We start from the raw sequence: 132,512 nt of genomic DNA, 5'->3' as shown, positions 1-132,512 counted from the left end.
TGTAGGCAAAGCCCCAAGCTAGCTCTGAGAGGCTGAATTCCATAATTGAAATTGAGCCTTATCTAAGCCTCATGATTTCTGAGCCCAGAGCTCTAATGGTCCTGGTCTAACATTCTCTGTCTCACACCCCTGAGGTTGAGAACTGGAGATTTCAACACTGACCTAGCCATTTGCATGCCTTGGGAGTCCAGATGCCAAGATTCTAAGAATTTGTTATTTCAACGTTTTAGTGTATCATCCCTACATTCTAAGATCATGTCCCTACCTGGGCTTACAAAGGAAGGCCCTTCGTCTTCTCCCCACCCCACCCCCACCTTACCTCTCTGCTCTCATCTCCAATCATCTTCCCTTCAGTCACCCTGTTCCAGTCATATCTGCACACTTCTCTGTTCCTCAAATAGGCAAAGCTTAGTGCTTGCCTCAGGGCCTTTGCACTGGCTTTTCCCTCTGCATAGAAGACTCTTCCCTAGATATTCTCATGGCTTCATCACATCATTCAGATTTCTGCTGAGATGTCATCCAAGGAGTCTTCCTCACCAACCTGTCTGAAATAGCATCCCCTTATTTTCTCTTCCTTTACTTTGATTTTTCTCCATATACTTAGCACCCAACACCATAAATTTAATAGTTTGTGTCTATCTCCCCTATAGAATGTAAGCTCTATAAGACTAGGGGTTTTGTTTACAATTGTATCTTCAGGATCTAAAATAGTGACTGGAGTTTATTAAGCACTCAAATAATGGTTGTTGAAAGAATTAATGATTGAAACCTAAAAGTCTGCTAAAATCCCTAAGGGCTTCCCAGGTGGCGCTGTTGGTAAAGGACCCGCTTGCCAATGCAGGAAACGTAAGAGACGCGGGTTTGATTCCTGGGTTGGGAAGATCCGCTGGAGGAGGGCACAGAAACCCACTTCAGTATTCTTGTCTGGAGAATCCCATGGACAAAAGAGCCTGGCGGGCTACAGTCCATGGGGTCGCAGAGTCAGACACGCGGGAAGCAATGTTTAAAGACTCTAAGATCAAGATTCCTGGATTTGAACTTCCAAGACCGAGCTTCAGATAGCAGGGATAGGAAGGTTTTACAGTCTGTATGCAGAATGTTCTAAAGGTCCTGTGATGAAAATTCTAAGATTTCTTAATTCAGACACGTTTCCAGGACTGGCTCACTAATCAGGCAGTCTAAACTTCTACGAGTCCTCGATATTTTTCTCTTGCAGAAGAAGCTCCGTCTACAGCTTCATCTACCCCTGACTCCACAGAAGGTAAACAAAGAGGGAGGATGTGAGAGTGGAACTTGAAGGGGGCCCACAGCTGGGCCAAGGGATTAAGGGGAGTGGGTTAGGGTCTTCGGCAGAGGCGCTCATGCCCTCCTTTGCTTGTGGCAGGAGGGAACGACGATTCGGATTTTCGGGAGCTGCATACAGCCCGGGAATTCTCGGAGGACGACGAGGAGGAGACCACGTCGCAGGACTGGGGCACTCCCCGGGAGCTGACCTTCTCCTACATCGCCTTCGACGGTGTGGTGGGCTCTGGGGCTCGCAGAGATTCAGCCCCTCGCCGCCCAAGGCCCCAGGGCCGCTCAGTCTCGGAGCCGCGAGACCTGCCCCCTCAGCCCGGCCTGGGCGACAGCTTGGAAAGCATCCCCAGCCTGAGCCAATCCCCAGAGCCCGGGCGTCGAGGTGACCCCAGTTCTGCCCCTCCAGCTGAGCGCCCCCCGGAGGACCTGGGGCTCCAGCTGGATCAGCTGGGCTGGGCGACCCGGGGAGCAGTGACTGGGGAGGACTCTGCCACCAGTAGCTCCACTCCGCTGGAAGACGAGGAGCCCGAAGGATCAGTGGCTGGAGAGGCTGGGAAAGGTGAGATGTCTGAGGTGCTGAGACTGAAGCCACAAGGGTGGGTGGTTTCTTTCCTGAGGGCACCTCCAAAGCGAAAGCTCAGAGCCTTCTCTCTCTAACGCACCAGAATTGGACCTACCACTCGGATTTGTGCAGTCCTCGCCGCTGGAAGTCTTTACTCCACAGCCCAGCCCTGTCTCTGGGATCCCCCAGACCCCCACCCAATCCCCGCCTCGATCCCAATCCCGGGATTCGAACTCTTCGCCGGATGAGCCCTTGCTGGACGAGAAGGAGGAAGAGCCCTGGGGGCAACTGGAGCGGGAGCCAATCACGGGGCAGTGCCTCGATAGCACGGACCAATCAGAATTCACGTTGGAATCACACGTTCTAGGTAAACTCCGCGAGGGAACGGGCTACTTTGGACCACTGGGAGGGTGGAGGATTGATATTTAAAGGCACCAAACTCCCGAAGGAACGGAGGAGAGTGGAGAAACGGAGGAGGTATTGCTATTGGCAGGACATTATAAACTCTACCCTTAAAAAAAGTCCCGTTACCTAAGATTGCCATTGGCTCTTTTTATATAGCTGCCCCTCCCACTCGAGAAATTAGCCCGCCCATTGAGGGTTTAGGATTGGGATTGGCTAATTGCTTAAAAAAAAAAAAATCCCTCTTTTGTAGTGCTCCCCCTAGAGGCTGATTTTGGACAGGCCAAATCCCTGAAAAAATAAGGCGCTCTTTTGAATGTGGCCACCCGGCTCGTAAAAGTAAACTCGGAGCCTTTTAAAACCTTTCCTCTTCCCTGACCACTAGCATTGGCAAACAGTAAATATACCCGCCTTGCTTTAAAGTATGCTCGGTCTTCATGAACGGTTCCTATAGGTTGGTTGTAGACATCCCTGCTTTCGGCTGTTTACAAAGAGAGCCATACCGTTTTGGAATTGTTCCCACCTCTATGGAGAGCCATTGGCTGGGTACAAAGGGGGCCCCGCCCCCTATTCCCTCCCTCCGGGTTCCACTGAAGTGGGCAAAATCCCTGAGAAGCAGCGGTGTCTGTAGCCTCTCACTCGGAGGAGCCGAGATGGGGAGTAAAGGTGGGCTTTCGGGGCGGGCTGGGACGCGAGGGCTGGGGGACCGTGGAAAGGGCCCCAGATTCGCTTTTGTCGCCCTCAGCTCTGGGGGATGTTTCCTCTTGGTCCCAGACTCCCCAGAAATGCAGACTGGGGCTGAGGGGCTGCGGGGGTACCTAGGCAGGGCGTGGTGGGAGTGTGGGGTCCCCTCTCTCTCCAGCCGGAGCTTTGGGGCCCGAGAGCAGCGAGGCCCCCTCCCCCAGCCTCTGGTCCAGGCGGCGCTGTCACTCAGTAGCCAGACGGGCCAGCACAGCTGCGGGAGAGGCTCCCTCCCCCGCAGCGCGCCTAAACTTAGCCCCCGCCTCAGACGACCCGGCCCCTCCCCCACCCAATGGCGCAGGCCTCGGGGAGCCTGCAGGGGAGGGGTTGAGGGGATACCTACCCTAGTTACAGCAGATGGGAGGATGTGTATAGGGAGGATGCAGAAGTGAGGAGAGTCAGACTCTGAGGGGGACTGGTTGGGATGGGTCAGTTTGATTGCAGGAAGGGTGGTAGGATGGAAACTGTCCAGAAATAGAAGGCAGGGTACCAGGCTTTCAGTTCAGTGCTCAAAGGGGAGCCGATTATAGGGAAAGCTGTTAAAAGTTAAGATGAGTGAGATGAGGGTTGGGGTCCAAAGGCCACTGATCAAAGCTTAGGCTGGGCTTGGGAGGTGAGTTAGAAATTTGAGTTAGAGCCTAGGAAGGAGAATGATGTCATTAATATTAGGACGTAGATATATGTGTTGGTAGGGATATCAGGGAGATGTTACTTTATACCCCTAAGGGTGCATAAAAGAAAAAGAACAATAACACCCATTGTTGGGCAGGATGCTGGGAAGGATGGTTAGACTCTTGTTTGCAAGCAATTCAATAAAATTTATGATACTTGAAAATACAAAATTAGTCCACCCTGCGATTTGACCCCTGGGATTGTATCTCAGAAACAGAACCCGGTTCTGTTGTTTCCAGTACTGTCTAGGAAGGGGATGGAGGGAGGAAACAAAATAAATGGCCCAGCAATAGATACGTGGTTGAATAAAATGAATAATGGTGTAGCTACACCATGGAATATTGTGTAGCCCTTAAAAAGAATGAATTAAAGGCTGTTCTGGTTGACCAGAAGGGAATTCTAGGAGAAAAAGTAGAGTGAGATATGCATGATGCAGAAGAATGATTTTTTTCACCCAAACTTCTGTTCACACATACGCTATGGGCAGGAGTAAGCTTATGGGGACTCGCTAGACAGTTAACTTGGGTTTTCCAGGAGGCATGCATGGAATGAAAGTGTTAGTCGCTTAGTCATGTCTGACTCTTTGTGACCCCATGGACTGTAGCCCGCCAGGTTCCTCTGTCCATGGGATTCTTCAGGCAAGAATACTGGAGTGGGTAGCCTTTCCCTTCTCTAAGGGATCTTCCTTACCCAGGATCGAATCTGGGTCTTCCGCCTGGCAGGCAGATTCTTCACTGTCTGAGTCACCCCAAGCGTGGAATAAAAGAAGACAAATAAAAATTTGGGAATTGGGCTAAGGCTCCCACAGGTGTGTCAAGAGGTCATGGTTCAGCCCCGAGACAGGAAATACGAGGTCAAGAGGTCAGCCAGGGCAGCTCCACAGCCCAGCCTGATTGACGCCCCCTCCCTCCACAGTGGTGGACCTGCTGCACTGGAAGGACGTGAAGACGTCAGGAGTGGTCTTCACAGGCCTCATGGTCTCCCTGCTAAGCCTCCTGCACTTTAGCATCGTGTCCGTGGCCGCCCACGTGGCCCTGTTGCTGCTCTGCGGCACCATCTCTCTCAGGGTTTACCGAAAAGTGCTGCAGGCCGTGCACCGGGGGGACGGCGCCAACCCCTTCCAGTGAGAAGCCCCAGCCCGGCCCCCCACCCCTGATCTCTGTCCAGACCCCAGCGCTGACCCATGACCTCAGATCAGGCACTGACTTCTCACTCTGGCCCCGACCCATCCTCTTCCTGTTCCTAACTCCAACCTGATACGCTGACATTAAACTGAACTCTTGACCCTTGGCTTCCAGGGTCAAGACCCTAACCTCTGATCCTCTGACCTCTGACCCTAACCTCTCCTTGATCCCATCTCCTGACCCTGACCTCCACCCTACCCCTCTACACCTGGTCTCCTTCCCAACTCTCATTTCTTGTCCTTGTCTTGGGCATCCCCCTCAGCCTGGGCCCCCTCCACCTGCCGAGTTGCCTCACACACCTCTGTTCTCTCAGGGCCTACCTGGATGTGGACCTGACCCTGACTCAGGAGCAGACTGAACGTTTGTCCCAGCAGATTGCCTCCCGTGTGGTTTCTGCGGCCATACAGCTGCGGCATTTCTTTCTGGTAGAAGACCTCGTGGACTCCCTCAAGGTGCCCTGAAGCCCCCCACCTCCCTCCTGAGTCCCCAGCATTCCCCTGACTGCCCCTGGTGGGGTGGAGGGGGAGGAGGGCCATTGCTGTGTGAGTTCCCAGCCTGGGGTGCACCCTGTAGGCTCTGCTCACCCTCGCCCTCACCCTCAGCTGGCCCTTCTCTTCTACATCTTGACCTTCGTGGGTGCCGTCTTCAACGGTTTGACTCTTCTCATTCTGGGTGAGCTGGGAAGGCTGTGGAGGGCAGGGTGGGGAGGTAGGGCGCTGGGGCTTGGCGGGGGACAGGGTTATGAATGGAACTGTTAATCTCCGGGGAGGACCCTGACCCCCCATCTCTGTGCCCGCAGGAGTGATCGGTGTATTCACAGTCCCTCTGCTATATCGACAGCACCAGGTGAGTGTGACAGGCTTTCAGTCGGGAGTACCCCAACCAAACACAACTGGTCTGATCGCCCCCTGCCCCCCAACAGCCAGGGTCGATGACAAATGTTCCAGCCAGAGAAGAGAGGACCAGCTGGTGTTCCTACCCCAACAGAGTCAGGATCTGACTGACACATGCTAGGCACAGGTGGTCTGCCTGCTGCCCTTCCTCCATGCAGCTAGAGTCTACCTAATACATTTCAATAGTCAGCGACAGGCATTTTGATTGGTGTCCCATGACAGAGCCAGTGGCAGAGCCAGGATCTAGCTGATGTATCCCAACCCAAGGCAAGTGGACTCACCGATGCTCCTCCCCAACAATGATGCAAGGCCTGCCTTGACATGTCCTAGCTTCAGAGAAAGCCCGACTGGTGTCTTCTCTCCCTGACACAGCAGGAGGTCAAACAACACTCATCCTAGCTAGAAACAGGCAGACAGATGAATGCCTCCTCCTGACAGCCTGATACCCTCTGTCCCTGTGATACCACCAGGGACTGACAAACACATATTCCATTTGCAGACAGATAGACAGACTGATGCTGTCTATCTCTACACATAGCCTGGGTCTGACTGGCACCCATCTCAGCCAATCAGGTGGACTGACTGATGCCCTCACTCCCTGAAACTGCGAGGGACTGACATTTCAGTTAAATCAGGTGGGATGTCTGTTACCCAGAACACTTGACAGAACCGGGCCAACTGACATACATCCTATCCAGAGACAGACAGATGGACCGCATTCCATTTTGACATTCTCCAGCACAGCTGAGAGCCCAGTGATGCCCATCCCTGCCAGGGATATAGTCCTAACTAACTCCCTCACGTGCTGGAATCACCAAGACTCACAAAGTCAGCTAATGTGAATTTAAATCAATCCACTCAGGGACTTGACAAGCAACACTAATGCCCTCTGCTCTTATGCTGTCCCTAAACACACATACATACACACATCTCAAAGATTAACAATAGTGCCCAGGACACAAACTCACTGGCAAATTCTTGTATCTACCCATCATCCCTTCCTACACAGAGTATGGTCCGATCAGTTTGACACTTCAACTTGGACTTCTGACTTCCAAGGGTATTTTATTAGGTTTAGAGTTGAAGGTGGCATGGTAGGCGGCTCCCCCAAACTCCTGATTTGAGTCGGGGCAGGGGAGGGGGAAGGAAGCAGCCTCCTTAATGAATTAGGGAGAAGAGCCCCCTCCAATCTCTCCTTTCACCCTTTTTCTTCATCCCCCCAGGCCCAGATTGATCAGTATGTGGGATTGGTGACCAATCAGTTGAGCCACATCAAAACTAAGTAAGTGCATGTGGTGGAGATGGATGGGATGGGGAATGGGGAAACCTGGGGACCGTTCCCCTTGCCCCCTTTGTGCCCCCACGTCCCCGTATTCCTTATCTCTAAACCTCCTGGGGTTGAATGCTGCTGCTGCTGCTAAGTTGCTTCAGTCCTGTCCGACTCTGCGATCCCATAGACGGCAGCTCATCAGGCTCCCCCGTCCCTGGGGGCAGAATACTTGCCCTCCAGGCAAGAATACTGGAGTGGGTTGCCATTTCCTTCTCCAATGCATGAAAGTGAAAAGTGAAAGTGAAGTCGCTCAGTCGTGTCCGACTCCTAGCGACCCCATGGACTGCAGCCTACCAGGCTCCTCCATCCATGGGATTTTCCAGGCAAGAGTACTGGAGTGGGTTGCCATTGCCTTCTCCATATCTCCTTCCTAAAAGGTAAGAGACAATTCCATCGCAGGCCAGTAGGTGGAGGGCTGGGGCTGGTTTGGGCCCTGAGTTTCTCCTTCCAGTTTTCCCTTTAGTTCTCAGAATTATCCTCTCTTGCCCCACCCCTTGACTCCACCTGTTTTTCCTTCAGGATCCGAGCTAAAATCCCAGGGACCGGAGCCCTTGCCTCGGTAGCAGCTGCAGTCTCTGGACCCAAAGCCAAAGCCGAATGAAAGAGGTGTCTCTGCCTGCGGGACGCCTGACCCCACCCCGTGTAGCCCTCTGCCCTCTTCCATCTCCTTTCCATCCCTGCCCTCTCCCAGCCTCACCCCGAGCCATTTCCCAGTGGGTGTCAGGATCACTCACACCAGGGAGTTTGCGCAAATTGCCTGAGCGGCCAGGACTACATTTCCCAAGAGGCTCTGTGTAGGAGTTCAAGGAAAGCGAGGCACCTTGGCCGCGGGGCCTGCTGGGACTTGTAGTTGCCTAGATAGGGCCCACGCCCTGCACTTCCGTGACCCCACCGCTGGAGGCACCGTGAGGGCTTGGTGTCTCTTTTGACGCCACTAGCCCCAATGCTGGGGCTTTGCATGGGGCCCAGGGGAGGCCTGAGCTTGGATTTACACTGTAATAAAGACTTCTGTGGAAAACCCAGGGCCTCCTGTGCTTCCAGCCCCCTCCAGCTTTCATATTCTTGCCCTGAAAAGCGCGTAAGTGATTCTCAAGAAGGAACCTTCCCCATCTCTGCAGAAGAAGAACCGAGAGGCGGCAGATCCCAGGGCTAGTCAGGCCTTGACAGTCGCTTTCCACGCCTGTACTCCTCGCGGACATCACTAGGCGATTCCCACACTCTGCCTGCTGTGCCCCCGGTCTCACCTGAGTCCCAGACCCGTGTATCCAGCTGCCTTCTGGAGGACTCCCCCTCAAATCTATCCAAACCTCTTCCTGGTCCTACCTGATTTCCAAGTCCGGGAGCCCCCTCCTGTCCACGTTGTCGCCCAGCCAGAGACCCAGGTTTGGCCCTGGGCTCCTACTCCCTCACATCTATTCAGTCGTGAAGCCACGCCTATTTCACTCTCACAAACGTCTCTCATCCACCCACTTCTCTCTATTCCAAATGCCTTGGGAATAAACACAGGGCCTCGTGGCCTCTGGGCCTCGGTTTCCAAAACTAAACCGGGGCAAGAGAAGACAGGAAGCTCGACTAAAGACTCAGGGACCTTGGGACTTCCTTGGCGGTCCAGTGGTGGAGACGCTGCGCTTCCCCAGCGGGGGCCGTGGGTTCGATCCCTCCTAGGGGAAGTAAGATCCCGCAGGCTGTGCAGAAGAGCCAAAAAATAGGGGAACAACAAAAAAACCGACAACAACAACCTCTCTACTTTTCGACTACGTGACCTTGAGTAGGAAGCCTCCCTTTCCTCAAATGAAAAGTTGTCACCCTAAGCTACCTACATCCCACTCAGTTCCTCGGACTTTCAATGATCTATATACCACCTGTTCTGCTAGTTAACTATTTTGTTTTGTTTTGCCATATCACATTGCTTGTAGAATTTAACCCCCCAACTAAGGATCAAACAAGGGCCCTTGGCAGTGACAGCACGGAGTCCTAATCACTGGACCACCAGGGAATTCCTTAAATTGGTTTATTAAAAAATAAAGCAAATGTCTTTTAAAATGAAATGTTATTCCACCACTAAGGAAGTCAGTATCCCTTGCCAGCAATAGAAGATAACAGTTAAACACAAAACTATTACCATGTAAAATGTTTACTTGTGCATCACTTAAAATCTTGCCTGTAGTGAGGCATGTCACATTTTACAAGATACAGTACCAGATTTTATATACAGGGGTTGCCTAGCAGCAGCTTGCTACTTAGGAGTACTTGAGGGGCTTCTCCTGAATCTAGATTTGGCAAGCAGGGGCAGTGTTTTGTTTTTGTTTTTTAGGGGCAATGTTTTAAACTTCCAAATAAAATAGCAACATTTCCTAAAGATATTTTTATTGATACTTTCCATAAGACGAAGTGTCCATTTGTCTTTATCAAAAACTGGAGGAAGAGGGACTGGTTGAGATTATGGACCCAAGAATGTCTAAAGCCCCCAAGCCCATCCTTGGCACCCCCACTGGAGGCAGGAAATAGGTTGGTGATGGGAAGTCTTAATTGAGTCACTCACAGTGCCACGTCTGGCTTTTATATCTGCTTGTTATGATTCCCCCTAGTTGCACTAGTCTTGTTTTTCAGATGGGGAAACTGAGGCTCAGAAAAGGACAGTGATTTTTTTTTTTTTGTCCCACCACATGCAGATCTTATTTCCCCGCCTAGGGATGGAACCTGTGCCTCCTTGTAGTGGGAGCACAGAGCCTTAACCCCTGGACCACCAAGGAAGTCCCCATATTCTTGCATTGATTGTACAAACGTTTAGTGAGCATCTGGCAAGTGCTCAAGCACTCTTTAGTTATCAGGGACACAGAAATGAACCAAAACAAAGTCCATGGTTTCATGGAGTTGTTATTTTAGCGGGAGCAACCAGACAATAAGCAAATGGACATAGACAAGGGTAGGTGGTGATCAGGGTGATGGAGAGAAGTCCAGCAGAAGAAGGGGACAGAGTGACAAGGCTTGCTATTTTAAACTGAGTGGTCAGGGAAGCCCTCATTAAGTGGTGATATTTAAACAGAGGCCAGAGTGAAGGGAGGCAGTGAGTCATGGAAACATATGGAGGAAAGGAGATTCAGACAAGGGGGTCAACAGATGCAATGGCCCTGGGAAGTGAGCATGCCTGGTGTCTGCAGCAAGCGATCTGTGTGCCAGAAACCAAGTATATGAGGAGAGAGGAGTAGGAGGATATGGGGTCAGAGAAGTGGAAAGGGCTAATCGTCAGGATCCTAAAGCTGTGGTAAGAGATTTGATGTTTCTGCTAAGGCAGACACGGGAAGATTCATGTCGGGGAATGACATTGTTGTCACAGGATCACCGACTTGGATTATAAAAGGATCACTTTTTTTTTGCTTAAATAATAATTACAATGGCACAGTTTCTGTTTTCCCACGTGGATGGGCTGTGTGGATAGGGTAGGGTACTATCCGTTTCTATGGCTCACTTTCCTCGGCCATAAAATGCAAATGAAAAAACTGATGGTCTCTAGTGTTTAAGCTCAATGGGGACAGAAATTCTGTCATCACGAGTACCTAGGATTGTGTCTGGGACTCTGTAGGCGCTCATTGGAAAAGACCCTGATGCTGGGAAATATTGAAAGCGGGAGGAGAAGGGGGCGACAGAGAATGAGATGGTTGGATGGCATCACCGACTCGATGCACATGAGTTTGAGCAAGCTCCAGAATTGGTGATGGACGGGGAAGCCTGCCGTGCTGCAGTCCATGGGGTCGCAAAGAGTCGGAGAGGACTGAGCGACTGAACTTTTGAAAGGTTTAGATCGCTGAAGTTCCACAAAACAACAGCAGGTGTCGCACCAGCCCTACAGCCGCCAGCGCTGAGTCTCCGCGGCTGGGCTAAATCAAACTCTTAACGGGAACGGACACACTCGAATTCAGATTTTTCAGGAAAGAAACTTCTGAATCCCGAATTATGAATCTTTTTTGTTTAAAAAAAATAAACGGACTTCTCTCTTGGATAAAAGGGGCTTCAGTCTCTTTAACAGCTAGACACGATGGGGCCACGTCCAGTACCACTGTTTCCCAGAATGCGCGGCGCTATGCAAATGAGACAGTTTCCAAAGAGACGTGATTCAATCCATAGGAGACAAGTGCAGCATTTTCGGAGGATGTCTGTTGTAATAAACTTGGGAGAATTTATAGATGTTGAAATCAACAGTTTCACACTCCAACAAACTACATCACCATAAGTGTAAAAGATTAGAAATTTCTGAGTTTTATATAGCTGTGTGGGGGAGCTTTCATCCTGCCCGGATGATCCTCAGTGGTCTGGGGTGCAGGCTTCAAACCTGTAGCTGTCTAGCGACAGAGTGGTTCAATTCCACCTTTCGGGCGAAGCGGTCTCTCTTTTTCTTCTTCCAAACTGGACGTTAGAATTCGAGTTGGCCCAGAGGACCTTGGACCAGCGTCTGGAGATGTCGCTGCAGTCTTTATTTTTGCAGCTCAAGTGTTTCCCTGTGAATACATTCACACACCCCACCCCTGCCCGCCCCGGGGAAAACCGAAGAACTCCAAAAGATGAAGAAAAACTCGTGTATACTCTCAGTTCTATGAAATTTACAGTTAGAAAGTGATCCTAGATTCCTCCCCTTCACTTGCTTACTCACTTATTCAGTCATTTACCCACTCATGTATTTAATCACGTTATAAAATAGTCGAATATTTATTCCTTTGATCATTTATTCATTCACATATTCAACAAGTATCTGCTGGGTGACTGCTCCACGCCCAGCCCTGCACTGAGCGGTCTTGGGGACACACTGATGACTACAAAACCCTGACCCTGACCTCCTGGCCAGTGGAGGAGACAAACTTTAAACATTAATTAACTCCCCATTGAATTAACAACTATCACTACTGGGAAGGCAGGTACAGAACCTATGAGGACGTCTTATAAGGAGACCTGAGTTCAGGTAGGGTGTCAGGGTAACGTTTGAACATATACCTGAAGGATGGGAGTGAATTAGTCAGCAGAAGGGGAGAGTATTCCAGAGAGGGAAACAGGATAGCTGTAATAACAGGGATGAGGATGGTAATAATTGCGTGTTTACTCTGTGCTCAGCGCTGGCATGTATAAGCTCACTGATACCCTTCAGCCCATTCTGCAGCTGAGAAAACTGAGGTTCAGAAAGATGAAGCCTTTTAACCAGGATCACCTTTGGGAGGCCTCCAACCCCAGGGCTCTCCCACCCCTGGACCATACTATTTACCACTGCCCGCTGCTGTCTTTTTCCTAAGCCAACTACTCACCAAACCCTGCCTGTTTTACCTCCTTGAAGTCTTGAATCCTTCTCCTCCTCTCCAGCCCACAGCCCTGGTGCTGCTCCAGGCACCGCCCCACACACACCTCAGTATTCTCATCCTAGCCTCCTCCCTGGTCCTCTGCCTCATCCCCGCCTCTTTCCCAATTACCCTCAGCCTGGCAGCTAGAGGAGTCTCCCTAAAGCACAAAACTGTCCTTGAATTTCTTATGGCCAAAACCTGCCAGAGCTCCCCAATACTCTCAAGAGAAGATCTAAACTTAGTCTGGAATTTTAGCTTGCAGAATCTGGTCCCTGTTCAACCTCTCTCTTCACACCTTTTGTTTTAGCCCCCGGGAACCTCTAGTTTCCTCAATGTACCAAGCCCTCCCCCGTCAACTCTTTGCACTTGACTCAGGTTCATTTGACTCAGTTTTTTCTATTTCCTTCTATCCCCTCTGTTTATCCTCTAAGATTCAGTTTAGGGATCCTCTCTTCCCAGAAGTCTTTCCTGACTCCCAGACCAGGTTAGGTGCCCCCACGGGGCCCCCCAAGTCCCATGGACTCCCCCAACTCTGCCCAATTTACATCATCCCTGATTGGGAACAGGTCTGTGTCCCCCCACTTGACTGTGAACCCTGGGAGGGGGAGCTTGACTGTCTCGGTCTCTGCAGTGTCCCCAGCCCTGGACACATAATATTGTGTGCGTCTGCTCAGTCACGTCAGACTTTGTTTGAACTAATAGTTTGAAATTAATAAGTTAGCACATTTTTGAGCTAATTAATAAATTAAGGGATCCCATGATGACAAATCCCCCTGCTTAGTCATTTACTAAGACACCTAACCTCTGGACCAGTACTTCAGTTCTCAAAGTGCTTGCTGCTATGCGAATGAGAGTGGGCTTGGATCTTGCAATGGGGATGGCTCAGTGTATCTGTGGACAAAGTGGCAATATCTTTGGTTTAGTCAGTCTTGGGTTGTCCCCAATATGTTCCTCACTCAGAAGATGTGATCATGTGAAAAAGCAAAAGGAAACTCATCTTCACTGTAAAGTGATCCAAGCTTTATGATTCACATAACTCTGAGGACTCCCAATGTACCTGAGTGGTCTTCAACAGTTCAAGTTTTTTCCTACCTCTCACTTTTGCTCAGGCCAACCCCAGAGCATTACATGGTCAAGTATAAATTCTTCCCTCACTTGGAAACCTCCCTGAGCCTTTAGTATTTTGGTGTCAGACACCTCATGGCTAATATTCTGCCTCATTACTTCTTCAAGGAAGAGGTACAGCCTGTCTGTGTGGGAAGTCCTCCTGACTGTCTAGCCTCCCTCCATCCTGCTGTTGACTGATTCACTAGTAAGAGTTCCAGCATATGTGTGTGTGTGTGGTTCTGTAGCAATCTAACCTCACTCCCTCATGCTGAAAGGAAGGCAGATGATGGGTGTCAGGAGCAAAGAGACCCTGAAGCTTGGTGGATACATTTTTAAGAGCTTTTTATTGGCGACAGTGCAGAACCACGAGGAGGAGGGTAGCGGCCCAGTGCCAGCCAGCCCCAGCCCCCGGGGGATCAGGTGCAAAATACAAAAAGAATCACAAATACAGCATGGGGGGGAGGGGGTTGGGGATTCAATACATTGTGGTCTGCAGGGGCAGGCCCTGCTCACAGCATCACACTCGCACCCAGAATTCTCAAAGATACAGATTGCAAAAATCTATAATCCCTCAGGCTTACTCACAAAAATAAAATATCAGGTCCCCAACAAACCCAGAGTCAGAAGACGGCTGGAGAACCAGGGACAGTCACATGGAAAGAGTCAGGTAAAAACTAGCAGAGAACAGACAGAGGTGGGAGAGACTCAGGAAGGAGATAGCCAGAGACGGCCAGAAAACAACCAGAGACAGCCAGAAAAGAGACAGCTAGAGACAGAGGCAGCCGGAGACAGGCAGCCTGGAAGTTTCCAGAAGCAGTGTTTCCAATTCAACGGCATGGCTTTGAGGGCCAACGTGACCTAGGCCAAGGATGCAGAAGCGCTCACACACTCACACGCGCGCACACACACTCATATATAATATATTTATTTATACATAATAGATATAAGTGTCTTTCGCAAATCAAGAAAGGGATAAATAGCCACGGAAGTGGGTTGGGGGCGTCTGGGTTCAGGGCGGGAGCCGCAGGACGGGGCAGTGGAATGTTTTCCATGCAGCACAGAGGGCGGCGTGACCCACCCCATATTAAAAAATATCAATTGGCCTCATGATACAATCCTCATGAGGGGAAACACAGGGAAAGGCAGGGTTAGGGAACCTAAACCGAAAATTGGGGCTGGGGCTGGGCGAGGGGAAGCTGGGATCTCAGGGAACCCAGCCCCTTGGAGTTTGCCAGTCCAAAAGTATTAGGGGGTGGTGGGGGTCAAAGCCTCAGCCTTTAAATCTTCTCCGGGAAAATGTCGGGGACCCCTGGCGATCTCCCCCTGCTCTCTTTCTAGAAAGGTTGTCGGAGGCCAAGGCAAGGGAGAAGTTGGCGTCCTAGGCTGGGATAGGGTGACAGGCCTTAAAGAAAAAGGCCAGGGCTTGGTCTGGGGCGCGGAGGGGGGGGGGTCCTGAGGAGAGAGGCCACGTGGATGGATAACTGTCATCCCCTCTGGATTCTGTCACCCCCTCGAGTCTAACTCATTTCGAGGGGAGAAAGGAGGCAGATGGGGGGAGGGGAGACCACGGAAAAGCTTTGGGGAGTTGGGGGCACAATCCCTCCGGAGGGGTTCTGTCCCACCCGGCTCTCCCCACAATCCGGCCAACTCGTTTCACAGTATAAAACACTCCAGCAGGACAGGCATCACAGCGCCCCCTGCTGCCTGAATCAGAGAGGCCCAACAAGGAAGGCCAGGAGGGGAGGCTGTGGGAGGTGGGTGGCGGGCAGGGGGAGAATAATACTGTAATCTGGAAGGAGGGCTGGGGGCTGAATGTTGGGGGAGGCTTAGGAGGTGGGAAATTCAAAATCGGAGCCAGTTTTGCCGGGATGGAGCAGCTGGACGGTCAGGGAGGGAGGTTCACATTTCAGACTAGGTCTGGGTGGAAGGAAGATTATCAAAGGGGGGGGGGGCATCAACTTCCCTTTAAAGGGGGGCTCAATTCGGAGGAGGATCAAAGCACATGGAAATGTTGGATAAATAAGCTGAGGTCGTGGGGGGCGGCAGGGAGAACCAGCCTAGTCACCCCTGGAAGGGTGGGCGTAGGAGAAACACTTTGGGGGTTCGGTGGCATTTCCTTGTTGGGCCTCTCTGGAGATAACTCCAACCCACCCACAGCCCACTGCCAACACCCCGCTCCCTCCAGCCCAAAGGTGGGCATCGCCCCCGCCCCCACCCCCCATCCCCAGAGGTTGGGTCCAAATGAAACGGCCCACAGGCAGCAGTGGGCAGCCTGGGGGGTGTCCATCCCCTCCCCACCCCGTGCCCCCAAAGTCACCAGCTCTCTGGCCTCGCCGGGCCGGCAGAAACAAGAGGCAGCACAAAACACAAGGAAGTCCTCCTGTCCGATGGCAGCGGCAGCAGAGGGTCAAGCAGGAGAGGCAGGGAAACCACACGCCCGCTTTGTCTCTTCCCCTCTCCTCCAGTTCCTCCGCGTCCAAATCTCTCTCCCTTGTGTGTGTGTTTGTTTTGTCTAAAGTTCACAGAGCAAGAAGGGAGGGCGAGTTCAGGGGGTCGGAAGGCTGGTCACTGCCGCTGGTGCGTTGGGCGCCGGCGAACGTGGAGACCTCCGGGCAGGTGAGGACAAACGAGGAAGTGTACGAAGGGTTAACAACGGGGAAAGGGTCGCCGAGGACTTGAACTTCACTGTGTGTAAAGAGAGAAGCTGTCAGGTTGGGGGGTGCGTCTTGGCTGGTCTGGAAGGGCAGGGGCGGTGGTGGCGGGGGCGGCAGCAGCCAGCTGAAACCATCTTCCTTAGTGGATGCTGACCCCGGCAAATCTCTCACCTCCGCCAGCGGGCCCGGCCCGGGCCCCCCGGGCCCCTCTTCGTAGGGGATCTTGCAGCCCGGTTTGTGGGCCACCAGCACAAACTCCAGACGTTCCTTCTCCTTTTGGAGCTCGGCGATCTCCGACTCCAGCTCCGCCTTTTCTTCCTCTAGCTGATCTGTCTCCTGAGGTCCCCGATGGCCACGGCGGAGCACGGAGGAGAGCAAGGAAGGAGGAAAAGGCCGTGAGCGACTGGAGAAGGTGGGTCATGGCTGAAACCAGCTCTCCTACTCTGATGGCTAAGGCCGATGGCTGGAAGGCGGCTCCCGATTGAAAGACTCCCTGAGGTAGAGGCCTGGTGTGCTAGGGGACTTGGGGGAGGGGTCTTGCCTTCTAGGACCCTCAGTCTCCCCATCTGTCCAGTGGTTGTTTGGCAAAGGGCCAGGTACACAGGGGAAGTCTCTGGTTGCAAGAGGCACTTGGAGGGTTGTTGAATGAACCAACCATCCTCACGTGGTTTTCATGCCCCCTATTCACCTCATTACCCTTTCCCCTCTGCCTCCCAGGGTAGAGACCAGGTAGCTTAGGGAAGTAGACAATTCCCCTGGTTTCCTCCAAGGTGAGCAGGTCACCCTACAAGCGTAACGTAGAAAACTCTCAGACTGAGGTAGGGCATGAAAATTGAGGGGCACCTTGGCACAGGCCACCAGCCCAAGATAGAACTTCAGGTGGCGGGGGCAGATGGTGGGGGAATTGACATAGGATTAAAGGATTTTGTTCCTCAGACTCTCCAGAATGTTAAAGCTAGGAGATTCAACGAGGAGTTGAAGAGATGGAAAACTGAGGCAAAAAGGGTTATCACTTGCCCAAGACCAAAAAAGGGACATGACTGAAACATCCCTCTATTAAAGGTCACTCGTAGGTCCCCCTCAGGATAAAGTGAAGGCCAGGCAAGTGGTCAGGGGCGTGAGGGGGTCATCAACCAGGACAGGGACTGGCCAGGAGTATGTGAGGGTCAGTGTGTGTGAGCTGGCTGACCCCATCTGTACCCAGTTCCACATGTGGAACCTCTTGCTCTCAGTTCAGGACAGAGGCACAGGTGGTGGTGGGCAGCAGAAGATAGGGAGAGAGAGCCCCCCTTCAGCCTTCCCTCAGCCCACCCCACCCCAGGGACCACCCTCACCGCCTGGAGTCGGTCAGTCAGCTCCCTTCGCCGATTCCTACACTTTGCTGCTGCCAGTTTGTTTCGTTCTCGGCGAACCCTTCTCTTCTCCTCCTCCTCTGGGGTGAGCTGAGTAGGAGAAATAGAGATGGTGAGATCTGGGGACACGGTGTACCCCCCCCTCCATGCTGAACCTCCTCTTCGTCAAGAACCCCCAGGAGTCAGAAACGGACCAAGTCCTCACTGTGGGGAGGAGGACAGGGTTTCTGCAGCATTGAGGCTGCAGGTGGTCCTTCATCCAAAGAGTGGGAAAGTTCCTGCCTCTCTCGCTTCCTCCCTGCCAGCCCCCAGAGCAAGCTCTGATGCCCCTTACTCACCGTCTCCTCTCGGGGTCTCCTAGGCCGGGCTCGAGCTGGGCGGGAAGGCCCAGGTCCACTGGTGGTTCCACTGGTGGAAGGCCCACCACTGCCACTCGCTCCGCCACTGCTGTAGCCACTCAGGCCCGGGGTGGAGTAACTGGTTCCTGGCATGTCGTAGGGGTCAACGGCCGGGGGCTGGGAGGCCAGTGGCTGCCCCTGGGACTGGGCCATGGAAGAGATGAGGGTGGGTTGCACAAGCCACTGGAGGTCCTGGCTGGTTGTGATCGCGGTGACCGTGGGCACGAAGGAACCGGGCATTTCCCCAAGACCGGCGCACTCCTACGGGGTGACACATACACACACAGGCGTAGACACACAAACAGAGACACCGACACACACACACCCAACACACATACACACACCGACCCGGTGAGTGAGCACAGGGCCAGCGGGTGTGGATGTGTGTGTCACAGGCAAAAAGCCACAACACCCACCCTTCCACTACACCGTGACGCAGTGGTTAATGAGGATTTCTGTGCAACTGGCTTCTACCTCCTCCTTCTTCCTCGGGGAAAGGTTGCACGGTTCCAGCGGGTGGTGAATCACACCCCGGGTTGGTGACTCTTAGGTGTGGGGGGTGGGGAGGAGGCTGGACACAGCCGGGTGACAGAACCCCCGGGATGGAGTCACAGCCACACACACAGCCACAACACCCCACCCCCACCCCAGAGGCAAGGGGAGGGAGAGGGAGAGGCCTTAGGCTAAGCCTTCCTCTACACTCACACACATATACACACCCCTTTGAGCGCAGGGACAAGGGACTAGAGGGTCCATGAGACCCCCGTGCAGGGGCGGGGGTCCCAGTTAAAAGAGTGTTGGGGGACGGGTCTAGGAGTTTAGAACAACGTTTCAAGTAATTGTCTCTCCCCAGAGTGAGACTGACGAGCGACAGGTTACGGTGGGCAGACAAGGACAGCAAGTGAGCAGCCAGGCTCCCACAGACTGTCGCGGAGGCGGGGTGGGGTAGGTCCTGAGACCCCAAGCCCTAGCAGCGCTCATGTCCTCCCCCCACCCCCAAAATGTAATCCTAGAACTGCTCGGAAGGCTCAACTACTCTCGCGGGGGGCGTGGTGAGGGATGGGCTGGCTCACTGGCCAATCAGCGCCCCGGAAACTCAGAGGGGGCGGGGCTCCTGGAGACCACCTGGCTGGATCCCCCCGGGCTAGCGGCTTTAGTCCTATTTTCTGACACACCGGAGGCACCCGGCGTCCGGAGCAGAGGGAGTGAGAATGTGTCTGTGTGTGCCTGGAGAGGTGGGTGACGGTCACTACGTCTTCCAAAGGAACCCTGGCACACAGACACGCTCTGACCCTGAGAGCGGAGGGACAGGATCCCTGCCAGGTCCTTGCGGACTCATTGGGTGGCAGAAGATCGCTACTGTGGCGACAGGAATCCCCTCGCTCTGCCTCTAGAGGCCCATGAAAGAGACCCTAGCGCCGGAGAACCACAGGTTCCGGGGACGAACTGTGGGAAGGAAACTGCGCCCTACAAATAGGAAGCGAAAGTTGATTGGCCACAGCTCGTGCCGCGGCGGCCAATCGGGACGCCGAGCTGCCCCCTCCCTTAGCAACGTGGCCCGGCGTTCCAAAATAGAACGCTCCCGGGACGTCAGGGGCGGGGCGGACGAAGGGGGCGCCACGCGCCGTGCGTGCCCCGCGTCAGACGGAGGATTCCAGCGCGTCAGCCGTTACGCACGGGTCCCCCGTTACGTCTCCGCGCAGGAGGCGGAGGCAGCTCCACCGAGGGTTCGAGGCCCGCCTTCCCGCTGGATCGAGGGTGACCCGGCGCCGGAGTAGGCGCTCGGATGGAGGAGGAAAAAGACAGGAGGCTACTGGAAGCTTCTCCGGGATTTCCCCCACCTGCCTAACCGCTCTAGCTTCAGGTTGGTGACCTGAGTTGGGGGCAGTCCCCGAACCGGCTAAAAGTTCTCAGCCCTGCTACCTCACACACGTTGCACTGAACGGCGCGCTCTCCCCACCCCCAAAGCTCACCCCTCTGTATTCCCTCCCTGCGCTCCACGCACACAACCAATTGCAAGCACGTCCGGACTCTGCAGTTTGCAAAGTGCGCCGTGAGCCTACTCCCTGTCTGATCCTAGATTTGGACGCGTTTTATTTGGGGTGAGGGGATTGCTCGCGCCACCCTTGAATTTAAAAAATTTATAAACCACAAAGCAGTAACCCAGCCCTCTAGAACTTACCTGGGAGGCGGCGGCGGTGGGTGGACTGCCGAAGGAGTCCACCGAGGACAGATACTGAGACTCGGCGGAGGGTGAGGAGCTGCACCGGGAGCCGGAGTCGTAGTCTCCGGGGAAAGCTTGAAACATTTCCCTGGGCACAGGGGGGCCCCTGTGACCACGCTGAGGTCGCCGGGAAGCCAAGGCTATGGCCGGGTGGGGGAAGAAAGGTGCGAGTCCGGGGTGAGCCGAGCGCGTCCCCAAAGTGCGCTGTCCGGGGAAACTCAGGGTGGGGGCAGCGTCCCGCTCCAACAATGGCAAAGTTTCCGTGTAATTCCTTTGCGGTGCCCAGGCCCCCACAAGATGCCGCTGTGCCTCCTGGTAGTCTACGTTCCGTAGGACCCGGGGGCGAGGGGGGATCGCTCCCCCAGAGGCGGAAAGCGCTGTCCTGCTGTACAGAATCTGCTTCGGGTGCGATCCCCTCCACGCGTCCGGCGGGTCCCACGGGGGAGGAGGGAGTAGTAAAGACGAAAAAAAAAGTAAGTCGATCCTCCGAAATAAAATGTAGAATTATCTAGAAGAATCCTTCCAAAAACTTTCCGGAAGAAAATAAACCTAATTTCACAGCCCCCAAGAAGAAGAACCACAACAATCAAGTTCCAGCTCCGCGTGTCCCAGTCTTGACCGTAGATCTCAGGCTTATGAATGAAGCTCGGAGCCGCCAGCCTGTATTTATATGCCCAGGGCCCGGCCCCCTTGTTGACGTCACCCGTCCCTCACTCGGCAAACTTCTCGATATCTCCGGCCCTTGTGAACCCAGCCCCGCACCGTCCGGCAAGAGGTCTGTCTTAGCCTCGATCTGATCATCTGCATCACCCTCGTGGCCTTGGGGGTCTTGGGGGCTGCATTCTGGACCACTCGGCGGGAGGGGATCCCGGCCGGTCTCCCCGGAGTTCCTGTGACGCAATTAGCCATATAAGGAGCTCGGCCGGCGCGGCTGAGTGTTTGTTTGGTATCCTAGCAATTACGTCAGAGGGAATCCCTCGCTCGCTCTCGCGCTCACCCGGCGCGCCTGCGGAACCCGCCCGCGCCTGCGCAGTCCAGTGCCGCCCGGGGGACGGGGGAGGGCTGGTATTAATAGGTTATTAGACTGACCCGGCAAAGGATCCCGGCTGGGGAGACCCCAACTTGGGGGGCCATATCCCTCTGGCCGCCCCTCCCATTTCCCCTGATGGTGCAGCGCCCTCTCTCGAGAGGAAGGTCAATCTTCAAAAGGAGACTCTGGGTCTGTGGTTGTAGTCACATAGGCGAGGAAACTGAGTCCCGAGACAGGAGAAAGTGGAGGTGCGGGTGGAGTCCCTAGGCTCGTACGAGCTTCTGCCCTGACTAGTTGTGCAACCTTGAAAAAAAATTTTTTTTTCTTCTCTCTGAACTTCAGCTTCACTTTTCCCGGATGGACAAAGAGTGTGTATCTTGGACCCTACTGCCCCCAGAGATGCGGCGTTTGGGAGGTACGCGGGTTTGGGGGGGAGGGGAATGAAACTTGAGGTGAAGTGTCCCTGCTGCTGCTGGTGCTCCCCTTTCTGCTTTATAATCCTATTCGTAGTCAGAAATATGTGTGACGGCGGTGAGGGGGTGGGGTGGGAAATAAATGATAGTAATAATAATGATATAATAATAATAATAGATGCCACGTATTTAGCATTTACCAAATACCGGCCCTTGTACTAAGCCTTTCAATACAAGGTTTTCAATCCTTGTACAGCTTCAGAAGTTTAAGGGAGGAAAATCTTCATTTTATAAAAGAGGAAAAGGATAAATCGCGGCTTGCCCAAGATCTCAAGAAATTCAAACCCAGAATTCTCGTTCTGTTCCTTCGAGAGCTGCCGGCTTCAGTGACACTCCCTGAAAAACCTGGGTGTTGGGATTATTGAAATAACAGCTTCCAGTGGTGGGGAGTGATACACCTTGCAAACCTCTTCCTGTCTGCTCACAGCATACACTATTATAACCCAGGTTTCGGGTCGGGCTTGGGGGGCGATGGCGGGGGCAGGGGGTGGGGGTGGGTGGGAGCAAGCTGCTTACTTGGCTATCCAGTTAGGAAATGTGGTTCAAGAGTCTAATTAAGATATTTCAGACCCTGCTAGGAAATGTGGTTCAAGAGTCTAATTAGGGTATTTCAGACCCGGAAGCCTCCAACTCTTTGGCACATAGTGGTAAGGATCTCACCAGCTGCTTCATAAACCTGAGTTCCTGGCATTTCTCTCCCAGGTTGGAGCCTGGCTCAGCCAGGGCACGGAGGAAGAAGCACCTTAAAACTGTTGAATCCCATAGGCCCAGAGAGGGGGAGGGCTGGCTCCTGGTCACACATTAGGTATGAAGCCAAGTTGGAGGGGTTAGGTCTTCCTCATTCCCAGGAGACTTGATTCCCTGTCCCCAAAGTGGGGAGGAGGGAGGGAGATGGGGAATGCCGAAGGGCCATGGGCTCAATACAGGGAGGTTGAGAAAAAAGCCCAGCCTCAAACACCTCGTTAAAGTGGGGAGGAGGGAGGGAGATGGGGAAGGCTGAAGGGACAGGGGCTCAATACTGGGAGGTTGAGAAAAAAGCCCAGCCTCAAACACCTCGTTCCCCCACGCCCCCTCTGTCTGCCACCAGTCTGGGAGTAGGGAGGGGACTAGGAGATGACACAGCAACCACCAGCAGGCAGTGACTCGGCTCCAGCATCAGACAGGGAGTGACCCCTCATTCCTGTTCTGTCCAAGCCCCTCATCTCTCCCACGGAATAAAGGAGACACATAAATGCCTACCTTCGCTGCTCAGAGACCTTCATACCCCAACCGAGGTGGCCCCTATGACCACACAACTGCTGGCATGTCCTCAAAGGGGCATACTTGGCATTCAGGTTTCACACGTACACACACACCCCGCACATAGAAACACACCTTCACATGGTTACCAACACATGTGACAGGTACATCCTCACTATAGATACTTGTGGTTGCTCTTTACACACAATGACAATTGTGTGTTAATTCTTTTGAGCACTTGTATTAATTTATTTAATTCTCACAACACTCCTAGGAAGTAGGAACTATCATTTTGCAGGCAAGGAAATAGAGGCCCAGAGAGGTGAAGTCACTTGCCTCGAGTCACACAGCAAAGTAGTGGCAGAGCTAGGATAAGAGTGTAGCCCCTGCTTTTAATTATTATTAAATGAGTTACATGTGTCGATATATTGACAGGCAGATGGTGACACTCATGCAGGCACTGGACATTTACTGCCCTCCTCCCCCCGCCCCCCGCCCATAGGCAGACCCAGAAACTAGGTGCCTTGAGCTTACATTCTGACCCCACCACTTAGTAGTTGGATAAACTTGAGCTGGTGAAGTCTGGAGCCTGTTTTCTGTCCTTGGAGAAGAGGAGAAATAGTGCCCAGCTTATGACGCTGGTGGGAGGATCATGTGAAGTGAATATCTTGGAACATGCCTGGCACAATGGAGGGGCTTGTTTTGTTTTTAAAACAAAGCCACCCTAGGACTTGCCTGGTGGTCCAGTGGTTAAGACCCTGCACTTTGAAGGCAAGGTATGTGGGTTCAGTCCCTGGTCAGTGAACTAAGATCTCACATGCTGTGCTACCAAAAAAAAAAAAATTAATTCATTTAAAAAATAAGTAATGATAAAAAATAAAACAAAGCCACCAGACACACCAGATCACATTGCTGTTTTCTTGAGTCCTGAGTACTTTTGCCTTTGTGGGCCTCCTTCTCCATAAAGACATTTTTAAAAGTATTTCTTCATGACTGCATTGGTATAAAGACAAATACTGAATATTAAAACATTTCACTTGACCTAGAAGTTCAGTTCTTCTTGGGTTTTCTTGGGTTGGCCAAAAAGTTTGGGTTTTTCCAGACGATATTAGGGAAAACCCCAAATGAACTTTTTGGCCAACCAAAGAAAAGAAATTAAACAGTTATATGGGCCCCTAAAGTTATCATAGGTCCTAGTACCATGCTCTCTGCACCTAAGGGAAAAATTGGCCCTGAAGACACACCACACACACACACACACACACACACACACACACACACACACACCCTCACATTCACGCAGTCTCACTTGAGCATATTCGCAGACATGCCCTCGCAGCATGGCGGGGGCAAGGCATGTCTTCCTCCTTGAGGCTCAATACCAGGGAACTTCCAGGAGGAAGAGGAGGACTTGAGTGTAGGGGAGAGGGCGGGACCCCTGCCCTGACTCCCAAGGGCTTGGGCTCTGCAGGTGATGGGGAGCAGGGAGAGCCCTGAGCCTCCTGTTCCTGTTGGGGGTGGGGAAGCAGCGACAGCTGCGGTTGCTCAGAGCATCCTGTAAACAGCCCGGGAGACCCAATTCTGCCAAAGGGAGCCCTCATTCTTTAATTCTTCCTTTGGCAAAACCCTTGCTACTGTGTTCCTCAATATCCCCACCCATAGGGCAAGAAGGTTAGATGGCCATGGGCTCTGAAAGTCCTTTCCGGCTCTGAAATTTAACAATAAAATGACAAGGAGAGGCTTCCTGGTGGCTCCGTGGTGAAGCATCTGCCTGACAATGCAGGAGACATGGGTTTGATCTCTGGTCTGGGAAGATCCCACTTGCTGTGGAGCAGCTAAGGCCCTGGGCCACAACTATTGAGCCTGTGCTCTAGAGCCGGGGACCACACCTGTTGAGCCCACGCGCCTAGAGCCTGTGCTCTGCAACAAGAGAACCCACTGCAAATAAGGCCAAGCACTGCAACAAAGAATAGCCCCCACTCCCACAGCTGGAGAAAGCCTGCACAGAAGATCCAGCACAGCCCAAAATAAATAAATGAAATTATGAAAAAAAAAACAAAAGAGGAAGAACATACGGGAAGTAAACAGTTAGCTCTGCTCACATGAATTATCTCAGTTAATCCTCACACTACATCAGCCCCATAAGTAGGTTCTGATATTATCCCCATTGTACAGAGAAGGAAACCGAGGCACAGGGAGGTTAAACCTGAGAACAGGGTTTTTCAGCTGTTTCTGTGAAATCAAGCCAGCTGGGGAATCTGGTTACAACGCATGTCTGGTGTCGTCTTGTGTGTTTCCAGGCAGCCCCTGTGTGATTCCAAGGCTCTGGCTCCAGAAGACGGGCCTGTGAGAGTTTCTGAGGCGTGAGGGGGAGGGTGCACATGGGTGGGTGTAGGTCCTACTGCAGCGCCTGTGACCTCCAAGAGGGTACAGCCGAGCTGGTTAGTAACTGCTGGCTCCTCTGGGCCCAGGGTTAAGTAGTGAGTGTCACTGGCTGGCTGGGCCCACTCTCCATTGAGCTATCCTGGAGGCCTCCTGGAGGCGGTGTCTGTGGAGTTTCAGGGAAGCAGAGCATCCAAACTTGGGACTCAGCTTGCCCTTAGTACCCCTGCGTCCTGCATCCAAACTCCTCACTCACCACAGCCCACAAGGTCAGGCATGACCTGGCTGGGGCCAACCACTCCAGTCTCGCCTCCCCCTCCTCCTCTTCGTGTGGTCTGTCTCCCTGGTCTTCAGATCTTTGCATGTACTCTTCCCTCTGCCTGGAGCATGCCCCCTTTTCCTCCCTCTAGCTCATACTCTCTTCCTCCAGGTCTCAGCTCCTCTATTCCCTCCTCCAGGAAGCCCTCCCTGGATTAGCACCCTTCCCTTGGAGAGCCCCCCTCCCCTCTACGCCTGTCTGGGTTCATCACTCTCTGGGGACAATCTGCTCTTCTTCATTGGGGTGTCTTATTCAGACCTGAGTCGAGGTTGTCCAAGTCACAGCCACATCCCCAGCACAGTGCCAGGTACTCAGCAGGTGCTCAGTAAATATTTGTTGATTAAATGATTCTTCATCATCCACTCACTCACTCAGTTATCAACTCTGACAGACTGCCTTGGACAGAAACATATCTGTTCCTTTGCCATTTCATGGATTGAAGGGGGAAGATGCTATAGACTAATTGACAGGCGGGGCGGCTGTACACGGGTGTTGGGACCTGGCTCTCAGTGTTGGTAAACAGTCGCCTGTCTGTCCTCCCTGTCTTTTCCCAGCTGAGCTGGTGACCCTGGGTCCTCCCAGGGTCGAGGTGGACAGATCGTCAGGGGTGGGAAGGAGGAGGCTTGGTTTACAGAATCCAAACCGTGGAGACAAAAAGACAGACACACAGGCAGACACAGATGTGCATGCACATCTCTCACCTTTGTCTGCACAGACACACAAAGAACTAAGTGAACACACAGTCACACACACAGCTTAAGACACGCTCTCGTGCACACACATTGCAGAAATGCACAGACACCAGACAACAGATACTGACAGGCACGCAGCTCTACACACACAAACTGGCAGAGCTAGGCACCCCACTGCCACAGAGAGGCCCCCAGGGCTGTGGACTGGCAGAATTTCTTAGCTCCCCACATTTGTGTGGAGGTTCCTGCCTCCAAGTCACTCGGACACAGGGAAGCTTCACATTCTTGCTCAGAGTTGCATATGAACCTGCAGAACAAGGCACACAGAGACACAGCATCACATACTCAGACCCCATTACTGTGTACCCTCTTTCCCATGCATGCTCACAGCTACACACGCGCAGTTTCACGTGTGAGGGCATGCAGGCACTGCTGAGCAGAGGCTACTCTCAGATGCTGACTTGTCTCAGGCCCTGGTCCAGAGGCCCTGTGAACCCCCTCACTGTGGGAGCCAACCTCTCACCCATCCTCAGACCCACACAATGTGATGGTGTAGCACTGGCTATAACCACTCCAGGCATGGGGGTGGGGAGGTGGGAGTGCTTAGGGAGGCCTGAGCAAGTCAGGACTTGCTGGGGGAGGTGGGTCTGGGCAACTGCTGTCAGATCCTGAAAAGATTTAGATAAGGAGGGAGTCCGTGAAAACACTCTCTCCCTACTATAGACATCCAAGACCAAAGAACAGGAAGCAGGAGAGCCTGCAGGAAGCTAAAAGGAAGGACTGGACCAAGGTGGATAACAGTTTTGGAGACCTTTCCAGCTGCACTTTGAATGAAAATAATAGTAGTAATAATATAGCTGGCAGTCACTTGAGAAAACTAACCATGTGCCTGTTGCTCCTTACAGATCCGCTGTATTTTCTTGTTTAAGTCTTCTGATACACTATAAGGAGGGCACTAGCAGTGTGACTCTGGGCAGGCAACTTCTCTGATCTCAGTTACCTCATCTGTAAAGTGGAGATAATAACAGCACCTCCCTCCTAGCGTTTTGAGGAATAAATGAGTTTGTATGTAAAAATGCCTAGAACAGTGCCTGGCAGAAAATAAGTTCCCTTTAAGTGTAAGCTGCAATGGCAATAATTATTATTATCCCCTTTCAACGGATCAGGAAACTGAGGCCAGGAGCCCTTAGGGAACTTGCCCAACCTGCAGGTTTGTGTGAAGTGAAGACTGGTTCTGACAGTGGTAGTGAGGCTCTGGGGTAGTGGGTGGGGGAGGCAGGGCCTCCCCACTTTGGGGTGTGTGTGCTTGCGTGCATGTGTGCGTGAGCACACGTAGGGTGATTCCATTGTTCTCTGCGCAAACACCCAGACCCCATCCCACCCCCAGCAGGTCATCTAACTGCTAACCACAACCCACAGCCTCACAGTCATACCCAGTGCGGGTTTCCTCTTTATGGCCCAGGGGCCTCCCCACCGGCTGACCCCCCCCCTCCCCTGCCTCCCCTTCCTGCACCTTGAGGATGCCTGTGGCTGGACAGGGTGGTCTCGGGCTGGAGCTGCCCCGTCCCTGACTCAGGCCTGTGCCCCCTCACTGACCCGAATGCGGCCTGCCTGGCCCCCACAGCCAGACAGCCACGCGGGGGTGTCGGGGGAGGGGTGTCACAGTGGGCCACGTGCCCGCACCCGGGGTGGCTGAATTCCGCCTGTGATTCAGTCGGCTTGTCTGGGTCGCCGGGGGTGCCCTGGTCTGTGATGTCAGCGGCCAGGTATGCGTCCGGGGTTTCTCTGAGTGTGACTCAGGCCCAGAGCTACCCTCTCCCTCCTGCAGACACTCCGGGCAGCTTTCCAGGGCTGGCGGCCGGCAGGCAGCCTGACACTCCCTTCCCGGCCCCCTCCACGCCCTCCACACCCCTGAGCTGTGGGAACAGCGGACTAGGGGACCGGCAGGAGGCAGATTCCAGAGGCTCAGACCCCAGGCCAGCCCCAGCAGCCCACCGGAACCTCCCCACCTCCCCTGGAGACCAGGACTCACAGATTGTTATGGGATGGGATTCATTCATTAACTTATTCATTCAACTAGCCATTCAAACACATGTTCTCAGCGCCTCTCCTGTGTCAGGCTCTCCAGACACTGGGGACAGAGCTGAGAATAAGACAGGAATTCCTCACAGTGCCCCATCAGAGCCTGAAAGTTTTATAATATTATTATTGCTATTGTTATCCCCCCTCCCCAGATCCCACCAGGCTGCAAGACTCAGGCTAGTTTCTGTTCCTCCAGGCAGCTGTCCAAACAGCTCCAGTTACTTTTAATCCTTGGCTCCCAAACAGCCCCTGGGAGGAAGTCCTTTCAGGACTCTGACCTTCAGCCAGCCTGCCGCAGCAGGTGCCTCTCCTTCCCTCTTGGACTTTCCTCATTCCCCATTCCAATGAATGATTTAAGCCTCTGTTCTCCCTACCCCCAAACTTTTACCCTCCACTGCCTTTCCCAGAACCTGAGCTTCATCCATGATCGGCCTAGCAGACACCGAGGGCTCCCTAGGTCCTTATACCAGGGTCAAGACTTAGAGACACATCTTCATCTGGTCACAGCCACCCGTGGAGGAAGCCTGTTGTCACGCTCATTTTATAGGAAGGGAACTGACACTAAACCACACAGCTAATGCCTGAGCCTGTAACTCATATTCTGGACACATGCTTACAGGGCACACACAGAGAGGAAGTAACAACTTGCTGACAGTCAAGTGTGGTATTTCGTAAGTTTATTCTGTGCTGAGCACTTTCTAAACGTTCTCTGTAGGAACTCATTTACTCCCCACAACAGTCCCATGAGTGTGGGCAATTATTATTCCCATTTTACAGATGAGAAAACTGAGGTCCATAGAGGTCTTAATGCTAATACGGTTCAAGTCCACAAATACTGACTGAAATCCAGCTATGTTTCCCAGTGTGGTGGTGCTGAAAAATCAGAGCTATACAACTTGACACGGCTTACCAAGAGCTGCAAAGCTGGAAGGCACACATAGGAGACACAGAACCATTCACACAGTTACACAGATGTGCACTCAACGTGGACACATGAGTCACAGATTCATTTACTCAACAGCAATTACTGAGTACCTACTGTGTGCAGAGAAGTGCTGGGAATCCAGCGGTGACCACGACAGCCCTAGGCCCTGTCCTCATGGAGCACACAGCCCCATAGGGGAGACAGTAAACAAAGAAATATATAACTAAAGACTGATAACTGACTGACAAACGCAGCCACCTGCACAGTCACACAAGATGACCATACACAGAGATCCAGAACTGTACACATACACACACAGAGACAGGCAAGCTGAAAGCAAAACTGTACACACCCAAATGTGTGTATCTGTAGTGCTGTGTACATGCCGCTGCTGCTGCTAAGTCGCTTCAGTCGTGTCCAATGCTGTGCGACCCCATAGACTGCAGCCCACCGGGCTCCGTCATCCCTGGGATTCTCCAGGCAAGAACACTGGAGTGGGTTGCCATTTCCTTCTCCAATATACATATATAGGTACTTACATAGTCATATTTCACATACGATTACACAAAAAGACGCAAGTACACACACCCAAACACATAGTCAGCAGGGTTCAGATACCCATACATCCAGTTGTTGGTGGTGGTGTAGTCGCTAAGTCAAGTCCAACTCTTGAAACACCATGAACTGTATAGCCCACGAAGCTCCTCTGTCTATGGGATTTCCCAGGCAAGAATACTGAAGTGGATTGCCATTTCCTTCTCCAATACATCCAGTTACACAAGTGCAAACTGAGGAAACCACTCCCTGAGTCCGTCAGTTGCTCTCACACACATGAAGGGAGCCCTCATAAGCATGTTCTCGCACAGGAAACCCCAGATAGACACTGTCACAGACAGAATCACTCACCTACAGCCACAACCATTCACAGTCAAACACCCATTTTTTTCTCTCTGCTTGGAGATTTGCCCCAGCCCTGGTCACATGAAGCTACTGGTTCGGGGGTGTCGGGTGTGTGTGTTGGGGATGAGTTATTAAAACCTCCCAGCTGTGGACAGCTTCCCGGACACAGGATGGAAGGATTTTGGGCTGCCTGTCTGATGAAAGAGCTTCGAGGAAGACAGGCAAGAAACCCAGAGGGGAGCAGGGAAAGGAGCGGGAGGGAGCTCTCGCGCTGTGGCTCCGGGGTGTGTGTGTGCCCTGACTGTCTCCACTGGTTGGGACCCCAAACTCAACAGCGCACCGGGGAACCTGGGAGTCTGAGGCAAAAGCAGAAGGCCAGAGAAGTGTACTTGGATCTATTTTAGTTATTATTTGGGGGAATGTGAGACAGCCACCGCTCGGGAGATGCTGGACAGACAGACATGCCGGGGAGGAGGGGGCGCAGACGGACAGATACCCAGCGGAGGCGGTCCTAGGTCAGACAGGAGGAGCGGGTGACAAGCAGACGGCGGCTGTCTAAAGGGAAACCGGCAATTTGGGGGCCTGGTTCTCCCCCGCTCCATCACCACAGCTCCCCCCCCACACCGGGCTCCCTGACGGCTCGTCTGTCCGCCCGGGCCGGTCCTGGTTGCACCCTGTGCGGCCGCGCGGCCAGGCCCGGGACAAACAGCCTTCACGTTGCTAAGCGACGGCGTTCCACAGCCCGTCGCGTCACCGCGTCTGCGCGGGCGGGGGGGCGGAGAGCGCGGAGAAGGCGGCTGAGTCGTTTGTTGACGTTGCCTGGCGACCGCCGAGGCGCTGCCAGGCAACGCCGGCCGACTGTTCATTCTCTTAAAGAGGCAGGAACATTTTACTGGATCCGGCTGGACCGCGCGGCGTGACTGAGGCTCTGCAGGCAGAAGGGAGGGTCGCTGCCCAGGCGTTGGAAAGATTTAGGGAATCGGAGGCTGGCTTACACCCTCCTAGAGTAGAGAAAAGGGTATAAGCTGGGGACTGTTGATATTTGAACTAAAGTTTTTAAGATGTTAGTGCAAGTTGTTAGATCGATTGCACACGTGCATAGGCGCACTTGTAGGCACGCACTTCCACGGGAGAGTGGGTGGCAAAGATAAACCGATAGAGAGACCTGGGTTCAAATACCCTTTCTGTGACCTTGACCTGTAACTTCTTTTTTCTGAGCATCTTTGCTTCCTGAAATGGGAGTGATAGCATCATCCGCCTCCAGAACTCTGACTGTATGAAATCCTGTTAAGTACTTAGTACATAGTAAGTGCTCTGTACATAACAGGTGAAATTATATTCTTTAATAACTGAATTCTTTCCCTACCTCACTGGGATTTGGAATGAGATGGTATTTGTAAAGTACTTACTGCAGCACAGAGTGCTAAATACACAGGGGCTGTCATATTATTGCTGATGTTATAACTATCATCTCCTCTACTCTGTGAAATAACACATCGCAGGGCATTGTCAGTCATCGCCTTTCTTCGTGTCTTGGGGTGCAAAGGCAAGGAAATCAGGCAGATGTGATTGGAATTTTTGTTCTACTGGCTCCTGGCTGTGTGACCTCAGACAAATGCCTTGCCTTCTCTGACCCTCTGCTTTCTCCTCAGTGAAACCTGTGATCTCTCACTTCTCACATAGTCACTTCCAGGTAACGGTCCTGGGTGAGGGGTCCACTTTCACTGGGTGTGTCAGGTCACTGCCCCATGTCTGCAGCATGACTCATGAGGCTACATTATGTAAAGCTCTTAGATTCTGCACAGAGGGCAGGTTATATAAACGTGTTTAATGTGCATCCTACATGTCAAGCCTAGGGAGGGGACCTGGCTTGCTAAGCCTGCAATTGCCAAACTGTGGCACTGGCTGCTTCTAGGAAGTCAAGCCTATCATGTATATTGCCTCATGCAAAATATGCCTCTATTGGGGTCTCTCTAGCCCCCTAAATGCTGTGTCTCAGTCTCTGTCTCTTAATATGTCTTCAGTTTCCCTCTTCATCTTTCTGCTGTCTCTCTGTCTCTGTTATGCCATCTCTGTGCTTTTCTGTCACTCTCTATCTCTGTTCCCCTGCGTCCCTTTCTGGGTTTCTGCCTCCCTCCCACTCCCCTTTCTCTGGGTTTTTATCCATTTCTGGGTCTCCCTCTGTGTCTCTGTGATTCTGTTTAATTCATTTAACTCCCAAATTTGTTCTCAGAGTCCACTGATTCTGAACAGCACCAATCCCCTCACAACTGAGTGCTGTGGGTGTCAGGATGGTTCCTCTGCTCCTTGGGCCTCTGCTCTTTCCTTTGTGCATAATCAGATGGAGTACCAAGTGGCACTAAAGGTAAAGAACCTGCCTGCCAGTGCAGGAGATATAAACGATGTGGTTCAATCACTGGGTCGGGAAGATCCCCTGGAGGAGCGCATTGGCAACCCACTCCAGTATTCTTGCCTGGAGAAGCCCATGGACAGAGGAGCCTGGCGGGCTACAGTCTGTGGGGTTGCAAGGAGTCAGACACGACTGAAGCGACTTAGTGTGCACACATGGCAGTGCAGATTGACAGGGAGCCCCATCTCGGCAACTTGATAAAGGTGGATTGCCTCAGTCCCACACCCAAAAGCTGTGGGTCAGAATCTGAGAGAAGGAGGTGGCAGAGATTATAACATGGGAGAGTCTGCCTGAGAGATTCTGAACAACTGATCTGAGGCCTCCACACGTGTCCTGATGCCATTTTTTTAATGGTTTTTTAAATTGAAGTATAGTTAATTTACAATGTTGTGTTAGTTTCAGGTGAACAGTAAACTGATTCAATTATATGTGTGTGTGTGTATATATATATATACATATTTATATACTCTTTTCCACATTCTTTTCCCTTGTAGATTATTACAAAATATTGGGTATAGTTCTCAGTGCTGTACATAGGTCCCTGTTGGCTGATGCTAAGTTCTGATGCCACATAATAGGTGAGGTTCCGTGGAGACATGGCCAGGGACAAGAGTGATCTCCCCTGCAGGTAGAGGGTCCTGAGTGTGGACAGAGCAGGGGGTCAGGGTACGGAGAGAGACAGATAGCAAGACTCAGACAGACAGAGACAAAAAGATAGAGGCAGAGAGATATGGAAACAGAGAGATAAAGCCAGAAATTGCATTTTCTGCACACTGCCTGAAAATGCACCTTCATGGTGGAGGGCCACGTACCTACCTGCGTGCGTGTGTGTGACTGTATTCAACAGGTCGCTGCAGGCAGCACTGGGGTGTGCCGGGTCCAGTGCTGGGACTGAGTGTGGGAAGCGGATGCTGGGCTGGGAGGTTCTGGGTGGACCCTCTCTACATGTACCTGCCTGCCTTTAAGCCAGTGTCCCGGGCCAGCATGGGTGACTAGCTGACAAATGGAACACCAGTCAGGCAGCTTCTTCTGTCAGGCCACCACTTTCTACGCCCACTGGGTGCGGCTAATGAGGATATAGCTCCAGGGGTCCTGGGGCCCATGTGGATAAGTTTGGGTATAGCTCCAGACTCCGAGGGTGTTGTGGACTTGGGAAGAACCAACCTGATAGAGGGGCACCATCTTTGGAGCCAGACTGAGCTGACTCCTTAGGCAAGCTGAATGACCTCTGGGAGCCTTGATTTCTGCATCTGTAAAATGGGGAGGATAAGGACTTGTGTGAGGATTTTGTGAGCTCTCTTTCACAAAATGGTAACTGCTGCCATCTATTGAGGGCTTGCCATGAATGTGCCTGTCAGCAAATTCTGCAGCTCTGCCTTCAAACATCTCCAGAATATGATTCCTGTTGCCCCTTGTCCAAGCTGCCGTCACCTCTTGCCTGGACTATTGCCTGGGTGGCCTTGCTGGTCTGCCTGCCTCCACTCTGGCCTCCCGAAGCCCATCCCCATATACAGCTGGAGGGATGCTGTTTAAATCAAAGTCAGTTCATGTCCTTCTTTTGCTCAAAACCCTCCCCTGGCGTCTAACTCACCCAGAGTAAAAGTCAAGGTCCTCACCATGGCCCATAGGCTCCTTGTCTCTGCCACTTTCCCTCCCCTCCCTTTCTCTGCTCCAGCCACACCAGCCTCCTCCTGTTCCTCCAACACACCAGGCATGTTCCCCCCTTAAGGCCTTTGCATCTGCTGCTCTCTCTGACCCGGATGCTCTTGACCCAGATATCTCCACCGGCTCCTTTCTCACCAACTTTCAGTCTTTGCTCAAAGAATCACCATCTCATGTCGGCCTTCTCTGACCACCCTATTTGAACTGGCAACTTCAACCCTCCCTTCCTCTCTATCTCCCCAGCACTGCTACTTTCCAATGTGCTATGTAAGGTCCATCATCTCCTTCCCCACTCCCAAGTGAGAGCTTCTGGGAGGAAAGGGACCTTCGTCTTGTTCACTGTTGAACTGCCAGCGCTTACCACAGTACCTGACACATAATGTGTGCTTGAGAAATAGGCTGGACGAATGAATGACGTGCCGGGAGTGTGCCACAAGTTCAAGGTCGGTGAATTCACTGAATCCTCATGTTGAATCCCTATTGTCACAACAGCCCTCTATGCGAAGCGCTACTCATTTCACAAATACGGAAACTAAGAGTCAGAGGGGGAAGTCCCTAAGACAGAAGCTCAAAGGCCCGGACGATCCTTCAGGGGCGTCCCTGCTGACCGGTGTGTTGTCTGTGTTTATCCTCATCATCCCCATGTTTATTTCAGGGCCCATTCCTTCTTTCCTTGGCTGCGCGGCCTCTATTACTGAGTCCCAGACAGCTCCCTTCAGACTCTACGAATTTCTCGGGGTTTCTGACTCCGCAGCCCAGAATCTCTACTTCCGCGTTGCCGTCTCCTCGGGTCCCTGCGCCCGGCGGACCTCCGGAGGCGAAGGCCCCAGCCTGGTGCGCCCACCCCGCCTCCGCGCCCAGTCTCGGCCCCGGCGCAGCCGGACTCGCAGCGGGCAGCCCTGGGGCGGGCGGGGCCTGTTGCCCGGAGACCAATGTTTTGCCGCGGCAAACTGGGTCTCTGGGCCACCGCGGGGGGGCAGCCTGGGAACCCGAGCCGGGCGTGGGAGCTGGCTGGGGAGGGGCGCCGGTGGCCGGGGGTCTGGGGCCGAGAGAGCCCGGCGGATGTCTGGAGTCGGGAGGGAATCGGAGACCCGATTTGAGGGGAATGAAGTAGGAATATTAGGGCAGTTTCGGGAGACAAGGGGGCTGGATTAGGCACGAGAAAGAGTATTAGGGATCAGTTTGAGGGAGGTGGGGCGGGATTTGGGGAAGACAGGTGATGGAGGAAGCTTGGAGAAGCCACGGGAGGAGTTTGGGAGGGCGGGGGGGGCGGGTAGGAAGTTGGGGATAGTTTGAGGGACCCGGGACAGGCTCCCCCGACCCCCAACCTCGACATGGATGAGTGAAGGAGGGCGTGGGAAACTGGACGTTTAGGGTATTCAGAAATGACAGAGGACTGGTATGATGGCAGGGAGTTTGGGTAGAGAGCTGATATTTGCAGGCCGAGACAAATTTGCAGGCCGGGACAGAGCTGAAATTTAGCGGGGACCAAGAAGTGAGGGTAGAGAGCTTGGGGGAGATACGGATCCCTGAGGAGAAGGAGGAGGCTTAAACGGGACGGAAACAAGGGTGAATCAGAGAAGAGGGTGCCCTTGCCACTTCCAGGTTCCTGGCGGGAGGGCCTCTCCCCGCCCATTGTCCCCGGCCTGGCCAGGACGTCCGGAGACATCCCTGGGGACGCGACGTCGGGGTTATGTAATACCGCCAGGCCCCGGGGAGGGGCGGAAGTTAGGACTCCCGGGTTCCTTTCCACGCCCCATCCCAAGGGAGGGACAGGGATCGGGATCCCCAAGCGGCTTGTGACATCACATGTGGGCGGAGTCCATCAGAGGCAAGAACTCGTTTTCTTGCTCACCCCCCTCACCCACCCCTCACCCTCATTCGGGAAGCGGGGACTGAGATGAGACCCTGGGTGGGGAAGGGTATTCCTAGCAATGCCTCTGGCTGAGGCAGCCTGATGGCCCCGGCTGTGAGGCAAGAGATCCAAGGAGTGGTGATCCCTTTCATTCGATTCATTCAACAAACATGAGCCCCTACTGTTGTGCCAGTCACGTCCTGGGTGAAGGGGAACAAGCCACAAACAAAACAGAAGTCCCTGATCCCAGCGGCCCCTGATTCTGTGCCCAGACCTACTCCATCCCAGTCAAAGGTGGCAGAAACTAGACCTTCTTCATTAAACAGAGCCCCAAACCACGGATCCTCCCACCCAGCCTTCCCTGGTGTAGGGGGCAGGACACGCTGGCTCAGGTCCTGAGTCCCCTGGTCTCTGAATGACTGCATCTCTGTTGCCCCCACCCCCGTGGCCTGTCACTTCCTCCCATCCTCATGCCCCCCACAGGGCATGACTAGAGATGCTGGTCGTTGGCGAATCACTCCGACGTCATTACAGCCGGCTGTGCTATCACCGTGTCCCTGAGTTGTCATCCAGAAGCCTCAGTCTGTCCCTATCATCACCTCTGGGGCATGAGGAGGGGGCACTGCCCTGCAGCCAGGGATGCCTCAGCCCCCCAAAGGCAGTGACTTGCTTCCATCCAAATCCCTCATAAGAAGGTTCTGGAAGGCACCTTCCTAGCTTTCCTCACTCCTCCTCCAGGCAGCCTCCTTGAACTCCCAGTCACTCCCCTCCAGGTCCTTGGGCTCTGGACCCTGGCCCTTTGGACTTGTTCCTCTGATTGCATCTGCTCCCATACCTTCAAGTCTGAAGAGCCTTCACAGCCAGGCCCTTGAAAGGACACATTCCCACATCTCTCCAAAGCCTCAATTTTCACTTCTCTTAAATGGGTATAGCAGTGGTGCCTGGCTTACACACTGGGTGATGAGTGATTTGGACAAGGTCACTTCTATGATGGGCTTAGCACAGGCCAAGGCACAGGGGATGTAGGTAATAGTGAGAAGTGGAGATCAGAGGGAGGAGGGAAATTTACTTTTTCAAAGTATACTCTTTTGTATTTGCCAATGTGCTTCTGTGCCAAGTCGCTTCACTTCAGTTGTGTCTGACTCTTTGTGACCCAGTGGACTGTGGCCCACCAAGCTCCTCGCGCCCATGGGATTCTCCAGGCAAGAATACTGGGGTGGGTTGCCATTCCCTCCTCTGGCGGATCTTCCCAAACCAGGGATGGAACCCACCTCGCTTATGTCTCCTGCATTGGCAGGTGGGTTCTTTACCACTAGCGCCACCTGGGAAGCCCATTTGCCAGTATGCTGCCGCTGCTAAGTCGCTTCAGTCGTGTCCGACTCTGTGCGACCCCAGAGACAGCAGCCCAGCAGGCTCTCCCATCCCTGGGATTCCCCAGGCAAGAACACTGGAGTGGGTTGCCATTTCCTTCTCCAATGCATGAAAGTGAAAAGTGAAAGTGAAGTCGTTCAGTTGTGTCTGACTCTTAGCGACCCCATGGATTGCAGCCTACCAGGCTCCTCCATCCATGGGATTTTCCAGGCAAGAGTACTGGAGTGGGGTGCCATTTGCCAGTAAATGTTCCCTCAACTTTTTAAAACACCTTTTTAAAAAAAAGTTTAAAAATGACCCTCTTTGGACTAACTCTGAAACTTACCGGGGCCTTCTCTACCCACACCTGCCCTTCCTCCTCTTGGGCCTCATGTCAAGGATGACCCCACCATCCCAGTCTCACCTGAGCAGAGACTCGGGCGCCTCTTTGCCATCACAGTCTCTCAGCCACCAAGTCTGGCCCTTCTTGCCGTCTCACTGTCTTTCAAATCTGCTCTTTCCTCTCCTCTCACTCCTCCCTAGGTCCAGGCCCCTCCTCTCCCCCTCCTTTCCTCAGTCTACCTCCAGGAAGCAGTCAGAAAGGTCTTCAAACCTGCCTGGGTCCTTCCCCTCCTCAGAACCTGCCGCGGCTTTCCCAGTGGCCCTGGGGGAAAATAGTCCAGGCTCCTCACCTGGCCCGTGGGGCCCAGGGTTGTCTAGCCCTTGCTCACTTTTCTAGCCTAATTCTTCCATCCAGCTGCACGATTCTTCTTGCCTTAAAGGATCCTCCAGCCCAGTCGTTTGCCTGCTGGTTGACGTCCCATCCAGACAACATAACCATCAAGGCACCTGCCTAGAGCTCAGTGTCTACTACGGACAGGCACAGCACTTGAGGGTACCTTCCATCCGCAGCCGGAGGGTTCTGCTTGAATTTACATTGAGACATCATTCTACAGGACAGTTTCTGTTCTGTGGTATTTCAAAGACTAGAAAGATGCAGGCACTGAACCTCAGGTGAGCGTGGTATAAAATCTTTGAGGCTGATTCTGAGGGTAGGCACTGAAAGAGTCACAGGATATCAGAATAGGAAGGTGCCCCTCAAGGATCCAAGTGCAAAGGGGAGGCCCAGGCCCAGCGGGAGCAGGGTTCTCGGCTCTTCCCACTGCATGGGGCTATCCTGTCCCACACTTGCAAGGAAGGGAAGAATCATAGTTGAATTGGGTTTGATGAGCCAAACAGTGGGGCGCTGGGCAGAGCCCTGACTTGGTGACACAGAGACCCCAACTGTGGTGACAGCAGACCTGCCTCTGTCCCCAGTCTGAGCCCCAAACCTGGCCCAGGCTTGAATCCCTGACCCTTGGCATAGTATGAGCCCTGAACCTGGCTAAGACCCAGAACTAAGCCTATCGGATCCACTACAGAAACTAGCCAAGAAGTCAGAGCCTCACTCCAGCCCTCTGCCTGGCTGGTCCAGCGTGAATTCCTGTGACCTCTGCATCATACCCCCATAGAAGCGGAACTGAGGGCTGGGGGTCGGGGGAGACGAGGCGCGAGGTGGCTTCAGAAAGGCGAGAGAATAGGGACAGGGCTTCTTCGGGAAGGGTGGGCTGAGGGATGGAGACGAATGTCAGCGGGGGACTTGGGGAAGGGCGGCAGGGTTAAGAATAAGGCTAGGATACGGAGGGGGAAGCTGGATAACGGTCGGGGTGAAGAACAGAGGGGAAACTGAGGGGTGGGGGACCGGGAGACAGGGAACTGCGGGAAATGGAGGGGCTAGGGGCACTGATTCGAGGCTGGTGACAGTTCGGGAGATGCGGGTTGGGGTCGCAGTTGGGGGCAGCGCGGGGACGGCGGGGGCCGGTCGTCCGGCCACAGCTACGCGGAGAGGCCCAGCTGCGCCCGGCCCCACTCCCCTCGCCCCCCCCGCTGCCTCCCCCTTCCGCTCCCCGGAAGCGCTGAGTCGTCCTGCCTTATCTGGGGGCCGCTATTTCGGGCTCCGCTCGGAGCGCGGGGACTATTTTTAGCGGCGCTCGGGTAAAAATGGACGCCGCGCCGCGCGAGTTCCCGAGGCCGCGCACGCTCCCTCGCGAGAACTGGGGGCCGCGCGCCTGAGTCACCGCCCGCCCCCCTGCGAGGAGCGCGGACACCCGCCCATCCGCACAAACTCTTGGATTCCTGAGCGCTTGGAAGCCAGCGCGGCTCAGAATATTCCAGGACCGTCGGGAAGCATCCATCCGGGCTCGAGCGGTTGAGGGCCGCGCCCCCTGGTGGCCCGTGCGGGGATCGCAGGCAGGGGCCGGGCCGGGAGTTCACACACCCCCAGAAACCACCCACGGCCGGCCACACACCGATTTTATAAATGAGGAAACTTGAGGCCGGGACAGGAACTGGGTTAGGGGCCTCGCATCATGAATTGCAAGGTATTGCTCGTTCAGTTTCACCTCCAGCACTTCCCTTCATGAAGAACTCACTACCTATCAGAAAACTAGGCACCCTATGTTTTTATAAACAGCATTTAGCTAGTCACTGGACAAGTACTTATCAAGGGCTTAATGTGTACCAGGGAACGTGCTAGCTGATGAGGACACAGCAGTGAACAAGACAGACCTCAAATATCCTTGGTGTTGTGGGGCTGACATTCTAATGGGGGAGACTGAAAATAAAAGATGATTTGGGACATCCATGGTGGTCCAGTGGTTAAGACTGTCCTTCCACTTCAGACGCATGGGTTCGATTGCTGGTTGGGGAACTTAAGATTTTACAGGACATATGGTATGCCCCTCCCCCCCCAAAAAAACCATAAGATGACTTCAGATTGTGGTAAGCACTGTTAAGAAAATAAAATGGGAGGATCTATTATAATTAGAGGAATGCTTTGGTTAAAGTGGGCTTCCCAGATGGCTCAGAGATAAAAGAATCCTCCTGCTGATGCAAGAGGAGCAGGAGACTTGGGTTCCATCCTTGATTCACCTGGAGTAGGCAATGGCAACCCGCTTTCAGCGTTCTTGCCTGGAAAATTCCATGGACAGAGGAGTCTGGCTGGCTACAGTCCGTGGGGTTCTCAGAGTGGGACGGGACCGAGCACCCACACACTGAGAGTAATCCAGGGGAAGCCTTTTTCTAAGGAGGTGACACTCTAAAATGATCTGGTTTCATTCAGTCCCCTTACCCCATTTCATAGACTTGGAAACAGAAACCCCGAGAAGAATCACTTGGGGACTGAGCTTGTACAGTGTAGATTGCATGAGTTTTCACTCCATGATTGCTCAGCTTCAGTTTGGTTTCCTCCCGAGCCTGGGTGCTCATTACCTCCCAGCACATAGATGCCATTCATTATCAATAATAGTAATACTGATTACTGGTTTTTAAATAATAGCTACCTCTTATCCAGCACCTACTTTTTACTGAGCAGTCTACTAAATGTCTCACCTGTATTAATTCATATAATCCTCACCCTAACCTTCAGAGGTGAGGTCATAATCCCACACCCCATTAACAGAAGAGAAAATCTGTTTTCCCATCTCCCTTTGCTTCCAGCCACATGAGTATCTCTGGTTTTGCCAAATTTCTACTTGGTTTTTGGGAAACCACCCCTTTTTCAAGTTCAGTTCACCTGATTGTCTTGGGTCTCACCCCATCTCGGTTCCAGAGGATACCTGACCTAGGTCCAGCCAATCAAAGTATTCCAATTGGGCTGGACTTTGAGGACAGTGATTGGGTCAGAGGTGAGCATGTGGCCCATTTAAGACAATGAATGATGAACCCTTGAGCAGGAGCCCTTTCTTCCCTCTGGGGTGGCTAAGAGGATGAGATATGAGCTTCAAGCTGTTAGGGCTGTCTTTGCTACTTCAAGGAATGTCTTCCTAAGGAGAAAATCAGAGAAATAAAAAACCCAGATATGGGACAGTGACTTCATATCATCGTTTAAGCTCCTGGATCAAGCTGTGACTGAAGCTGGTTTTACCCCCTGACCTTTTGAAAGTGTGACCAATGCTTCCCTGAACCAGTCTGCATTTGAAACTGAGAGACTCCCAGTTAATTCACTGTCACTTTCTAACCACCCCCATAACCAGGAACTTTCTACCACCTCTATAACTGTACCTCCTGAAGTACCCATTCATTACACACACATGCACACACACACCCATGGAGGCATGGACTGCTTGCATACACCTGAGCCCATACACCTGAGCCCCCACCCCTCATCGGGCAGGCACTCCTGTGGTGGCTCTGGGTCTGCTCATCTTCCTGTGCCCAGGTATAGATCAGAATGAGAACCCGACTCTGAGGCTACTGTCCCGGGCAGGACCACTTTCCACTGTCGTCACTGGCCGATGGTGGGTTTACCCTACTGCACCCTCGTTTCTCCCACTGATTGCAGCCTTGTCTGAGCTCTGCCTGCCTCCCAGCCTCTGCTTCGCCATCTCTCCTGCATTCCAGACCCATGTATCTGGAAGCTTCTTGGATGCCTCCCCCTGGTTGTCCCACAGAATTTGACCCTGACCTCAGTATCTTCCTCCTATGCCTCTGGTTCCTTCTCCCAGGCCCCCAGCTTCCGCTTAGTCCCACATAGACCCTGTCTCTTGGACCAAAGTCCTATTGACGCCTTCCTCCCCTTACTTCCCATAGCCCATCACTCATCTCCATTCTTCTTCTTCTTTTTTTTTTTTTTGCCACCCTGTACAGCTTGTAGGACCTTAGTTCCCCTGTCAAGGATCGAACCTGCGCCCTTTGCAATGGAAGCTGAGAATTCCTAACCACTGAACCGCCAGGGAATTCCTCTATTCTTTTCTTCTTTTTTTTTTTTTTTTAACTGCACTGGGTCTTCATTGCTGTGCTCGGGCTTTCTGAAGTTGCAGCAACGTCTTTAGTTTCCGTGCAGAGCTTCGCATTGTGGTGGCTCCTCTTGTTGCAGAGCAGGGCTCTAGGGCGCACTGGCTTCAGTAGTTGCAGGGCGTGGCTTGGTAGTTGCGGGCGCACAAGCCTCGGTGTCCTGCGGCACGTGGAATGTTTCCAGACCAGGGGTAACTGTGTCCCCTGCATTGGCAGGCAAACTCCTAACCGCTGGACCACCAGAGAACTCCTCCCTCCATTCTATCTTTTAAAGATTTTATATGCTCTCCTTCCTCCTCTTCCTTACTCTGACCCAGCTGCCTACTTGGCCCCCTTTCCCCACTTCTTCCTTCACAACTACACTCATCCCTGGTTTCCTGCCACGGATCTGCCCCCTCCCACCTGCAAGGATTTTGCTAAACCACAAGCCTGCTCCTTTCAGATCTCTCCCCTGCTCAGCGCCTGCTGTGGGTCCCCAGTGCTCTGGTCCTGTGATCTACAAGGCCTTCCGTGGTCTGCTGCTTTATTCAACTCCATCGCTTGCCCCCCACCCCTTCTCCTAACACTCTCCACTTCACCTTCAAACAACACTGCAACAGCCTGCCTTTCTCCAGTGCCTCATGCATGCCTCCGGACTTAAACGTTCTGCTCTCTCTGCCCAAATACCTTTCCCATCCTTCTCCACCTAGTGAGTAGTGCTCCGTGCTTTGAGGTCCACCACAGCGATCCCCTCTGCTGAGAAACCTAACATGACTCCCTCTGACCTAAGCCAGCTCCCAGCCTCTCGAGAAACCTGGTGGCTGTTGTAGCTCATTCTCTGCCTGGTAGTGTGCTGGGCCCTTTGCACACACGGCCTCTCTGACTTCCCCCAACACCCTTCAAGGGGCAGGAACAAACACTTCCAGTTTCTGGATGAAGAAACTGGGGCTCATAGAAGGAGTCCCAGCCAGGGAGGGGACAGAGTCAGGATTTGAACTCGTGATCTCATGCAGCCTGGTTCATCCATGAGTATTTTATCTCTGTTTTGTTTGTTTCGAGGGTTTTTATTTTTGTTTGTTTTTCGCCCATGCCACCCAGCATGTGGGATCTTAGTTCCCTGATCAGGGATCAAACCTGCACCTCCTGTATTGGAAATGTGGAGTCTTAACCACTCTTCCACCAGGGAAGTCCCTTTATCTCCGTTTTGTAAGTTTTTATAATGTTTTTAGTAAGGTCACATGCGTGCGTGCTAAGTTACTGCAGTGGCGTTCAACACTTAGTGACCCTGTAGACTGACGCCCACCAGGCTTCTCTGTCCATGGAATTCTCCAGGCAAGAATACTATAGGGGGCTTCTATGCCCTCCTCCAAGGGATCTTCCCGACCCAGGGATTGAACTTGGGTCTGTTAGATCTCCTGCCTCGGCAGGCGGATTCTTTATTACTAGCGCCACCTGGAAAGCCCAATAAAGGCACGCGTGTATATAATTTATGAATAAAAAATGTACTCCAGACACCGAGTGGCTGCAAAGTACTACCTGGCACTGCGGTCTCTCTCGGCTAAGTAGCTTCTTCCCCTGGGTCTGGTGCAGAGAGGAATTTGAGAGCGTCCTTTAAGGCCATGTTTTTGATGTGAGCATTAGTCGCTCTGTTTGAATGTGCTTCTGACATGGATTGTTCCAGAACAATCACAAGAAATCCTGAGGCTCAGTGACCCCCGGAACAAGTGGCACCCCATCATCTGATGCCCTCCCAGATGGAGAGACAGCAAATCCCATGGACCAAAGCTGTCCACAAGAAATAGGACGTGAGCTTGAATGGCCTAGTAGCTCCCCTGCAAAAGCCAAAAGAAACAGGTGAAAATAATCTTGTTCCTGTATTTTATTTAACCAGATAGATGCAAAGTATTATTTCAACATGAACTTAATATCATCAGTCTCCTTTTCAAAAAGAAAATTATTTATTTTTGGCTGTGCTGGGTCTTTGTAGCTGCTCACTGGCTTTCTCTAGTCGTGGTGAGCAGGGGCGTCTCTCTGGTTGCAGTGCGCAGGCTCCTCACTGCGGTGGCCCCCTCGTTGCAGAGTGTGGGCTCTAGACTGCAGGTTGCACTAATGGTGCTCAGGCTTAGCTGCCCCAGGGCACGTGGAATCTCCCTGGACCAGGGATAGAACTTGTGTCTCCTGTATTGGCAGGCAGATTCTTAACCACTGGACCACCAGAGAAGGCCAGCAGTTTTCATAACGAGATAGTTTATGTTCTTTTTTTTTTTATCACTCTTAAGTATATGAAATGTGATGTGGATTTTACACTCATGACATGTCTCATTTTGGACCAGCCATATGTCAAGTGCTCAAGAGCCACGTGTAGCCAAATGGCTGCCATATTAGACATCACAGCAGTAGCCAATCCCTGACCAGGGATCTGGGAGTATGGTTTCTTCAGAGTTCAGATTTAATGTGAGATGGTGTGCCTCCAGGTGACAGTAAGGCTTAACATCAAGAACCTAGACACTGAAGCCAGACTACAGGGTTCAAGCTCTGAAACTTCCAAACTGAAACTCTAGCCTCTCTGCATCTCAGTTTATTCCTCTATGAAAGGAGAATCGGCAAGACATCAGAGGGGGTTTTGTGAGGATTAAATGAATTAATAGATATTTAAACACTTAGAACAAGACTTGGCACATGTTAAGTGCTGTACAAGTGTTTGACTCTCATTATTATTTGGAATTTTGTGACAAAGAAAATCTCTCAACTCCACTTTAAGGGTTGAAGAATGAAAAAGACTCCCTTAAAGACTTCCCATCCTCATGGAAATGTCAGAGCATGGTGGACACACCCGACTTCTGACCATCGTGTGAAGGCCACCAGGACCACTCTGGGCTCTCAAGGGCGCGTGCTTGGACATTCCCCACCGGAACAGGGGCGTGCAATCACAAAGCTTTGGATACCTCCCAGCCCAAACTCTGCCACATGTTTTCCTGTTCTCATTTTTCTGTTTTAATCTGTGTAATGGGTTGAATGACACGTGCCCCTCTCCAACCCACGATGAGTCCACCTGAGATCTGTGAATGGGAACTTATTTGGAAAAAGGGTCTTTGCAGATATAATTAAGGTTAGGATCTCGAGATGATGTCACTGTGGATTATCCAAGTGGTCCCTAAACCCAATGTCAAGTGTCTTTACAAAAGAAAAGCAGTGGTAGCGGGGAGGAGATTCCCTGGAGGTCCAGGGGTTGGGACTCACGCCTCCGCTGCAGGGGGCACAGGTTCAATTCCTGGTCAGGGAACTGAGATCCTGGATGCCGTGCAGCATGGTCAAAAATAAATAAACAAACAACAGATGTGCAAGATCTGTACACTGAAAGCTAATAAAACGTTGCTGAGAGAAACTAGGGAAGACCTACATAAATGGAGAAATAGATATTAAAAGAGAGAACGAGAGAGACCAGCAGAGGGAAGCTAGAGAGGATTAGAGATGTGGTCCTGTGAAAATGGAGGGAGAGATGAGACTGATTGAGTCACAAGCCCAGGAACACCTGGGGCGACCAGAAGCTGGAAGAGGCAGGAAAGGATCTTCCCCTAGAAAATTCAGAGGGTGGTCTAATGGTGAAGAATTTGCCTGCCAATGCAGGGGACCTGGGATCAATCCCTAGTCCAGGAAAATTCCACATGCCTCGGAGCGACTAAGCCCGAGTGCCACAACTGCTGAGTCATGAATCGAGAGCCTGTGCTACCTGATGAGAAGTCCAAGCACCTCAACAAAGAGCTGCCCCCACTGGCCGGAACTAGAGAAAGTCCGAGCACAGCGACGGAAAAGCAGTGCCACCGAAAACAAATAGATAAAAGTAATAAGAAGAAAAGTTTAAAAAAAAACAGAGGGAGTGTGACCCTCCTAATATTTTGATTTATAATAGGATTTCCGCTCTCCAGAACTGAGAGAGAATAAATTCTGTCGTTTTAAGCCAGCAAATTTGTGGTAATTTGTTAGGCAGCCACAGGAAATGAATACAGTCTGTTTGGGGGCCTGTCCCCTTACACCCTGAAGACAGTTTCTGTGGCTTTCAAATGCTGTCTCAAAGGAGAAAACTGAGGCTCAAAAAGAAGGCAGGGTTGGAATCAGATCTCAGGTCCCCAGAACCTCATTCAAGATCCAGGGGCCACTGTGGAAACTCACAAGGTATTTTGCCTGTTTTTTTTTTTTTTAAATCCAGAATGCCTATTGAACTTTCTTTTAAGGCAGTGGTTGAGAACACAAGCTCTCGCTGGAGTCCTGGTTTGTTTGCTTCTTTGCTGTGTGGCCTTGATCAAGAGACTAGCCTCTCTGTACCTCACTTTCTCCTTCTACAAAATAGGCATAACAAGATAAGTCATCTCAGGGACTTTCCTAGCGGTCCATTGGCTATGAAGCTGCTTTCCAAATGCAGGGGATGCAGGTTTGATCTCTGGTCGGGGAACTAAGATCCCACATACCACAGGGCAACTAAGCCTGCACGTCGAAACTATCGAGCCCATGTTGCTCTAGGGCCGGCATCCCACAGCTAAGACCTGATACAGTAAAAAAAAAAAAAAAAAAGTCTTCTCAGAAGGCTGCGCTGTGGAGTACATGAGGACCAATCAACCTTGCCACTTGACATTGTCCTGAAAGTCTTTGCAAATGCTGTAGGACAAGAAAAATAAATGAGATATAAAGACGGGAAGGCAAGAGGGAATGCTACCATCTCAAAGAAAGACTAAGAGAATCAACAAACTATTTTAAACAGAGAATTAGGCCAGATTGCCTGGCCAACTGATAATATTCAGTAACATTAATCAGCTAGAAATTATAATAGAAACAAGATAAGCATGGACTCTAGGCGATGGGGCTTCAATAGTTGCAGCACGTGGGTTCAGTAGTTGCGGCTCGAGGGCTCTAAAGCACAGTTCAGTAGTTGTGGCATGGGGACTTAGTTGCTTCTTGGCATGTGGGATCTTCCTGGACCAGGGATCAGACTGGTGTCCCTTGCATTGCAAGGTGGATTCTTAACCACTGGACCACCAGGGAAGCCCCCAGGCATTTCTTCTGACTTCCCATCACCCTTATCTAGACTACTATCTGATCTTCCCTGGACAACTGAGATCACTTCGCTACCGGGCTTCGGGCTTCCATCCTTGGCCATTCTCCACTCAGAATAAAATCCAAAATTCTTACCATGGCCTTTGCAGTCTTACATAGTCTGGTCCCTTGACTGCCTTCTCTTCTTTCTTGCCATTCTCCTCCTCACTACATGTGTTTCATCTTTGTAGGCTTAGCAACTTCCTACCACAGGGGCTTTGCATGAACTGTCCCCACTGCCTTGAAAGCTCTCCTCCCTTCACCTGGTGGATTGCCAGTCATCCTGTAGGTATCTTTAATGTTTCTTTGATGGAAAAAAACTCTCCCACCCTCCCATTCTCCCACTCCCATTTAAAATGATGTTTCATACTCTTGTCCTTCATATAACACTTAGGTATTAGGTCAGGGATTCTTAAACTTTTGGTCTCAAGATTGCTTACGCTCTTAAAAAGTAATGAGGACTGGACTTCCCCAGCGGCACAATGGATACGTCCACCTGCCAGTGCAGAGGACATATGCTTGATCCCTGGTCCTGGAAGATTCCACATGCCAAGGAGCAACTAAGCCCACGAGTCTCAACTGCTGAGCCCAAGTGCCATAGCTACTGAAGCCCGAGCTCCTACAGCCTGAGCTCTATGACAGAAGAAGCCACTACGATGGGGAAACCCTCGCAACACAGTGAGGAGTGGACCCCGTTCACTGAAACTAGAGAAAATCTGGGCGTAGCAACGAAGACTCAGCGCAGCAAAAACTAAAAATGAATGCATAAAAAGTAATGAGGACTCCAAAGAACTTCTGCTGATGTGGATCCTATCTATCCATATTTACTATATTAGAAATTAAAGCTGAGATATTTAAAGATTATTTATTGGTTCATTTAAAAAATTTCAAAAAAATCAGGTTAAGATAAATCCTATATTTTAAATTTAAAACCACCATATTTGGGGGAATTCCCTGATAGTCCAGTGGTTAGGACTCTGGGTTTCCACTGCAAGGGGCACGGGTTCCATCCTGGTCAGGGAACTATGACCCCACAGACCTTGAGGCATGGCAAAAAAATAAAATAAAATAAAAGCCAACCAACAAACAAAACCAACTGTACTTGAAAGAAAGAGAACATTTAGTAAGAAGAGGGGCAGTGTTTTACAGATTACTTTAATGTCTGGCTAGACAGAAGATAGCTAGGTCTTCACCTTGGCTTCTGTGCCAGTGTGTTGAGATATTTTGCAGGTGGCACTGAACATTTGAGAGAGAAAGTGAAAAAGTCAGTTAAGTATCAGCACTATGATAATCATTTTGACCCCAGGGACCTCAAGAAAGTGCTGGGGAACCCCCGAAGTTTCTGTGGACTGCACTTTGAGAATCACCCCTTACCTTTCAGTCCAATAGGAACTAAACACAGTGTCCTGGGAACTGGACATCTCTGGGGCCAGGGTACCTGGTTCAGGAGACAGTTCTGAGGACATGTAAGGTATTCTTTGAGCCTCAGTTTCTTCATCTCTAACATGGGGTTGGACTTCCCAGATGGCTCAGTGGTAAAGCATCTGTCTGCTAATACAGGAGTCGCAGGTTCGATCCCTGGGTTGAGAAGATCCCCTGGAGAAGGAAATAGCAACCCGCTCCTGTATTCTTGCCTGGGAAATCCTGTGTACAGGAGAGCCCGGTAGGCTACAGTCCCTGGGGTCACAAAGAGTCGGACACGACTGAGTGACTAAACAAAAAAGACAACATCATGAGGTTGGCGATGATGAAAATAATAAAAATACCTCCCTCCTAAGGTTGTAGTGAGACCCATAGGAGATAACTGCCCAACTCACACCTGGCATGTAGCATACAACCAACATTTGCTGTGATAGTTTAGGAAACATCATTTTATTTTATTACCAACAGTTTTTATTCATGCAGTTAATTTCTCCAGAGGTCTATCTTATGTTGGGAAAATGGTGATGACTGAGAAGCGCCTGGCCCTACCCTCATGGGGCTCCTAGGCCAGTGGGTCAGAGTTTTAATTTGTGAGGGATTGCGCTTAGCACCAGGTCTCTGAGGAGCATGAATTCGTAAGACTGGGGAGGCAGGGAAAGGCATTCTAGGGAGTGGTAACAGCATGCAAGGAACCATGGCAAGCAGAGAGGGGGACAGCTGTGACCCAGGGGTTTGACTCGGTTGTGTCCATGTTTCTGTCCCCAAGACGCCTCAGTCCTGTTGCTGGTGATAAATACGTGTGTATATCTGGTTCATCTCCCCTCCTTCCCAACCCCTCTTCTTGTATAAAGTTAGTTCCTTGATTCTGGGCTCTTTGAGGGAAGTCCCACCTCTGATCTAACCTCAGTCTCTCGTGCTGCAGATCTTCCTTTTTGCTGCGTATCCAACAGTGCCTCGTGGAAACCTGGGACGTCCCAGCAGAAGAGGTGCCCGGGATGGCGCGGGGTCGAGTCCAGCGTCTCCACTGTCCTCCATCCGGGGGCCGCCGCTCCGGGCCGGGTGAGTCAGCCCCCGGCGGCTCCCGCGTCATCCCGGCCGCTCGGCTCCGCGCTATTTCGGGTTCCGGGCTCTATAAATAGAGGCTAGCGGAGCTGAGCCGCTCCCCCTCCGCTCGGGCCCCCCTGCGTCCCCGGCCCCGCCGCGATAGCCGGGCCGCACGTCACCGCGGCTAAGTTTAGAGGAGGGTGGGGACGCTGGCCGGGTCACTGCGCCCCTCGGCCGCGCCCTCGCTTTCAGAGCCTTCGGTCCGGCGGCAGTCGGCCCCCCGCCCAGAGTCTCTTGGGTGGAATTAGGAGCGGGGTATCCCTATGTTCACCATTCTCACCATAGTCCTTTGGAGGTTCAGAGGAAAGTCGAAGTTGGGGTTAGGTTTGGGAATGGGGCAAGGTCTGGACTCCGAGGAGTTACCCGGGAACTTCGGTTGGGGCTGGACTTTGAACTTGAAGTATTTGGAAGGATGGGGAAATGAGTACAGTACGGACAGGTGTTAGACTCGAACTCGCAAACTCTGGGAGCTGGAAACATTCGAATTCAGGATCCGAAAGTTCAACTTGGGAACTGAAAGTAGGAATCCAACTTGGAAATATACTGTAGAAGTGAGAGCAACTTTCTCCCGCTCAACTGATCGAATAGGCTCAGAGTTAACCTGAGCCGCGCTCCGCGGAGCCTTTGTTGCACTTCAGCGAGAGAGAGACGGGTCGGGAGATGGCAAGGGACAGCCCGCCGCCTTCGCTGGGCGTCTTGCCTGAGGGTGGGTACCTGTTCCAGCTCCCCTACAGCTCAAATCCTCTTGTGGGATGCCATCGCCCCCTGGCGGAAAAGACACGAGTTGCAGGTTTCTTTGGTAATTTCCATTCTCCTTCGGGAGAAACCGAGTCCCGCCCAGGCTGGCTTCCTTCTAGGAACCCTCTCTGTGCTTGGATTTAGAGACAAAATTTCATAGGCCATCTCCGTGTCACTGGGGCCTCAGCTCCTTCATCTGTTAAATAAACTATCGATACCTACATGCATGCTCAGTCGCTAAGTCGTGTCCGACTCTTTGCGACCCCCGTGGACTGTAGCCTGCCAGACTCCTCCGTCCATGGGATTTCCCAGGCAAGAATATTGGAGTGGGGTGCCGTTTACTCCTCCAGAAGATCTTCCTCTCCAAGGGACCTTCCCGACTCAGGGATGGAATCCCTGTCTGCTGCCGTTCCTGCACTGGCAAGCGAATTCTTTAACACTAGTCCCTAAGAGGAAGGTGATTATGAGGATTTAGCTCATAGTATGCGCTCAATCTACTTTGATAGTTAACTCGTTGATGGTAATATATACATATTTTAAAATTTATTAAGTCCCTTTTCCTGAGACTGTGTGGTCTCCTCCATCATCTATTTCACATCACTTTTTCTTTTTTAATCATCTCCAGAGCGTAAATGACTGTCTGGAACTCTTTTACTTGTGTTTTTTCCCTACCGTCTGACTCCCATGAAACCATCCGCGCCACAGTACGGGGACCTGGTCTGATTTGCTGTCAGCTGTACCTCCAGTTGAGCTTCCCAGGTGGCGCTAGTGATAAAAAGCCTACCTGTCAACGCAGGAGACATAGGAGACAAAGGGTTCGATCCCTGGGTAGGGAAGATCCCCTGAAGGAGAGCATGGCAACCCACTCCAGTATTCTTGCCTGGAGAATCCATGGACAGAAGAGCCTGGTGGGCTAGGGTCCATAGGATCTCAAAAAGTCGGACCTGACTGAAGCGACTTAGCACGCACACACGCGCGTATCCCCAGTGTCTGTCACACAGTAGATGCTTAGCATGTAGTTAGTCAAGGACTGAGTGAACCAGGCAGCTCAAGGCGTGTCTCTGTGGTCTTACTGAATTCCCACAACCTCAGCAGTTACAGATGTGGAAGCAGCGGCTCCAGTAGTCAAGTCGCTTGCTGGAGGACCCTGTTTCAGTTCTTTGTTCATTCAAACACTATGTGGTTCCGTAGTCCCTTCTGGTTTCTGGGCACTTTGATACAAGTAGGGGTCACAACAGCTTCAGCCCCTGCTTGCCCAGGATGTGGTCAAGGATTATATTATTTTTATGGCAGACCTGAATATTGCATATACTTAGTGCCAAATACGGATGTAGGCACTTTCCACATACCTCATTTCCTCTTCCTAATAGTTCTGCTATTGTTACTCTCATTTTAGAGGTGAGCAAACTGACCTACATGGAGAAACTGAGTTGCTGGCACTAGGTCACACTGCTAGTAAAGAATCCTGGGGAAAATTATGCTCAGAGCTTGCTTATGACGAAAGATTTATCATCAGCGACCCAGATAGAGGACCCGTATCTCCTTATTTTTTATTCTATTTATTTATTTTTGGCTGCACTGGGTCTTCCTTACTGCCCGCGGGCTTTTCTCTAGTTGCCAGCAGTGGGGGCTATTTTTCGTTGCAGCATGGGCTTCTCACTGCGGTGGCCTCTCTTGTTGTGGAGCACAGGCTCTAGGCGTGTGGGCTCAGTAGTTGTGGTGAATGGGCTTTGTTGCCTTGTTCTCGGCATGTGGCATTTTCCTAGACCTGGGATCCAACCCTCGTCCCCTGCATTGGCAGGCAGATTCTTAAAAACTGGACCACCAGGGAAGTCTGGACCAGTATCTTCTAACTGCAAGAAAAATAACTAAGAACCAAGAATTTGAGACTCCATTTGGTCTTCTTTTTGGCGAGCTATGCAACATGTGGAAGCGTAGTTCCCCAACCAGGAATTGAACCCATGCCCCCTGCGTTGGGAGCTCGGAGTCTTAACCATCAGGGAAGTTCCCCTAGAATTTGAGGTTCCTTTTGTGAGGGTCAAATAAAGACATTTTCGGATGAACAAGACTCAGAAATTGCCTATCTAGAATGTTCTCTGAAAAAGTTAGAAGAGAATATACTCTAGCAAGAAGCAAATTAATTCAGAAGGAAGAAGTTTATAAAAAGTAACAGAAAATTGTTAAGGGTTGAATGGTGGCCCCAAAAAGATACGTTGAGTCCTAACCTCCATTACTTCAGAATGTGACTTTATTTGGAAATAAAATAATAATAAAATCTTCCTGGGCCGGGAAGATCTGCTGGAGAAGGGATAGGCTACCCACTTCAGTGTTTGTGGATTTCCCTTGTGGCTCAACTGGTAAAGAATCCACCTGAAGTGGGGGAGACCTGTTTTTGATCCCTCGGTTGGGAAGATGCCCTGGAGAAGGGAAAGGCTACCCATTCCAGTATTATGGCATAGAGAATTCCATGGACTAAACAATCCATGGGGTCACAAAGAGCTGGACACGACTGAGCTACTTTCACTTTCAAGGTCTTTACAGAGACAAGTTAAAATGGGGTCACTGGTGCATGCGTGCTCAGCCACTCTTTGCAACCCCATGGAATGTAACTCACCAGAACCCTCTGTCCATGGGATTTCCTAGGCAAGAATACTGAAGTGGGCTGCCATTTCCTTCTCCAGGAGATCTTCCGAGATTGGGGATGGAACCTGTGTCTCCCGCAATGACAGGCAGATTCTATACCACTGAACCACCAGGGAAGCCCAGGAAATTATGCGTCAGTTATAGAAATAAAAATTAATTAGAAAAAATATTTTACAGTAGGCTCCTAACAAAAGGCGAAATCATTGAAGAGAGAGAGACAATATGTTCATGGATATCAAAAAAGATGTCAATCTTCTTGTCGTTAATTCATCAGTCCAATGCAATTCCCATTCCAATCTCAGTAGGAGTTCTCAGGGAACTAGCTAGAAAAGCAGCTACTAAAGTCCATCTAGAAGAGAAAATGGACAGGAACGGTAAAGACAGATTTGAAACTGAACAGAGGTGGAAGACTACCCTCATATGATATCAAAACATATCTAAATAAACAATTTGGCATGGAGGCAAGAAGCAGATATAGAGATCAATGAAATATAATAGAAATGTCAGAGATCGACCTGTGGATATATGGGAATTTGACAGATGACAACAGTGGAATATAAAAAAACAGGGAAAAGGACTGACTTTCTCTCTCTCTTTTTTTTGGGGGGTGGGTGCTGCTTGGCAGTGAGGCTTGTGGTATCTTAATTTTCTGACCTGGGAAGGAACTCAATCCCAGCAATGAAAGCGCTGATTCCTAACCTCTGCTGCTGCTGCTGCTAAGTTGCGTCAGTCGTGTCCGACTCTGTGCGACCCCATAGACGGAAGCCCACCAGGCTCCTCTGTCCCTGGGATTCTCCAGGCAAGAACACTGGAGTGGGTTGTCATTTCCTTCTCCAATGCATGAAAGTGAAAAGTGAAAGTGAAGTCGCTCAGTCCTGTCCGATTCTTAGCGACGCCATGGACTGTAGCCTACCAGGCTCCTCCACCCATGGGATTTCCCAGGCAAGAGTACTGGAGTGGGGTGCCATTGCCTTCTCTGTCTAACCTCTTCACCGCCAGGGAATTCCCAGAGCTGCCTTTTCAAATAAATGGTGTTGGGGACTTCCCTGATGGTTCAGTGGCTAAGACTCCACATTCCCAATGTAGGGGACCCTGGATGGGGAACTAGATCTCACATACCTCAATGAAGATAGAAGATCCTGAGTTATGCAACTAAGACCCAGCACAGCGAAATAAATTTAAAATAATAATAATAAAATAAATGGTACTGGGACAACTGCCTATATCCATCATAAATCCCTACTTTAACACATGTTCAAAAATAAGTCTCATGTGGACTCAACACAGAAAGAAAATCAAAACTAGGAAAGTGTTAAAAAAATGATAGCCTATATTTATGACCTCGGGGCATGCATGCCTCCATGGCAAGTCACTTCGATCGTGTCTGACTCTTTGCAGCCCTATGGACTGTAGCCCTGTGGACTGTGGCTCCTCTGTCCATGGGATTCTCTAGGCAAGAAAACGGGAGTGGGTTGCCATGCCCTCCTCCAGGGGCTCTTCCCGACCCAGGGATTGAACCCACGTCTCTTATGTCTCCTGCATTGGTAGGTGGGTTCTTTACCACTAGCATCACCTGGGAAGCCCCCTTGGGTATGGCAAGCCTCTTAAACATACCAAAAGTCAGGATAGACTAGATTGATAAATAGGTGCACATAAACTAAGAATTTCTGTGTGAGGAACATAAATAGATAAAATATAAAGTGCAAATTGGGAGGAAATGTTTGGAATATATGTAACTGACTAACAGGATTGGAATTCATAAAGCACTCCTGCAAATTAATAGTAATAAAAAAAGCATACAACCCCATTTTTAAAATGGGCAAAGGATATGAGCAACCAAGTCACAGAAAACAAAATATTTAAGGGCAATAAACTCACGAAAAAATGTTCTCTCTTCTTAGTAATCAGAGAGTTACAAGTTGGAACAGTGTGATACGATCTTTCAGGAAATGACTAATACTAACTCATCAACCAGGTCTCTGCTCAGATGTCCCTTCCTCTAGGAAGCTCTTCCTGGCCCTCGGGCTGGATTAGGTGTCCCTGTCCCCACCCTGCTCCCTGGCCCTCTGGGATCTCCATTCGAGCCCTGCTCACTCTGGGTCGCCCCTGTTGGGGAACCGGTCTGTCTCTCCAAATGCGTTGTGAGCTCCAGAAGAGCAGAGCGGGGCTGTCGTTATCCTTGGTTACCACTGTGTCACTAGCAGTGCCTCGCACAGAGCTAGGAACAGAGGAGGCGCTCTGGGATCATATGTGGAATTAAAGGATGAGTGAACGGGGAAACTGAGGCCAAGTCAATGACAGAACTGGGATTCAAACCCAAGTCTGTACAGAGAGAAGGAACCTAGTTTGATATGCTGCCATCTCTTCTCCTTTAAGCCTTGCCCAGAGCCCGGGCACACTAGAGGCGTTCAATAAGGGCACTGAAATCAAACGGCTTGGCAACCCAAGACGCTCAGGGCGAGAGGGCGACAGCTCTCTCCAACCCCAACCTCAGGACCATAGAGAGCTGCAGTCCTCCAGGACCATAGAGAGCTGCGCCAGGACCGCCCCTCTACTCTTTTGGGGAACGTCGGGAGCGGGCTACAGGGCTAGAGAGGCCGGAAGTGCGGCGAGCCAGGGGCCGCGCTGGCCGCGCGGGCGGTGGGAAGCCTCTATCTCCCTCCGGTCTTTTCCTCGCGGCTCGGGGGCAAGGAGGTGGGTCCTCGGGGAGCTAAGACAGCCGGGCTAGGGCGAGAGGGGTCGGGGGTGGAGACTGCCGGCGGCGATTGGCAGCTGCCAGTCAATCGGTACAGCGTCTAAGAGATTGAGGAGGTGGAGCGAGGGGAAGGCATCCAGGTGCGAGCCCTGGGGGCGGGGCGGACGGATGGTTGGGGATAGTGGTCGGGCCTGGCGAAAGGAAGGTGGGGAACTGTGAGGGCGGAAGAAAAGAAGGTTGGGGCCCTGGAGGGCGTGGCGAATGGAGAGTGTGGACCGGTAAGGGGCGGGGCAAGGCGGAGGGGGTGGCTGGCTGGGGCGGGGCCTTATAGAACCTGGCTCCTTCCCTGGGTGTCTGGAGCTGGACGCTATCGAGCCCCGGCGTTTTATTTTGCGGTTGGGGGGGTGTTGCGGGGGGCGGCGGGGGGCCGCGACTGTGACTGGAGGTGGCGGGGGGTGGTTTCTGCTGGGGAATGCCGATGTCTCATTGGCTCCCAACACCACGCCTTCGTTTTCAGGCCCCAGAAGGAGCTTGCGATGGACGAAGAGGGAGGACCCAAGCCCGCTGGCCCACCCACAAGGAAGAAATTCCTCATTCCTATGGACGAGGATGTGGTCCCTCCTCCTGGGGTAGGACTAGGAGATAGGGAACCTCTGAGAGGCTTGGGGGCGTTGATTAGGAGGAAGGGGCCTGTAGGACCCACGTGTGGGTTAGGAAATATTGGGGCCTGGGTCACCTTGAGAAGGCAGTCCTTTGACCTACGCAGGTCTCAGTTTCCCTGTCTGTAAAATGTCATAGGAGGGCTAAGGCAGAGTTAGAAAACCGATACCAAGGGGACTAGTTCTGGAATGTTTCACATGGTCAGCACCTGGGTTCTGCAAAAGCGTGAATTTATTGCTGAACTTTAAGAATTGGAAGGTTTTGCGATTTTGAAATAAGTCTGCACATCTAACATCTTCTGGTAAATAAAGGATCTGGCAGCACTGAGTTCTCAGCCCCACAGGAACACAATTGGCTGGTGCTAAGTACTGGCTGCCGCCTGTGTGCTATGAAGAAAAAGAAGGTGAGCTAAGGATGTACAGTGTGATGGGAAGGGAGAGCTACTTTGGATAGAACAGTCAAGGGAGGGCTTCTTGGAGGAGATGACGCCTTTGCTGAGATGTAAAAGAGGTGAGGGAGCCAGCTCTGTGATATGGGGTGGAAGGAAACAGCCAGTGCAAAGGCCCTGAGGTGAGAGAAAACCTGATGGATTTTAGGGCAGCAAGAAGGCCAGTGAGGCTGGAGTAGAGAAAATCAAGGAGGAGATAGAAAGTGAGATCTCTGAGGTGAGGGGGCAGGGACAGCTCTTTAAAAGTCTGGAGGGCTGTGGTGACAGCTTCGGCTTTTACTCTAAGGCAGGAGCTGTCTCGGGGCTCTGAGCAGAGGAGGGGCGTGGTATGACTCAGTGTGGGGAGCAGATGAGGGGGTTAGGGCCAGTGAGGGAACTGGTGAGGAGGTGACTGCAGTGGCCCGAGGGAGAGAAGATGGTGGCTGGGACCAGGGTGGCAGTGGCCGAGGAGGGGAAGAAGTGGCTGGATTCAGACTTCAGGCGCCCTCTCACATCCCTTCCCACAGGCCAAGCCTTTATTCAGATCCACACGGAGCCTGCCCACCGTGGAGACCTCACCCCCGCCAGGCCCTCAGACCTATGCTGAGTATGCCCTCTCTGGACCTCCAGGTGGGGCTGAAGCCACACGCCCGGTGGGGCCAGAACCCCTGGCAGGAGAGACCCCCAACCAGGCCCCCAAACCAGGAGCAAAATCCAATAGCATCATTGTGAGCCCCCGGCAGGTGAGGACGGGAATGGAGAAGTGGGACTTTGGACTTTCTGGTGGGGAATGCATTTTTAAGGAGGGCTTTCTGGTTGGCAAGGAAGGTCTGAGTTTCACCCGTTGTGCTCTCAACAGTGCCCTTCATCCATTCAGCTAGTGTGTGTGGGTTGAGGATGCCCCTTGTCCTAGTCCTTTTGGGCTGTTCTAACAAAAATACCGTAGACTCGTAGCTTAAAGAGTGAACATTTATTTCTCACAGTTCTGGAGTCTGGGAAGCCCAAGATCAGGGGGCTGGCAGGTTCCATGTCTAGTGAGGACCTGCTTCCTGGTTCATAGCCAGCTGTCTTCTCACTGTGTCCTCACAGCTTCAGAAGGGCCGAGGAGCTCCTGGAGTCTCTTTTATAGAAACGCTAATCCCATTCATGACACTTCCGCCTTCATGACCTTGTCACTTGCCTTTACCTCCTAATAAAGAATCTGCCTGCAATGCAGGAGCCGCAGGTTCGATCCCTGGCTTGGGAAGATCCCCTGGAGGAGGGCATGGCAATCCACTCTAGTATTCTTGCCTGGAGAATCCTATGGACAGAGGAGCCTGCAGGGCTACAGCTCTTGGGGTCGCACAGAGCTGGACACGACTGAAGTGGCGCAGCACACAGCATGAACTGTCACATTGGGGGTTGGAATTTTGCCCATGAATTTTGGGGAGACACAGACATTCAGTCCCTAATGCCCCAACTCTTTTTTAAAAAATGATATTTATATACATATTTATTTGGCTGCACCAGGTCTTAGTTGCAGCAGGTGGGATCTGGCTCTCTGACCAGAAATTGAATCCAGGGCCCCTGCATTAGGAGCTCAGAATCTTAAACCCTGGATCACCAGGAAAGTCCTGCCCCAACTGTTCTGGTTGGAGGTGTGACTGTATTCATGCAGCTACATCTGCTGACCCCAGTTTTGTCCATTTATTCAAAAACTATTGAACACAGGCCCAAGTTTGAATCCCGCTCTGCCACACTGTAGCTGTGTCTTCCTGGGCAGGTGACTTAGCCCCTCTGAGCCACTCATAATCTTCACAGGTGGTTAGTTTACCTGATGCTGCCCTAGGCTCTCTGTCCTTGATGGGGCTGGCATTTTGGAGGGAGAGCAGCAGTACATGATGATAATAGTAAGATCCAAGAACATGAAACGATGCTCAAAATCGTGAGCCAGCGGGGAAATACGAGCCAAAACCACAGTGAGATACCACTTCGTACCCACGGGGATGGCTCGAATCAAAAGCATAGACGATACCAAGGATGGGGAGGGTGTGGAGGACCTGGAATCCTCGTACACTGCTGGTGGGAATATGAAACGGTGCAGCCACTTTGGAAAACAGTCTGGCAGCTCCTCAAATGTGTAAACAGAGTTACCATATGGCCCAGCAATTCCGCCTCTAGGATATAGGTATATCCTAGGTATATACATTTGGGTTTTATATCCTAGGTATATACTGGGTATATACCTTTGAGTTTATATTTTACATTGTTTGTGAAAATGCTGCTGTGAACATTTAGGTACCAGTGTTTGTGTGGACATGTTTCCAGTTCTCTTGGGTATTTATCTAGGTGTAGATTGGCTGGGTCATGTGGCAACACTGTGCTTAGCTTTCTCAGGCACCCCCAAACTGTCTTCCAAAAGGCTGCACCACTTTACGGTCCCACCAGCCTTGGATGAAGGTTGCATTTCTGCCATATCCGCCCCACCTGTCATTGTTGGTCTTTTGGATTTTGGCCATTCTAGGAGGGTGTGAAGTGGACAGAACAATCCTTTAAAAATTAAAATCGGATCCTGCCTCTGCCTTACCCAAAGCCCTTCCATGACTCCTGGCATCTCAGATCAGGATGCCCCAGGGCTGCAGACCCTTCCCACACCAGCTTCTCTGACCACACACCACCACCCCGCTCCCCCGACAAGAGCAAATCCACACCCTCATTCGAGCCAAATTCCACTTCCCTTGGTGATTACATGTCCATCCTCCAGGTACTTTTTGGGAGGGCAATGTGCTCGGTCTCTGTTGCTGCACACAGGCTTTCTCTAGTTGTGGGAAGTGGGGGCTCTCTAGTTGTGATCTGTGGGCTTCTCATTGAGATGGCCTCTCTCGTTGCAGAGTGCAGGCTCTAGGGCGCATGGGCTTTAGTAGCTGCGGCCCGGGGGCTCGGTAGCTGTGGCTCCCAGGCTCTAGAGCGCAGGCTTGATCATTGTGGTCGTTGTGGCGCAGGCGCTTAGTTGCTCCTCTAGGCTCTGGGGAATCTTCCCAGACCAGGGATTGAACCCGCATCTCCTGCATTGGCAGGAAGATTCTTTACCACCGAGCTTCCAGGGAAGTCCCCCAAGATGCCTTTGTTTAACGTCTGTATCCCCCACAGGGGCCGGGATCTGTGTCCTCTTGGTCAGACTTAGACACAAAGCGGGTTCTCAGATACCTATAAATAGATCAGCGCTTGACTTGCTCAGAGTATTTCCATCTTGGGTAGAGTGTGAGGTAGAGAGTAGAGTGTGAGGGGGTGTTTAGAGGGAGGCGTCTGCTCAGCAGATGCCAGGGGTCTAACCCTATGGAGGGTCACAGACACCGTGAGGAGCTTCCTCCTGAGGGCAGTGGGGAGCCAGAGCAGGGCTTAGAGCAGGGAAAGGGCAGGTTTGTGCTTTAGGAAGAGCTGTCTGGCTCCTGTTTGGAGGGTAGCCAGGAGGGGCAGGGGACCAGGAAGAGCCGTGGCACTGGAAGGGGAGGCATTTCTGGGGGATGCTTAGAAGCTAGGTGTCCCACTTGGGGGAGGGGAGGGAGAGGGTAGCCCTGGGTCTCTGGATGGTGGGGTCATCCCTGAGTTGGGGCTGGGAGGGGTAGCAGGTATGGGGGACAGTGAGGTAGACACCTGGGGACAGGTGTCCAGTGGGCCACAGGACACATAAACGGGCTGGGAGAGAAGACTGAGCCCGAGAGAGATCCAGGGACCCTTAGGTTAAGGCTGAGGGCTAGGGAAGGCTTCCCTGGTGGGTCAGTGGTAGAGAATCCACTTGCCAATGCAGGAGACGTGAGTTCCATCCCTGGCTCAGGAAGATCCCCGGAGAAGGAATTGGCCACCCACTCCAGTATTCTTGCCTGGGAAATCCACCAGAGAAGCCTGTCGGGCTATGACTGAAGCGACTAAAGAATAGGGCCCGGGAGGAGGGGCCTAGGTCAGAGCCCCAGCACCAAGAATATTCTGGGCTGAGGAGGGGTGGATCTGGGGAGAGGAGGAGAGCAGAGCTGGAGAAGCCCCCAGTGCAATGCAGGAGGAGGGTGGGGAGGGGCAGAGCAGAGGCAGGAGCAGAGGCGGGAGGAGGGCCCTGGGGTGGCGGTGGGTGCGGTGGTCCCAGGGCCCCCCTGCTAATGGCTTCATTCCTCCGTCTGCCCAGAGGGGCAACCCCGTGCTGAGGTTCGTGCGCAACGTGCCCTGGGAGTTTGGGGATGTGCTCCCCGACTACGTGCTGGGCCAGAGCACCTGTGCCCTCTTCCTCAGGTGAGCCCTGGGGCCGCCCGCCCTCCAGACGGCCTGAGAGGGGGGTGCTCTGGGTGTTCTGGGCTGTCGGGGGTGAGGGGGAGCCCCCGGGCACAGCCCTGTCACCTCTGGGCCTTGATGTGACCCCATGGAGGAGGCGGAGATCTTGGCCCTTAAATGCCCAGCACAAGAGCAGAGGTCCCAGGCCCAAGGGAGGAGAGGCTGGGGGCCAGAACTCCTGCCTCTGAGGGAGGCAGGGGCCTCATGCTGCAGACCCTCAGAACTGGAGCCAAGGTTTCGGTAAGCTTCACCAGTTAAACAGGTTTCCCCCCTCCACTCCTGGGGGCCCTTCTCCAGACAGAGCCAGACAGGGGAAGTGAAACTTCTTAAGTTCTGTCCTCCCTGTGGGGTATAGAGCTGGTGGCTGCTGGGCAGAGACGCCCCTTTGTTCCTGGGTGGCAAAGCTGTCCCACCTCTCCCTGCCAGCACCCTCAGAGGCCAAAGCAGGCAGTCCCGGGGGCGGGTAGGTGGGCCCTGCTTCCGCAGAGCAGCTGTGCAGCGCCCCACGACCCTAACCCCCGGGGAATGAGCACTCTCCAGGGTCTCTGTGCTCCACCTGAAACCCAGAGGTCTTCTCTTCCTTGGTGAAGAGTCTGGGGGTCCACCCTTCCAGGGAGCCAGAGTCACTGCCAGGCCCCGCTGCGCTCCCTTCTTGAAGGGTGACCTTGGGCAAGACACTTAACCTCTCTGAGCCTCAGAACCCGGCAAGCCTGTCTGCCTCAGTCTCCAAGCCCTCCAGCCAGAGGGAAGAAGGAGGGCTTCTGGGGTGTCTCAGCCCCTCCCAACCTCCCTCCCTCTCTCCTCACCTCCCAGCCTCCGCTACCACAACCTCCACCCAGACTACATCCACCAGCGGCTACAGAGCCTGGGAAAGAGCTATGCCCTGCGGGTCCTGCTCGTCCAGGTGGATGTGGTAAGCAGGGGTCACTCCTCTGGGCCTCAGTGTCCCCATCTGTGAAATGGGGAGCCTTGGGCCTCCTGGTTGCCACGTGGGTGTTGAGTCCTTTCCAAGGAGGAATGCAAGTCGGAACCTCAGTAGGGAGTTTCTTATCTGAGCTGCAACCTGTGTTGGCGAGGAGATGGGATAGTCAGATTACCCATCTCTCCTTCCGCACCACCCCGCCTTCATCCAGGCTCAGTCCTCTGCCACCTAAATACTTCTTGAACCCATTTCTTTCTCTCTGTCCTCACAGCCCCACCCTGATCCAGGCCCTTGCTTTTCCTGCCTGGGTTTGCCCCAGCCTCTTCTCATCTCTTGTCCTCCAGCTTTGCCCCTCTGCAAGCAGAAGGCTCTTCAAGCACACAGACCCGCGGTCCAAACCCCCTACAGCTCCTCAGTGCCCTGTGTGAAGCCCTGCATGACCCAATCCCTGCCCTACTCTCCCAGCTCATCTCTCAGCTTCCAGCGATCACCCTTGCATTTCATATCTTCCATCCCATAGCAGTGGATTTTATTTCTTCAAGCCTTCTTTCCCTTTCCTTCGTTTGCACACACTGTTCCCCTGTCTGAAATTCTCTTTTCTGCTGTCCTTTGTTACCCTCACTCCTCATCCTCCTTCAGGTCTCAGCTCAGATGTCCCCTCCTCCAGGAAGCCCCCCCCTGATCCCCCCGGAACAACAGATGCTCCTCTGGCTTCTCCACCTCAGCCCTGGGCACTCTGGGTCATCACTGTCTAGGGATGGGTCTGTCCCCCGCATCAGACTGTGAGTCCCCAGAAGACAGCATCAGGGCTGGCCTGGTCACTGCTGGGTCCTGGGACTGCCCTGCCCGGGTCAGGCCCCCCATCGGAGAATAGGGAGTGTCAGTTGAGTGAAAGGCTCTTGGCTTCCTAAGGTGCTCAGCTTTTAAGACTCTTTACTTGCTTTCTCCCAGATCCCTCATTCTGGTTTTCTTCTCTCAGAAAGATCCTCAGAAGGCCCTCAAGGAGCTGGCTAAGATGTGCATCCTGGCCGACTGCACCCTGATCCTTGCCTGGAGGTGAGATGGAGGCTCCCCCTCAGGTCAGGCTCCATCCCGAGAGCTCTTCCCCCTTCTGCCCCCAGACCTTCCTTCTTCCTCCCAGGAATGTCCTGTGTGAGCCTGGTCCAGGCACTGCCTCTCTGGGCTTCAATTTCTTTTTAAAAATATTTTATTTATTATTTATATATTTTTGGCTATGCTGGGTCTTTGTTGCTGCACGCGGGCTTTCTCTACTTGCAGCGATGGAGCGAGCAGGGGCGGCTCGCTGGTTGTGGTGCGTGGGCCTCTTACTGCGGTGGCTTCTCTTGCTGTGGAGCTCGGGCTTTAGAGCTCATAGGCTCAGTAGTTGTGGCACACAGGCTTAGTTGCCCTGAGACACGTGGGATCTTCGTTCCCCGACCAGGTATCAAATCCGTGCCCCCTGCATTGGCAGGCAGATTCTTAACCACTGGACCACCAGGAGAGCCCCTGGGCTTCAATTTCTTTATCTATAAACCATGGTCTTAATATCTTTCTTACAGGGTTGTAGGCACAAAAGAAGGTGACGTAGATGAAATTCCCAGGACCATGCTAGGCACTTATGAGTTAGACATAAAACTTGGCTGAATAATTAATTCCCAGTCTAGGTTTATAAAGACCATTTTGATTGGTTCTCCACAGGAAAAAGAGATCCCTTCCTCACACCATAATCAGAACGAAGTCTTGATGATTATAGACATAAAAAGAAAAACTACAGTGAAATTATAAGAAATCATATATATATATATGGCTTCTCTGGTAGCTCAGCTGGTAAAGAATCCACCTGCAATGCAGGAGACCCTGGTTTGATCCCTCGGTTGGGAAGATCCCCTGGAGAAGGGAACAGCTACCCACTCCAGTGCTCTGGCCTGGAGAATTCCATGGACTGTATATAGGTCATGCAGTCACAAAGAGTTAGACAACTGAGCGACTTTGACTTTCATATCTGTCTATCTATCTATCTATATATAATGTTCTTGTGCTGAGAAAGGTTTTCAAAGCAAGACTCAAAACCCAGAAGCCATAAAGAAAAAGTCTGGCTGATTTGAGAAAATTAAAATTTTAAATTGCTGGAGAGTAAGTGATACTCTGCCGCTGCTAAGTCGCTTCAGTCGTGTCTGACTCTGTGCGACCCCAGAGACGGCAGCCCACCAGGCTCCCCTGTCCCTGGGATTCTCCAGGCAAGAACACTGGAGTGGGCTGCCATTTCCTTCTCCAATGCATGAAAGTGAAAAGTGAAAGTGAAGTCGCTCAGTCGTGTCGGACTCTTTGCGACCCCATGGACTGCAGCCCACCAGGCTCCTCCATCCATGAGATTTTCCAGGCAAGAGCACTGGAGTGGGTGCCATTGCCTTCTCTGAGTGATACTCTAGACAAAGTTAAAAGACAAGTGACACACTAAGAGGAAATACTTGCTATGCATAACAAAAAGACTTAAGATCCCTAATTTACTTTTCTTTTTAAAGGAAACTTTATTTATGGATTTGTTTTTGGCAGTGCTGGGTCTTCGTTGCTGTTTGCAGACTTTGTCTAGTTGTGGCAAGTGGTGGCTTCTCGTTGCAGAGCGCAGGCTCCAGGGTGCTCCAGCTTCAGTAGTTGTGGCTCAAGGCCCTTCAGTAATTGCATTTCCTGGGCTCTAGAGTTCGGGCTCAGTAGTTGTGGCGTACGGGCTTAGTTGCTCTGAGGCATGTGAAATCTTCCTGGACCAGGGATCGAACCTGTGTACCCTGCGTTGGCAGACGGATTCTTATCCACTGCGCCACCAGGGAAGTCCTAAGATCCCTAATTTATATGTTTACATATAATGTTATATTTATACAGTTCAAAATATTTACATGTTTACATTCACAGGAATGTATTTAAACATGTATCATGTATTTATATATAGAAAGGACCTCCTACAAACCGGTAAGAAAAATAGCCCAGGAGCTCCCTGGTGGCCTAGTGGTGAGGGGATCCTGGGCTTTCACTGCAGTGGCCTGGGTTCAGTCCCTGGTTGAGGAACTGAAATCCTGCAAGCCATGCAGTGTTGCCCAAAAAAAAGCCCGAAGTCTAAAGCAGGGTGTCAAGAAGGCATGAAAAAACTGTCAGCCATACAGCTTGTCAGGAAATGTCAATTTTCAAAGAACAAGGTGTTATTTTTCACCCATTAATTTGGTGAAAACGTCAAGAAACGGGCACCTGCATGTTTGGTTAGCAGGAGACTTGACTGGGGATTAAAGCAGAAAATAGTCATACTCTTTAACGCACTTCTTCATCCTGTGAGTCTCCTCCACTCCTCAGGTTTAGCTCAGTTCTGACACTCTCTTAGAGATAAGCTTGGATCCCGCAGGTTAATGGCTCACAGAGCTACCCATCCCACACACGCTGCAGGCGCCAGTCGCAAGCCCAGGGAATCACCTGTGCTCTGAGCAGTGGCTGCAGGTCAAGACCTCCAATGACCCTTCCTCAGGTTTGATTATTTTGCTAGCACGGTTCTCAGGACTCAGGGAAACACTTATATTTACCAGTTCATTACAGGATACACTAAAGGATACAAACAGGTACACAGGGCAAGGTCTGCGAGGGTCCTGAGCATAGCAGCTCCTGTCCCCGGGAGCTGGGTCTGTGTCACCCTCCCGGTGTGGATGTGTTTGCCAGCCTGGAGCTCCCGAAATCCCAGGATCAGAGTTGAGATTCTATGGCGGCTTCTCACACAGGCATGGTCACTCATTAACTCCATTTCCAGCCCCTCTCCCCTTGAGGATTGAGGGTGGGGTGGGAAATTCCAAGCTTCTAATCCTGGCTTGGGCTTTCCAGTTATCAGCCCCCCATCTAGGAGCCACCCAGGGTCACCTCTGTGGAACAGAGGAAGCCCTTGGTGATCTTATCACTTGGGAATTTACAGGGGTTTGGAGCTCTGTGTCAGAAACAGGGACAGACACCAGTATATATTTTCTGTTAGCTCATGGAAGCCTTTTCAGACTGGCTTCTTGAAGGTTTCTCCATGTCTTTTTTAAAATTCCCTTGGCTACATGGGGTCTTAGTTGTGGCATGCAGGCTCTTTTAGTTGACGCATGGGGGATAATTAGTTCAGGATGCAAACTCTTAGTTGCATGTGAGCTCTAGTTCCCTGATCAGGGATTGAACCTGGGGCCCCTGTATTGGGAGCTCGGAGTCTTAGCCACTGGACCACCAGGGAAGTTCCCCTCCACGTCTTTTCACATCTTGGTAGTTCCTTTGCTATCACTTTACTACTCACTGTCTGAACCCACATTCTTTTTCTGCTGTGTAGCATGCTCCCTGTAGCCCCCTGTTGGTGGACACTTGGCTGACTCCAGGGTTTGGCTGTTACAGCAATACTCCCACTACTGCCCCCAACCCCAGGGATGGGCTTTGAGGCCAAAGGGTACATGTATTTGTCATTCTGTGTCCTCCCTAGGGCTGTGTCACCGCTATACTTTTTGACTGCTTAGAAAAATGTGCTTATGTATTAGTTATATATTAAAACAGAAGCAAGTATGAAAAATTGCTCTCTCTTTACTGTGGGAAGTAGCACAGTGGCGTATGGGGAGCCCGGCTGTGTGATCTTGGGCAAGTGACTCAACCCCACTCGTCTGTTTCCCCCCTCCATTGTCACGGATTGAAAATAACTGCCTTACAAGATCTCTCAAGAAGCTTCTGAAGATAAAGGGCTTTGGTCAGTGTCTGGAATGCGGCTAGGCCCGCACACGGGGAATATTTCCCATGTCTTTATATCCAAACTGGGGAATATTTTGGACCCATTAAGTCAATGTGGTCGAGGGACTTGCCTAGTGCTTCAGTGGCTGAGACTCCGTGTTCCCAAGGCAGGGGGCCCAGGTTCGATCCCTGAACTAGTCAGGGAACTAAATACCACATGCTGCAACTGAAGATCCTACCTGCTGCAACTAAGACCTGGTGCAGACAAATAAAAGACAGAAATAGTTTTTTAAAAGTAAGTGGGGTCGAGCTCTGTCTTCCGATGTGGAAGAATGTCCTCATTGTACTGGGGAAACAAAAGTGAAAGTGAGGAAGTGGAGACAGCCTGTCCTGAACAAATGATTAAGAACAATAACAGCCCCCTCTGCGACTAGAGCAAAAGCAACAAAGCACACAGAAAGACACAGAATTGTAAAAAGGAGTATTCTTTTGAGAATATAAATCAGTGTTTAATCAACAAACATTGTCCTCTAGCTAGACTTTGAAGGCTAAGAAAATGCCTCAAGACAAACACTTGAGGAAAAAGGCCAGCTTTTTCCTGGTGTGAATAAACTTGGGTTCCTCTATTCTGCACACAGACAGGCCCATTTAGTGATTTAGTTGGTTCAGCTACTTTTGAGACAGTTAATTACATGTCAGAAAAACCCAGTGCCTAATGGAAACATGAATGGTGACTGTGAGGTTAGTTGCAGCAGTCAGCTTCTAGAACTTTCCTTTTGAAGGTGTGCTGCATATAAAACCTCCCTCCCAGAATAGCTAACATTTCTTAAATACGCTTCTAAGCACCAGGCATGGCACTTAAGAGTGTGGACTTGTTTAACTGTCATTAGTATCCACTCCTCTTCCCTAGTGGCTCAGTTGGTAAAGAATATGCCTGCAATGCAGGAGACTGGGGTTCAATCTCTGGGTCGGGAAGATTCCCTGAAGGGTATGGCAACCCACTCCAGTATTCTTGCCTGGAGAATCCCATGGACACAGGAGACTAGCGGGCTACAGTCCATAGGGTTGGAAAGAGTCGGACATGACTGAGCGACTAACACTTAGAACTTAGCATCCACCCCACTTGACAGGTGAGGCAACCAAGGCCCAGAGAGATGAAAATTGTTGGCCCAGGGTAACTCAGGTGGGAAGTGGGGCCTGAACCCCACTGGTCAGGCTCTCAAGCTATGGCCCTTAGCCACATGTCTTAGAAAAGACCTGTCAAGATGTGCCTGCCCAGCAGGGGTTACCGCCAGGGGGCATTTAGGCAAGGTTAAGAACATTCATTTCTCTATATTAAAAGTTTGGAATTCTAGCATCAGCAAATGAAATTAATGTAAAACATGACCCCCCTGCCCTCTTCCCCTGACCCGAATGTCTCTCACCCCAGCCCCGAGGAGGCCGGACGGTACCTGGAGACTTACAAGGCCTACGAGCAGAAGCCGGCCGATCTCCTGATGGAGAAGCTGGAGCAGGACTTCGTTTCCCGGGTGAGGCACCTTCCCCTCCCTGCCTGGGCCTCCCCCTACCTCCTTCTGGGGGTCTGAGCTGCAATCCTGATCTCAAGTCACACCTCTCCCCCCTCAACCACACCCTCAGCTTCCAGTCACTTCTGCCCCAACAGCAGCTAGCAGGGTCTTCCTAAGCCTGCTTTCTTCAGCTCAAAACCCTTGGGTGGGGACTTCCCTGCTGGTCCAGTGGCTAAGCCTCCAAGCTCCAATGCAGGGGGCCTGGGTTTGATCCCTGGTCGGGGAACTAGATCCCACATGCCACAACTAAGAGTTTTAGAGCCACAACTAAACCTCCTGCGCGCCACAACTAACACTTGGCATAGCCAAATAAGTAAATATTAAACAAATAAGCAAACACCCAAACCCTCCCATGGTTCCCAGTGCCCCCACCACTCTCTCCAAGGTCCTGCCTGTTTGACCCAGCAGCCCCATCTACCCCCTACCTCCTCATTATGTCACTTCTGTGTCCATTCCTGTTCTTCTGTTGATTAGTTGCCTGATCTGGTCTTTCCCTTATCTCAGCTCCAATGTTTCCTTCTCCAGGAAGTCTTCCGGGATCCCCAGGTCAGGTCAAGTGCCCCCACTGGGCTCCCTCAGCCCTGCCCATCTGGGTCACTGTGTCTGGAACTGATCTCCCTCTCACAGTGGACTAGGAGCTCCAGGAGGGCAGGGCTGGGGCTGTCTCGGACCTGCCGTGTCCCCAGCACCACCAAACACTCAGGGAGTACTCAGAGAATATTTGCTGAATGAACTGAATTGGGGCTCCAACGATAGGGTAATGGAGGATGCCCCCAGCCACCCTTGTGCAGGGTGTTGTGAAAACCCCCATTTTTCGAAAATGTAGGCCCAGAGAAGTTAGTTCCCATGCCCAGGGTCTCACAGGAAGAAGGCAGTGGGGCCTGGTGTTGAACTCGGGTCCAACTTCAGAGCCTACAGTCTTCCCTGGGGCAGAACCAGCTCAAGATAAATGACTTTTATCTTCTCATCCCATGACCAGCACCCTCTCAGCTAGTTGGGGATCACTGAGATGACCTTTTAATCATCAAAACACGTAATCAAAAAACACACCCCCAAAGCATTCCTGAACGCTTCCTGCATGCAGAGCAGTCTAGGGACACAGCAGTGGCCCAGTGCCGCCCTCAGAGGCTCAGTCTTGGTTTCCTTTCTTCTCCCACCTCTGCCCCCCTCTCCTTTCCCTCCAGGTGACTGAATGTCTGACCACCGTCAAGTCAGTCAACAAAACGGACAGTCAGACCCTCCTGACTACTTTTGGGGTGAGGAACAATTCCCATGCGCCGACTGACATTTCTACCTGCTTTGCTTTTCGAGGAAGCTGCCCACCTATTTCCTTCTACCTCCTAGTGCCCCCTCCCCATCCTTCTTGCCTCCCCCACCTCCTGCAGGATCTCCCTGCCCTCCAGGAATATTGTACACCCATCGAGCAGCTGGGGGCAGGGGAGGTTTGGGGTTTACCTCCCCTGACCATTCGCTTCTACCTTCCTCAGTCTCTGGAACAGCTCATAGCTGCATCCCGGGAAGATCTGTCCTTGTGCCCAGGTCTGGGACCCCAGAAGGTAAGAGCCTGGGGAAATGGGCTTGAGGGGCTAAGGGCAGGAGGGAGCCCCAAAGAAATGGGACCGCAGATTCCAAAGTTCTGAGGTTTCAGAAGGCCCAGAGAGGGTGGGAACCAGCCCAACCTCACATAGCCAGTCTGGGATAGAATCTAGATCTGACCACTTCTCTGCTCGCCCCCACAATGTCCCCTCCAAGTGAGGAGAAAAAGAACCAGAAGCCCACTCCAATGTATCAAACAAATGGCTCATTTAATGACCAGTTCCTTTTCTTCCTCCCCGCCTCTCCAGGCCCGAAGGCTGTTTGATGTCTTCCACGAGCCCTTCTTGAAAGTGCCCCACTGACCCCAGATGCCAAGGAGGTCCTTGGTGTAATAATAAAGCACTTTTTTCTGGCGCAGGCTCTGGCTGGCGTGCTGGTGTAGTCAGTGGGAGGGGGCTCTCTGCTCTCGCTTTCTGATGGCCCAGGCGGCCACCTTCAGCTTGTTTGCGCTGCAGTCATCGGTTTCCCCGGTGGACGCTTACATGGGATCCTGCTGCGACTTCTTCTTCCGCTTCCTCTCCTGTCCCGTGGGAGCAGCCTGCCCAGACTCGGGATTCAGCGGGGGCTCTGGCATCGCCTCCTGGGGTGCTGTCTCGGGCACCTGGCTTTTCTGGCCCTGCTTTTTCCTCTTCTTAGTGGATGCTGGATCTGCCCTGGCCTCAGGCTGCCCCTCCTCTGGCAGCTCAGGCTCCATCATCTCGCCTTGGGGGTTAGTCATCTCAGTCCCGGGCTCAGTCGCTAGGTGCCCTCTTTCTTTCTTCTTCTTCTTCTTGGTGGATGCTAGAGCTGCCTGAGGCTCAGCAGCACCTGGCAGCTCGGGCTCCATCCCCTCTGCCTGTGGCTCCACCACCTCTGTCCCTGGCTCCATCCTCACATTTTGCTGTTTTTCTTTCTTCCTTCTCTTTTTGGGGGATCCCAGAGCTGCCTCAGCCTGTGGCTGCACATCAGGTGGCAGTTCAGGCTCCATCACCTCCCCTGCGAGCTCCAGAGGCTTCACCTCTGGCTCTGTAGCCTCCATCCCTGGCTCCCTCACCCCTTTGTGCCTCTTTTCCTTTTTCTTCTTCTTAGAGGACGGCAGTGGGATGGCTTCCTCCTGTGGCTCCGTCTTCACCTGCAGCTGAGACCCCGCTGTCGTCCCCTCCACCGGCTCCATCTCTCCTGGCTCCTTCTGCTTCTTCCTCTTCTTTCTGGGGGACAGGATTGTCTCTTCCAGAGGCTCCCTTTTAACCCTGAGTTCTAGCTCGTCCACCATCTCTTCTTTGGACTCTGGCATCCCTGTTTCTGGCTTGACCATTTCTACGAACTCTTTGGGCTTTTTTTTGCTCTTCTTGGTGGTGGATGGGGACAGTGCTCCCGGAGGCTCCAACGTCTCAGCGACGGGCTCTGTTGCCAGTGGCTCTGTCACCTCTAGTTCTTTCAGCTGGTGCTTTTTTTTCTTCTTCCCCACATCCAGCTCTGGGGACCCCAAAGCTGTGTCCACCTCCAGGGCCCCATGCTCCTTCACTGCCTCCTGAGGAACTGAGGCTTCTGGCAGGTGTCTCTTCTTTTTCCTCTTCCCTGAGGCCAGGGACTTCAGGGCCAAGACAGACCCAGGCCCTGTGACCGGCGGGCTGCCTCCAAAGGCACAGAACCGGGGCCTCAGGCCAGGGGGGATCTGTGGTGGGGGACTTGCAGGAATGGACTGCAGTAGAGTCCCTGTCAGGGATTCCTGGGGACCCTCAAAGATCCTCAGGCTGCCCTGGGGTGCCAGGGCACAGGTGAGTCCCCCTCCTGCCTCCGCTGAGGGGGCCAGCAGGGTTGCTTCTCCTCCAGCTCTGGGGCCACTGCTGCTGAGAACCCTGTAGCGGTGCCGCTTGCCTGCCAACTTGCCCTTCACAATCTGGGAGCCAGAGAGAGGCACGAGACGTCCATTGAAGCTGAAAGTTGAAAAGAGGAGTGCAGAAGCTTGATCAGATTCTTTTGGTGGGACACGGGACAGCAGTTGAGATGCAGCATTTCTGGGTTCCCCAAGAAAGCCCCTTTACCCCACCTACTTCAGCCACTGGGTTGAGAAATGATCCCAGGGGTTGGCATGGGACCTCTTACCAGTCTGGGGCGAAGTCCACAGGGGCCTGGATGAGCCACAGCTCTGTATCTGGGCTGGTCAATGCCTCCAAAGAGAAACGACTGTGTTCTGAGGCTGGGGGCGTCGCAGTAAAGTTGGGGGGACAAGAAAACCGAGCAGCACCTGCAGAAGGGGAAATGGTCATTTGTGCCGGTCCAGTCCTCCAGGGCGCGCCTATCAGTCCATTGTTCTCAACTTCTTGAGCGCCCCAATCCTCTTACCACGCCTTTCCTCTATCCTGTCTGTTCCCCAGAGGCGCGCCTATATCCGCCGTCCCAACCCTAGTTCTCCCCACCAGTATCCCCCCCACACCCGCGACCCTCAAATATCCTCTATCTGAATGCCTCCCCGTCCCCACCATCACCCGGGGGATACACTCTCCGCTTGGTCAGATTCTTTTGGTGAGACGGGAGCAGCAGCTGAGAAGAGGCATTTCTGGGTTCCCCAGGAAAACCCTTCTAGATTTCCCCCAGGTTTAGCCACTGGGGTAAGAAGCATGGTCCGGTCTCAGAGGGTGTCTCTTTTTTCCGTCCGAACGCTCCAGGGCGCCCTTTTCTCCTCCCGCCAGCCAACTCTCTGCACCTTGTAGGCCCGCCGTGAAGCAACTCACCGCCGGACGGGGTCCCCGCCATCCCTGGACCCATGTCTCAAAGTAGACCAAGCAACTCAGGCCCCGCCGCCGACCACGTGGAACCACAGGGGTGTGGCCTCGTCTGTGAGCGTCCATGCGGCATGCGAGCGCGGGAGGTGTCGCTCGGAGCTCGCTCTCTCTGTGAGCATAACTAGGGGGAATTTCCACTTGGGCACGGCCGAGAAGCGAGAAAAGTCATTTTTTACTGAAAGTCTACTCCAAAAAGCAGCTGATTCGCTGTCTGGGGCGTGAGGAGGGGTTAGAGCCGCACAAGGTCCCGGCGGGTATCCCCACAGCTTTCACACATGATTTGGTCCAACGTTGCCTTAAAGGGGCCGCCACATTCATAGGCCCTAACTCTTAAAGAGACAGGAAGATCGAGTGGTCTGAAATCCTTAAAGAGACCGGTAAGGGTCCAGGTGGTCAGGACTGTGGTTTTAGTGTTACAAACCCTTCTAGGGAGGCCCAGATGCCTCGGAAGTTCAGAACTTGACTGGGAGAAGTGGGAAAGCCGAGGAATGAGGGCTTTTAACTACCAGCCAGGGGCGGGCTTTCGGGGCTCCAGGGGAGCGGGAAATACAGGGGGAGGAGCCTGTGGATCCCGGGAAGAAGCCTCGGGGCTCCCGAGTTGGACACGCGTGGCGGGGTGCGGACTAGGGGGAGAGACAGTGGGCCAGAAACGGGTCGATTCCCTCGAGGATTTAGTCTCGTGCGTGGGGGGCATTTCCAAAGGCTTTGAGGAAGGGAGAATGAGTATAAGTCCCGATCAGTGCCCCGTCTCTGTCCCTGGACGCGTGTAAACAGCGGCACGTGGACGCAGATCTGGGGGACACGCCCACGTCCCTTCCCACGGGAATCGTGCCGCGTGGGGAGACAGGCGGAGCCGCGGGACGGTGACTAGACAGGGTGGCCAGACTGCATTCCTGACCGGTGTGTCAGCGCTGATTCCCGCCCCCTCTGTCGAGATTGCGGATCCTACTTTAGAACTGGGGCGCCCACCTTCTCAGCGAGCCAGCGGCTACCCAGAGCGGAGGGAGGCTCAGGGAAAGAGGACGGGTTGCCTCTTCCCAGGATCTCGTTTCCCGTGCGTGGGCGAGACAGGAGGGCGCCGCCCCTGCGAGCTCCGGGACTACAGTTCCCAGAGGACGCGAGACTGGGTGGCGCCGGACGTCGGTCAAGAAAGCTGCTGGGAGTTGTAGTCCCAGCCTCCAACTTTGGAAGCTGTAGCTGCGAAATTCTGTCAAGATCACTCTTTTTACCGATGGAGAGACTGAGGCTCAGAGACCCGAGGGGATACTAATTTTAGCGAGGCCCTCTTATCGCCTTGGGGGCGGGATATGTGTCTCCCCCAGCCTCTGTAACTTTCTGCCTCTTCGGTAGTGTCCAAATCTTCATTCAAGAAGAGGGAAACTTAGCCTGGAGGGGTGGGGCAGGGGCTCAGGATTTCGTCTCTTGCAACCACATCGAGGTGAGAGTCTGAATTCTGTTTACTTAGTTAGGTCACCCTTGGCTTTTCGACCTCGCCCTTCCTGTCTGTGAAATGGACTTTATGTCAGTTTGAATGGGAACGTACCCGGTCCCGCTCCTCCGGGACTACAAGTCCCAAAGTGCTCGAGGCGACCCCCCACTCCCCCTCCCGTCCGAGACCCGCCTCCCTCCGGTCGGAGTCACGTCGTCTAACCTGTTCCCGGCGCCTGCCCCGCCCCGTCCTCGGCTCCCCGCAGCCGGAGCCGGAGCCGGAGGAAGCCCCCCGGTGCCAAAGTCTGCCCCAGATCTGTGAGTTACACCCCCTTGGGTTCAGCGGCTCTGGTGGAGCCCGAGACTCGCGTCCCGGGGAGGGTCCTGAAGAGGCTAGGACGCCGAGTCCCAGGGCGGAATTGGGAGTGCGCAGGACTCCAGGGACATTAGAAGGCTAAAACTTGGATGCTTGCTTTACTGGGCAGAAGGAAAGGGGGCTCGAATGCCTGAGTTCTTGGACGGGTGGGCGCGGACACCGTAGTTCTGGGGAGAAGTTCGGAACTGGGACTCCTCAGTCTCTCGAATTGGGAGCTCTAGGAATCCTGAATCCTTGAGTAGAATTGGGATATCGGATCTCTTGGGGAGAAATGGGAGACTTGGACTGCTGGGGCTCTGGAATGGGCGGCCATCCCTGCCACCCTTCAGCTGCCTTTTCGACCGAGTCTTTAGGTAGGTCTGGGAGCAGAATTAGGGATGGAGTGGGGATAGTGGAACCTGGGTTCCTGAAATGAATCAGAACTAACACCCTCGGTCCCTCTGAAGACTGTGCCCCGGCGTTCCCCCCTCTTTCTGGCTCTGGGGTGGGGACCGGGGTTGGGGTGGGGAGGACTAGGGCAGGTCTCCAACCTTGTCTGTGCCGCTGCACGATCCCCAACATGTCATTAGCCGGGGCGTCAGACCTGCCTAACCAGAGGAGGGACCTCCGCCCCAGGGCGCCCCCTGGCGGGGGCGGGGAACCTCCTATTACCCCTTGAAGGTGGGAAATATCTGGGATTTGCAAAGAGGGTTCTAGAATCCAGGGCAGAATTCCAGAAGGTGGGGTGGGGTTGAGGGGGGCCTTGCAAGGCTGGACACAATACAGCCATTATACAGAGAAGAGGGGGTAAGCTGAGTCATAGAGGTCATAGTGGCAGCAGCGTTGGGGGTCAGGATTTGCCCTCCCCCTTCCACACAGCTCTCTTGGGCGTCAGGATTCCATCCCCTCCCACCGGATTTTCTGACTGACTTCTCTCCTAGGGCTCCTGGCCCTGACCCTGAGGTGAGAAATGTCGCCTCCCCTCCCATCTGTCTGACCTGAGGTAGTGTGGCAGATAAGGGAGGATAGAGGCTAATTCTGGAGGTGTGTGTCTGTCCTTGAAGCTGGGGGAGGGCAGCCGCCCGGCACCTCCCTCCCAAGACTCCCCCTTCTCTCCACCCCTATGTGTCACGTGAAGGGATTATACAAGGGGGTGGGGGAGCCAGGGGGTTCTGGTGAGAGAGGGAAGAACTTCCTAATGTCTGGGCTTGAAGGGCATTTGCTGATAGCCTGGGATGAAATTAAAAATAATAACCGTGGCTGCCAAGGCAGAGCTCACAGCGTGCCAGGCTGAGGGCTGGCAGGTAGAGAGATGGTTCCCACTGTCTACACAAGTCTCTGGCAATTGCCCAAAGGTCTTCCACGGGGTTTGCTGATCCCACCCCAGGGAATAACTTCTCTTTGGTCCATTGGGGAAACTGAGGCTGGAGTGAAGGCGATACCTTCAGCTCTCGCCACCTTCTGTCTGGAATCTTCCAGGGATTCCTATGCCCTGGAATGGGCCAGAACTAGAGATGGCCAGCACTCAGGAACGCAGGGGAGAAGATGGGATGGGATTGGTGGTGGTGGGCTAGCACAATACAGCCATTATATGGACAGGAGGGGGCAAGCTGAGTCATAGAGGCCACAGTTTGGGTTCTGAAATCTGAGGACTGAAGTCAAGACGGAAGGGTCAAAGCTCAGGGCTTTTAGAATCTCAGAAAGATCTGAAAGGGCCGTTTCAGAGAAAAGCAGTCACTTTGGGTTTTGAGCTCTCTGTTCCAGGCCTGGGAATTAGGAATCTTATCCCTGTGAACTTTACTCTGTGCCCTGCAGTGTTCTAAACTCTACATAAATTATGTCATTCAAATGTCACACTTCTTTGAGGTGAAGGTATTGATTCCCCGTTTATACACTTAAAGAAACTAAGGCACACAGAAGCTAAATAACTGAAAGAATGGGAAGGCCCAAGCTCGTTGCACAGACGTCCACAGAGGAGGAAACCAAGTCCCAGGGAGGGATGGGTGGGGTGGGGGGGGGGGGTGGCTCCCAGCGGCTGTCTCGGAGGATTCCAACGTGGGTATTGCCAGTCCAGCCTATCATTCTGACCCGGTTCCTACGGAGGATGCCTCCTCCAGGACCTCCACCTCCGCCCCTGATTTTTAATTCCAAAGAACCTGGCTGCGGTGCAGAAGATGCTGGGGAAGGAGACCTAAGAGCGGAGGAGAGGGGCGCCCGGTGGAGAGGACCTGGGGGTGGAGGACAGGGGCCGCGAGCAGAGGCGCGGCCCGCGCCACCCTTGCGCCCCGCCCGGTCCCCGCTCCCCTGCCGCGGGAGATGCTGCACCTGCCTGGGCCCGCCGCGCATTCCCGGTGTCTGAGCTCAGGCGAGGTCTGCTCTCAGCTGGGGTCGTGCCATGACCTGGAGCGCCCCCTGGCGGCCCCGACGACCCCTCCGGCCGCGTCTGTCCCGGGACGGCTCCACTCCCAGCCCTGGCATTTCCTTAGACCCAGAGGATATCAGCGTGGGATGTGTCTTAGAATTTGAGAATCAGAAACTCCCCCAAAGAACCACTCGCTACCAGAATGCTGGCCCTGGAGGTAGCATAGATCGTTCGTTTTTATATTTTAACAGAGTGTTTCCTATGTATCTCTAAGATTCTAAAAGATGCTGAGTTTTGGTTCCTATAGTCTCTACTTTTTGAGGCCTCAATTCGCGGAACCTTAATTCCTCTTGCACTTTCTGGCCAGTTGGATCCTCACAACAGTCCTCTGAAATGAACTGCTATTGATTCTAATTTTACAGATCAGGAAACTGAGGCTATCTGGTCAAGTGGGACAGTGGTGCTGCCAGGTTTGAATTCTTAACTGTACTTTCAGCAGCTCCACTAAACCAGATGTTCACCTGGACTTCTAGGACTTTGGGATCCTGGAATAGGTAGAACTTGGTGCAGGAAGACAGAGAAATCTAGGCTAGGCAAAGTGGAGGATTCTAGAATGTTCCAAAGATAGACTCGAACTCAGAACTTTCAAACCATAGACTTCTCAAGCGGAGGGTTTTAGGCTCTGTAGGAATTTAGTTACAACCTCAAGATCCTTATAATTGCAGAATCTAGGGCTCTGATGGGTTAAGGAGACCTCTTAGAATAGCTGATTTGCTTCCTCCTTTCACAGTTGGGGGAAACTGAGGCCCAAGGAGTGGAGGGGACTCCGAGTCCAAGGTCACACACTCCTAACACACGCAAATGAGCCACCAGCCCCAACAGGTTTTGTTCCGAGGCTTCCCAGACTGAAGCCAGAATCAGCATGCCCCAGCCCGCCCTGCTGCCCACGCCTGCACCCTAAATCAAAGCTAAGCAGCCGGTTGGTGCAGCCGGGAGGTGGCAGACTTGGCGGGCGTGGCGGTTACCATGGAGATGGGGGTGGTGCTGGCCCAACTGGTTCCTGGGGGCCTGGCTCCTTCCCACTGGGTTGGTGACTTCAGTGGCCCCTGGTCACCTCCCAGTTCTTCTGTTGACGCTGGGCCCGTGTGAACACGCTGAGTCTGCTCTGGGCGGGGACTCGGGAGAGGAAGCTGAGTGGTCCCTGTCCTCTGGAGCCTCTCCAGACTGATGGAAATGACCCAGAATGTCAGGTTAGGTTCAGATGTGAAACAGTATGCTGACTTCTTGCAGCGTGATCTGAAATGTATGTTTCTGAGCCTCACTTTCATGCCTGCTATGGAAGTTTTGATCTTGGGATAAGGTATTGGGTGTAAAGCACTTGGTCCAATTCTAGGTGACAGTGACCTCTCAATAAATAGTTGTTGCTTTATTTCATTAAACCCTCAGGCAACTAGCAAAGGTCCTGGCACATAATGTTGTTGTTAGTTGCTCAGTCATGTCTCTTTGCGACCCCATGGATTGCAGCACCCCAGGCTTCCCTGTCCTTCACCATCTCCCGGAGTTTGCTTAAACTCATGTCCATTGAGTTGGTACATAGTAGGCACATATAGAAGGCAATGCCATCATTATTTTTAAAAAGATCCCCAGCATCTAGCAGTGTCTCTTGGTCCCTAGTAGCCATTCAGTAATTGATAGTTATTATTATTGCAACCTCTGTTCACTATAATGCCTGGCACATAGTAGGTGGTCAGTGGATAATGGTTGAAGGAATGATCCAGTTTTTCTAAGGCTGTGACAGAGATGAACAAGGAGTCACATAAAGAGAGTGAATTGTCCTGAGCCAGAGGGTTTTGCAGGAGTTGGCAAAGTTCCCAGAAGGGGCGATGGAGAGGCATAGAACGTCCAGTGGAAGGAACTAGGAGTGTAAAGGCACCCTCGTGCTCCTTAGGGCCCCAGGTTCCCTGTAGGCGGGCCCTGAGCAGACTCTCCCCGGCCCCTGCCTCCCCAAACGCAGGCGCCCCGCTCCGGCCGGCCGGCACCATGGACAGCGAGGCGTTCCAGAGTTCGGGGGACATTCTGGACCTGAAATTCCAGTGTGAGCTGGGGTAGGGGGCAGGGCTTGTCGGGGCGCGGCCCTCGGGGGCGGGGCGGGGCCCACGGTCCCGGTCTTCACTGCCACTCCCGCCCGCCCAGCTCTAGCCATGAAGCACATGGACCTGAAGCAGATGGAGCTGGACACGGCGGCGGCCAAGGTGGACGAACTGACCAAACAGTTGGAGTCGCTGTGGTCGGACTCGCCCGCGGCGCCTCTTGGCTCGCAGGCCGCAGCGCCGGCTAGGGTGAGCCCGCGGGTCCTGGTCCCCACCCTGGCCCCCAGAAAAGTCAGCTTCTTTTGGCCAGGAGTTCAGGCAAGCCTGTCTCCTGGGGCAGGCGGTGGGCTGTTTAAGGGTATCTGATAAAGGGAGCCAGTGGAAGTGGACGTCTGTCAGGACCCTCGAAAGAAAAGGGGTTTTTTTCTAAGCGGCACAAAGGCACTGTGTGTGCTGGCCCCAGCCCCGACGGCAGGGCTCCCTAGGCCTGAATCACCAGCCCCGCCTACCTCTCCAGGGTTGGCTCTCGATCACCGCTATCGATTGACTTACCAACCCTCTACTAACGTCTCCTTTGACCCCACAATGTCCCCACAGCTGCCCCGGTACAGCACCAGCCCGGTCCCTGAGCCCTTGGGCAGCCGCGGGCCCTCCCGGAAGGCGACCACCGACGGCGCAGACGCCCCATTCGGACGCTCGGAGAGCGCGCCAGCTCTGCTCCCCTATAGCTCGCTATCCACGAAGGGCCGGCCTTCATCACCGCGCACCCAGCTCTACCTGCAACCAGACGCCTACGGCAGCTTAGACCGCTCGCCCTCGCCCCGGCCCCGCGCCTTCGATGGCGCAGGCAGCCCCCACGGCCGGGCGCCCTCCCCTCGACCCGGCTCGCTCCGACAGCAGGGTCCCCCCACGCCCTTTGACTTCTTGGGCCGCGCCGGCTCCCCGCGTGGCAGCCCCCTGGCGGAAGGGCCCCAGGCCTTCTTCCCGGAGCGCGGGCCCTCGCCTCGCCCCGGGACCACAGCTTACGACGCGCCGGCTGCCTTTGGGAGCCCTCTGCTGGGCTCAGGCGGCAGCGCCTTCGCCCCGCCTCTGCGCGCTCAAGGTGAACCGCGGGGCTCTACTTGGCGGGTGCGAGGGGTACAGAGCCCGGGACCAGCCTCTCTTCCCCTACTCCCACCCGAGATCCTCATGAGCAACTTCTCCCCCAGACGACCTAACGCTGCGCCGGCGGCCCCCCAAAGCCTGGAACGAGTCCGACCTGGACGTGGCTTATGAGAAGAAGCCCTCGCAAACTGCGAGCTATGAACGTGAGTGATGGAAGGCCAGAGGGTGGGGGAGCCGGAGAGGCATCCCCCAGACGCTAATGATTCTCGCCTCACAGGTCTGGATGTCTTCCCGCGGCCTGCTTCGCCAGGCCTGCAGCTGTTACCCTGGAGAGAGAGCAGCCTGGATGGGCTGGGGGCCACCGGCAAGGTGAGCAGCCAGAGAAACTTGGGGAGGGGTTTTGTGGGGTCAGGACTAGTCTCCCCTTTCTGGCTGCTCCCGCAGTTTCCATACCCTTCCCTGGCTTTATCCTGGATTTCCGCCCCCTCCCCGACCCTCTTTTCTTTCCCTCTCTCCTCTGCCCTCCGCTCCTTCTCTCCCTTCTTGCCTTTCGCCATGACCTCCCTCGTCCTTTCCTCCACTCCTGTCTTTCGTCCCCTTAAGCCTATCGCCCTCCCACCTGAGCCCTTTCTATCTTCCTTCCTTCCCTCTTTCTCCCCCAGGACAACTTCACCAGCGCCACTCTGCCCCGCAATTACAAGGTCTCCCCTCTGGCCAACGACAGGCGTTCTGATGTGGGCAGCTACCGCCGATCACTGGGCTCCACGGGGCTGTCAGGCACTTTGCCCCGAAGCTGGCAGCCTGTCAGTCGCATCCCCATGCCTCCTTCCAGCCCGCAGCCCCGCAGTGCCCCCCGCCAGCGCCCCATCCCCCTCAGCGTGGTATTCAAGCTGCAGAATGATTTTTGGGAGCATGGAGCCAGCAGGGCCATGCTCCCGAGCTCCTCCATCTTCTCTCGAGCTCCCCCACCTAAGATGCCTCCCCAGCCCCAGGCACCCCCCCAGCCCCAGCCCCAACCACAGCCCCAGCTGCCCCCACAGCCCCAGCCGCAACTACAACCCCAGCCTCAGCCACAAGCCCCTGCCCCAGCCCCCCAAGCCCCCCAACAGACTTGGGCCCCTGTAAGTGAAGGTGAGTCAGTGCTGGGGGTTCTGGAGGGCTGGGCGAAGGGAGGACAGATGGCTGGGGACCAAACCAGCTGGGGGACCCATCACAACCCAATACCTGTTTCCAGACACTGTCCCTGTAGAGCACAAGGCCAGATGAGCTTGGGGGCTTGCTCAGAAACTAGCCATAGCGCAGTGCTTAAGCAGGGACTCGAGTCAGACTGGCTGGCTGCATGCTGTGTGACTTTCGGCAAGTTACATGACATCTTTGGACTTCAATTTCCTTGAGTGGAAAAGATGAATAGTGGTAGAACCTACCTCACTGGGGTATGGTATTGGATTATATAATCCCTATAAAGACTTTAAAATAGGGCCTGATGTATACTACGCCCTCAGTAACTATCATAGTAGCCATAATAAAATTATTAATAGTTTTTGGTGTGAGACCAGCTCAGGGCTTGGATTTAAACAGAGTGGGTTTTGAGCCCCTCTCTGCGATCAACATGCTGTGTGACTCAGGATAAATTAATTAACCCATATGAGCTTTCATTTTCTCATCTGTGAAGAGAGATGAATAATACTTACTTCATAGATTATGATGGGCATTCAATGAAATCATGTAGAAAATGACCATTATAAAAAGAAAAACAAGGAGAACAAGCACTATACATTTCAACCTGCTTTTAGAAACTGATCGAGAGGCAGGAAACAGCAATGAGACCATCAAATACCAGGATTCTAGTCCCAGCAATTGTCTGCCTGAGATGTTAAGAGAAGAAATGATAAGAGTCTTAGTCAAGTCTATCATAATAGTAGGAGTAGAGATTCTGGAGTGAGATAGAACTGAGTTCAAATTCCAGCTGTGTGGCTTTGGGCAACTGACTTGCCCTCTCTGAGACTCAGTTTCCCTTTCTATAGTAATGAGATGATGGTCATATCAGCTTCACAAGCTAGTGGTGAGAATTCAGTAAGACAGGCATGGAGAAAGCACAAGGCACAAGCTTAAGTGTGTGATGAATGGGGGAGGTCATAGTTGTCTGTTATTTACAACCCAAGGAAGTTACAGCCCAGAGAGAGCAAGAACTGTCCTGGGGACGCAGAACAAATCAGTCCTTGGTGGCAGGTCCTGGAAGCTGTGTGAAGGGAATCTTGAGGGGCTCCAGGGATCCCTCCTCTGATGGGGCGCTTGTTCCTTCTAGGCCTCGCCAAACCTCCCGCTGATCTGGAACCTGAGCCAGAGCTGGAGGGGCTGCCCGTGCTGGAGGTTGGCGATGCAGACGAAGGTGCTGTGACTCGGCCCCTTAGTCCCACACGGCTGCAGCCAGCGCTGCCGCCCGAGGCACAGTCAGTGCCAGAGCTGGAGGAGGTGGCCCGGGTGCTGGCGGAGATTCCACGGCCCCTCAAACGCCGGGGCTCCATGGAGCAGAGCCCGGCTGTAGCCCTGCCCCCCACCCACAAGAAGCAATACCAACAGATCATCAGCCGCCTCTTCCATCGTCATGGTGGGCCTGGGGGCCCTGAGCCCGAGCTGTCCCCCATCACTGAGGGATCTGAGGCCAGGGCTGGGCCCCCTGCTCCAGCCCCACCGGCTCCCATCCCACCCTCAGCCCCTCTCCAGAGCAGCCCACCAGAGCAGCCACAGAGCATGGTAAGTAATACAGGAGGAACCCAGGGTATATCACTTAGCATATGGAAGTGTTCCTTCCCTTTTAGGACAGAACCTGGAAATTGCATACCTCACAGCTGCCACATTCCACTGGCCAGGAACCCAATTGCAAGGGAGGCTGGAAAATGTAGTTTTTAATCCAAGGGTCCAAAGAAAGAGAACATATATGGAGGGGCATCTGGAAGTCTTGACCATATAGAGACTTTCTCTGCTCCTCTCCAGTAACCTGTCCCTGCCATGGGCTTCCCTTCAGGAATCTAAGAGTCTTCCAACCTGGAAATGACTTGTCTTGGCAGGACAGAGGGTTTATTCTAGGATCTGAACAGCGTGCTAGAATCAAGGCAGTCACCATTTCTCTCCTGAGCTGCCGCACAGCTTCTCATGTCCCCTTTCTCTGGAGATCCGCTCTCCTCTTACACCTCAGCAAGCCCATGCCATGGCTAGAAATGGCCCACCCAGCCCTGAATCAAAATGACCTCTCAGTGTAAGCCATGGTATCCTTTGACTCTAGTTGGAGCTTCTTCCATTCAAATTTTCAAGAACCAGTCTCTGGTCTCTGAGCCTGTGGGTTTTGTGATTAAGTGTCCCAGCTGCAGAGCAAGGCTGCCTGGGTTCACATCCCAGCTACACTGTACTTATTAGCTGTGCAACCTTAGGCCAGACCTTTAGCCTCCCTGGACCTCAGTTTCCTCATCTGTAAAATGGGAATGAGAATAACTACAGAGTTGTGGTGAGAATTTAATACATTAATGTAACGCTTAGGATAGTGCCTGGCACTTAACTGTTAACCACTATTGTTACTGTTAGCATTTGACTGGGAGACAGTCTCCTGCTGATCTTGTTCAGGTTTCTGCATCTAGGCTGGGGGTGGGGAGCATAGTCACATGGAATAATCTTAATTGCTCAGCATGGGTAGACAGGGGGAGGGAAACAATCCCCAGAGAAGTGGGGGCCAGGTGGACCCAAAAATGCCTATTCCTAGGCCTTCCTGAGGGTGGAGCCAAGAAATGTTGGCTCAGCCAAGATCCTGAGGCTCGGGATCTTGAATTAAGAATGGAAGAATAAAAACGCCTTGAAATGGTCAAATTGCCTCATAGTAGAATCACAAAGTCCTGGCCACAGAGAAACTTGAAAACTCACAGCATTCAATAATTAAATCCTGGCATAACAAACTCAAAACTGAAATTTCAGAATCCTAGGACACTGAAGATGCGAAGAGCAGAAGTAAAAAATTAGTTGCACAAACCCTGGTTGTATTGATTCTTGAAGTCCCCAAACTGAAAATGAAAGACTTATTATTTGATTCAAAAAAAATCACAGATTAGGGCACTAATATAAGACAAGATTTTAAGTGAGCATTTTCCACTAGAAAGGAACACATAGTAACTAGGAAGAAATAGATAAAATAGAATAAAGAGGCCCAAATCACAAGCACTCAGAACCACGATGAACATTTTGAGCATTTCCTTCCAATCTTTTGGAATGAAATTCTAACCATAAAATATTCAAGTTCTCAATCACAGAATCTTGAGAATGCAACGTCCTGGGTACCCAGCAATTTGAAATGGCACAACTTTAGCATTTCTGGACTCAGTATACTGGAAACAGAATTTTGAAAACAGAATTTTGAAATCAGTGGCTCTTGGGATCTTCAGATTCCAGAATCCTGAAATCATTGTTAGCAAATGCTGGAGTCACAAATGCTTTGTGCTCAGAATAAATGAATTTTGTAGGAGAACACTTGAAAATAAAAAATAGGAAAGCAGAAGGAACAGTATGACAAATATTCAAATTTCAAACATCTAAAATGAACACCTGGAAACATGTTTATTATCTAAATGAAATGAAACTATGAATTGAATGTCTGGCTTCCATAGTCATCAACCTGATGGTCTCCGGGCCTCCTCGCAAGCCCCTAGACTGCAAAATCTCTGGATTCCCTGAGTGTTGTAGGGAACCAGAGACGACTAGAACTGAGGCACCCTCCTCCCCATGGCCCTCTAGACTCAGGCTCTGTACCTTTCTGGGTTCCAATTCCAGCCAGCCCTGTCTAGATGGATGACCTGGAGCGGTCACCGGGTTCCCAAGCCTCTGTTTCCCCCTCCAAGGAATGGGTATATTAGCGACCCGCCCCCCAAGCCACTGAAGCATCCCCGCCCTGTCCCCCAGGAGATGCGCTCGGTGTTGCGGAAGGCCGGGTCCCCGCGCAAGGTCCGCCGTGCGCGCCTCAACCCGCTGGTGCTGCTTCTGGACGCCGCACTGACCGGGGAGCTGGAGGTGGTGCAGCAGGCGGTGAAGGAGGTGAGTGCCGCGAGTGCGGGAGAGCAGGGCTGGCGGGGTGGGGCGGCCCGACGCGGGAATGAGCCTCGCGGTCCCCCGGCCCCTCCAGATGAACGACCCGAGCCAGCCCAACGAGGAGGGCATCACCGCCCTGCACAACGCCATCTGCGGCGCCAACTACCCCATCGTGGACTTCCTCATCGCGGCCGGGGCCAATGTCAACTCCCCGGACAGCCACGGCTGGTGAGCCCTGACTGCGCGCGCGGCCGGCGTGGGGCGGGGACGGCGCTGGGGGCGTCCCGAGCGGCCGCTCATGCCCGCCTCCCACGCCTAGGACCCCGCTGCACTGCGCGGCGTCGTGCAACGACACGGCCATCTGCACGGCGCTGGTGCAGCACGGCGCGGCCATCTTCGCCACCACGCTCAGTGACGGCGCCACCGCCATCGAGAAGTGCGACCCCTACCGCGAGGGTTACGCCGACTGCGCCACTTACCTGGCAGGTGCGAGGCGGGGCGAGGGGCCCAGCTGCTAGAGATACTGGGCAGGGAAAGGAAGCCGACTGCGGCTCCCGAGAGGATGCCTGGGGAGGTGAGGGGCTGTACGGACCCGTGACAGCATCACCGAGGAGGGGCCGGCGGGAGGGGATGGCGGACGGGGCCTCCCACCCGGCAGGTGCGAGAAGGGTGTGTGACGCAGCCGATTGTGCCACCTTCAAGGGAAAGGGGGGCAAAGGCAACTGTGCCCCTCGAGCTGGACTCCCGTGGTGACGAGAGCGGTTGCGGAGATTGCGCCGCTTTATCTGCCTTCCCATCTGTGGGGGTGGGGGAGTTGGACGCTCCAACTATACTGTCTCCTGGCCCAGGGCTACCTGGGGGAGATACAGTGAAACATAGGTGACCGGTGAGCGGGCCCTGGCTTCTGGGGAGGGGCTTGGGGCCTCTTCCACCTGTAGGGAGACACGAGACTGTACCATGTATCTCCAGGAGCGGGGGGCGGCGGGGATCATATCATCTAAACAGGTGATGGGAGAAGCTAGGTAGGCAGTATCATGGCGACGTGCCTAGGGTCTGGAGCGAAGGGGTCAACTGTAGCCTAAGGTGGGCTCCGGAGCGTCACACAGTTGGAGTAGGGCAGGCTGTAGGACCTAGGGGTGGGACAGCGTATGTAAGAGGTGAGCCTGCAGGGACTATGGGACAGCATGCTGTGCTGTGGCGGAATGTAGGTGGGAGCCAGGGGGCTGTAACACCTGCTTAGCGGTGAGCGGCGGCAGGCCGGGACTGGGGGATGAAGGGGGAGAAGTAGACCTTCCACCGAAGAGGAGGAGGGCTGTAACCTCCGGGTTAGGGGGGAGTGTGACCCCCTTTGTCATAGGTCGGGGGAGCCTAGAGATACGAGGATTGTAGCGTCCTACCAGCCTGGACTCGGAGAGTCTTGTTTTTTTTTTTTTTTTTTTTTCGGAGAGTCTTGTGAGGATGCAGTAGAGATTGGACAGCGCACCTGTAGGGGGAGGGAGGGGCGAAGAGATTGGAGCGTGGTGGGCTGGACCATTTAAGGGGGGAGCCTGGTGGGCTGTACCATTTAGAAAGGGGATAAATCCTTGGGCATTTTACCACTTAAGGGAGTCGGTGCGGCTGGGCTTTACTATCTGGAAAACGAAAACATCCTCTATCTTTTGAGTCGAAAGTGTGCAGACTGCACCATCTGGAAAGGGGGTGTTGGGGCCACTTCCGGGGGAGGAGTAGGGCTGTACCCTTGGAAGGACTGCTTGAGTCCTCTATGGAGACTGAAGCTCTTAAGTGGGGGGCGGTTGGGGTGGGGAGGGCTGCAGACAATTACACTTCTAGGAGTGGTCCAGGAACTTAACCAGGTATAAGAGGAAATGGAGACACCGACCTTTCCCTGGGGGTTCGTGGCCAGGCCTGATGCACCCCATTAGAGACTCCCAGTCCCAGCAGCTGAATGCAGCTCAGGTGCCCCCCTCCAGACAGCGCTACACACACAACTTTAATAGGAGCTCATTCCCCAAGATGGGGCTGGTGTCGGATCTCAGGCTCCGACCCTGAGTGTTCCTGGCCCGCCCCGGACCGGGCGCTGACAATCCCTGCGGTTTCCTGTTTCAGACGTGGAGCAGAGCATGGGGCTGATGTACAACGGGGTGGTGTACGCCCTCTGGGACTACAGCGCGGAGTTTGGGGACGAGCTGTCCTTCCGAGAGGGCGATTCGGTCACCGTGCTGCGGAGGGACGGACTAGAAGAGACGGACTGGTGGTGGGCCACGCTGCGCGGCCAGGAGGGCTACGTGCCCCGGAACTACTTCGGGGTGAGCCCAGAAGAAATGTGCGGGTTTCCTGACGGCTGTTTCAGGAAAGGGCTGATCCCACGAGCGGGGAGAAGGGCAAGAGAGACAGCCCTTTATACTGGGGTGGAGGGGCGGTCAGAAGAGTCCATTATCTGTCGTGGGGAGGTGAGGGAGAGACCAGTATACTAACAGGGCAGGTAAGGGAAATCCCTTCTTAGAAGAGGAAGAACCCCTTGCTGGTGGTACTGCGGAGGGGTACTCACTGGTATTCTTTTCCCGATTATGTGATTGGTTTCTGCTCAAGCAAATATTTTTATTATTCCTGATTATATTCATGGAGAGGTAAAGAAGAATGTATTTTAGCCAAGAGGAGTATGAAGAATCCCAGTTTGGTGGTGGGGGCACTTATTGTGTATTACCGGCATGGAAACTTTTTGTTACACTGCCCTGGGCAGGGTAAGGAAGAATCAATTAATATAATCGCGGTAGGATTGAGGGAGAGTCTGCTAGATAAGGGGAGGAGACCAGGAAGATCTCACGACTTTCCTGGGAGACAAGAAGATACCTTTAATTAGGGCATAGGTGGCAGGTGGGTCCCAATCAGACGGCCATGGTGGGCCGGAGAGGCGGACGTCTCTTTTACGTCTCTTTTACGACGGGGAAGTCTCCATTTCATCCAGCCCGCTGCCAACTGGAAGGCTCCATCTGGTGCTTGCTGGGGGATTCCTGTGTGGTCTGCGAGATGCTGAGAGGGTCCGTGAGGAAGGGATGGGAGGATGGAGACGGTCCACGTGTTTGGGGAGTGGATTAGGTGACTGTGTTACATTTGGGGTGAAGCCAAAGGGTGGGAGCTCCCGGCGTCTGAAGAGCCTGTCTTCCCTCAGCTCTTCCCCAGGGTGAAACCTCAGAAGAGTAAGGTGTAGCTGGAGAGAAGGACGTTTCCAAGGGAGACAGGATGAAGCATCAGCTGCCTTCGCTCCAGACCTCCTCCTCCCTTCCCGCTGCATCTCTCTGCACCCCCAAGCCCTTGCAGCGGTGGGGTCCTTGCCAACAGCTCTCTGGAAACCCTGGGGAAAACGAGAACCCCAGCCTTAAACGTAGAAACCTGCCTTAGCTGTGGGAGGTCGTGGTGGGGCTGGGAATATCATCGGGGGCAAGAGAGATCCCCCATTTGCCAAATCAGGTCCCATCCGAAGTGCCTCCTATTTCCACTGCCAACCCCCCCCCCCCCCCCCGTGCCCCCAAAGCAAGCTAACCCACCATCCCAGCAGAGCCTGGAGTGGGTCACCGCCACTGGATTACTCCGGGAGTCACCTGCGCCCCTGATCTACCAGCAGCCTTCAGGGGCCAGGTGAGGCGTGGGCGTCTTTGTCTCTATCAGCATCTCTGCTCTATCTCTCCCCAATCGAGTGCCTTCACATAGCGCTGGTGTGACAACAAAACGGGGAATTTTCCTTTTTAAATAAAGGTAGTTTGCACAGAAATTGACTTCCTTCTCTTTGAATTCCATCCTGACTTAATAAGCGCTTGTCATTGTTAATATGTTTGGTAAACCAGTATTAAAGTAGTCCCTTTGGAAGGGTTGCCATTTCCTTCTCCAACGCAGGGACAGGGGAGCCTGGTGGGCTGCTGTCTCTGGGGTCGCACGGAGTTGGACACGACTGAAGCGACTTAGCAGCAGCAGCAGCAGCAGCAGCAGTTGGAAGAGGTTTCTCTTGTGTGAATCCAATCCTCCCTCTTTCAACTATCCTTTTTCTTTTTTTTTTTTTTGGACTGCACCACACCTCTGCAAGTGGAAGCGCAGAGTCTCAACCTCTGGACTACCAGGTAAATTCCTGGCTGCTTCTTTCTTAGCATCTTTAAACTGGACTTCCCTTGTAGCTCAGTCGGTAAAGAATCTGCCTGTAGTGCGGGAAACCTGGGTTTGAGCCCTGGGTTGGGAAGATCCCCTGGAGAAGGAAATGGCAACCCACTCCAGTGTCCTTGCTTGGAAAATCTCATGGACAGATTGGGATCTCTCTCTATGGGATCTCATGGTCCCATAGAGTTGGGCAGGACTGAGCGCTGACACTTAAGCTTAAAGACATGGAAGAGAAAGTAGTGAAAGTGTTAGTCGCTCAGTCATGTGGGACTCTGCGACCCCATGGACTGTAGCCCGCCAGGCTTCTCTGTCCATGGAATGCTCCAGGCAAGAATACTGGAGTGGGTTGCCATTCCCTTCTCCAGGGGATCTACATGTCTGATAATTCTGCCATCTTTAGTTTGGGACCATCTGCTTCTGTAATTTGCTGTGTCTGCTGGTTCTCACGGTGGCTTTTTTCCTAGTGTGTCCTGAAATGATGGGTTGTGAGATCGTCTTCAGCAGGGTTTTACCATGTGTTCTTTTCGAGGCTCTGACCCCCGAAGAGTGATTTTCCTTGGTTTCTGCCCCACTTCTTTATTTCATAAACTGCTCCATGAAGATTTTTGATAAATCACAAGCCTTTCTCTCTTCTGATTTGTATTTCTTTACAAATCATAAAGCTTCCACTTAAAAAAATTTTTTTGTATACTTCTTTCTAGTCTTTTCTTAAAACTTCATATACAGTATGATATATATTTTAAAATTTGGGCCATACTATGCATATGGTTTGTAATTGTTATTTTTCATTTAACATTATAAACATTATGTTTTGAACATTTTCCCTGTCATTCTCATTATCTGCAATGTCCAAAACAACTCATGGGTGTATTTAAATTATTTTAAATTAATATTTAAATTGATTTAAATTAAATAAAAATTAAGGATTCAATTCCTCAGTCACATTAGACAATTTTTTTTAAAAATTATACTTAATGCAAAACACATTTATTTGCATGTACAACAAGGAGGATTAGGATCTGAGATGAAAAGAAAAGCATACTTCTGTCGAATGGAGATCAGGATTCTTAAGGAGCTGACTTTGGGACCTTCTGGGCAGGAGGACTTGGAGAGTTGCCTGCAGATTCTGTCTCTTGACCTGCTGTTCCAGATGGTCTGGCGGCATTTTCAGGCTGTCCTTCACTCTGGGTTGACTTTTCCGAATCCTTCTGATAATTAAGCTGGTATTCCAGATAGCTTATATTCCTGGTCTGTTCATCCAGGAACTTTTTCGTGAAGCATAAGAGATTGGTTTCTCTATTCCTAGAAGCTGAGGCCTTCAGGTCTTGAAGGAGCTTGTTTAACTCATTCTCCAACTGCAGAGCAGACGGTAGAGCTTGTTTATCAGTTCCCCAGTTATCTATATCAGGCCTCTTAATCACCGGAAGGCAGATTTTACACTTATATTTTCTTAGATATTTTATGAACTGCTTTGCATGCTCCCTCTTCACATCAGCTTGGTCTTGGAAGAATGTATGAAAAGTAGGTGCTTCTGAATCTTCAATGTAATAACAGGCCATAGATAAATAAGCATCACTGACATGCAGCTCATAAGATGCTATCCGATTAATAGCATCCCTACATTCTTCAGAAAGAAGGCCCTTTGCCTGGGATGCCATCTCAACGTTAGGAAAAACCAGGCATAAAAAGTGCTACCCTCCAAAGTAAGAGACTTCTTCACATTAGACAATTTTCAAATGCTCAGTAGTCACATAGCTACTGGGTACTGTTTTGAACTGTGCAGATAGAGAACTTTTTTCACCATCCCAGAAAGTTCTACTGGATAAAGCCGACGTATGACATTTCCGTTATCCAGAAGCTCCACTGTGCCTCTTCTCAGTCTATGCATGCTTCCTCCCCATAAGGAGTAACCCTTTCTATCACTGACGATTAATTTTCATGAATATACTTTAAAAATCAAATGGTACTGGTACTAAGATATGTGCAATGAAGAAAAACGGTCCCCTCTGCCACCTCTCCCTACTCCTGTCTGTTTTCCAGAGGCCTCTACTTTCAACTGCTTTAGCTGTCTGCTCTGGTATTTTCTTGTATGTTTCTAAGTATGGTGACTTTGCTATTTCTCTTTACTTCTTGGCTGTGCTGGGTCTCCGTCGCTGCACGGGCGTTTCTCTAGTCGCGGTGCGCAGGCTTCTCGTTGCAGTGGCCTCTCTTTTTGTGGAGCACGTTGGCTTCAGTAGCTGCGGCACATGGGCTCTGACGCTGGGGCTCCCGGGCTCTAGAGCACAGGCTCAAAAGTGGTGGCGCAGGGGCTTAGTTGCTCTGCAGCATGTGGGATCCTCCTGGACCAGGGATGAAACATTTGAAATTATCCTTAATAAAATCCATAGGTGTCATTTCAGGGGGGGTCCAGAGAGCTCTGCTACCATAGTCCTTTAGGTCTCAGTGCAGAGAAGAATTCAGCGAGAGCAAAGTGATAAATAAGAAGGGATTTATTAGACTAGGACGACTGTGAGGCTGACAAGGGGGGAAGTGAGAAATGTTCCGCCCTGAGAACTTAGTGGGCTACAGTTTCATAATCAAAGGAAGAGTGAGGAGGGGGAGAAGACCTTTCTTGAGTAGAAGCCATGCTTTTATCACTAGCTCCTCCTCCAGGTTGAGCAGGGGAGTTTTCTTGTCCCCGCGTGGTCAAGCTACGTCTGCAAATTACTGTTTTTATGTGTACAGAGAGCGTGTTCTAGGCATCATTCACTTATTGAGCTCACTGGGCAGGAAGTGGGGCTCATGCCATCATTGTCTTATTGTTTGGAGGCATGTCCTGTGCTTCTGTTGCCTGGTTTTGTTGCTAAGCAAGCCTGCTTGTTTTTGTGGATAAGCAAACCAGCCTTCATTAACTTTCAGGGGTCTGTTTTTCTACTTACAAACCCTTACTGGGAATTAACTATTTAAGCACCTATTTTGTCCCTTCATTCTGTCCCTGTCGTCAACCACTGATAAAATGCCCCTGATTTTGTACATCTGACATGCTAGCAGAAGAGACAGACCATGCACAAAATGATAAGCAAAAAACATATAGTCCATCAGATGTTGATCACTGTTTTGGAAAAAAACTAAAGCAGAAGTGGATATGTTGTGCTTGATTGCAGGTGCATTCATTCGTTTCCTATGGCTACTGTCACAAATGACCACAAACTTGGTGGCTTAAAACAACACACATTAAAAAAAATAATTTTTGTATTTATTTGTGGCTGTGCTGAGTCTTCGTTGCTGCACAGGCTTTCTCTAGTTTCAGCGAGCAGGGGCTGCTCTCCAGGTCACAGTGCTCGGGCTCCTCATTGCCGTGGCCTCTCCTGTTGCTGAGCACAGGCTCTAGGCACGTGGGCTCAGTAGTTAGCGCAGGCTCATTAGTCATGGCACACCAGCTTAGTTGCTCCGAGGCCACTAAGGGATCTTCCCAGACCAGGGGTCAAACCCGTGTCTCCTGCATTGGTAGGCAGATTCATTACCACTGAGCCACCAGGGAAGCCCCAACACTCATTTGTTTTCTTGCAGTTCGTCAGATCAGAGGTCTGTTTCCCTGGGCTGAAATCAAGGTGTTGGCAGGGCTGCACTCCCTCTGGAGGCTGCAGGGGAGAATCAATTTCCTTGCCTTTTCCAGCTTCTAGAGCTGCATTCTTTGAATTCCTTGGCGCTGCCCTCTTCCTCCAGCTTCAAAGCCCACGGCATGTATTTCGCTTTATTGTCCAATTCCCTCTGTTTCTGTCCTGCTGTCAAATCTCCCTTTTATGAGGACACCTGATTGATTATACTTAGGATGCACCTGGATAGCTCAAGTCCCTCACCTTCATCACACCTGCAAGTTCCCTTTTGCCATTATTTAGGCATACTCTTTCGGAGAAGGCAATGGCACCCCACTCCAGTACTCTCGCCTGGAGGCTGCAGTCCATGGGGTCGCTAAGAGTCAGACACGACTGAGCGACTTCACTTTCACTTTTCACTTTCATGCATTGGAGAAGGAAATGGCAGCCCACTCCAGTGTTCTTGCCTGGAGAATCTCAGGGACGGGGGAGCCTGGTGGGCTGCCGTCTGTGGGGTCACACAGAGTCGGATACGACTGAAGCGACTTAGCAGCAGCAGCAGGCATACTCTTTATGTAGGGGGAAAATAAAAATGCAGTCAGTATTGCTAAGAGAGCTCTCTAAAACGGAGCCGGAGCCAGGAGGCCACTGAGGAAGTGTGACTTCTGCACATCCCAGCCTGGCTAGAACCTCAGCTTTTAATCACCTATTGTCTTAACATAGGCATCCAGAACACCTACCAAAATATAAGATCTTTGCATGCGGGCTCAGTAGTTGCAGCTTGCGGGCTCTAGAATGCAGGTTCAGTATTTGTGGCACACAGGCTTAGTTGCTCCGTGGCATCTCTCTGCAGGGAATCTTCCTGTACCGGGGATCTAACCTGCAATCGTCCCCAGCATTACCACTAGCGCCACCTGGGAAGCCTGGAATAATCCTTCAGTTTTACCCAAATCTATGTCTCTCGAACTGCAATTCTTAAGACCCTAAATAAACTTTTTTTTTTTTTTTTGCCATGCTATGCAACTTGAGGAATCTTAGTTCCCTGATCAAGGCTCAAACCTCGGCCCCTTGCAGTAGAAACACAGAATTCTAACCATTAGACCACCAGTGAAGTGAAAGTTGCTCTGCCTCTTTGCAAACCCATGGACTGTCCATGAATTCTCCAGGCCAGAATACTGGAGTGGGTAGCCTTTCCCTTCTCCAGTGGATCTTCCCGACCCAGTAATCAAACCGGGGTCTCCTGCCTTGCAGGGGGATTCTTTACCAACTGAGCTATCACTGCTGCTGCTGCTGCTAAGTCACTTCAGCCATGTCCGACTCTGTGTGACCTCATAGATGGCAGCCCACCAGGCTCCCCCATCCCTGAGATTCTCCAGGCAAGAACACTGGAGTGGGTTGCCATTTCCTTCTCCAATGCGTGAAAGTAAAAAGTGAAAGTGAAGTCGCTCAGTTGTGTCCGACTCTTAGCGACCCCATGGCCTGCAGCCCACCAGGCTGCTCCTTCCATGGGATTTTCCAGGCAAGAGTGCTGGAGTGGGGTGCCATCGCCTTCTCCAAACTGAGCTATCAGGGAATTCCCTAAACTCTTATTTGGGACCTTCTGTGTTTTGTTTTGGTTTTGCTTGACTCACGCGAGGGAACATTCATAGGTTCCAGGGATCAGGATCGGAAGATTTTGGGGACCATCATCCAGCCTATCCAGTGTGTGCTGTGCTGTGTATTGCAATTTAAATAGGGAAGTCAGGGAAGGTCTTGCTGAGAGGATGCTTGAGGAAGATTCAGGGAAGGCTTGAGGAAGGTGAGGAAGGAAGCCACACAGAGATCTGAGAGAAGAGCCTTCCAGACACAGGGAGCAGAGACTACAAAGGCGTGGAGGAGGCAGGAGGCGGCCATTCTAAGACGCTGTCAATCACCCCTGCTTCCTGCTATTGATGCCCTTGAGTAAGCCCCCCCATCCCCCGGTTGACCCTGGCCTTGTTGTACTGATGGATTCTAAGCAATGGAATACACTAGGTCCTCACTATCAGTGAGGACCAACAGCGGACTGAAAATACCGTTGTCTCTTGGTATAAGTGGAGGGGACTGGGTCTGGATGCTCCCCCTGCCCCCTACACAGATACCAAAAATCGCTAAATACTGAAGCCTGGCAAAAAAATGCCCTAGGACAGTTCATCCTCTGTATCTGTGGCTTCTGAATCCGTGGATATGGAGGGCAGACTGTAAGGAAGTTGAGCCTACATTCGCTGAGCCCCCGCTCTGTGCATGCCCTGCGCTGGGCTGTGCTTAGTCGCTCAGTCGTGTCTGACTCTTTACTGTGTGGCAAAAGGCACACACATTGGTGACCAGGACAGTCTCAGCCCTACCTTCCTGGGGCTCATAGTCCAGCAGGGGAGACAGCCATCCCAGACAGCGATGACTCAGAGGGGGCAGGGTGGGGCTAAGGGAGGGATGGGGAGCAGCACCTGGCCTAGCTGTCAAGCCAAGGGCAAGTTTTTCTCTGAGACTCAGTTTCCTCACCTCCAAAGTGGGGATAATGACACTTACACCAACACAGGACATTTAGGGACCTCCCTGGCAGTCCAGTGGTTAAGACTTCACCTTCCAGTGCAGGGGGTGTGGTGAGGGATCCCTGGTCGGGGAGCTAGGATCCCACATGCCTTGTGGCCAAAAAGTCAAAACAAAACAAAACAAAAAAACCAGAAGCAATATTGTAACAAATCCAATAAAGACTTAAAAAAAAAAGAACATTCTGTCACAGTCATACAAATGAGAATATACTCCCAAAGTCAGGTAAAGTCTCTGAAAATTGGGGCCGGGGTGCCAGTAGAACTCGCGATGGTGGCGGTGGTGGCATGGGTGTTGAGCCAATTAGTGAGGTTGCTCACATGACCCTGAGCCTTAAGGCATGCCACAGTGATGCTCCTTGCACCATGGAGCAGGAGAACAAACTGGGAACGAGGTAGGAGACAGACGAGCTCCAGTTTAGACATTTACAACTGGCCTCCTTTTTGCATTTCATGGGGCAGGAAGAAGTGAGCTTCAGGCTGGATACTTACAACTAGCCTTCTGTTAGCATTTCCTGAGACAGGAGATAGGTGGGCTCCAGTTTAGGCCTTTACAATCAGCCTCCTGTTTGCCCTCTGAAATGGAAGTAACAACAGATACAGGGTAAATAGCCTGTCTTTGTCTCTTGTAAACACCTTAAGATAATAATCATGGCAAGGACAAAGAGGGGCAAAACACTGTTTGAGTAAAGGATTAAGGGCTCTCCGCTCCCCTCCCTCACCCTTTCTGGGACAAGGGAGACACACCACGACGGCAGAAAGGCTCCCGGTGTGTCAAAAGTCGGGGTGGGGGGGGGGGGGCGGTAATTCCAGGCCATAATGCGGCTTGCTGGTCCCAGAAGACTTCACCTCCAGATTCATCTTGGCTGAGGGTTGAGTGGGCACCTCAGGGGAGGGAGGGGGGACAAAGCAAGATGACTGGCCTGAAGGAAGACCAAGATCTGGAAAACTGTCCCCTTACAACAGATTTAAACTTCCTAAAGGTGTAATCCCAGAGTTTGCCCCTGCGTCTTTCCACATGTATTCTTCTTTTCCAATAAACTTTTTACTTTTCTCTTTACCTTCTGCCTCCTCCCCCGAATTTTTTCTTAACGCGGCAGGCAACGACTGGGGATCCAGGTCCTAGCCTCTGGCCTCTGAGATCCAGAGGTTAAGTTCCTGATCAGGAACTAAGCTCTTGTTCCCAGCTTCTGCTCGCTTCTGCTTGCTGCAAACTGCGGTTACTACTGCGTGCATCGGAAATCAGGAAGCGCAAATACACGGGACATGATAATTGGGAGCTCCTGCCTGCAGAATCCCATGGACAGAGGAGCCTGGTGGGTTACAGTGCACGGAGTCGCGAAGAGTCCGATACGACTGAGCGACTATGTACAGCACAGGGCATCCCTGGTGGCTCAGATGGTAAAGAATCCGCCTGCAATGCGGGAGACCTTGATTCGGCCCCTGGGTTGCGAAGATTCCCAGGAAGCCCTCTATGATCCCCCAGGCTCTGACCCTCTCTGGGTTCTCCCATTGTAGACTTGGTTACTTTATTGAAGTTGGGGAGAAAGGGAGGTGTACCTCTTAAAACCAAGAATATAATAGAATAAAATTGAGTATGCATCCCCTGCTCAGGTAATCTGGACAGACGCGGGAAGATCGAATCCCAGCGAATGAGATCGATTCTCTCAGTTCTCTTCCATCAGCGTTTCCTTCTCGGTACTCGGCGATCCTCCTCGATGCCTCCGGCCACACCTACCCCGGAACCCGCCTCTCGCAATTGCCGTGCGCACGCGCACTGTCTCCTGACGTCACTCCAATGGGGAGTGACGGGCAGGTTCAGCCAATGGCGTCGCGAAGAAGGTGGGGCAGCGCCTCGAGGATACCCTGAGGAGCCTGTCTTTCCTGAATATTCATAAGGGAGGCGGGCCGACGCCGCTCCAAACCGCGACCGGCGCCATGAAGTGAGAGGGGGGGTCCCGGGTTCGCGGCTCGCGAGCGGGAGTGGGGGTCCGGAAGATGCGGGGACGCGTGGTCAGGCCTCGGGTCCCGGCGGAGCGAAGGGAGGCTGCCGCGCTGGGGTGGGGATAGCTGCGGGGAGGGCCAGCGAGGGAATGCCGAAGGGACCTGGAGGCTGCTAGAGAACCGGGGGGGATGTGCGGGACGGACCAGCCGGCCGGTGCTCGGCGGGCAACCGCTCTCGGCCCGGCGGCAGGGGAGTGTGGGGGCTGGAGAGGGGGCTGAGGGGACGGGGGACTGATCCGGCAGCCCCCGCCGCCAGGCTCAACGTGGACGGGCTGCTGGTCTACTTCCCCTACGACTACATCTACCCGGAGCAGTTCTCGTACATGCTGGAGCTGAAACGCACGCTCGATGCCAAGGTGGGTGGGCCGGGCCCGCCGCTGCCCCCCTGAGAGGTGGGGCTGATCAACACGCGCCTTTAAGACTGAGATTACAGCGGTCCCCAACCTTTTTGGCACCAAAGACCAGTTTTGGAGAAGTCAATTTGCGGACGGAGGGATTCAAACTCATTTTTGTGCATTTTATTTCTATTATTATTACATCGGGTCTATCAGACATTCGATCATTAGGCCTCATATCATCAGGTATTAGATCCTGGAGGCTGGGGACCTCTGGTCTAGAGTTTAGAAATCTGAGGTCCTTGTGATAGCCCCCGCTGCCAAACTTGGTATCTCAAATAATAGTAATTAAAAATAGCATCAGCTGACCTTTATCAAAGGCTGAACTGCTCCGTGGTAGGCTTAGGCATATAGAGACTCAGGAATTGGCTACCCACGGTAGTGTGTCCTTGGGTAAATCATCACTTAATCTCCCCTCTGCAGTCTTCACCTTGGTGAATAGCCATAGTAATAGTACCTACCTCAGCTTAATATGGGGCTTCCCAGGTGGCTCAGATGGTAAAGAATCTACCTGCAATGCAAGAGGCCGGGATTCAATCCCTGGGTGGGGAAGATCCCCTGGAGAAGAGAAAGGCAACCCACTCCAGTATTCTTGCCTGGAGAATTCCATGGGCAGAGGAGCTTGGAAGGTTACAGTCCATGGGGTTGCAAAGACTTGGACAGGACTGAGTGACTAACACTTTCACTACTTTCACTTTCATATTAGTGAGGGCTGCAGGGGTTAATTCACTAAGTAAGGCAGAAGTTCTCAACTGGGGACCATTTTGACCCCCGGAGGACATTCAGCAAAGTGTGGAGACATTCCCAGTTGTCAATACTAGTGGAGGAGGGGTGCAACTGGTGTCTAGTATGTAGAGGCCACATTTGCTGCTGCAGTGGGGGACAGACCCCACAATCATATGGTATCCGGCCTCCAAATGTCAAGAGAGTTGAGGCTGAGATACTCTGATGTAAGACACTTAGTAATAGTGCCAGGCACAGAGTTAAGTGCTGTGCTAGGTTAAAAGAGAGGGCTCCTACACATCAGATAGAACTTCCCTGGTAGTGCAGACGGTAAAGAATCTGCCTGCAATGCAGGAGATTCCTGGGTTGGGAAAATCCTCTAGAGAAGGGCATGGCAACCCACTCCAGTATTCTTGCCTGGAGAACCCTGTGGACAGAGGAGCCTTGCAGGCTATAGTCCTATAGTCATGGGGTCGCAAAGGGACATGACTGAAGGGACTTAGCATACATACAAATCAGATATTGTACTAAATATTTAGCCCGCAGTTTGTCCCTAATCGTCATAGTCCTGCGATGAGGAAGAGCTTCTTAGACCCCCCAACCCCTATATTTTTTTTTTTTTTTTTTTTTTGCTGCACTGCATGGCTTGCATGATCATAGTTCCCTGACCGGGGTTTGAACCTGGGCCCTCGGTAGTGAAGGCTCAGTCTTCACCACTGTAGGCCAATTTTTAGAGACACAGAGTCCTCAGAGAGGTTGAAAGGTCTTGCCTAAGACCACTCAACCAGAGTGGCAAAGTGAAAGTGAAGTTGCTCAGTTGTGTCCGACTCTTTGCGACCCCATGGACTGTAGCCCACCAGGCTCCTCAGTCCATGGAATTTTCCACGCAACATTACTGGAGTGGGTTGCCATTTCCTTCTCCAGCGGATCTTCCCAACCCAGGGATTGAACCTGGGTCTCCCACACGGCAGGCAGACGCTTTACCGTCTGAGCCACCACAGAGATTCCAGAGTGGCAAAAGTGGGGTTCAAATCCACTGCCCCTGAGGCCTAGATTTCTAACTGCTATGTTGTGTCCTGTTATTCCAAGCTGGTTTCATTCTGGGGGAAGGGTCCCAGAGTTTGTGTCCCTGGAGTTTTGAGCGCCTGTGTCGTGTCCCTCCTGCCCACCACAAACAGGGTCATGGAGTCCTGGAGATGCCCTCAGGCACTGGGAAGACAGTGTCCCTGTTGGCCCTGATCATGGCATACCAGCGGGTAAGTGACTCCCTGGGCCCGAGGAGGGGGCAGCAGGAGGAGGCTGGACGGGGGCCGAGGCTGAGCCCATGGTTGTCGGCAGGCGTATCCCCTGGAGGTGACTAAACTCATCTACTGCTCGAGGACTGTGCCTGAGATTGAGAAGGTGAGCCCTGGGCTATCCCAGGCCCCCCACCCTCACTCTCCCCTAACCCATCTGTCCCCCTGGTGGTTGCCACCATAGCTTTGAGCCCAGTGGAAAGCTGGGGGAGGGGCTAGAACCTGCCTGGACAGGGGTTTGGACTTTCACTGAGGCCAGTTCCCCCCTCCCTCATCATCTGTAACAGGTGATTGAAGAACTTCGAAAGTTACTCAGCTTCTATGAGAAACAGGAGGGCGAGAAGCTGCCATTTTTGGGGCTGGCTCTGAGCTCCCGGAAGAACCTGTGTATTCATCCCGAGGTGAGTGCTCATTCCTCCCCTCTCTCTAACTGTCAGGGTTGAGGAAACCCTTCCATCCAACCGGGGGTTCTAGATCCCCACCCAGACCAGACCTCTCAAGGAGATGTGCAGGGACCGCGTGCAAAGTTCTCTTCTCTCTCATCACTCATGGCTCAGGCACACCTCCTCCGGGGAGCCTTCCCGCTTCCCCCAGCCTGGGAGAGGTGAAGAGGTAGCTCCTGGAGTCTGGCAGGCCTGGTTTCCTGATTCTGAAACGTACTAACCATATACTCTTGCATACGTGATTTCTGCTGTCTGGGCTTCAGTCCACCTGTCTGTAAAATGGGGATAATTAATTACCTGCTTCATACCGTTGTTGATAGATTGGGCAAGGAGGTGGGGGCTGGGTGAAATGGGTGAAGCAGTCAAAAAGGACAGACTTCTAGCTATGAAATGAATTAGTCATGTAATGTAGAGTTGACGCTTCATATCTGTGGGATCGGGAACTGCAGGTCAGGAGGGCCGACTGTGCTAGGTCGCTTTATTTAGTTATGTGTTTACTTAGCTGTGCTGGGTGTTAGTTGTAGCATGTGAGGTCTAATTCTCTGACCAGAAATCGAACCTGGGCCCCCTGCATTGGGAGCTGGGAGTCTTAGCCACTGGACCACCAGAGAAGTCCCTTGAGATGCTTGCTTTTAAGTAAGAGTTTGCCTTAGGACTGTAAGAGCCACAGATGAAGAGGCACCATGTAGTAAATCGCTGCATTTGTGTGTCCGGAACACGTGCAAGGGTGGTTCTGTCCCCCTTAGGATAGTAAGAAGTCGAGAGTTAATGAGCTGGGGTAGGTTTTCTGGAAACGTGGTAAGGGCATAAGCAGTATTATACTGTACTTCAGGGCGGTGTCTTAGTTGTCTCCAGAGCTGTATAGTGACCTGGATAAGGCTGAAGTTTGCGCCAGATATTTCCATCTCGGTTTTTTCCTTCCATGGGCCTGCTGCCTTGGAAGGACTTACCAGCATAGCTGTAGTCTTCGTCTGGACTGAAGTGAGAATTTCAAAATAGATTTGCTATTAGCTCTCTGCTTCAGTCCTAGCGAAAGTTTTCAGAGCTTTAAGATACTTTTCTGTGGGAGCATCTGTGACACATTGAGCCTTGCGTGCCTCATATGACGCACTTGCACCCATTTTTATTTATTGTCTTTTGCCGCACCCCACGGCATGTGGGATCTTAGTTCCTCGCCCAGGGATCGAACCTGCACCCCCTGTATTGGCAGTGCAGAATCTTCACCACTGGCTCACCACGGAAATGCCTGTATTGCTTGTTAAAAGTAATAATAAAATGTAAAGAAAGAGAAAGAAGCAGCACAGTCTTTGTCACTGATGAAATGGGAGAGGGAGGGCCCACAGCCTCAGAGCCCTCACTCTGGGGAAAGAACGGTTTCATTCCGAGGAAGGGCAGCCCTGGGCTGTGATGATGCCACCAACAGCCTTGGAGGGTTCGGAGCAGGGCAGGGCCAAGGAAGGTCTCAGACTGTGATCAGAACCTCCTCTAGTTCTCAGACCTTGCCAAGGTTTCTGGCTGTTGTAGCATTTTAAAAGATAAAGTGTAATCTACATGCTGAAGGTTCTTCAAGCCTTAATGTTAAAAACAAAACCTGAGGTATAATCGACATTGCACAAGGCTGAATGTTTTGTTCGTTTTTTTGTTTATTTTTGGCCGTGTTGGGCTTTCACTGCTGTGCACAGACTCTCTAGCTGCAGCGAGCAGGGCCTCCTCTTGTCGCGGTGCGTGCTTCTCGTCGTGGTGGCTTCTCTTGTGGCAGAGCGCAGGCTCTAGGCTCGTGGGCTCAGTAGTGTGGTACACGGTCTTAGTTGCTCCGCGGCATGTGGCTTATTCCCGAATCCGGGACCGAACCTGTGTCCCCTGCATTGGCAGGCAGATTCTTATCCACTAGACCACCAGGGAAGTCTTAGGGTTTAACATTTAAAAAAAAATAAGAGCCCAGCAGTTGGGCCACTCTTATATCCTTGCAGTAAGTTTGCAGGTGTCTTAACTGTTTAATCACGAAGCAGGTTCAGGACAAGTTTTGCCCAAGTCCCACCCTGGTCATCTCAAAGGATGACCTCCCACCCACCAGCCGTCAGGTGTTCAGCCCCGGGTTCCAGGCGTGCTCGGGGTTCTTGGCCTGTCCCGTTGCTAAGATGCTCCCCGGCCTGCAGGTGACACCCCTGCGCTTTGGGAAGGACGTGGACGGGAAATGCCACAGCCTCACGGCCTCATACGTGCGGGCGCAGTACCAGCGGGACTCCAGCCTGCCCCACTGCCGCTTCTATGAGGTACCTGTGGGGCAGCGGGGAGTGAGGGAGGGCGAGTTGCAGCAGTCAACCCCCCTGACCCCCAGCTACCCTCTCACCCCAGGAATTTGATGTCCACGGGCGCCAGGTGCCCCTCCCCACGGGCATCTACAACCTGGATGACCTGAAGGCCGTGGGACGGCGCCAGGGCTGGTGCCCGTACTTCCTGGCCCGATACTCAGTGAGGAGGCGCTGGGGCCGCGGGCGGGTGGGAGGGTTACAGGCTGCCGGTCGGTGTGCCTGTCTGCCTGCCTAGATCTCCCTGTTGGTCTGCCTGTGTCTGTTCCTCAGTCTGTCTCTACCTCTTCACTTCTGTTTGTTCCTTGCCTCTGCCTGCATGTCTGCGTCTGTCTGTCCACCTGCCTGTGTCCCTCCCTTTGCCTCACCTCTCCCGGCCTGGGAGGGAGAGATGTGACCTGGTGGAGTCCACCAGGCGACAGGGCCCTGGGGGTGGGCGCTGGCAGGCGGGCCGGGGTGACCCTGCCCCCTCGGCCCCCAGATCCTGCATGCCAACGTGGTGGTATACAGCTACCACTACCTGCTGGACCCCAAGATTGCCGACCTGGTGTCCAAGGAGCTGGCCCGCAAGGCCGTGGTTGTCTTTGACGAGGCCCACAACATCGGTGAGCAGAGAGTGGGGCGGGGAGGCGAGGTGGCCCCTCCACTGCTGCTGCGTCCGCTTGCCTGAGCCCGGCCCTCTCCCTGGCCCCCAGACAACGTCTGCATCGACTCCATGAGTGTCAACCTCACCCGCCGCACCCTGGATCGGTGCCAGGCCAACCTGGAGACCCTGCAGAAGACGGTGCTCAGGTGGGGGTGCCCCGGCCCGTAGACCTTGGCACCTGACCTGCCCCCCAAGTGGCCCAGCTCTTCCACACCTCGACTCCCCGCAGGATCAAGGAGACGGACGAGCAGCGACTTCGAGAGGAGTACCGCCGCCTGGTGGAGGGGCTGCGGGAGGCCAGCGCCGCCCGGGAGACTGATGCCCACCTGGCCAACCCCGTGCTGCCCGACGAAGTGCTGAAGGGTGAGCCGTGCCCCCGCCTTGCGCCCCCTTCCCCCGCGCCCCCCCGCCCCGCCTCTCCCCACCCCTCCCCTCCCCTGCGCCCCCCGCCCTGCGACCCCCACCCGGCGCCTGGCTGAGCCGGTCTCCCCGCAGAGGCGGTGCCCGGCTCCATCCGCACGGCCGAGCACTTCCTGGGCTTCCTGCGCCGCCTGTTGGAGTACGTCAAGTGGCGCCTGCGGGTGCAGCATGTGGTCCAGGAGAGCCCGCCCGCCTTCCTCAGCGGCCTGGCCCAGCGCGTCTGCATCCAGCGCAAGCCCCTCAGGTGCGGCTGCCGCGTGGGCTGGGCGTGGGAGGGGTCCCGGCGGGGATGTGGGGTGGGCGCCCTTGTCAGTAGCCATGATCAGAGAACTGACCTCGGGAAGTATGATGGAAGACTGTGTGCAGAGGGAGGGGGGCGGCGGCGAGACCCCAGGGCCCTGGCCAGTGCTCAGGGGTGTTCTCACTCCAGGCCATGGAGGGAGTGGCCCTGGAGAGGGGCTCCTGATGAGGGCCAGCGGGATGGGAGCTGGGAGAAAATGCTGTGGGCCCCTCACTCCGTTTCCTCCCGCCAGGGCCTCTCATTGCCCCCCAGCCCCTGGGCAGGAGCCAGCCCCTCAGGTGCAGTCTGGGGGCAGGGCCAGTGATGAGGGGCTCTGGAGTGGGGGTGGAGCTTCCTCTGCTTTTCCTTTGTGCTGTGAATCAGTCTTTGGTCTTCTCTGAACCTCAGTTTTCCTCCTCTGTGCAAGGGGTAGGGGGTCAGCCCCTTTACCCCCAGGTTCCTGTGGTGGTTTAATGACAAAGCAGTGACCCCAGGAACCCACCCCGTCTAGAGCACTGGTGACAAGCCGAGTGCTTCGCAGTCCACGGCCCGGGGACACAACACGGAGTTCCCGCCTTGTGCTGCCGATGAGGACGCTGTGTCCCGTGGAGGGGAAGCCTCCCGGCACTGTGTGTGGTTGTGACCAGAAGCCCTGCCGGTGGGGCTCTGAGGCTCCTGGCTGCTCTGCCTCTGAGGAGGTGGGAGCCCTTGGTGCGGCTTCACCCTTCTTCCCTCACGAGAGACTTGTGAGGACAGAGGGGATCTGAGTCACAGGGTCCGTGTTCCGAGGGCCTGCTCTGTGCTGGGGACACAGCAATGATGGAGACGGCCCTGGCCCTGCCCTCCTGGGCTCACAGTCCAGTTGGGGAGACAGACCTGTCCCAGACAGGGTCAGTCCAGGGCTCAGGGTGGGGGGGTGTCCTGGAGGCTGCAGGAACACAGGGGCCGTCTGATCGAGCCTGGGGGATAGGCAGACTGGAAGAAAGGACATACAGGAGACAGGTTTTATTCACTTTATTTCTTATTTTTCTTGGGCACACTGCTCGGCATGTGGGATCTAGTTCCCTGACCAGGGCTTGAACCTGGGCCCCCTGCATTGGGTGTCTTAACCACTGGCCCACCAGGGAAGTCCCAGGAGGCAGGTTTTAAACTTGACTGTCTGCCTGGCGCCAAAGCTGGGTGCTCCCGCTCCACACACGGCCTGTCCCTGCCTCAAGCTGGGTGGCCTTGCTTGTGTGCCGTTGGTAGAGCCTGTGTCAGGCTCGGTGAGGGAGGAGCCGTCACCGAGGCCATCATCTGGGAGCGTGCTGAACTCTAACGCTGTGTCACTGAGGACTGTGGCCGAGACTGACCTTGTGGAGATCCGGGCGGGAGTGTGTGACCCTGTGGCCGTGTGGCGTTCACGTGCTGACCGTGGGATGCTGGGGGTGGTCGTGGGTCGCCCCTTTTGATTGAGAACCTGTGTATGAGAGCGTTACCTCATGTGACAGGACTGTGTGGCTCTGGAGTGTTAGTCGCTCAGTCATGTCTGACTCTGTGCTACCCCCTGGACTGTAGCCCACCAGGCTCCTCTGTCCATGGGATTCTCCAGGCGAGAATACTGGAGTGGATTGCCATGCCCTTCTCCAGGGAGTCTTCCTGACCCAGGAAGGGTCTCCTGCCTTACAGGCAGATTCCTCACAGTCTAAGAATTTGGGCGGTGACTCTGGGTTGTGAGATTATTGCTCTGTGTGCCCTCCTGTGGCTGTGCCCCCCGTGATGGGCAGTGGTACAAGGTGGGGACACAGAGTGACCCAGACCCTGACCTCCCGGAGCTGCCAGGTGGCTGGGGAGACGGCATGTGAGCACGTGCTCTGACGGTGACGAGGGGGCTATCCAGCCTGCAGCCACCACCTCCCTCACCTGCCCGCCCCCCACCCCACCAGGTTCTGCGCCGAGCGCCTCCGCTCCCTCTTGCACACCTTGGAGATCTCGGACCTCACTGACTTCTCCCCACTCACCCTCCTCGCTAACTTCGCCACGCTTGTCAGTACCTACGCGAAGGGTAAGCTCGCCTCTTCCTGCCTCTGCCGGCCCCCAGCAGCTGGAATTGGGATCCGGCAGGGCCTAGAGGGTAGCCCCTGGGAGGGTACCCAGAGGGTAGCCCAGCCTCTGAAGTTTGGACTTTATTTATTTGTTTTAAAATTTATTAGCCACGCCGGTCTTAGTTGTGACGTGCAGGATCTTTAGTTGCGGCATGTGGGATCTAGTTCCCTGACCAGGGATCAAACCCAGGCCCCCGGTGTTGGGAGTGCAGGGTTTTAGCCCCTGGACCACCAGGGAAGTGCTCTGGGCCTTATTTTGAGGGCAGTGGGGAGCCACAAACAGCCCTTGAGTGAGTGAGCCTTGTGCTCAGGAGGGTATTTTTAAAGGCTCTCTCTGGCTGCAGATGGAGGTGGGTGGGGGTGGGCAGTGGCGTGAGGAGAGGAAGGAGAGAATCTGCGGGGTCCGCTCACCCTGGGGGGCATGTGGGGGGGGGTGGTCATTCTCCCAGCGGCACTGGGGAGCCATGGCAGGTTCTGAACAGGGAGAGGTAGGGGCAGATTGCGCTTTAGAGGATTCTTCTGGCAGAGGCTGGGCCAGGACGGGGTGGGGTGCTAGAGAGAGTCGTGGGAGGTCAAGAGGCCGCGACTTGGTGCCTGGTCGTGCGGGGCCTTGGGGGGAGGACGCTCAGATTTCCAGCCTGCTGGGAGGGTACAGGGGAGCATTCTGCCCCCAACTCATCAGCTTTAAGCTGCCAAGGGCTCAGTCTCATCCCCGGGGATTACTCCTCTATCCAGCAAACTAGGTCAGCCTGTCTGACGGCCCGCGGGCGGGCCTGGCCTTGGCAGGAAGATAGCCCGTCCCCACCCCAGCGCCGATGGGCAGCAAGTGTCACTGGAATCTTCTTTCTGCCTCTGTCCCTCTGTCCATCCCATCCTCCTCCTTGGTCTGTCCGTCCTCCTCTCTTCCCCACTTCTCCATCTACCGACACCTCACATTCTTGTACCTGGAACAGCTTTCCCCATCTTCCCAACTGTCTTCCCTGTCACCCCTCAGTTCTTGGCTCAGGAGAGACGTCTCCTCCTCCTCCAGGAAGCCCCTCTGGCTCCGAGGCTGGGCCAGGCCCTCTCCTTTAGGCTCCCCTGTCCCAGCCTTCCCACTCAGAGTGGTCACTCTGGGGACAGCTCTGTGTCCCTATCCTTGGACTGTGAGTCCTGAGAGGGCGAGGCCAGGGTTGTCTCGGTCACTGCTGTGTTCCCAGTCCTGGGCTTGGCACAGAGGACATGATGATATTTTTAAAAACATCTTTGCGAAGTGAAATTGATTATGCGGATGCGTTCATTCATTTATTTGCTCAATAAATGGGCCAGGCCCAGCCCTGGGGAGATGGCAGGAACCATGAAAGACCTCATTCCTGAACTCCCAGAACTTAAATTCTAGCAGGGAAGACAGGTAGCAAAGATGTAAATGTGGGTACGGAAGATAATTCCAGAAAGTGATAGTTTTCACGAGACACAAACATGGCACTGTGTTGGACCATGCACACAGTGTCGGCGGTGACCAGGGCAGCTTTCCTGAGGAGCTGACATTTGAGCTGGGTTCTGAATGACCAGGAGCCAGCCGCCTCAGGAAGCTTTTCAGACAGTGGGGCACGTGCAGAGGCCCTGGGGTGGAATGACTGGTGGGGTTGCTCTTTTGTGTGTGTGACCCTGGTGGTTTTGAAAGTCAGGCAGGAAGCCCGTGAGCACAGAGGGAAGGGGGCTGGGGGGGCAGGATCCCCCTGACAGTTCTGGACCCTGGGAGGGTCATGGGGAGCCCTGGGGGCTTCTGAGCAGGGAGGGATGTGGCCTGACTCGAGTTCAAGGATCCTCTGGCCGCTGTGAAGGGAGCGGGGATGAGGAGCGACTGCAGTGGGCCAGGCAGGGGGCGATGGCGGCCGGTCTGGGCGGGGCTGGGGAAGCGCTCAGAGGGCAGCTGGACTTTGGAGGAGAGCTGACCAGCCTCCTGACCGCTCAGTGGAGGAGAGCTGACCAGCCTCCTGACGGCTCAGACAAAAACTGGTGGGAGAAGGCTGGAGGGGCGTGGTGGGTCCCTGTGGGCCCCGGAGGGCGAGGGGTGAGCCTTTGGTGCCCGGCTCAGGGTCCTCTGTGAACATTCACACAGGTGTCGGCCCAAGGGAGGGGCGGGCAGGTTGGGGTATATATTGGACTCAGGGGCCTGGGTTGTAGCGTTGGGCTTCTGATGGCTGGTGGCATTCACTGAGGAACGTGAGGGGAGGGGGAGTGGAGTGGAGGGAGAAAGTGGGGGGTCGTGGCCGAGTGGGCGGAGTCATGCCTGGCCCTCAAGGAATCCCGCCGGCCCCCTGTAGGTTTCACCATCATCATCGAGCCCTTTGACGACAGGACCCCGACCATTGCCAACCCCATCCTGCACTTCAGGTGAGATCCCACCCCCGGGGGGATGTCAGCGGACCACAGGGCCCTGGCCCTCACCACCCTGGTCTGCTCCCTACAGCTGCATGGACGCCTCACTGGCCATCAAACCCGTGTTCGAGCGCTTCCAGTCCGTCATCATCACATCTGGGGTAAGGACCCTGCCTTCTGGCCTCCAGCCCTCCCCGGGGGCTCCTGGCTCCTGCCCAGTCCTGCTGAGATCCCTCTGCTGTCCCCGCTGTAGACACTGTCCCCGCTGGACATCTACCCCAAGATCCTGGACTTCCACCCCGTCACCATGGCGACCTTCACCATGACGTTGGCCCGGGTCTGCCTCTGCCCCATGGTACATGGGGGAGGTGGCAGAGAGGGTGGTGGGACGACGGCCGCCCTTCCTCTCTGCTGCTCAGGCAGCTGAGGGCACGGATTCTGGGTTCTGACAGACCTGGGCTTGAGTTTGACTCCCTGAGCCTCGGTTTTCTCATCTGTGAAATGGGAACACCCCCTCTGATCTCCCAGGGTGGCTGAGGGGATTTAGTGAGACAGTGAGTGTGACAGGCTTTCATGGCCCACGGCCTGCTACTTGGTTAATGGGGTTTTACCTGGCCCGTCGTCTGGCAGTGGCCTTGCTAAGTGACCCTGCCACTTGGCCTCAGTCCTCTTCTCTGTGAAATGAACCTTGTAACATGGGCCTTCGGTCCCATTTCTGAAGTCACTGGGCAGATGTGTTTTAGAGTTGAGAATTTTCCAGACTTGAAATACTCCCAAGGGGTCTGAGCAAATCCCTCTAGTGAAAATCATATTTGAGCAAACATTCTGATGAGTCAGACCAGGGGAGATCCGTCAGCACACTGAACAGGCTCCATGCAGGGCAATTCTTGCTACCAAATGAGTTTGTGCCAGACTTAAGCACCTGGAGTTTCCTGAGTGTTATGGCTTTCGGAGCTGCCCTTCAGGGCTTGTGGGCTGGTAAGAACCCTCCACCACACAGTGCTTTTGTGATTTTGCCAGTGGCATGAGGGGCAGCTTCCTGGAACCGCCTGGCTGGAGGCTGGGGCAGACTAGAGGGTCCTTGCTGGTGAGACACATGGACAGACCTAGGGTCAGTTCCATCTCTGTTGTCTGTCTGCCGGGTGACCCTGGGCGGGCAACTCGCCCTCTGTGAGCCTGAGGTCACTCATCTGCAGCCCGCAGATAAGAGGGTAGCTGAGGGTTCACTTGGTGACGCTGTGTCTATAGAATGCACACAGCAGCACTAGCCCGCGGCCCGCGGGCACACTGGGGCGGCTGCTGCGGCGTGCTCATCACAACCTCTCACGCTCTCCAGATCATCGGCCGTGGCAACGACCAGGTGGCCATCAGCTCCAAGTTTGAGACCCGGGAAGATATTGGTATGGTTCCCACAGAGGGTGGTCTGTGTGGGTCCCAGGAGGGGAGGGGTGGGTCGGTCAGTATGAACCGGGACGCAGTAAGAAGTCAAAGTGGCTTCACACAGAGGTTGCTTCTTGCCTGTGCTTCGTGCCGCTGTGGGTTGGTAGGGGCCTGCCACGAACCTCTCCCTTCTGGGAACCTCCACCATCGGACACATCCCTGCGCTGGCGGGGTGGGACGGGAGGGGTCCTGGTGGGTTGTGTACTGGCTCGTAAAGCTCCTCGCCTGGAAGTGACACGGCCCTTTCTTCACTGACCGTGGCAAGTCACATGGCCACACCTAACTGGTGGGTCAAGGGGCAGTCCTCCCATGAGTCTGGAAGGAGAATTGGGATGCGTGTCAACAGCTGGCAGTGGGGTTTCTAGGAACCCCAAGTTTCAGACAAGAAAGCTCTGATGGGGAGTGGGGAGGAGGACCCAGGCCAGGAGACGGTCTGACCTCTCACCCTCATAGCGGTGATCCGGAACTACGGGAATCTCCTGCTGGAGATGTCCGCTGTGGTCCCTGACGGCATCGTGGCCTTCTTCACCAGCTACCAATACATGGAGAGCACCGTGGCCTCCTGGTACGAGCAGGTACGCCCGCCTCTGGCCCCGCGCTCGGACCCTCTGAGCTCTCAGCTCGCTCCTCTGCTGGCTTCTTTCCTCTTGTGTTTTAAATGGTGATGTGTATTGCAAGTGGCAAGACAGCGTATAAAGCGCAGAGGGCAGCTTAAAGAACTGTGTTCACCGTGCCCCACATCCAGGTTAGGAATGAGGACATCAGCGGCCTCACTGGGCCCCTTCCTCTGAGGCGTGCCCCTCAGGAGGGCTGACCACACCCCACCTGAGGGCTTCCTGGTTCCCTCCTCGTTACCCCCAGCTGTCCCTCCAGCTTGTATGGTGTGGTGTGGAGACACTGGGTAGCAGGCGTGAGTGTAGTGGGGTGCTGTGCCGTTAAAGGAAGGTTCCGGAGAATTAAGGCTGAACAGAGACTCGGGGCGAAGAGCCTGGAGGAGTCCCTTCTGGGGACTGTGTGGGTGAGGTCATGGGGCATTCTGGAGATGGGGCTCACCACAGCTGGGCACTGGGCCCCTGATAGGATATGATTCTGTGCCATGAGCACAGCTCTCGGGTAAGTTAGAGCAAGCGCTTCTTTGGGGTGAGACAAGTGAACGTGGCTAACACCAGCGTGTGTGGGAATGTCATGCACAAAGGCAAGACCTCGGTCTCGTCCTCAGGCTTTTTCCGCACAGTGTCAGCCACTTGCGCCCCACGTCCTCAGTGTCTTTTGTGTCCTAGTTAAGAAACCTCTGTCTACCCTAGGGTCCCAGAGATGGTCTCCTGTGCTTCCATCTAGAAGTTTTGTAGTCTTAACTTTGACATCTAAGCTCTGTGAGGTACCGCAGGTTCATCTTTGTGTAGGATGTAAGTCAAGGTTCACTTTTTCCCCATTTGGAAATCTGTCGCTCCAGGCCCACTTGCTGAAACGAGCTCCCCCCACCGCACTGAGTGGCACAGGTGACGGGTCTCTGTTGGGGGCTGCTCTGGACCCTCCGTGTTCTCTCTCTGGTCTGTCACACGTCTGTCCTAGATCAGAACCACGAGTCTATTTCAGTGTCAAATGTGAACTCAAGGCAGCCTCTGATTGGCTCTGCCTGGCCTACATCAGCCTCCCCACCAATCACAAGCTGGGGGTGGAGCATCCTGATGGGTCACCCGGGCCACCTGCCTGCCCCACTTGTCCAGAAGATGGGGATTGGTTCCCTCCGGGGATCACAGGGTTTTCCAAAGAAGTGAGACTGGACCCTGCCACCACCCTCCCCTGGTCCCCAGAGGGCAGGCTGAGGCCAGGGGACAGGGTGGCCTGTCACCCCGGAGTCGGTGGCAGAGCTGAGTTTAAGCAGGACACCCCCGTCCTTGAACCCACCGTCCGCCGCCCACATCCTGACCTCCCCTTGTCCTCCCTGAAGGGCATCCTGGAGAACATCCAGAGGAACAAGCTGCTCTTCATCGAGACCCAGGATGGGGCTGAGACCAGCGTTGCCCTGGAGAAGTACCAGGAGGTGGGTACTGGGGGGACAAGGGGAGTTTGGGTGGAGAGGGGCCAGAGGCGGCACAGCTCCCTGGTGACGTGTCTGTGTCCTGGCCTTCCCTCCCCAGGCCTGTGAGAACGGCCGCGGGGCCATCCTGCTCTCAGTGGCCCGAGGCAAGGTGTCCGAGGGAATCGACTTTGGTGAGTGGACTTGGCCCTCCCTGCCCGTGTGGCCGTTTCTGTTCCCCGGGGGACCTCACCCACCCACCCACCATCTTGCACACACAGGGGCTTCCCCTTCCCTCCATCCCTGGGCACCCAGCAGGGCCCTTGGGGACCCCCTCTGACGGCAAGAGCACCTGGGCTCCGCGCAGTCAGCCCTCTCTCGCTCCCCCTCGCCCCGCAGTGCACCACTACGGGCGGGCCGTCATCATGTTCGGGGTGCCCTACGTCTACACCCAGAGCCGCATTCTCAAGGTGAGCCTCGCCGGGGACAGGCGGACGGACATGAAGGCCTCCCCGGGGGCTAGTGTGAGAAATGGCCCTGGCCCCCATCTCTGCACCCACAGGCACGGCTGGAATACCTTCGGGACCAGTTCCAGATCCGTGAAAACGACTTTCTCACCTTTGACGCCATGCGCCACGCCGCCCAGTGTGTGGGTCGGGCCATCAGAGGCAAGACGGACTATGGCCTGATGGTCTTCGCTGACAAGGTGCGGTGGGTTCGGGGCCCCCGCCACCCAGAGTGGGAGGGCCGGGCTGCGGGTGCCTGGGCCCTCCCGCCAGGGTCCTGACACCCTCACCACCACCACCACCAGCGGTTTGCTCGGGCTGACAAGCGGGGGAAGCTGCCCCGGTGGATCCAGGAGCACCTCACGGACGCCAACCTCAACCTGACCGTCGACGAGGGGGTCCAGGTCGCCAAGTACTTCCTGAGGCAGATGGCACAGCCCTTCCACCGGGTGAGCCCTCTTCTGGGAAGAGCCCTGGGCTTTCTTCCCGAGCCCCAACCCCAGCCTGCCCCAGAGGGAGGTTTGTGTGCGTGCCACCCCCCAGCCCGTGCCTGGCAGCTGGGGGAGAGCTGAGGGCTCCTGATGCCAGTGTGTCCCCAGCGGGTGCCCCGAGCTGCTCATGGGGGCTGTGGAAGGCCAGTCCTCCCTGGCTCAGACCTGGTGCTCTGCCACCTCCCTCCCTGGGCCCGTCTTCCGTTCACAGGGACGGGATGACCCGAGTTGACTGGGCATTTCTAGTTCAAGCATCCTGTCCTGGGCCCCTGGGTGGCGCCTCCTGTCACTACTGAGCCCTGTGGGGGGATGTGGGCCAGCTGACACCCCTTCTCCTCACTCCCAGGAGGACCAGCTGGGCCTGTCCCTGCTCAGCCTGGAGCAGCTGGAGTCGGAGGAGACTCTGCGGAGGATCGAGCAGATTGCCCAGCAGCTGTAGCGCCAGGCGGGGCCGTGACACCCGAGTCTTAGCCGGCCTCGGTCCCGGTGCTCAGAGGGGCCTCCGGGAGGGGCCTGGAGGTCCCCACAGGACACCTCAGGAAGACCTTCTAGCTGCCAGATCTACAGCCTTTAATCTCAGGAGTAGAGCTCAGGGAGGCTGGAGCCGTGGGGAGCCATCAGGGAGAGGAGAGGACTCCCTCCCCTTGCCCACCCCTCCCGTTCCTCCTGAGAAGCCGCAGCCACGTGGTCCTGTCGCCTCTAGCGGGGGCCCAGGTCCTGGGTGCTGGTGCTGAGGGTCCGCGAGGCCTCGCTCAGGTGCTGCCTGGGGAACTGGGGACAGGCACGGGGCGGCTGAGGGCAGGACACGGGGCTGCCCCTGCCCAGCGGGGCTATGCTGCCAGCCCATCTTCTTGTCCCTACCCAACTCCAACTCCTCCATCCCCCTGCATCTACCCAAATAAAACCCATCGTGCTCATGTGTGGGGGTCCATTCCAATGCCAGCCTGACCAATGCCAGCTCTTTGTACAGGTCTTCCCCCAGCCTCTGGGCCTGTCCCACCCGACCCAGGGGTCCCCTCACCTGGTTCTCGGGCGCCCTCGAGCCATCCGTGTTCAGCATGCTGAGTGACATGGCCCTCTTCATCCTGCCCAGGAATGGGGCGTGGCAGTGAGTCTGGCTCCCACCCTGGGAGACTCGGGCACCAGGCCTGACAGTTTGTGTCGCAGGGGAGGCGGGAGCCAAGCACGGTCCTCAAGCAGGACAGGGGGAGAGGGGCAGACTCACCCGCTCGCCCCCGCCGCCCCCTCGCCTCGGAGCCGGGAGACCAGCTTCTCGCTTCCACGCCGGATGGACTCCCGGAGCTTAGAGAAGGAGCTGCTCCGACGAAGGGTCTGGGGAGGGCGCCGGGACGCCGGTCAGCCTCCCCTGCCACCCGGGTCGCCCTTCCCCTGGGAGCCCGCACAAAGCCCTCCTCACCTGCTGCTGTGCGTCACTAGTGGTGCCTGTGTTGGGGGCTCCTGGGGACAGATGGGGACATTGTTGGGGGGAACGCTGAGCAGCCCCCGGGGCAGGGGAGGGGCTGGGGGCTCACCGAGCGGGGCGGGCAGGGCCTCCCTGCGGAGGATCTCTTTGTACAGCTCTTCCGCCTGCTGGTACTTGTTCTGCTTCAGGTAGGCTGAGGCCTGCGGGGAGGGCATGGCCTGGGTGATCCTGGCTCATCTAAGCGCTGCACCCGGCACCTCCTTCCCGGCCCCCCAGGAAGCGGCCCGGCCTTATCCCGCACTCCAGGCCCTCAGCCCCGCAGAGTGGGCTTGGAGCTCGAGTCCACTGCTTCCCACAGGGCAGGTGCCCTGCTGGCTCTGAGCAGGGGCCTGCTCCCCAGTCTACCTTGGGCCGGCAACAGCCCTCTCTGCCTCAGTTTCCTCATCTGCACAATGGAGCAGTGGGAGCACCTCCCTCACAAGGCCCTTGAAATGGTCCAGGGAAAGTCCTGAGGAGGGGGCCTGGCTCAACAAATGCTCTCTGCTCCCGGCCAGTGTCTCCGGCTGCCTCTCTGCCTGGAGCAGTTCTCTGGCCCCCACCAACCTGCCAGTTTCCCGACCCTTCCACATCCTCTGAGCTGGCGAGCCTCACTGGTGTGGAAGCCCAGCCCCGTGGGGCACCCTCAAGGGCTGGGTAGAGATGGGGCCCCATCAAGCGATGGGTGCTCGCCCGGTGCTGGGGCCTCAAGACCGAGACCGCCACGCCCCCAGGTGCCCTCACCAAGTTGTTCTTGGTCTTGGCCACGTTGGGGTCATGGGGCCCGCCCAGGGCCTCGTAAATGCTCAGGGCCCGGGCGTAGTGCCGCTCCACCTCCTCGAACTTGCCCTGGTTCTGGCAGAGCAGGGCCAGGTTGTTGAGCTGCTTGGCCACATCCGGGTGGTCGGCGCCCAGGACCTAGGGGTCATGGGTTCACAAGTCATCTGGGGTTGGCAGGCCACGTGTTGCCAGCAGCCATCATGACGAGGCTCATGAGTTGGTAGCTGGAGTCAAGGGTGGTGAGTCAGGGGACTGGGAACTCTAGGTTCAAATTGGTTCTAGGTTCACAATATCACATGGGAAGGGCACAAAAGGTCTGGGGTCACAAAAACAAATCAGGGTCACGCAAGAGCCACAGAGTCCGGGGAAGGGCCATGTGGGGCGGGGCCCCACGGGAGCCAGGCCGGGCAGTACCTTCTCCCGGATCTCCAGGGCACGCTGGCACAGGGGCTCTGCCTCTCGGTAACGCCCGCGCTTCCCGTAGAGGACAGCCAGGTTGTTGAGGGTGGCGGCCACCTGGGGGGTTGGGAGGGGGTCAGGGGAGGGGCGCCCAGCCCACAGCCCCCTGCCCTCCCTCCCGGGCCCCCACTCACCGCAGGGTGCTCGGGGCCCAGTGTCTGCTCCCGGATCTGTAGGGCGTCGTGGAGCAGGTCTGTGGCCTCTTTGTACTTGTTCTGGTCTCTGTGGAGCAGCCCCGGGGGGAGGCGGTTAGGCTGGGGCCGGGGCCGTGGGCTGGGCTGAGCATGGGTGGCGTCCCCCAGGGGTCCCTTCTGGGTGTCCCCACCCCTCCCAGATCTAGCACAGGGTCCCTGCATGCCCGCAGGTGGGTGCCAAGCCTCTGCCGCCCCAGGCCTCCGCCCTACTCTGTTGGGGGTCTCGCCCACGCCAACTCTCTGCCCAGGTCTCTGTGGTCTCCCCAGATCTCCGTCCCCTTCCGCCCCACCCCTGCAGGTACCCTGTGCTGTAGAGCAGGACACAAGGGCCCCCCACTTCTGCCCAACAACGTCCCTCCCTCTGCCCTTCGGCGGCGGCCCCCACCGGTACACCAGCGCCAGGATGTTGAGCATGGTGGCCACGTCGGGGTGGCAGTGGCCCGAGCTCCGCTCCAGGTCCTCCAGGGCCTGGCGGCACAGCGGCACGGCCACCTCGTAGCGGCCCTGGCCCGCGTACTGGATCACCAGGTTGTGCAGGGTCCGGAGGCGGGCTGGGATCTCGTAGCCACCCTGCTGGGCTGCCGCGGCCCCCGCTGCCTCAGGACCTGGGGGTGCATGCGGGGCACCGAGTCACTGCAGGCCTCCTACTGCCCCAGCCCACACACCAGGGGACACATGCCCCCCTAAAGCCACCCCTGGTCCCTGGGACCGCAGGCCCCTGCACTGGTTCCCGAGATGGGAATCCCAGGCATCTCACTGGCCCGTAGGAGGGGGCCTGGCCTGTGGGATGGACGCGCGGGAGCCACCTGGTTCCTGGAGCTGTGGTCGCCATGACAGGCCTGGTTTCCAGCTTTTCCAGCCTCACCTGCTCTGTTACTGCCCGCCCCCCCCACCCCCCGACACACACACACAGCCACCTGCTTCACCCTCCTGACACCTGGCCCTGAGCTGCCCCATCCTCCCCAGAGACCTCGGGGTCCATCGACTCAGATGCGCTCTCCCCAGCCTCGGCCTCCCATCCTCCATGGCTGAGGCCGCACCCACCTCTCCGCTCCTCCTCCTCACTAGGGAACAGGGAGGCCAGGCTGTCCCGGCGAGGGGGGGACTCAGGCTGCTGCAGAGAGAGGAGGAAAGTAGGGTGTCACGGGGCTTGGGAGTCTGATTCCAAGACGGGGGTCCTGAACCCCAGGGCTTGAGGGAGGTGGTGGGCAGGGGTCTCCTGAGGGCTTGGGAGCATCCTGGGGCTTTGTGGGGCAGCTGGGCGTGGGGCAGGCTTCTGAGTAAGTTCCAGTGGGTCTGGGATCTGTGGTGGGTTCTTCAGAGGTTCCAGGGGGGCCAGGGAACCTTTGAAGGCGGGGGCTCTGCAGAGGGACAAGGGGTGCTTTGGGGGCCCCCGCCTTGCCAGCCCGGCCACACCTGGCTCTCTGCAGGCGGGTCGTACTGCCGCAGCTGCCCCAGGAACTCCAGGTGGCTCTTCTCCTCCTCCAGCTGGGCCACAGCCTCCTCGCTGGCCCGCAGCCGCCGCTGGGTCTCCTCCAGCTCCTCCCTCAGCCACGCGTTCTCCTGGGCCAGCCGCCGGGCCTGCGCCCGCAGCCGCTGCTTCTCCGCCTCCAGCGAGCCCACATGTGCCGACAGCGCCAGCAGCACCTGCCGGGGGGCGGGGGGGCGGTGGGGCGGGGGGCGGCGAGTCAGACGCCCGGCCCCCACCCTGCCAGACGGCCCCCACCCAGCCCAGGGCCTCAAATCGAGCCAGGGTGCCCCAGATTACATACAGCCCTCCGACGTGGCTCCAGGGATGCTCAGCGAGTCCCAGGGCCACACCCCGATCCTGTGGGGGGGACCCCTCCCTCCCATTTCACCCAGACACACAGATCACACACAGGGACACGTCATATCCCACCCAGGCAACCCGGAAGTCTGCCCGGGACCCACCCTTCTATGGAAGGACCCCACCTGGTTCAGGAATCCCTGCCACACAGAAGGAACCCCCCTACAACTGCAGGCTAGGGCTCCCATCTCGGGACTAGAGGCTCCCTGTCCCGGGCCAGGTGCCCCTAGGCCCCCCTTTGCCCAGACCGCCCCCCAGCACGCCTGGCCCCTCACCCCTGGGCGACCCCCCAGGCCTGAGCCACACCCCTGCAGACAGTGCCCCCCTCATACCTACCTGGGCCTCGCCCAGCCCCAGCTCGATGGCCTCCAGCGAGTGGCTCACCACCTGCTGCTTCTCCTCCAGCAGCTCCAGGCCAGCTGCCGGGCCCTGGGCCGCCAGGGCCTCCGCCAGGTGCCCGGCCAGGCCCCGGTGCTCTGCCCGCAGGGCCTCCAGCCCCTTCACCACTTGTCGCGTCTGCCGCACCAGCTCCTCGGGGCTTGGGCGCTCTGGGCCGAGCCCCACGCCTCCTGGGGCCGCCACCTGCACGGACATGGCTGCTCCTGGGGGGGACCAGGACCGGGGTGGGGGGTTGGTGGTCACTGCCAGGGCCAGGCAAGCCCACCCCTCGGCCTCCGCGTCACTGGGCCACACATCCCCTCCCAGCCATCGCCCCATCCGCCCATCCCGGCCAGCCCTCTGCCTCCATGCTTTGCTCACTGCAGCCGGCAACCTGTCCCACGCCCATCCTGGCGAGCCCGCAGCTGGAAACTTTCTGGTCTCCTTCGCCTGTCCTCAGCCCCGGGGCCCGGCCCCGAGGACAACTCCCAAACCTTCCCGGTGTGGAATTAACCCAGACAGCCAAGCAGCCATCCAACGGCTGCCCACCTGCCCTCAGCTCACCTGGTCAGCCCTCCCGACCCCAAGGACCCCGGATCCCCCAGCCCGGCTGTGTGACCGGACGGAGGTGCCCTCCCCTGCTGGGCGTGTGGGGCGGGACGTGTGGAGGCGGCAGCCTCTCCGTGAGCTCAGTCTCAGGGTGTTTTTGTTGGGAACCAGTCAGACCACTGGGGGTGGGGTGGGGCGGAGGAGAGGGCCATGGGGCTGGGGTGCGGGAAGCTGAGGAGGCCTGGGTACTGGGGAGGTCAGGGAGGGTCCCCACATGTGGCAACTCCTGGGGACCTGAGGAGCTGACAGACCAGAGGAAACCGGCTCCCCCCTTCACTGCAGACAGGCCCGGCCAGCCCAAGGCGTGCTGGAACACACGTGTGGCAGGCATGGCCCAGGGGTGTCACACAGGCCATGTGACAGATGAGGGTCTGAGTCCCAGATGGTAATGGGTGGGGGGGGTCCCAAATGTGGGACTGCATGGGGTTGTATGGGGGTGACAAGGTCGACGACACTGGGGACGATGTCTCTGGGACACACACTCCCCTCTTAGAAACAGACCTCAACACACGCAGACCCTCCCTTCTTAAAACCATGCTATACACATTCTCCTCTCGGATATGTGACACATACTCTTCGTTATTTCAAATATAACACAAGACACACTCTCAGAAATATGCCTCTACACACACTCCATCTCAGAAATACAACAATACACAGTCTCCTTTCAGAAATACAACACACACACACTCTTTTAAAAATACAACTCAACACACCCACTCACATCCGCGTTTTCTTTTCAAAATACAACCTAGTGCAACACACTAACTCAGGCACACACACACATATTCTTCTTCCAGAAACAGCATGTGTAGGGACTTTCCTGGCGGCTAAGACTCCGTTCTCCCATTGCAGGGGTCCCGGGTTCAATCCCTGTTCAGGGAACTAGAGCTCGCATGCTGCAACTAATGAACCCAGGTGCTGCAATGGAGACCCGGCAGAGCCAAACAAATAAATAAGCATTAAAAAAAAAAAAGAAAATAACACACATACACTCCCCTCTGAAAAACAGAACCCAACAGACAGGTACATTTTCCTTTCAGAAATAAAGGCTGTGGGCTTCCTTGGAGGCTCAGTGGTAAAGAATCCATCTGAGAATGTGGGAGACACAGATTCAATTCCTGGTCCAGGAAGATCCATATGCCACAGAGCAATAAGCCAGTGTACCACGACTACTGAGCGTGCGCTCTAGAGCCGGGGAGCTGAAACTGTGGAGGCCAAGCGCCTAGAGCCTGTACTCTGCAACAGGAGAACCCACCTTGACGAGAAGCCCACGCAGCAAGGAAGACCCAGCACAGCCAAAACCAAACCAAACGATAAGAAGGAGAAATAAAACGCCAGACAGAAAACAACGTATGGTTACCAAAGGGGGCAGAGGGTGCGGAGGGATAGACTGGGGTTAACATATACACATGTAAAATCAATAACCAACAAGAATCTACTGTAAACCTCAGGGAACTGTACTCAATATATTATAATAACTTACAGTGGAAAACAATGGGAAAAATAAAGAGAAAATCCAACCGAATCACTTTGCTGCACCCCTGAAACTAAAAGCCAGCACACAAATAAACCCCCCTCCCTCACCCCTCTTCACTTGTGAAAATGTAACCCAATCCCAAGTCACTCCCATTCGGACTGTCTCCTTGAACATGCACTCTCCCACACCTCCACATCCTGCCAGCGCCAGCCCTCCATCCCACGCCTCCCTCCCTCTAGGCTCCCAGGACTCGCGGTGGACCTGTCATCGTTCCTCCCCGCTTCCTCCACCGCCCCTGCCCGGCCACACACAGACACACTAGAGTTTCACGCACGAATGTGCGAATGACCCGATGCTGGCTCCTACACCTTCGCAAGCGGGTGCCCACGGCACAGACACACGGAGACACACGGAGTTCCACGTTCTCATGCACAGACTCGCAGGCTGACTTCACTCCACCCGTGGCATCCCCGAAAGCAGCGCTGCGCTTTTCACACCTGCGCACATGCTCACAATCACATCCACTCAGACACAGAGCAAGGGCAGGTGTGCAACCACAGGGGTTTTGCACACTGCAGGCTCTCCACCCCGAATCTCCCTCTTTCCCTATGTGTATGTGTTCACGCACATATCGATCTCCATGTACGTTGTACATGTGTGTGCGTATATCACATCAGACTTATTAACAGCTTCACACCTTACACGCAAGTCCTATAAATGATCACTCACGACCACGCCAGTTCATTGAGTCATCTTGACAACCATGACCCTTATTCACGTATACAACCTCCTACAACATCAAGCACAACCTCGAACAGCTGAGTCGACTGTTCCAGACACGGCCTCATAGAGTACCGCTCACAGAGATACATACAGCTCGACCACAGCCACGCATCACTCGGACTGTCCTTGACACGTCTCCCACACTCACACATCCTCCCAAACAGCACACTCCCCTTCACCTGCTCAGCCTCGTGTGTACCAGCACACAGCTGACCACAATAATCAGTCACACTCCACACATCCATCCTGTACCCCACAGCACACACCTCCCTGCCATCCCCGCCCCCACCAGTCTTACCATCAGAGAGACAACCACGGCCATGCAATTTCTCGGTCACATACCTAACCCTATAAACAGTTCAACTCTGCCAAACACACACACACACACAGCATTACAGACTCACCATCAGAGGTGGCCCACATTTTCACACCACTGAAAGTTTCACATCATTCACACGGTCCTTTGGTGCCCTCGCAGGGCTAAACGGACAGGCCATCCCCGGTACCAACCTGTACCCACATCTGTACGCACCGTTTGACACCATCACACACATCTGAGCTTTCTACACCATCTCTCGTGCACACTCACGCCCAATATCCACGCACATATACACTTGCAGCGGGAGTGTATGGACCGCTCCCCAAACCACACAACTTACCCCTGGCCGGCCGGCTGAGCCCCGCGCACCCCGGTTTCACAGCCCGCCAGCCTGCCAGCCGGCCGGGCCGTCACAAGGGCCCCCTCCCTCTCCCAGGCCCCGCCCCGTCCTCGCGCCTGTTTACCTGCGCCCTGAGAGAGGGGGCGCGGCCCCAGCGCGCCCTCCAGACCCGGGAGAGCCCGAGAGCGGGACAGGGGGCGTCCAGGGACCCCAAGGCCCGTCCCCGTCTCCAGGCCATTGGTCCCAGGGGTGTGCCAGGCCCAGCCCACACCCTCTGCCCCCGCCTCCATCCTCTCGGCTCCCGGGACTCCCACCCCACACTCCTGGCGCCCAACTGACCGCGAACGGCTCCAAGTCCCGCTTCTCCGCGCTGCGCACGCACGGCCGCCGCCCGCAGCTGCGCCCGCAGTCTCCGGCCGCGGGCGGCTCCTCCGCGGGGCGGGGCGGGGCGGCCCGCAGCCCCGCCCCGCAGGTGAGACCGGCCCCGCCCGCCGCTCCTGGAAAGTTAAGCCCAGCCGCCCCAGCGCTGCGGGAGTAGTAGAGCCTTGTGCGCGCGTTTAGCCGGTAGTCTCTGCGGCACGTCGAATCCGAGATGATTGCAGGCGCGCGGGAAATGAGAGTCTCCGCGAAACTAGAATCTTGGAAACTCGAAATCTTAGAAACTTTACATCCCAGACGGATGGCTTTCTTGCAAGGCCAGCCTCCGGCCCTTCGCCTCGGCTGTGCGCCCGCTTTGGAAATCTCTCCACATACATCTCGACGCTTGTCCTTTTTCAAAGGCCGTTTCCTCCGAGAGGCCTTCCTTGCCGCTTCTAAAATACACCCTTCCCACCGAAACACAACCTCATTTATCTGCTTGATTTTGTTAATAAATTTTTTCAGGACCTAAAATTATATAACATTATAATTACTGTGTTATGTTACATCAGGTTATTGGCGAGGCTAAAAATCTGGCTCTGAGTTCACATCATGTTTCACCATTTACTGGCTGTGCAGGCTTTGGACAGTAACTTAACCTCTCTGTCTCCGTTTCCCTGATCTCTAATGGATTAGTCAAAAGCTGTGAGGACTGAATGCCTTAATATATGGATTGGAAGCATTTAGCAAATATTAGCTGCTGATTTTGTGGTGTTATATTATTGGTTCGGCTTTCCAAGCGGAGCTAAAAAAAGAAAAACCACCTGCCTATGCAGGAGATATAAGAGATGCGAGTGCGATCCCTGGTTTGGGAAGATCCCCTAGAGGAGGGCATGGCAGTCCACTCCAGTATTCTTGCCTGGAGAATCCCATGGACACAGAAGTCTGGCAGGCTACAGTCCTTTGGGTCACAAAGAGTCAGACACAACTGAAGCAACTCAGCACAGATGCATTATTGTTCTCCCCCAGGGAAAGGTGTACATCAAGGCTGTATATTGTCACCCTGCTTATTTAACTTGTATGCAGAGTACATCATGCAAAATCCTGGGCTAGATGAAGCACAAGCTGGAATCAAGATTGCCAGGAGAAATATCAATAACCTCAGATACACAGATGACACCACCCTTATGGTAGAAAACGAAGAGGAACTAAAAAGCCTCTTGACAATAGTGAAAGAGGAGAGTAAAAAAAAAAAAACTGGCTTAAAATTCAACATTTAAAAAACTAAGAACATGGCATCTGGTCCCATTACTTCATGGTGACTAGATGGGGAAACAATGGAAACAGTGACAGATTTACTTTCTTGGGCTCCAAAATCACTGCAGATCTTGACTGCAGCCATGAAATTTAAAACATGCTTGCTCCTTGGAAGAAAAGCTATGACCAGTCTAGACAGCGTATTAAAAAGCAGAAACATTGCCAACAAATGTCCATACACTCAAAGGTATGGTTTTTCCAGTAGTCATGTATAGATGTGAGAGTTGGACAATAAGGCTGAGCATTGAAGAATTGACGCTTTTGACCTGTGGTGTTTGAGAAGACTCTTGTGGGTCCCTTGGACTGCAAGGATATCCAAGCAGTCAATCCTAAAGGAAATCAGTCCTGAATATTCATTGGAAGGGCTGATGCTGAAGCTGAAGCTCCAGTACTTTGGCCACCTGATTCGAAAAGCTGACTCATTAGAAAAGACCCTGATGTTGCAAAAGATTGAGGGCAGGAAGGAGAAGAAGGGGAAGACAGAGGATGAGATGTTTGGATGACATCACTGACTCAATGGACATGAATCTGAGCAACCTCTGGAAGATGGTGAAGGACAGGGAAGCCTGGCGTGCTGCAGTTCAAAGAGTCGGACATGACTGAGCTACTGAACAACAACCTTAGAATGCCAGCTCCCTGAAGGCAGGGCTTTGTGTTGTAAGCATGTTATCTTTAGCAACAGAACAAGGTGGTGCAAAGTAGGTGCTCAATAAATACCTGTTGAGTGACTTACTCAATAAATCAAGTCCTAGAAACATAAATTGGCCAAAGATAGGCTCACAGGATTTTAGCATGATCGCCTGCTTTGCCAAACCCTGCAGTATCCCAGTGATACTATAGTATCACTGCACTATAGTATATATCCAGCAGAGGGCGCTGCTGTCCCGTGGACTAGGCACCAGACTATGGCACCACTCCCCTATTCTCGGAGCCTCAGTGCAGATGCTCCCGCCTGCAGGAACCTCTCGCTGGAGGATACGACCTTCCTGGGCTCCTGTGACCGTCTAGGCTCCCACATTCCAACCCTGCCCACTCTAGGTCATCACATGTCTCTCTCCCTCGCTGGAACACCAGAAGGACTGACAAAGCCAAGGCACATTCCCCAGCACAGCCTGAGCACAGAGAAGGCACTGACAATGGCTGTTGATTGACTGATGGAAAATCAAACTCAAACTCACGCTCTTACTTCTCCAGGTACGTCTAGGGAACAGGGTGGAAGAGGGCAGCTGAGGCTTTGTCCCCGATTGTTCTGGCCTCAGGACACTGGTCACTGTTTCTGGAACTGCCACACGCTCACCCCAAACCAGTGCACCGAGTCAGATGGTTTAAGGCACATCCCTGCTCCGTCATTTGTTGGCTGTACAATCCCTGAGCCAGGAGCCAAGCTCTCTGGCCCTCACGGTCCTGGTCTGTAGAAATGGACTCACAAGGGTAACCTATTTTGTGAGGCTGATGTGGGGATTAATGAGTAATCCCTTTAAAAGGCAACCAAGCCTACTCATCACAACTACTGAGCCCGTGTGAGACAACTAGAATCCTTGCACTGCGATGAAAAATCATGCATGACACAACAAAAACCCAATGCAGCCAAATAAATAAATAAAAATAAAAAAAAAAGTGGTGTCAGAAGGATGCTCAGAGATAACAAAAGATTACAGAATGAAAAGTTGGTCTTTGTCTCTCCTTAATCCCCAGATACTCTTCCAAGAAGCAGACATGATTTGGTTTAGTTCAGTCACTCAGTCTTGTCCGACTCTTCGAGACCCCATGGACCACAGCACGCCAGGCCTCCCGGTCCATCACCAACTCCCGGAGTTTACCCAAACTCATCTCCATTGAGTTGGTGATGCCATCCAACCATCTCATCCGCTGTCGTCCCCTTCTCTGCCTGCCCTCAATCTTTCCTAGTGTCAGGGTCTTTTCAAATGAGTCAGCTCTTCGCATCAGGTGGCCAAAGTATTGGCATTTCAGCTTCAACAGCAGTCCTTCCAATGAACACTCGGGACTGATCTCCTTTAGGATGGACTGGTTGGATCTCCTTGCAGTCCAGGAGTCTCAGGAGTCTTCTCCAACACCACAGTTCAAAAGCATTAATTCTTCGGCTCTCAGCTTTCTTATAGTCCAACTCTTACATCCATACATGACTATTGGAAAAACCATAGCCTTGACGAGACAGACCTTTGTTGGCAAAGTAATGTTTCTTCATTTTAATATGCTGTCTAGATTGGTCATGACTTTCCTTCCAAGGAGTAAGTGTCTTAATTTCATGGCTGCAATCACCATCTGCAGTGATTTTGGCAGACATGATTACCAGTTTCTAATATCCTCCTGAGCTAGTCCACAGAAATGAATTGTGTGTGACTGAGCGTGAGTGACCATTTAAGAAAAACGCAAATGAGAAAAACCTGACCCCTGGAGGGTAATGATGGCTTTGACTTTGGGTGTGGTGACTTGCTTTGGCCAATCGCAGAGGGGCACAAGTGACAGTCCTCCCAGTTCTGAGCTTAGATCTCAGGGGCTTTGAAGATTCCCTCTTGCATCCCAATGGAGGCATGACACAGCCCCTGTGTGTTCCCTCTTATCACAACATCTCCATATTGTTAAAAGATACACTGAGGCATGTTAACATTTTATTGCGTTTACTTAAAATCCATTCAAATCAAGCAGCATCCAATCTAGCAGACAGAAAGGAGCTTCGAGGAACTAAACAAAACGGAAGACTCTTATAGGAGGAAGGGAGCAGGAACAAGAAAGTTCCTGGAACAACAAAGCAGGCAAAAAAGCAGACTGGTTATGGTGAGGTCACTTTCCTTTAGGGACGGCAGGCACCTATCTGGGCAGATTACCCAACTAGAGCTGATCTGAATGGCTGGTTTAAGATTCAGTCTCTGGGAGAGCCACAACTGTCATTAAGTCTTGATTTTATGACATGACCCAGCATTTTGAGCCTGTTGTCCCATTTTTAACATAATGGTATAAAACAAAGCTTCCCAGTCTCACCCAGCCCAAAACAACCAACTCTCAGCCAGCCCTACATCCGCTTTTAAGCTCCTGCATTTTGGGGTGATGTGTTTCACTGTATTTTTGTGGTAATAGGTTATAGAATTGTCCTCACTTAGGTGGCTTCCCTTGTGATTCAGATGGTAAAGAATATGCCTTCAATCCAGGAGACCCTGGCTTGATCCCTGAGTCAAGAAGATCCCCTGGAGAAGGGAATAGCTGCCTACTCCAGTGTTCTTGCCTGGAGAATTCCATGGACAGAGGAGCCTGGTGGACTACAGTCCATGGGGTTAAAGTCTATGGGGTTGCATAGAGTCAGACACAGCTGAGTGACTAACACTTTCACTTTAGCAATATCCTTGGTGCTATGATCCAAGGGCTTCCCTAGTGCCTCAGTGGTAGAGAATCCGCTTGCCAATGCAGGAGACCCGGGCTTGATCCCTGGGTCCGGAAGATCCCTTGGAGGAGGAAATGGCAACCCACTCCAGCATTCTTGCCTGGAGAATCCCATGGACAGAGGAGTCTGGTGGGCTAAAGTCCATGGGGTCACAAAAGAGTCAGATACGACTTAGCGACTAAATAACAACAAACAACTATGATTTTAACGTATTTTCTCATATGTTGAAATCCTAACCTTCAAAGGTGATAGTATTAATAGGTGGGGCCTTTAGGCTTCCCTGGTGGCTCAGAGGTTAAAGTGTCTGCCTCCAATGCGGGAGACCCGGGTTCCATCCCTGGGTTGGGAAGATCCCCTGGAGAAGGAAATGGCAGCCCACTCCAGTATTCTTGCCTGGAGAATCCTATGGACGGAGGAGCCTGGTAGGCTACAGTCCACGGGGTCACAAAGAGTCGGACATGACTGAGCAACTTCACTCACTTTGGTATTAGTATGATGTGATTAGATCATGAGGGTGGAGCTCTCATGAATGGGATTAGTGCCTTTATAAGAGAGAACCCATAAAGCGCCCTTGTACCTTCTGCCTCCTGAGAATACTGCAAGAAAATCTGCAATCCCTGGCCCTTTTGCAGCCTCAGCATCCACTCTCTATAAAATAAGGCTTCAGCATAAAGAGGTAAAATGAGGAAGGGAGTGACTAACTCATCCAATCTGCTTCTGCTACTTTCCAGCTGGGTGATTTTGGGCAAGTAACTCAGACTCTCTGGCTTCACTTTCCTGCTGTGTAAAATTTTCAGGACCTACCTCATAGTACTGTTGGAAAACTAAAACTGGTTAATACACATACAGTGATTGAAACCTGAAGTCAGACTGCTAAGGTGATGAAGTGGGCAAGGGGATGTGGGCCTGAAGACCTAGGAAGGGACTCTGGGGCTGACGATATAGTCTCACCTTGCCGAGAAGTCTGGAAATTATCTTCACCAAACACTGAACCTACTTTCAGCAGCCCTGTGCCAGTTGGATTCCCAGCTCTGCTCTTTCCCAGCTGTGCAACCTTGGACAAGTCAGTTAACCTCTCTGAGCCTTATTGTTGGTAATGCTCAGAATGGTAAATGAGTTAGTAAATGTCAAGCAGTTAGCCTAGTACTCGACATGTAGGAGTGCTCCGAGAGTTAACTGTTATTCAGTCGCTAAGTTGTGTCCGACTCTTTGTGACCCCCACGGACTGCAGCACGTCAGGCTTCCCTGTCCTTCATTATCTCTTAGTTTGCTCAAACTCACGTCCATCGAGTAGGTGATGCCACCCAACCATCTCATCCTCTACAGCCCCCTTCTCCTCCTACCCTCAGTCTTTCCCAGAAAGTGGAGAGGCCATTTAACCTCCACGCTAACCTCCTTCTAGCATGTCCAGTTTCCCGGAGGAAGCATAGTTCTGAGAGCAAGAGGTGTTCCTTCAGCCCTTGTAACAATTTTGTAAGCATTTGGTAGGAAAGCCGTTTATGCCTAAGCTGGCCGGAGGGGTTTCCTATTGATTGATAAGGCTATTTTTTACTTAGTCAACAAACACTCATTTCTCCTGCGAGCATTGGGGAGCCATGACAGGTTTGGAGCAGGGAAGGTCAGCAGGGAAGTCGGTGGAGGGGCCAAGACTGGGTCAGGAGACCAGTGAGGAGGCTAGGGCAGGAGGGAATGTGAAAGTCCTGAGGTATGGGGTGGGGGAGGGACAAGCCCTGGAGACTTGAGGGGCTCAAGGGGTGGGAGGAAGCTATACGATAAGGGTCACAGTGCTCCCCAAGGCCAACCCCAAGGCCAACTGTTTCTGCGGGACTCAAGATAAAGGAGGTAGGGCTAATGACTGCGAGGTCCTGCTGGAGGGTTTGATTGGCTCAGAACACGTCACATGAGCGAACCATTGTGGCAAAGGATTCTGGGAAACTGAGTTTCTACTATTTGGGCTTCTCCAAAGGAGGTGGTCAAAGGGTGGAGAACTCCCTCAATATAGAAAGGGCTTCGGCTGCTGTGTTGCCAAGAGGAATGTCAGATGTCCACACAAGGGGTTATTAGGGGCCCCGGGGGCTGGGCTGTGTGTGACGTGGCTGGATCCTGTCTCTCCTTTGCTCATAACCCTCAGGGACTCCCATCGGAGCCCTAGGACCCTACAGGTCTGCTCCTGGTCCCCCTCCAACCTCACATTCTTCCTCCCATTCTCCCCTCCATCTGCTCCAGCCTCCTCCCCGTCTCTCTGACATGCCAAGCCACCCCCACCTCAGGGTCTTTGCACCTGCTGTCCCCCTTCCAGACACCCACATAGCTGGCTCCCTCTGGGCTCGGCCTGGATGTCACCTCCCCAGAGAGGCCTGACCTGATCTCCACTGTGTCCCGTCACTTGCATTTTTACCCTCTGTCTCTTTCCTTCAAAGCCCCATTGTCCCCAACATTAAAATGTATAACAACTTGTTCACCTTCACTAAAATATTAACTCCATAAGGACAGGGGTTTGGGTTATCTTCTGCTGGGTCCCAGTAAGTGCTTAATAAATAATTGTTGACATGATACACGCCGTAACGACTCTAGACCAGTTCCTTTTCATTCTCTGGGCCTCAGTTTCTGTAACTATGAAGGAGTGCTTTGACACACTGACCTTGCTGGGACAGGACAGTGAGGGGAGCGATCACGGACTAGGCCCCAAGGAGAAAAGCTTTCTAAATAGCCCCCCTACCACCAGGAACATTGGGAGAGGCAGAAAGGGCCCCCCTTTCTCTAGATCAGTGCTCCCTGCCTAGGAAGAAGCGGGGGAGACCCAGGAGGAGGGAGGAACTCCAGAGGGAAAGGAACATTCTCTTCTTTGTTTCAATGCTGGGTGCTCCCTGGACTTGCCCGATCCTTGCATCCTGCAGTCTTGGTGCCTTCTAGGCCGAAGACGCCATTCCCTCTGTGACATCCCATTTCTGCAGGATCTCCTCCTCAGCCCTTGCGGTCCCTGATCGAGCCTGGATCTGAGCGCGTCCCTGACCTGAGCTGCCACCCAGCCCCCTTCTGCCGTGGCTGGGGTTGGCCTCCCCGAGCTCTCGGCTGCCCTTGTAAGGAGGCGAGGCCAAGGGACACCCGAGACGCTGGGTTATAATTAACCCGGACACATGGCGACCTCACCCCACCAACACCTGCCCCCATGCCCCCCCAGCCCCAGCACCTCGGGTCTCCCAGAGGAGATCGCGAGCAGTGAGCTCTAAAAATAAACTCCCTTCCCGGCAGGCTGTCCCTCTCTGTCCCCTCCACAGCAGAAATCTCCCTGGGTCACTGGGCTGGTCGATTGGAGTGGAAAGGGTGACCACCACCTTCAACCTGGCCTTGAGTAAGAACCGCCCTAGCTCGGCCCAGCCTCAGTTTCCCTCCCCTGCACTTCCGAGGAGGAAAGTGCATCCCAGCACAGGGTTCTGGGGTCAGGCCGTCCCCTGTTCCCACCTTGGCCTTGGTCACACACTGCCTGTAGCTGGGTGACAGCAGGCAAGTCACACAGCCTCTCTGGGCCCTTTCCTCTGCAGGAAAACCAAAGACCTGACCTCCAGGGGCCATTGCAAGGCTTCCCCAGGGACAGAGCTCAGGACCTGCTGTGTGCTGGGGTCAAGGCCACTGGGGGCTCAGGGGAGGCCAGTGGCCTAGCGGAGGGCCAGGGGAGGGTGACTTCTACGTGCCTGGGACATTTCCTGACACTATCCCGTGGCCCCGGCGGGGCTCCAGCTGTCCCCGCCAGCCCGACTCAGCACTTGGTCGGGGGACCAGCTTGGTTGCGGGGGGGATATGGGCCCAGACCCTGGCGCGGCCCATACAAGGCCATAGGGCTGGGCGCGAGGCATGCCTGGGTTCGGGGTGGGCACGATGCCTGGGCAGTGAGGTGAAGAGCTCAGCTGCCCTCCAGCCCGCTCCCAAGGGGCAGCCCCTCCCAGCCAATCACACAGCTCAGGCCCCCCCTATATAAGGCCAGGGCTGCAGGACCTTCCTCTGGGTCAGTGTCGCCTCCGGGATACAGACAGCCCCTTCCAGCACCGCCCAGCCAGGTACTGCCCGGGGTAGGGTCCAGAATGGGGTGTCTTCCATAGGAGCCAGAGGTCGAGCTGTCTCTGGAAGGGGACTTGCATGTTGCCCCCCACATGCCCCCGTGCACAGGCAGGTCAGTGTGTGGCAAGGTGGTCCTTATGTCCGAGGGTCCCCTCCACCTACAGCCCCTGACTCCCGGCCATGCCTGTGATGGCTGGGGCACGCATCCTGGGGGGAGACCCCAGGATGGAAAGGAGCCTTGACAGTGGCCAGCTGTCGCCCCCCTGCAAGGGGCTGCGGGCCAGGCCTTGTTCACGATGGTCTGTCGCCAGAACTGGGTGCCGTAAGCCGTGGGAGGTGTCTGTGTATCACCTGTCAGGGTCTTTGCCTTGGTGACCTTGTGGTCCCATTGCCTTCTGCACAGCGTGACCTTGTGTCTGTCTGGCTTTCTGTGGCTCCTGCATGAGTCCCTGTATGCCAGTGTCCCTGAGCTGGGAGGTGTGCACATGTGGGCCCATTTACCGTGCTACCTGGGGGTGCGTGCGGGTGTGTGCAGGAGGAGCTCTGGGTTACGTCTGTTGGTGTTTCTTGGGCTCCCCGACCTTGCTTCCCTGCCCTCTCCCGGCCTGCCCCCAGGAGGGATGGGGGTGGGGACATGCTCTGAAGGGGGCTTTCTGGGCTGAAAGCCCTTGAGCCCCAAAGCCTGAATGCATGTGCTCCCAGCCACCCTGGCCCACCTGTCTCTGGCCTGCTGACGTGGTGCAAGCCGAGCCCCTGGAATGTGAGGGTGGGGTGGCAGCTGGGGGTGGGGGAGAGGAGTCTGCCAGATTCTAAAAATAAATCCCCACCCTGAACATCAACTCCAAAGGCTTTCGTGGGTTCCATCCCCCTTGGCCTGATGCCTCGGCCTTCAGCTCACCCTCGTGCCCATCTCCTTCCCACCGTCCTGCCCACTTCCCATTCCTGGAGCTGGGAATGAACATCTCATCCCTACCACCACCGCTAAAGGGTCCTCCCTCTTCCTGGGTCTTGTGAATAAAATAACAACAGTACAGCAACCACCCTTCTAGGTGTGTGCGTGCTAGTTGCTTCAGACTCTTTGTGGCGCTCTGGACTGTTAGCAGACCAGGCTCTTCTGTCCAAGGGATTCTCCAGGCAAGAGTACTGGAAGGGGTTGCCATTTCCTCCGCCAGGAGATCTTCCTGATCCAAGGACTGAACTCTCATCTCTTACACCTCCTGCATTGGCAGGCAGGTTCTTTACAAGGCCCCAGCTCCATGCCAGGGCCTGTGCTCAACTGGCTTTGTGCTGGATTCAAAGAATCCTCCTGGAAACCCCAGGGGAAAAGTTCAGTTCACAGAAGACAGAGGCTCAGAAAGACTGAGCAGTTGACCTAGGGTCACACAGCCCAGAGATGGCATGGGTGAGATTTGAACCCAGCTCTGTCGACCTCAGAGGCTGAGCTGTTACTAACTGTGCCCTGCAGGACAGGTGTCAGCACACAGAGGTGGGGGCAGGCACCCTGCCCCTCCTCCCTCGACTGAGCACCCAGGAATCTTCATAGAGAGAACGGCGCTTCTCTGCTCTCACACTCATTCCCAGCAACAGCCTCCACCCTCACCAGCTCCTTGTAATTCAAAACAACAATAATAACAATAGCTAGCAAAATAATTAGTGTGTGTCGGGCACTATTTTAAGTGCTTTACGTAATGAACTCATCACATCCTTCCAGCACCTCCATGAGACGAGTGCTATT

At 53.8% G+C, this 132,512-nt stretch overlaps 8 protein-coding genes, 1 long non-coding RNA gene and 1 other non-coding gene across 35 annotated transcripts in view; 6 read left to right on the top strand and 4 right to left on the bottom strand.

Moving 5' to 3' along the window:
* RTN2 (reticulon 2) overlaps positions 1-8,098 on the top strand; it is a 9,046-nt gene extending 948 nt beyond the window's left edge. The window contains exons 2-11 of one of the 3 annotated variants that reach the window (XM_069549188.1): positions 1,217-1,261; positions 1,385-1,516; positions 1,703-1,855; positions 1,962-2,225; positions 4,589-4,796; positions 5,171-5,309; positions 5,460-5,529; positions 5,657-5,703; positions 6,974-7,032; positions 7,600-8,098. In XM_069549188.1, the coding sequence (XP_069405289.1) occupies positions 1,217-1,261; positions 1,385-1,516; positions 1,703-1,855; positions 1,962-2,225; positions 4,589-4,796; positions 5,171-5,309; positions 5,460-5,529; positions 5,657-5,703; positions 6,974-7,032; positions 7,600-7,681 (1,199 nt within the window). In that variant the 3' untranslated portion in view covers positions 7,682-8,098. Of the gene's footprint in view, positions 1-1,216; positions 1,262-1,384; positions 1,856-1,961; positions 2,226-2,764; positions 2,927-4,588; positions 4,797-5,170; positions 5,310-5,459; positions 5,530-5,656; positions 5,704-6,973; positions 7,033-7,599 lie in introns of those variants that run through there. The other 2 variants (XM_069549187.1, XM_069549189.1) reach the window with 2 other exon arrangements.
* A 3,271-nt stretch (positions 8,099-11,369) lies between these two features.
* TRNASTOP-UCA (transfer RNA opal suppressor (anticodon UCA)) lies at positions 11,370-11,456 on the top strand. The gene has a single exon. It is a non-coding gene; the product is annotated as a tRNA-Sec (tRNA).
* A 2,380-nt stretch (positions 11,457-13,836) lies between these two features.
* FOSB (FosB proto-oncogene, AP-1 transcription factor subunit) lies at positions 13,837-20,780 on the bottom strand. Of its 2 annotated transcripts, XM_069549179.1 has the most exons (5): positions 20,098-20,780; positions 17,856-18,176; positions 17,500-17,607; positions 16,337-16,501; positions 13,837-16,196 (listed from the first exon to the last, which is right to left on the bottom strand). In XM_069549179.1, the coding sequence occupies exons 1-5, from the start codon at positions 20,221-20,223 to the stop codon at positions 16,194-16,196; spliced, it is 723 nt and encodes a 240-aa protein (XP_069405280.1). In that variant the 5' UTR covers positions 20,224-20,780; the 3' UTR covers positions 13,837-16,193. The 2 variants fall into 2 exon arrangements, with proteins under 2 accessions (XP_069405280.1, XP_069405279.1); XM_069549178.1 differs by having other exon boundaries at positions 15,932-16,501.
* On the top strand, positions 15,981-70,505 carry ERCC1 (ERCC excision repair 1, endonuclease non-catalytic subunit). Of its 13 annotated transcripts, XM_069549171.1 has the most exons (14): positions 16,007-16,127; positions 16,490-16,577; positions 21,512-21,584; positions 43,952-44,124; positions 49,703-49,839; positions 56,478-56,589; positions 57,575-57,790; positions 61,204-61,307; positions 62,160-62,259; positions 63,248-63,324; positions 68,414-68,513; positions 69,737-69,808; positions 70,040-70,108; positions 70,397-70,505. In XM_069549171.1, the coding sequence occupies exons 6-14, from the start codon at positions 56,497-56,499 to the stop codon at positions 70,448-70,450; spliced, it is 885 nt and encodes a 294-aa protein (XP_069405272.1). In that variant the 5' UTR covers positions 16,007-16,127; positions 16,490-16,577; positions 21,512-21,584; positions 43,952-44,124; positions 49,703-49,839; positions 56,478-56,496; the 3' UTR covers positions 70,451-70,505. The 13 variants fall into 13 exon arrangements, with proteins under 13 accessions (XP_069405270.1, XP_069405272.1, XP_069405273.1 ...); XM_069549169.1 differs by lacking the exon at positions 43,952-44,124 and having other exon boundaries at positions 15,981-16,127; XM_069549172.1 differs by lacking the exons at positions 16,007-16,127; positions 16,490-16,577 and adding an exon at positions 19,553-19,779.
* On the bottom strand, positions 44,135-49,904 carry LOC138418167 (uncharacterized). 2 transcript variants are annotated; one of them, XR_011248427.1, is made up of 3 exons: positions 49,683-49,904; positions 48,733-48,954; positions 44,135-46,923 (listed from the first exon to the last, which is right to left on the bottom strand). It is a non-coding gene; the product is annotated as an uncharacterized lncRNA (long non-coding RNA). The 2 variants fall into 2 exon arrangements; XR_011248428.1 differs by lacking the exon at positions 44,135-46,923 and adding an exon at positions 48,207-48,594 and having other exon boundaries at positions 49,683-49,891.
* Positions 70,339-74,021, bottom strand: POLR1G (RNA polymerase I subunit G). The gene is made up of 3 exons (XM_069549163.1): positions 72,863-74,021; positions 72,234-72,375; positions 70,339-72,064 (listed from the first exon to the last, which is right to left on the bottom strand). The coding sequence occupies exons 1-3, from the start codon at positions 72,894-72,896 to the stop codon at positions 70,627-70,629; spliced, it is 1,614 nt and encodes a 537-aa protein (XP_069405264.1). The 5' UTR covers positions 72,897-74,021; the 3' UTR covers positions 70,339-70,626.
* Positions 73,203-89,088, top strand: PPP1R13L (protein phosphatase 1 regulatory subunit 13 like). Of its 4 annotated transcripts, none has more exons than XM_069549160.1 (13): positions 73,203-73,290; positions 79,073-79,153; positions 79,252-79,397; positions 79,746-80,250; positions 80,357-80,455; positions 80,530-80,621; positions 80,915-81,383; positions 82,558-83,006; positions 85,194-85,325; positions 85,414-85,547; positions 85,639-85,805; positions 87,426-87,625; positions 88,489-89,088. In XM_069549160.1, exons 2-13 carry the CDS (start codon positions 79,099-79,101, stop codon positions 88,525-88,527), a joined length of 2,487 nt encoding a protein of 828 aa, XP_069405261.1. In that variant the 5' UTR covers positions 73,203-73,290; positions 79,073-79,098; the 3' UTR covers positions 88,528-89,088. The 4 variants fall into 4 exon arrangements, 2 of the variants coding, with proteins under 2 accessions (XP_069405261.1, XP_069405262.1); XM_069549161.1 differs by lacking the exon at positions 73,203-73,290 and adding an exon at positions 74,453-74,659; XR_011248425.1 differs by lacking the exon at positions 73,203-73,290 and adding an exon at positions 74,553-74,659 and having other exon boundaries at positions 85,639-85,893.
* Positions 89,089-97,218: 8,130 nt separating this feature from the next.
* ERCC2 (ERCC excision repair 2, TFIIH core complex helicase subunit) lies at positions 97,219-113,938 on the top strand. Of its 4 annotated transcripts, none has more exons than XM_069549180.1 (23): positions 97,219-97,547; positions 97,865-97,964; positions 99,905-99,982; positions 100,065-100,127; positions 100,309-100,422; positions 102,621-102,737; positions 102,820-102,936; positions 103,255-103,378; positions 103,469-103,565; positions 103,649-103,782; positions 103,915-104,083; positions 106,045-106,163; positions 108,510-108,579; positions 108,656-108,725; positions 108,818-108,919; positions 109,901-109,964; positions 110,458-110,579; positions 111,956-112,048; positions 112,146-112,218; positions 112,424-112,494; positions 112,587-112,730; positions 112,836-112,979; positions 113,368-113,938. In XM_069549180.1, the coding sequence occupies exons 1-23, from the start codon at positions 97,543-97,545 to the stop codon at positions 113,458-113,460; spliced, it is 2,283 nt and encodes a 760-aa protein (XP_069405281.1). In that variant the 5' UTR covers positions 97,219-97,542; the 3' UTR covers positions 113,461-113,938. The 4 variants fall into 4 exon arrangements, 2 of the variants coding, with proteins under 2 accessions (XP_069405281.1, XP_069405282.1); XR_011248429.1 differs by having other exon boundaries at positions 97,444-97,547; positions 111,309-112,048; XR_011248430.1 differs by lacking the exon at positions 108,818-108,919 and having other exon boundaries at positions 97,444-97,547; positions 111,309-112,048.
* On the bottom strand, positions 113,571-122,220 carry KLC3 (kinesin light chain 3). 4 transcript variants are annotated; one of them, XM_069549182.1, is made up of 13 exons: positions 121,990-122,220; positions 118,078-118,343; positions 117,330-117,560; positions 116,958-117,027; positions 116,299-116,518; positions 115,854-115,941; positions 115,675-115,776; positions 115,225-115,398; positions 114,554-114,644; positions 114,439-114,479; positions 114,247-114,353; positions 114,043-114,106; positions 113,571-113,792 (listed from the first exon to the last, which is right to left on the bottom strand). In XM_069549182.1, exons 2-13 carry the CDS (start codon positions 118,333-118,335, stop codon positions 113,721-113,723), a joined length of 1,518 nt encoding a protein of 505 aa, XP_069405283.1. In that variant the 5' UTR covers positions 118,336-118,343; positions 121,990-122,220; the 3' UTR covers positions 113,571-113,720. The 4 variants fall into 4 exon arrangements, with proteins under 4 accessions (XP_069405283.1, XP_069405286.1, XP_069405287.1 ...); XM_069549185.1 differs by having other exon boundaries at positions 116,958-117,024; positions 121,990-122,072; XM_069549186.1 differs by lacking the exon at positions 121,990-122,220 and adding an exon at positions 121,775-121,858.
* An 8,361-nt stretch (positions 122,221-130,581) lies between these two features.
* CKM (creatine kinase, M-type) overlaps positions 130,582-132,512 on the top strand; it is a 9,487-nt gene continuing 7,556 nt past the window's right edge. Inside the window, exon 1 of the mRNA XM_069550348.1 lies at positions 130,582-130,776. The gene's annotated coding sequence lies outside the window, so the exon portion shown is untranslated. The remainder of the gene's footprint in view (positions 130,777-132,512) is intronic.

The sequence above is a fragment of the Ovis canadensis genome, chromosome 14 (assembly GCF_042477335.2).
Source record: "Ovis canadensis isolate MfBH-ARS-UI-01 breed Bighorn chromosome 14, ARS-UI_OviCan_v2, whole genome shotgun sequence".
Lineage (NCBI taxonomy): Eukaryota > Metazoa > Chordata > Mammalia > Artiodactyla > Bovidae > Ovis > Ovis canadensis.
Note: the sequence above shows the minus strand (reverse complement) of the source record. Positions and strands in the feature narration are given on the sequence as shown.

Excerpts from the sequence above, each read along its gene's own strand:
- FOSB (XM_069549178.1), bottom strand. The coding sequence starts at position 20,223 with ATGTTTCAAGCTTTCCCCGGAGACTACGACTCCGGCTCCCGGTGCAGC. Across the intron at positions 18,177-20,097 it reads CCACCGCCGCCGCCTCCCAG|GAGTGCGCCGGTCTTGGGGA; the intron begins GTAAGTTCTAGA and ends GTCACCCCGTAG. Across the intron at positions 17,608-17,855 it reads GGAGACCCCGAGAGGAGACG|CTCACCCCAGAGGAGGAGGA; the intron begins GTGAGTAAGGGG and ends TCTCCTACTCAG.
- ERCC1 (XM_069549164.1), top strand. The coding sequence starts at position 20,775 with ATGAATGAAGCTCGGAGCCGCCAGCCTGTATTTATATGCCCAGGGCCC. Across the intron at positions 20,915-21,511 it reads CCCGCACCGTCCGGCAAGAG|CTTCACTTTTCCCGGATGGA; the intron begins GTCTGTCTTAGC and ends TCTGAACTTCAG. Across the intron at positions 69,809-70,039 it reads CCCTCCTGACTACTTTTGGG|TCTCTGGAACAGCTCATAGC; the intron begins GTGAGGAACAAT and ends TACCTTCCTCAG.
- POLR1G (XM_069549163.1), bottom strand. The coding sequence starts at position 72,896 with ATGGGTCCAGGGATGGCGGGGACCCCGTCCGGCG. Across the intron at positions 72,376-72,862 it reads GGCGGGGACCCCGTCCGGCG|GTGCTGCTCGGTTTTCTTGT; the intron begins GTGAGTTGCTTC and ends CCCCTTCTGCAG. Across the intron at positions 72,065-72,233 it reads GTGGACTTCGCCCCAGACTG|CTTCAATGGACGTCTCGTGC; the intron begins GTAAGAGGTCCC and ends TTCAACTTTCAG.
- PPP1R13L (XM_069549160.1), top strand. The coding sequence starts at position 79,099 with ATGGACAGCGAGGCGTTCCAGAGTTCGGGGGACATTCTGGACCTGAAA. Across the intron at positions 83,007-85,193 it reads CAGAGCAGCCACAGAGCATG|GAGATGCGCTCGGTGTTGCG; the intron begins GTAAGTAATACA and ends CCTGTCCCCCAG. Across the intron at positions 85,326-85,413 it reads TGCAGCAGGCGGTGAAGGAG|ATGAACGACCCGAGCCAGCC; the intron begins GTGAGTGCCGCG and ends CGGCCCCTCCAG.
- ERCC2 (XM_069549180.1), top strand. Across the intron at positions 106,164-108,509 it reads TGTCAGTACCTACGCGAAGG|GTTTCACCATCATCATCGAG; the intron begins GTAAGCTCGCCT and ends GGCCCCCTGTAG. Across the intron at positions 108,920-109,900 it reads GGGTCTGCCTCTGCCCCATG|ATCATCGGCCGTGGCAACGA; the intron begins GTACATGGGGGA and ends CACGCTCTCCAG.
- KLC3 (XM_069549182.1), bottom strand. The coding sequence starts at position 118,335 with ATGTCCGTGCAGGTGGCGGCCCCAGGAGGCGTGGGGCTCGGCCCAGAG. Across the intron at positions 115,942-116,298 it reads ATCCTGGCGCTGGTGTACCG|AGACCAGAACAAGTACAAAG; the intron begins GTGGGGGCCGCC and ends GCTGCTCCACAG. Across the intron at positions 114,645-115,224 it reads CCAAGACCAAGAACAACTTG|GCCTCAGCCTACCTGAAGCA; the intron begins GTGAGGGCACCT and ends CCCTCCCCGCAG.